The sequence below is a fragment of the Neoarius graeffei genome, chromosome 2 (genome assembly GCF_027579695.1).
Source record: "Neoarius graeffei isolate fNeoGra1 chromosome 2, fNeoGra1.pri, whole genome shotgun sequence".
NCBI classification, from domain to species: Eukaryota; Metazoa; Chordata; class Actinopteri; order Siluriformes; family Ariidae; genus Neoarius; species Neoarius graeffei.
Genome location: NC_083570.1, coordinates 12823927 through 12968105, shown reverse-complemented (window position 1 = coordinate 12968105; position 144179 = coordinate 12823927). Strand labels below are relative to the sequence as shown.

At 43.6% G+C, this 144179-nt stretch overlaps 1 protein-coding gene and 2 pseudogenes across 1 annotated transcript; 1 reads left to right on the top strand and 2 right to left on the bottom strand.

The window, feature by feature from the left end:
- Nucleotides 1-8091: 8091 nt before the first annotated feature.
- Nucleotides 8092-13328, bottom strand: LOC132881039 (E3 ubiquitin/ISG15 ligase TRIM25-like; annotated as a pseudogene).
- A 33633-nt stretch (nt 13329-46961) lies between these two features.
- On the bottom strand, nt 46962-101487 carry LOC132868821 (tripartite motif-containing protein 16-like; annotated as a pseudogene).
- A 14252-nt stretch (nt 101488-115739) lies between these two features.
- LOC132868814 (uncharacterized) lies at nt 115740-140530 on the top strand. Its single transcript, XM_060902017.1, has 8 exons — nt 115740-115818; nt 116932-117069; nt 117172-117243; nt 117351-117383; nt 139709-139777; nt 140025-140087; nt 140175-140377; nt 140495-140530. The coding sequence occupies exons 1-8, from the start codon at nt 115740-115742 to the stop codon at nt 140528-140530; spliced, it is 693 nt and encodes a 230-aa protein (XP_060758000.1).
- The last annotated feature ends 3649 nt before the right edge of the window (nt 140531-144179 follow it).

Genomic DNA, 144179 nt, shown 5'->3' with positions numbered 1-144179 from the left:
GACTGGTTGGGCAAACTCCCATGAACCCTCGAGCACCCTATGAAGGGTATAGAGCTGGTCCAGTGTTCCGCGACCAGGACGAAAACCGCATTGTTCCTCCTGGATCCGAGGTTCGACTATTGGTCGAATTCTCCTCTCCAGTACCCTGGAGTAAACTTTCCCTGGGAGGCTGAGAAGTGTGATTCCCCTATAATTGGAGCACACTCTCCGGTCCCCTTTCTTAAAAAGAGGGACCACCACCCCAGTCTGCCACTCCAGAGGCACTGTCCCCGACCGCCACGCGATGTTGCAGAGGCGTGTCAACCAAGACAGCCCCACAACATCCAGAGACTTGAGATACTCAGGGCGGATCTCATCCACCCCCGGTGCCTTGCCACCGAGGAGCTTGCAAACCACCTCAGTGACTTCGGCTTGGGTAATGGACGAGTCCACCTCTGAGTCATCAGCCTCAGTCTCCTCAGTGGAAGACATGACGGTGGGATTGAGGAGATCCTCAAAGTATTCCTTCCACCGCCCGACAATGTCCCCAGTCGAGGTCAACAGCTCCCCACCCGCACTGTAAACAGTGTTGGCAGAGTACTGCTTCCCCCTCCTGAGGCGCCGGACGGTTTGCCAGAATTTCTTCGAGGCCGACCGATAGTCCTTCTCCATGGCCTCCCCGAACTCCTCCCAGTTCCGAGTTTTTGCCTCCGCAACTGCCCGAGCTGCAGCACGCCTGGCCTGCCGATACCCGTCGGCTGCCTCAGGAGTCCCGGAGGTCAACATGGCCCGATAGGACTCCTTCTTCAGCTTGACGGCATCCCTTACTTCCGGTGTCCACCACCGGGTTCGGGGATTGCCGCCACGACAGGCACCGGAGACCTTACGGCCACATCTCCGAACAGCTGCATCCACAATGGAGGTAGAGAACATGGTCCACTCAGACTCAATGTCCCCCGCCTCCCTCGGAAGCTGGGAAAAGCTCTCCCGGAGGTGGGAGTTAAAGACCTCCCCAACAGAGTGCTCGGCCAGACGTTCCCAGCAGACCCTCACCATACGTTTGGGCCTGCCAGGTCTGTCCAGCTTCCTCCTCCGCCAGCGGATCCAACTCACCACCAGGTGGTGATCAGTTGACAACTCAGCCCCTCTCTTCACCCGAGTGTCCAAGACATAGGGTCAGAGATCAGATGACACGACTACAAAGTCGATCATCGACCTCCGACCTAAGGTGTCCTGGTGCCACGTGCACTTATGGACACCCCTATGCTCGAACATGGTGTTCGTTATGGACAAACTGTGACTAGCACAGAAGTCCAATAACAAAACACCACTCGGGTTCAGATCGGGGAGGCCGTTCCTCCCAACCACGCCCCTCCAGGTGTCACTGTCATCGCCCACGTGAGCATTGAAGTCCCCCAGTAGCACAATGGAGTCCCCAGTCTGAGCACCCCTCAGTACCTCTCCCAGGGACTCCAAGAAGGCTGGATACTCTATACTGCTATTTGGCCCGTAGGCACAAACAACAGCAAGAGCCCTCTCCCCAATCCGAAGGCGCAGAGAGGCGACCCTCTCGTTCACTGGGGTAAACTCCAACACATGGCGGCTGAGCTGGGGAGCTATAAGGAAGCCCACACCAGCCCGCCGCCGCTCACCACGGGCGACTCCAGAGAAGTGGAAAGTCCAGCCCCTCTCGAGGAGCTGGGTTCCAGAGCTCAAGCTGTGCTTGGAGGTGAGCCCGACTATCTCTAGCCGGTACCTCTCAACCTCCCGCACAAGCTCAGGCTCCTTCCCCCCCAGCGAAGTGACATTCCATGTCCCAACAGCCAGTCGCTGTGTCCGGGGATCAGGTCGTCGAGGCCCCTGCCTTCGACTGCCACCCAATCCACACTGCACCAAACCCCTACTGCTACCTCTGTGGGTGGTGAACCCACAGGAGGTCGGGCCCATGTCACCTCTTCGGGCTGAGCCCGGCCGGGCCCCATGGGCAAAGGCCCGGCCACCAAGCGCTCGCATACGAGCCCCAACCCCGGGCCTGGCTCCAGGGTGGGGCCCCGGCTGTGTCCTACCGGGCGACGTCATGGTCCTGGATTTTTTCTCCATAGGGGTTTTTTGGTGAACTGCTCTTGGTCTGGCCTGTCACCTAGGACCTGTCTGCCTTGGGAAACCCTAACAGGGGCATAATGCCCCCGACAACATAGCTCCTAGGATCATTCAAGCACACAAACCCCTCCACCACAATAAGGTGGCAGTTCTAGGAGGGGGGGGGACTGTTTGCATAACACAGAAAAAAAAACAGGCATTGGAATGTTTTGAATGGCGTCAGAATGTTGGTAATGCGTCAGCCGGCAGAGAGTCATTAAATCAGTCTATAGAACCCAATCACCCCCTTTCACTCCATAATCGCTCCCCGCCCTCCAATATGAATTTCATTCAGTGTATAGCTGCCACGGTCATTCCATTCAATTTATGCTAAACCGCCAATCTGTTGGATTGCTCTGATATTGTTGTTGTTATTAGCAAACCCTCCTCCTGTGAATACAAACTGTATAAAACAGGTCCCTATTTTGAGATTCAGAACAAAACATCGGACGGCGACTTTATGACAACATGGACAAGTTTCTACGCATGCTTCCTACAAAACGCAAGGCTGCTGCAAAGGACGAGTTCCCATGCACTTCGGCAGCGAAAAAGATAAGGCGGTATGATGATGCATACATCGAAATGGGCTTTACGAGCACATTGGTGGGTGGTGAGGAACGACCGCAGTGTGTTCTCTGTCTGAAGGTGCTGGCGACAGAAAGTTTAAAGCCAAACAAGCTGAAGCGTCACCTGGACACGGCACACCCCGAGCACAAGGACAAGCCGGTTGAATTCTTTCGGAGGAAACTTTTGAACTTTCAGGCACAACGGGTGAACTTCACTAAAGTTGCGTCTGTCAATGTCAGTGCCCAGCTCGCCTCCTACAAAGTGGCCTACCTCCTTGCGCAGAGCAAGAAGCCACACACAGAAGCGGAGGAGGTGATCCTGCCCTGTGCCATTGAAATGGTGAGGACCATGGTCGACGAGGCAACAGCAAACAAGTTACGGGCGATCCCCCTCTCAAATAATACGATTGGAAGACGCATACATGACATCGCTGGCGACATTGAGGAGCAGCTCACCGACCGAGTACGTGCAAGCACCCGGTTTGCTCTGCAGGTCGACGAAGCCACTGACAGCAACCGAGACTGTTTATTAATCACGTACATCTGTTTCGTTGATACAGAGGACATGAGAGAGGATCTGCTATTCTGCAAGGAGGTGAAAACACGAGCCACTGCTGATGAACTGTTCCGAGTGATTGACACTTATTTGCAAGAGGCAAAATTGAAGTGGGAGTGCTGTGTTGGAGTGTGTACGGATGGAGCTCAGGCTATGGCTGGGAAGCGCAGTGGGCTACAAGCGCTCATAAAGCGTGTGTCCCCCAATGTGCAGTGGACCCACTGTATGATTCACCGAGAAGCGTTGGCATCGAAGCAGGTGAGTCCCGAACTGAACAAGGTGATGACGGACGTAATCACCACTGTCAATTATATCAAAACACGCCCTGTTAAAGCTCGACTCTTTGCTGCTCTCTGTGAAGAAATGGGCTCCAAACACACGGCAGTTCTGTTTCACAGCGAAGCGCGATGGCTGTCACGTTGGAAGGTATTGAACAGGGTGTTTGAGCTGCGAGAGGAGATACGGATTTTTCTCGAGGAGGAGAATCATGCACTGGCATTCTGTTACAACGACGAACGGTTCCTGATGACAGTTGCCTACCTCAGTGACATTTTCCAAAAACTGAACGAACTGAATCTGCAAATGCAAGGACCCAACACCCATCTCCCTCAGCTTGTCGCTAAAATGGAGTCATTTACAAGGAAATTGGAACTGTGGGGAAAGATGATTGAGGAGGGAACAACAGATTGCTTTCAGAACTTGCATTCATTTCTCCATAACACCAACAGTCACAACACAATCATGCCATGCATTCGTTCACACATTTTTGCCCTCCAACAACATTTTCAGAGGTACTTTCCTGTTATGGATTTGGCACACTATGAATGGATCACAGACCCCTTCAATACAAGGCCACCTGCTCATCTCAGTGTTACTGAACAGGAACAGTTCATTGATGTGACCTCAGACATAGGATACAAACAGCAGTTTAGGGCCAAGTCACTGTCTGCCTTTTGGATTGGGGTGGAAAAAGACTACCCACTGTTGGGTGGAAAGGCTGTGGCCATACTCCTCCCTTTTGCCACATCCTACCTCTGTGAGGTGGGCTTTTCTGCAGTGGCCTCCATCAAGACCAAATACAGGGCAAAGTTGAACATTGAAAACGAACTAAGGGCGGCGATCCCACAGTTATCACCAAGATTTGAAAAACTCTGTACTGAAAAGCAAGCACACACAAGTCACTGAAAAAATATTCTGATGTTCTGTGTAATGTTCTGTTTTATTATGCTGTGCAATGCTCTTTTGTGGATAATGCTCTTCTGTGAATAAAAAATAGCAACTTTAATATCCGTCTGATTATTATTATTATTATTATTATTATGGTTATTATTACTACACTACACACTGCATAATGGGTGGTGGTGGTGGTGGTGGGGGGGTCGATGTCAGGGGGTCCCAAAAATATTCTGAAGTCCAAAAGGGGGTCCCCAGCCAAAAAGTTTGGGAACCACTGGGTTAAATTATCATTTGTATGGGTTCCTGCCCACTTAGGTGTGGTTGGCAATGAATTTGCTGACAAGTGTGCTAAGGAGGCGGCTGGTAATGATAATATAGATTTAGAGGTGGACTACAGCAAGTTTGAAATCAAAAGCATAGTAAAGCAGAGAATGAGAGAAAGATGGCAAACCCAATGGGATAGTGGGCAAACAGGAAGACACTTCCATAATATCCAGGGCATCATAGGACGGCCTAGATCTTCAAACAGGAGTAAGGGGGAGGAAGATATGCTCTCTAGAATGAGATTTGGACACACAAGACTTAACAGCACCTTAGTGATAATTAAAAAACATGCTGATGGAAATTGTGAGTTCTGTGGTAGCCCAGAGTCTGTAGAGCATGTGCTCTGTCATTGTCGCAAGTACCAGGAAGAAAGACAAATATTAATGGAACAGCTGGAAAGGGAAAAGTTGAGACTAGACCTGAAGGAAATTTTACGAAGAAGTCCAGGAGATATTTGCTTCAACTTTTTGTTTAGATTTCTCAAAAATACAGGCCTTATTCACAGAATTTAGTTCTTTTTCCTTTTTATTAATTCCCAATTTTATTTTAGTTTATTTCTTTATTTACTCCCATCCTTATAGGGATAGAATAGGCTTCTGAACCACACCCCAGTCCAGCAAGTGGCGGTAATGCTGCTTTTATGCTAAGCTGCCAACCGCCATAAAAACCAAAAAGAAGAAGAAGAAGAAGAAGAAGAACTCTAGTTGCCAGACTGTCTCTTGCAGACTTTCCTTATCTTGCTATAGCCCTTTAGTATTATGACTTCTCAAGTCCCCCTGCCTGTATTGTTCTATGTTTTTTTTTTTTTTGGTCTAGTTTTCTGTCCAGTTTTTGCCTTTGTTTTACCTGCCTGTTCTTCTGGATTGTGTTTTTTGCTTCCTCTGCCTGGGTTTCCCTTGTCCCTGTTTTCTTCAGTTTTTGTGGAGATTTTTCTGTCCTGTTTTTGTCCCTGACCATGCCTGCCTACTCTTCTGTGTCTTGACCTCTTGGCCTGTTCTTTGACCACTGATTTTTGCCTGATGTTTGCCTATTGTACCTCTGTCCTCTACTTCATTAAAACTCTTCTCCGTACACTGCCTGTTTTGAGTCTGCTCTTGGGTCCTCACTTCACTTCAGCTTGCTATTTCTGACAGAAAGAGTGGGTAGAAAGTGGTATCCTTAGATTAGAAAACTTATACAGCAACAATACACTTAAATCATTTGATGAACTAAAAAAAACAAAATTATCTACCTCAAACCCAATTCTGGAGATATCTTCAACTATGCCATGTCTTACAAAGGTTGAGTGTGTACTCCCCAAAGCCAGCAGATAAGCTAGATAAAATCCTTCAGGTACTGGGTGGTGGACATGAAGCAGCCAAATATTATAGGATACTGATGGAATATGGAGATGTTGGATTGTTGGCCCTTAGACTTTCCTGAGAAAGGGATTTGGGGGGGGGGATCATTTGATGAACAGGACTGGGTTAGGATTTGTGGTAACTACTGGATAATGTAGAGGGATCTGAGGATGAGACTTATTCAATTTAAAATCCTTCACAGATTTTATTGGACCCCAAATAGGCTCTTCAGACTTAGCTTCAGACTCGGGTTCTTGCTGGAAGTGTGGTATGGATGAAGGTACATTGGTGCATGCGCTATGGTCATGCACCAAGATAAATCAATATTGGATAAAGGTTCACTGTTGCGTTGTCAAGGTCATAAAAAGGCAATTTAGGTTCTGTCCTAAGTGTTATATATATTGGGAGATTGTAAAGTGTTGTCTGCTTTCCCACAACCACTGAAACAATGGACACTGACTGCGATCATGATTGGATGAGAAATCATCTTAAGGAACTGGAAGAAACCTGGAGAACCCCCTGTTCAAAAACGGGTGACTGAATTAGATAAAGTGGCTGCATATGAAAGGATGTCATATAGACTGTAGGACAGAACAGAAACATTTCTCCTAAAGTGGAGCATGTACCTTAACTCTATAAATGTAGCAGAGTAAAGGCCAAGTGGATGCACATTGTAATGAGTAGAAATGAGATAAGGGGCTGTGATATTATGATCCTTTTCTTTTTTTCTTGTTCTTTCTTTCCCATTTATTATTGTTATCTTTATAACTTATTTCACACACTTTTTCAGGAGACACATTCGTTTTTGTGTATTTATAGAATTGTATCTATTTATTTGTCACACCCTGTTATCTCTGTCTCTGTTAATAATGTGTTTAGTTAGTTAGGATTTGCATTGTCTCTTTAATCGTGAGAATCAGACCAATCCAGAGGGAGCTGACCCTTCCTGGTTATGGGCTGAGGGGTGATGGATGTGGGAACAGCTTGTATTATGGACAATATGTTGTATGATTGATATATACACTCCAAAATAAAAAACTGCAAGTCCAAAAAAAGTGGGTAGAAAGTGGAACAAAAAGATTTTCTGACACGGATTAAACATTGTCAGTTCATTTGTTTAGAAACATTAGAATTACTTCCTAATTTACGTAAGCACCCACATCAATATAGTTAAATCAAATATATTTTGTAGTAAATATAAGTCGATGTAAAACAATCATGAACTATGTTTTGTTACCCTAACACCACGTACCGATTATTTTTTTGAATAAATAATCATCTGGATGTCAATAATTGTAGAAACGTGTTGATAACTGTGGACAAAGGTGTCGATAATTGTGGAACAGTGTCATGTGATCTGATGCGCTAATTAATCAGGAATCAACTAATTTTTTTTGTCCAGTGGAAATTTGAGTAATTTTTCATGCACAATTTACGTATTGAAAGTCTTTTCTTCTTTTGCAACGGCCAAAACATCGTTAAGGTGTCGATAATTGTAGCCGCCGCTCTATGCATCGTATTTGTGTAAAATCCTGGAATATTCCATGTAACAGATACATATCGAGATATGATCCAAGATATTTTTTCACTGCCCCATAGTGGCAGGTAACTACAGTTTCTAGAACCCATTACCAAGGAGGACAGACATCATCTTTTTATTCATGTGGATCTTAAAATATCTCGGATTGTGTAAAGTTTGTTGTTGTGATTGTATTCTGGAGAGGCGATGCCCTAAAGACATAAAAAAGAACAGACATGAAGACATGGGGATGATCCTGAAAATTCCTGGAAAGCTTTATTTTGGTCTCCCTCTTCCTGAAAAAACAAACCAGATTTCTCTGAGGACTAAAACAGGTTATTAGTAATGAAATATTTCTGAGTGAAACATCCACATTTTAAGGGTTTATTAGAGTCAGTAAACATTTTAACCAATGCATTATTACCAAATTACAAATTATTATATTTACAAACATAAAACCCAATAAATACAGACTTCAGAGAAAGTTCAGGCATTTTGCTGCACTAATTTCAGAAATCAGTAGAGATTTTATATTTTATTGGCCGTACATTCAGATCTTACAATTTCATTTCCTTTATATCTGTAACTGATGATTCTAGACTGAGGCTAAATGCAGAGTTTTAACATTTAGTGTTTTTAATGATTTAATGTTCACAATTTTTTTCACAATTGAGCATCAATAAGGAAATGTACAAGGAGTTTTTTTTTTTTAAATCAAGAAATTAGTGACGATAAAACACCAAAAACTCATTATTTTTTTGGATCGCACAACCTCACAGTTGGTCCTGATTTCCACCAGTCGAGCCTGAACCCAGCGTATAGAGATTGAGTGAATGTGGTGTGGACTCTGTGGAGGAGCTTCATCGTGTCAGAGACGCTGTAGAAGGACAGAGTTCCTGCACTGTGATCTACATACACTCCTATTCTGGAGGGGGATGGAACCCTGAGATCAGTCTCAATGTTGTTGTGATAGAAAGAGAGAGAAGAAAAAGAAGAACACTCCAGACTCCAGGACTGATCGTTGCGTCCAAACCAACACTCATTACCCCTTCCTTTTTTTCTGATGTCTTTATATGACACTGATATTTCCACATATCCCTTACCGCTCCACTCCACCTCCCAGTAACAGCGTCCACACACTCTCTCCTTACACAACACCTGCCACCTGGAATCAAATCTCTCTGGATGATCAGAGTACGGCTGCTCTCTCTCACTGTACGCCACCACTCTGTTCTTCTCAGACAGAATGAGGTGATAATTTACTGTGTTTGGATCCAGAGTCAGATCACAGAAATCTAAACACATGAGAAATGTGAACATGTTAGATATTAATTACAGCATAGATTTATGTGGAGTGTGTGTGTTCTAGAAGTGTATGTGTGTTTGTGCATGCTGTAGACGTGTGTGTTTGTGTGCGCATGTTGGAGACGCGTGTGTGTGTTTGTGCATGTGTAGACATGTGTGCGTGTTGGTGCATGTTGTAGATGCGTGTGTGTTTGTTCATGTTGTAGACGTGTGTGTGTGTTTGTGAATGTTGTAGACGCGTGTGTGTGTTTGTGCATGTTGTAGACGCGTGTGTGTTTGCGCATGTTGTAGACATGTGTCTGTTTGTGCACGTTGTAGACGGGTGTGTGTGTTTGTGCATGTTGTAGACAGGTGTGTGTGTTTGTGCATGTTGTAGACGCGTGTGTGTTTGTGCATGTTGTAGACGTGTGTGTGTGCATGTTGTAGACGCGTGTGTGCGTGCATGTTGTAGACGTGTGTGTGTGCATGTTGTAGACGCGTGTGTGCGTGCATGTTGTAGACGCGTGTGCGTGCATGTTGTAGACGTGTGTGTGTATGCATGTTGTAGACGCGTGTGTGCGTGCATGTTGTAGATGCGTGTGTGCATGCATGTTGTAGACGCGTGTGCATGCATGTTGTAGATGCGTGTGTGTGCATGCATGTTGTAGACGCGTGTGCATGCATGTTGTAGATGCGTGTGTGCGTGCATGTTGTAGATGCGTGTGTGCGTGCATGTTGTAGACGCGTGTGTGCGTGCATGTTGTAGACGCGTGTGTGTGCATGCATGTTGTAGACGCGTGTGTGTGTGCATGTTGTAGACGCCTGTGTGTGCATGCTGTAGACGTGTGTGTTTGTGCATGTTTTAGATGCGTGTGTGTTTGTGCATGTTGTAGACTCGTGTGTGTGTTTGTGCATGTTGTAGACGCTTGTGTGTTTGTGCATGTTGTAGACGCTTGTGTGTTTATGCATGTTGTAGACGTGTGTGTGTGCGTGCATGTTGTAGACGCGTGTGTGTTTGTGCATCTGTAGACGTGTGTTTGTGCATGTTTTAGACGCGTGTGTTTGTGCATGTTGTAGATGTGTGTGTGTGTGCATGCTGTCGACGAATGTGTTTGTGCATGTTGTAGACGCATGTGTTTGTGCATGTTGTAGACGCTTGTGTGTTTGTGCATGTTGTAGACGTGTGTGTGCGTGCATGTTGTAGACGTGTGTGTGCGTGCATGTTGTAGACGTGTGTGTGTGTGTGTGTGTGTGTGCATGTTGTAGACGCGTGTGTGTGTTTGTGCATGTTTTAGACGCGTGTGTTTGTGCATGTTGTAGATGTGTGTGTGTGTGCATGCTGTCGACGCGTGTGTTTGTGCATGTTGTAGACGCGTGTGTGCGTGCATGTTGTAGATGTGTGTGTGTGTGTGCATGCTGTCGACGCGTGTGTTTGTGCATGTTGTAGATGCATGTGTGTTTGTGCATGTTGTAGACGCGCGTGTGTGTGTGCATGTTGTAGACGCCTGTGTGTGTGCATGCTGTCGACGCGTGTGTTTGTGCATGTTGTAGACGGGTGTGTGTGTGTTTGTGCATGTTGTACATGCATGTGTGTGTTTATGCATGTTGTACATGCATGTGTGTGTTTGTGCATGTTGTAGACGCGTGTGTATGCGCGTGCATGTTGTAGATGCGTGTGTGTTTGTGCATGTTGTAGACACGTGTGTGTTTGTGCGTGTTGTAGACGCATGTGTTTGTGCATGTTGTAGATGCATGTGTGTGTTTGTGCGTGTTGTAGATGCGTGTGTGTTTGTGCGTGTTGTAGACGCGCGTGTGTTTGTGCATGTTGTAGATGCGCGTCTATTTGTGCATGTTGTAGACGTGTGTGCGTCTGTATGTGTTGTACTGTAGATACATGTGTTTTTGTGAATTTTGTTGGTGTGTGTGTGTGTAGACATGTGTGTGTGTGTGTGTGTGTGTGTGTGTGTGTGTGTGTGTGTTGTAGACGTACATTTCAGAAACTCGTCTCTGCTCTCTGGCTCTGAGAGTAAAATCTGAACGTCTTCAACTGTGGAGACAGAAATAAAATGGTCTGATGGTAAAACCCATAAAATCAGACATTTGTGTAAATCATCACTTGTGTGAAGATCAGAAATGTGTGTAGATCAGAAATTTGTGTAGATCAGACGTCACACTTCAGTCTTGAAGCACCAGAGTGCAGAGTTTCTCAGCTCGAACACAAACTCATTCACATCAGCAGTTCATCATCAAGACTTGAATCAGGTGAGTGTTAAAAACTCTAAACTGTGCAGTGCTTTGGTGCTCAGGAACAAAGACTGACACCTCGACATCACTCTGTCACCGAGCGAGTAAAGACTTCCCTCACTCCAGCAGGAACAGATCCTCTTACCATGTTCAGGGATTTTGATGAGTTCCTCCTGGCAGAATTCCTCGAGTCTCTTTTTCAGATCAGAGAGAGATTTCCTCACTCCATCAAATGAGAGATGTTGATTGACAGTGATGCTGGGTGAGTCCTCACGTCCAGAAGAGACACAGAGAGACTGGAAACTCTACAGAGAGAAAGAAACAAACATCATGAAGTTAAAAAGTGTACCAAAGGAACGAATAACATCAGAGCAAATCAGCAGTGTTTTAGAGAGTGTGTGAGGAACAGTTGGCTCTGTAGATCAGACAGTGAGTGTTACCTGGAGGAAATGGATGTGATCGTGTGTGTGTGAAAGCTGCTCCAGCTCAGTGACTCTCCTCTGAAGATCAGCAATCTCCGACTCCAGTAGCTCCAGGAGTCGTTCAGCTCGACTCAGTTCAGCCTTCTCCTGATCTCTGATCAACTTCGTCACCTCCGAGCACTTTTTCTCCATGGAGCTGATCAGCTCAGTAAAGATCCTCTCACTGTCCTCCACTGCTGTCTGTGCACTGCGCTGTTAGGACACACACACACACACACACACACACACACACACACACACACACACACACACACACACACACAAGATTTAAAGCTCCTCTATCATTCCCTCTCTTACTGGGACTGTAAATGACTCGTTATCCATGTTGTGTGTGTTTCTAGGAGCAGCTCTGTCTCTGCTCACTGCTCACCTTTATAATGTTCACAGCCTGTTTCAGCTCCTGCACCTTCTTCTGCTTCTCCTGGATTTTCTGCTGGGATTTCATCTGCTCCTCCTTTAACTCACTCTGAGGACAAATAAAATCCATTTCACTGTTTATACATGATGAGGTTATGAGCTCAGTGGGTGAATATTACCTGCAGATAAAGGGTTAAAGTTCACTCAGGTTCTACGGAGCACCTTATTAAAGTGTAAAAGGCTGGATGTTGGGGGTTTTAAAGTTCACTGAAGTTAAACACTCAAATGTATTTTAGTATTTCAGGACTATGAGTGAGAACCACTGGGTCACATCACAAATAACAGCAACAACATTTATTCCTTGATGTGTTTTTTATTATGAATAAAACTGAGTCCGTTGACATGATTGTCAGAATATCATGTTGCTTTGCATCAACAACTCCACCATTAACTTAAACTCATTTCAACATTATCATCATTATTACGATAAAAATATCATCCTAAATCTGAGTAAAGCAGGAGGTCGTCCAATCTAATCCCAGAGCCAGAACTGATCAAACTCATCAGTCATTTAAAGACGGAGACCGAAAGATCAAAGAAGTGAAATAAGGTGTGGCTTCTGCTTCGAGTGAAAACCTTCAGCCACTTTAGATTAGAAATGTAAACTGTATGAAATGACTCTGAATAAATTAGACTTGCATTTCTCACCTGTTTTTCACTTCTGTATGCTTTAACTGAGACGGTGTCGTGGCTTTTGTGTTCATCTGTCATACACAGATAACAGATGAAGCTTTGGTCAGTACGACAGTAGAGCTTCAACGCTTCATCATGCTCAGAGCAGATCATCTCTTGTAGATTTCCAGAAGCTTCGACTAACTTGTGCTTTTTCAAAGCAGGAACTTCATAGTGAGGTTTCAGATGATTTTCACAGAAGGAGGCCAGACACATCAGACAGGACTTGACGGCTTTGTGTTTTCTCCCAGTGCAGAAATCACACTCCACATCTCCAGGTCCAGCGTAACAGTGAGCAGGAGAAGCAGCTTGGACTTCAGTCTTCTTCTTCTTCTTCTTCCTCTTCTTCTTCAGTTTCTCCACCACTTCAGCCAGCATATTGTTTCTGCGTAGAACAGGCCTTGGAGTGAAAGTGTCTCTGCACTGAGGACAGCGATAAACTCCGCTCTTCTCATCCTGATCCCAGCAGTCATTAATACACACCTTACAGAAACTGTGACCACAGGGGATCGTCACTGGATCCTTCAGTAGATCCAGACAAACTGAACAGAGGAACTGGTCCTGATCTACTGAAATATTGTCTTCGGACATTTTCCTGAACTCACACAGTGAGAGAGAGAGAGAGACTAAGTTTTGTTTTCTCTGAAATGACAAGTCACTTCCTGCTTTTGTGTGTCTAAGAAAGGGCATGAGAGAGAAAGCGAGGGGGAAAGAATGAGAGAGAGAGAAAGAAGGAGGAGGAGTACAGAGCTCATGTGTGATTGGTGTTTTCCTTCATGACGTGAGTTATGTTGTGGAAATCTCATGCAGTGTAACAGTAAGCAGGAGAAGCAGCTTGGACTTCAGTCTTCTTCTTCTTCTTCAGTTTCTCCACCACTTCATCCAGCATGTTGTTTCTGCGTAGAACAGGCCTTGGAGTGAAAGTGTCTCCGCACTGAGGACAGCAATAAACTCCGCTCTTATCATCCTGATCCCAGCAGTCATTAATGCACACCTTACAGAAACTGTGATCACAGGGGATCGCCACTGGATCCTTCAGTAGATCCAGACAAACTGGACACATGAACTGATCCACTGAAAGCTGATCTACTGATATACTGGCCTCGGCCCTTTTCTTGAACTCACACCCTGAAAGAGGTACTCTGAGTTTCGTTTCCTCTGAAATGAGGAGTCATGTCCTGCTTCTGTGCATGTGTGTGTGTGTGTGTGTGAGAGAGAGAAAGGGAGGGGGAAAGAATTGGAGAAAGAGAGAAGGAGGAGGAGTACAGTGATCATGTGTGATTGGTGTTTTCCTTCATGACGTGAGTTATGTTGTGGAAGTCTGAACCTTAAACATAGCCAAAAATACACTGACATGAAAGAAGTCACAATGAAGTGCTTTTATTGTATAAAACAATTTGAGCACTGAGTGATATCCAGGATACACACTGAAGTTTAAACTTCCACCAGTCATTTTTAAACTCTGTCCCACTACAAGGGACCCACCCCTAGAAGCACCCCAAAACAAAATGGCGGCTCCAGTTAAAATCCTTTAAAAAGGAATTTTCTTTGTTTGAACACAGACTTCTGATTGGCTTCCCAATGGAGGCTTCTCATTGGCTAAAGCACAACTTCTGCTGAATTTGAAATAAAACTGACTCACTTGTATTTCCCACCATATGACATCTTACGGTTTTAACTACACAATGGCAATTCTGTGTTTAACACGCTACGCACTTTTACAATGATAGCAATCAGTGGTGAAGAAACACAAGATGATTCCACACAAGATCCTCTAAATATGTGAACTCGTAAATTGTTCCTCGCCTCAGCTTAATGGAGCCTAGTGTCAGAAAGACCCCGAAGTATAAAATCATTAATTGAGGCAAAGCAATGCAGCATAATTTCTCCATGACTTTAGAAAAATATTTGTCATTTGCTTATGCACTTGTGTGTGTCATGCCCATAAAATATTGGAATGAGAGAGTACTGACTTTCTAAACTGGCTAACAAAGATATGTTCCACAGTCTGAACGACTGGCCTTTGTAACACAGAAAGCACGGCACAACAATAACTGTGGCCAGAGAAACAGAAATCTAAATACATTTTGAAGATGTAAACAGTAATCTTGAGGTATAAAATATTCCTACAGTTTCACTGTCGGAGAAAAATTCCAGGTTTCACAAACACTGAGTGGAATCACAAAGTTGAACCAAAATAAATCATGGCTTTATAGTCTCATGTTAATGAAAATGTAGCAGGTGACTAGGTGGTCCCGTGCTGCCAGCTGACGGGAGTGCCAGTAATTGGAGGGCGGGTCCAAATAGCTATATATGCTCCGGCCAGGTTGCCGTTGGGCAGGGGTTTTCTTTTTTTTTTTTCTCACCCCCGTTGCAGGAGCTTCGGTGTGTGTGTGTGCGCGCGTGCGTTTTGCGACTCGCTGGCAACTCGAGGCTTAAAGTTACTGGATTTTCGGAGAGATCGTGCGCTCGTTACAACCGCTTTTCAGATTTCGTTGTATCTGGTTGAGGGGCTCTGCCAAGCCCAACGAGAGTTTAACCTTCTGCTTCGGCTTGCTTTCATTAAGCGTTTGTTAATTTGCCCCGTCTGCCTGCCGCTTTATCCAGTACTGCCTGGTGGCCTGTCTGAATGACTGGTGGCTCGTCTGAATGTGAAGCAGCTTAGACACTTTTTGGTCATTTTATCCACTCGAAACCGGCACAACGTTCCAGTCACTGCGGCCAAGTCCGACTGCCGCTTATTCCATGTTTGACCGCTGCTGTTTTGTTTCCATTTTTCTTTGGTTGTTTTTATGTGTGCTTTGTCTGGTGTGCCATTTAGGTGGCCAGCTTTGATTTAGTTATTTGTAGTGTGGGTATATTCGGAGCGGGAAGTTGCGGCCTGTACAGCAGGGAAAGGGCAGGGCCTTGTTCTACGGACTACTCCTTGGTCGCCCTCCACTTCAGTCAACCTGCAGGCTATCCTTCGTGGGTGGCACTAGCGGCCTTCGCATACATTTATTTGTAGGGGCGATAGTTGGAGGTTGTTCTTTTTGTTTACTTTTAGCGTTTTTTTTGTTTTGTTTTCTTTTACTCTAATTACAGTTTTCATTGGAGAGCTGCATGAGTGTGTATGTGTTTGGGTGTGCTCATTGTCTCATTGGCTTTGGCTTGTATATTTTATTTTAGACCATCGGGGGGGGGGGATCACTGGCAGCAGCCATCTATCTTGTGTAATGCGGAAAGCCCTCATGCTCTGGGGCAAGCAAGTTAAGTAGTATTCAGGATACTAATTTTTGTAGCCTTCGTAGAACGAACCGTGTCTGCTCTGATACTAATCTTCTGTTGCTCTTCTCTGTCTTGAGTGTGTGTGTGTGTGTGTGTGGATAAGACAGGTGCTGACTGGCCCAAGCAGTCTGGTGGTGGAACCCCCCTTCCCTCACGGTCCTATTCTTCGTGCACATTTGGTGATCTGCTCCTTCTTTTGATTGTGTGCTATGTTTTTTTTTTGTCCTATTTGTTGTGATTTGCTGTGGTTTGCTTTATTGCTGTTTCCAAGTGTGGTGTGTTTTTAGCCTTTTTCCTCGCTGACTGCCGTAAGCTACCGCCTTGCCTCCGTTTCTCCATACTAGATAAACCACACCGTGGTCCTGTGTCTTCCTTCCCCCATGGTCTTTTTATTTGTATTTTTTTTATATTGTTGTATGTGACATTGTGGATGCTTGAGTGAACTGATCATATAGCATTAATGTAAATAAAAATGATTGTATTTTTGATGGAAATCACGTCTCCTGCTCTTGTATGTATTCGAACCTGTGTCCTTAAAGGTGAAGCTATTTTGCACCGGTAGAATTCTTGGGGTGAAATTCCCCAGGTGGCATAGTTGCTTGCTAAAAACCCCACCACTTTGCCACATTTTGGCGTAGCCAGCAGGATTACATTGAGTTCTAAGACGTGATTTCCATCCTCTTGTTATCTTGATTTGATATTTGGTGTGTTCCTGTGTGTTAAGTGTCAGGTCTTATTTTTTCTCTGGAAACAAAACAGCAGTGGTCCTCCCAGGCGCCGATCCTCCATCTAGTGTGAGGTTGGTTAGATCGCTCTCGATAACTGCAGGTAAAGTCAATTTTTTTCTTCTCTTTTTGGGTTGGGTAACTCCTGCCTGTTATCGTTATGGAGGAGGCAGATATACAAGAACTTCGTGAGATGATTACCCAGCTAAAAGTTGAGAATGAGCGCTTGCATCGTGAATGTACCGCACCCATCCAGCCTGAGGCTGGTGGCTCTGGGGATTCCCAACTACCAGCCAGCAGCACTAGTGGGGCTAATGCCTCTGGGTCCCAGTTAAATGAAGGTCCCACTTTTGGTGCTGAGAGGTTGGTTTTTGTCCCACGGGACCGTAAGTGCCCCACATTTAGTGGTAAATCTGGTATTAGCATTAGAGTGGGTGGAAGAAGCACAGGCCTGTATGTGTGTCCGATGCCTCTCTACAATGGATCAGGCAGATTTTCTTCATGACCATCTGGCAGGAGAAGCAAGGGAAGAAATAAAGTGTCGCCCGGCCGTGGATCGTCAGGATCCAGCAAAGATAATTAGCATTTTGATGGAGTTGTATGGCTGTGCGCAGTCATATATATTCCTTCAGGAACAATTCTTCTCTCGTAAGCAACAGGATGGGGAAACTCTGCAAGAGTTTTCTTTGGCCCTATTGGGCTTGATGGACAAAGTGAAGAGGCGGGCGCCAGATGCAGTGCCGAATGCTGAATCCCTATTGCGGGACCAATTTGCCGAGTACGTCCTAGATGTGGCTCTCAGAAGAGAGCTGAAACAGTTAGTGCACCGGCAACCGTCACTGACTATGATAGAACTTAGATCCGAGGCCATCCAGTGGGAACGTGAGGGTCTGCCCGGGGGTGCGCGAGGCCGCAGCCATTCTCTTCCTTCTGCCTATGACATCCAATTTGGGGTGCAGGGCTCCACACCCTCATAGGTAAGTAGCGGAGCTCGGCAGTCTGAAATGGACGAGTTGAAGGAAATTCTTAAGAGGCAGCAATGACAACTGGACGAGGTGACACAGAGCCTTGCCCGGTTGCAGCAGCCTTACTGCCCCCAGTGCGACCAGTCCCTCATCTGTCGGAGATGCAATCAACCTGTCCATTTTGCACGTGAGTGTGACGGAGAGTGGGTGCGTTGCCCCCATTATCCCCCTTCGTTAGCTCCCCCTGCAACAACTGACCGCCCACATCCTCCTTCACCGGTGGGAAACTGACTCCCCCTGGGCTGCAGAGTCACAGCCTAGGTGGGGATATTGTTGACTCACAGGGGTTGAAGGGCCATTTGGGAGGGGTAGCCAGCCTGATGTCCACTTGCCTGCATCTGGATGTGTCCACTGGTGGTGTATTGGTTCCTTGCTTAATAGATACTGGTTCTATGGTGTCTACAGTTACTGAGACGTTTTTTGTTAAGCACTTTGAGGCCCAAGGCCTGGACCGGCTTCGGTCTTGTCAATGGCTGCAGCTCAGAGCAGTAAATGGGTTGTCTATCCCGTATGTTGGCTATCTGGAACTCAAGGTAGAGCTGTGTGGTAAAACTCTGCCAGGTTGTGGCATCTTGGTGATTAAAGACCTTCCTGGCACCATGGGCTCTAGGGTCCCCGGTGGGCTAGGTATGAATGTGTTGGGTCGGTGCTACCGTGAGTTGTTTGGGCAGCACGGCCCGGCATTGTTTGAAGTAACTTCCGTGTTGCATGCTCCCCCGCTAGTCAAGGAGGCCTTACAGCAGTGTCATCAAGTGGAGGTGGAGTTACCATCTGGTCAGCCGAGGCGTGTAAAGGTACGTGATGACTGAGCATGCAGAGTACCTGCGAGCAGTATGAAGTTTGTTCTGTCTACTTGTTCAGCCATTTATAGCAACGGCATAGCCATGTTTGAGCCCCCAGAGTCTGGCCTCCCCACTGGATTGTTGGCCTCCCCGGCACTGGTTAAGGTCAGTGGTGGTACTGCCTCAATCCCCGTAGTCAATGTAGGCACTTCTGATGCCTTTCTTTTTTCACATACTTTATTAGGCACACTACAGCATGTATATGTGGTCAGTGTGCCAAAGGGGGTAACTGAGGTTCCCACTGCTATAGCCGTAGTCAGTTCCCAGACCATGCTAATACCAGGACTTAGTATATCAGAGCAGATCGAGGCATTGGAGCTGTCAAGCTTGTCTGAGTCAGAGCGGGGTCAGGTCAAAGCCTTGCTAGAAAGTTATCAGACTGTTTTCAGCTCATGACTGGTCGATATTCCAACCCACATCACCTCCCACAACCCATTCGCGGGACCCCATAGTTGACTGGTGTCGCCGCCAGTCACCTCTGTTCAATGCTGTATCGTCGGGCCGACGACACAAAAAGGGGGGGGGGTGGATTGTAGCAGGTGACTAGGTGGTCCTGTGCTGCCAGCTGACAGGAGCGCCGGTAATTGGAGGGCGGGTCCGAATGGCTATATATGCTCCAGCCAGGTTGCCGTTGGGCAGGTTTTTTTTTTTTTTCTCACCCCCATTGCAGGAGCTTCAGTGTGTGTGTGTGTGTGTGTGTGTGTGTGTGCGCGTGCGCATTTTGCGACTCGCTGGCAACTCGAGGCTTAAAGTTACTGGATTTTCGGAGAGATCGTGCGCTCGTTACAACCGCTTTTCAGATTTCGTTGTATCTGGCCGAGGGGCTCTGCCAAGCCCAACGAGAGTTTAACCTTCCGCGTTCGGCTTGCTTTCATTAAGCATTTGTTAATTTACCCCGTCTGCCTGCTGCTTTATCCAGTACTGCCTGGTGGCCCATCTGAATGCCTGGTGGCTCGTCTGAATGTGAAGCAGCTTAGACACTTTTTGGTCATTTTATCCACTCGAAACCAGCGCAACGTTCCAGTCACTGCGGCCAAGTCCGACTGCCGCTTATTCCACATTTGACCGCTGCTGTTTTGTTTCCATTTTTCTTTGGTTGTTTTTATGTGTGCTTTGTCTGGTGTGCCATTTAGGTGGCCAGCTGTGATTTAGTTATTTGTAGTGTGGGTACATGGGTGCTGCCGGGGGGGGAAGGTTAGAACAATTCTAGGGGCCCAGCACTGCCATGGGGCCCTTTAAGGGGCTGATAATATGCTTTTAATGATTTTAATAAGACTTTTGAAATAACAACAATGCAATATTCCATCTGGTAAAATGAGCTAATTGAACAAGGTTGTCTATTTCTTGAGTTCTTCAACATATTGTCATTTAACCCTCCCCCTTTTGCGAAATGGTACGGTCTAGTTCTGGTAGAAGCACAATGCATTAAATCTGTGTGCTGATCAGTGCAATGCTACTTGCTGCTGTGTCGCGGTGCAGCAGCCAGCCAGCAGTGGAGTGCATACAGTCTATGATCGCTAAATATGAAGAGTGGCTGTCAAAAACATAAAGAAAGGCAGCTGAAAGCTGAGAGGGACCGGAGAGGCAGGCAACTGGTCACTCAGTTTTTCCCAAAGAAAGGTAGCTATCGCTCACATGTGTGTTCAAATTATTAGCGAATGGTAAATGAACAGTATGAACGTGGTTGGATTAGCCTATCAAGAGAACACTTTTACAGTTTGTACAGTGACATTTTTTCCATTTTAATAACTGAACTGACTTGTGTGATAAACAAGATGAAATATTACATTATGCTGGTGCTAATAACTAGTGCTAATAACCAGTTTCATAACTAATGGGGTGCCCTAAATATGCACAGATTCAGCCTCAGGGGGATCTCCACCCTACCAAACCACTGAACCCCCTTTTGGAGAAGGAGGTAAGCAGCAATACAACCCATAAATGCTTTAGGATTGAAGTTTTTAATGAGCAAGCGCCATATACAGTTTGCTAGATTAAAGTGTTGCTAATAATGGACACCAGTCAAACTCAAGGTCCATGGGCTATCAAAAGTCAAATAATGACAATAGTGCAATTGTGACGAGGGTGGGCAAAGTTGGGGGGCCCAAAATTCTAATCTTTCATGGGGCCCAAAATTTCTGGCGGCGCCCCTGTGTGGGTATATTCGGTATATTTACTTTTAGCGTTTAATTTTTTTTGTTTCTTTGTTTTCTTTTACTCTAATTACAGTTTCCATTGGAGAGCTGCGTGAGTGTGTATGTGTTTGGGTGTGCTCATTGTCTCATTGGCTTTGGCTTGTATATTTTATTTTAGACCATCGGGGGATCACTGGCAGCGGCCATCTATCTTGTGTAATGAGGAAAGCCCTCATGCTCTGGGGCAAGCAAGTTAAGTAGTATTTAGGATACTAATTTTTGTAGCCTTCGTAGGGCGAACCGTGTCTGCTCTGATACTAATCTTCCGTTGCTCTTCTCTGTCTTGTGTGTGTGTGTGTATAAGACAGGTGCTGATTGGCCCAAGCAGTCTGGTGGTGGAACCCCCCTTCCCTCACGGTCCTATTCTTCGTGCACATTTGGTGATCTACTCTTTCTTTTGATTGTGTGCTGTGTTTTTTTTTTTGTCCTATTTGTTGTGATTTGCTGTGGTTTGCTTTATTGCTGTTTCCAAGTGTGGTGTGTTTTTAGCCTTTATCCTCGCTGACTGCCGTAAGCTACCGCCTTGCCTTCTTTTCTCCATACTAGATAAACCACGCTGTGGTCCTGTGTCTTCCTTCCCCCATGGTCTTTTTATTTGTATTTTTTTTTTATATATATTGTATGTGACATCGTGGATGCTTGAGTGAACTGATCATATAGCATTAATGTAAATAAAAATGATTGTATTTTTGGCGGGCGGCACGGTGGTGTAGTGGTTAGCGCTGTCGCCTCACAGCAAGAAGGTCCTGGGTTCGAGCCCCGGGGCCGGCGAGGGCCTTTCTGTGCGGAGTTTGCATGTTCTCCCCGTGTCCGCGTGGGTTTCCTCCGGGTGCTCCGGTTTCCCCCACAGTCCAAAGACATGCAGGTTAGGTTAACTGGTGACTCTAAATTGACCGTAGGTGTGAATGTGAGTGTGAATGGTTGTCTGTGTCTATGTGTCAGCCCTGTGATGACCTGGCGACTTGTCCAGGGTGTACCCCGCCTTTCGCCCGTAGTCAGCTGGGATAGGCTCCAGCTTGCCTGCGACCCTGTAGAAGGATAAAGCGGCTAGAGATAATGAGATGAGATTGTATTTTTGATGGAAATCACGTCTCCTGCTCTTGTATGTATTCGAACCTGTGTCCTTAAAGGTGAAGCTATTTTGCACCGGTAGAATTCTTGGGGTGAAATTCCCCAGGTGGCATAGTCGCTTGCTAAAAACCCCACCACTTTGCCACAAAAAGATGAGGATTGTGTTTAAATTAAATTATCACATTAACATTGACTTAAATGGTGTTCCATAAGCGAGCAGTTGGTCCTCAGTTTGGAGCATGTAATGTGAATTTTTTCACTATTTCTCATGCTAGAATTTGTCAGATTGTCTTGATAGTTTCGTCTTTTAAATTTAAAGAAAAGTATCTGCTGAGTGTAAAACCCAAGGTGTTCTGTTGTAGCCTCCGTGACGTAACAGTGGTTTATTTCATGTGGAAAACTGATCTAGTGCCAGAACCAGCACACAGAATATAACACCAACACTTTCAAACAGTTATCCTGGAGTTGCCTAATCATACTGATCCTTTATAAAGGCATCTGGGTCACAAAATTACAATAAAGAAGGAAAAAATGACAGGAAAACCTGTTGCATTTTCCTGCCTGGGGCCCCACATTCCCTCGAATTGCCACTAAAACCCTGAATTACAGATCTAAGAGGGTTATTTCATTTGGGTCTGTGTGCCTTCATTCCTTCCATTCTACACAATCGTGGGTTTTGATTAATGTGATGAGCGAGTTACACGTTTCACTGCCACCTAGTGGCCAAAGCCGAATAATAATAATAGAGCAGCGGCTACAATTATTGACATTCCATAATTATTGATACCTTTTCCTATTTACCAATAAAAAGCAATTTTACAAAGGTGAGTTTCAGAACAGTTATTATTGGTTAATTAATCAACCGGAAGACCCGCCTTCACCCTTTGATCTTGTCTGATGACACAGCTCATTACCTGAGATGGATTTTTTTTAGCATGATCAGCAATTTGAGGAAAACCCGGAACGTTTAGCATCGCAGGTAAGCATGGTGGAAAGATCATGGACATGTTTTTACTGATCAAATTCACCGATATTTCATGATCTTCTCATTTTTTCTTACTCATTCATTTGTCAATCGCCATTTTGTATCTAAACGCATGTTTGAGAAGTCACGTGAGGTGTCGATATCACTTTCAGCGGTGTCCACCATTATCGACACCCTGTGGAATTAAGTGACATTTACAACTGTTATGGATCAATCTTTGTGTAACATTGTTGAAGTAGATTAACTACTTTAAAGAAATAAAAGTGCTGTGATTTATAATAATTTTTCCTGATTCATAACAGAATGGAATGTTTATAGAGTATTTGGAATCCTACTGCAATAAATAGAATTAGACCAGAATTAAATTCCTAGCATATAAAAAATTACATGCTTGAAATATTCAGATTTTTCTATTCCATTCAGAAAATATATATTTTGCAGTTTGTTGTAAATATCTACCACTTATCACTATATCAGAAGACATTTTCTATTTGTAAATGTAAATTTAAAATCTCAATTTAAAAAAAATTGACCTTTGACCTGGATTTTCATATGGTTCCAATGTCATTGCCTGTTGACATTTATTGGTAAACTAGAAATTAAAACAAACAACAACGAATGAATAACAAAATGTGATTGTGGCAGCGGGGGCATGGTCAAGTGCCGGTCTATGACAGGAGGGCGGAGTCAGGGAAGGTAAGTGGCAGAATCGCGACACCTGAGAGCAATTAACCTGTGTTTGTGTGTCTTCCCAGTGACCGCGCCCTATATCAGGAGGGAGAGCGAGAGAGGAAGGGGCTCTCATCCCTGAACCAGACGCCGGTTGTGTGTGTGTGTGTCTGTGCGAGTGATTATTGTTAGACTGAAAAGTGTGGCAATAAAGCCAAATTATAAACCTGATCTCTGTCCTGCCATCCTCTGTGCTCCACCCACACATAGGGAGTCCTACAGTGGTGCCGAAACCCGGGACAATGGAGCACCAAACCAGCAGCCCCATGGAATCCTCCCCGTTCGCCGATCTGGTCCACACCCTCGCCACGGCTCAGCAAAGCCAGCACCAGGCACTTGTCACGCTCCGAAAGGAGCAGGAGTGGCGCTTCGAAGCCCTGGTGCTGGCCCAGCAGGAAGATCGCGAGGCGTTCCGGCATCTCCTCGCGTTGGCGGGGTCCACCAGCGCTCCGGCCGCGGGCCCGTCTCCCCTCTTTGTCACCAAGATGGGCCCGCAGGACGACCCCGAGGCGTTCATCACGTTGTTTGAACAGGTCGCCGAAGCCTCGGGGTGGCCGATGGAGCAGCGCGCGGCGTGCCTCCTCCCCCTGCTCACGGGAGAGGCACAGCTGGCCGCGCTACAGCTCCCTGCTGACCGCCGGCTGGCCTACGCGGACCTCCGCCGGGCCGTCCTCCAGCGCGTGGGGCGCACACCGGAGCAACAGCGCCAGCGCTTCCGCGCGCTGCGACTGGAGGAAGTCGGCCGGCCGTTCGCGTTCGGCCAGCAGCTCCGGGACGCCTGCTGGCGGTGGCTGAGGGCCAACAATCGCGACGTCGAGGGAATCGTCGACCAGGTGGTACTGGAACAGTTCATCGCCCGCTTACCAGCCGGAACCGTGGAATGGATCCAGTGCCACCGCCCGGCGTCACTGGATCAGGCAGTCAAGCTGGCAGAGGATCATCTGGCGGCTGTCCCGGCGGCAGGACAGCAGATGGCATCATCTCTTCTCTCCTCTTCTCTCTCTCTCTCTCCCTCTCCTCCTGTGTCCCGTCCTCGCCCCATTCCCCCACCGCGGAGGCGGGGGCCAGCACCACCCCAGCCGGCCCGCCGCACCCGCAGTGCCCTCCCGTTTCTCCCTTCTGTGTCTGTCTCTCCCCCACCTCAGGTGAGTGAGCCCCAGATCACTGGTGCAGAGGGAAAGCCCGGGCCGGTTTACTGGCGCTGCGGGGAGCCGGGCCACCTTCAACAGCAGTGCACAGCAATGGAAGTGGGCGCGGTGGTTCGGATCCCCGACGCGCCAGAGGCCGCCCTCGATCGGGCCAGAGCGTATCGCATACCGGTGAGTATCCAAGGGGCTACATATCAGGCGTTGGTGGATTCTGGTTGTAATCAGACCTCAATTCACCAAAGCCTGGTTCAAAACGAGGCATTGGGGGGAGCACAAGGGGTGAAGGTGTTGTGTGTGCACGGGGATGTTCACAGCTACCCTTTGGTGTCGGTCCACATTATTTTCAGAGGGGAAAAATTTATAGTGAAGGCGGCGGTTAATCCTCGCCTTACCCACTCGTTAATTTTGGGGACTGATTGGCCGGGATTTCAGGGTTTAATGACACGCCTAGTCAAGAGTGGGTCCTGCCATTTGACAGGGGGAGGTCCCGGTGTCGCTTTGGCGGGAGCAGCTGTCACAGAGCCGTCTACGTCATCTCCGCGTCAGAGTGAGGAGCCGCCGGCTCCTCCTCTCTCTATTGGGGAATCCCTCGCGGATTTCCCATTAGAGCAGTCGCGAGACGAGACTCTGCGGCATGCATTTGACCAAGTGAGAGTAATCGATGGTCAAATGCTCCAGCCGAACGCCACCCCGTCCTTCCCCTACTTCGCGATTATGAAGGATAGATTATACTGAGTGACGCAGGACACTCAAACTAAAGAGCGAGTCACGCAGCTTTTAATTCTGAAAAGCCGCCGGGAATTGGTATTCCAGGCGGCTCATTTTAATCCCATGGCTGGACACTTAGGGCAGGATAAAACACTAGCCCGAATAACGGCCCGATTCTATTGGCCGGGGATTCGCGGCGATGTCCGTAGGTGGTGTACGGCATGCCGCGAATGCCAGTTAGTAAACCCAGTGGCCATTCCAAAAGCGCCTTTGTGCCCTCTACCGTTAATCGAGACCCCGTTTGAGAGAATTGGGATGGATCTCGTCGGGCCATTAGATCGGTCAGCATGAGGGTACCGCTTTATATTAGTTCTGGTGGACTATGCAATGCGATACCCGGAAGCCGTGCCTCTGCGCAATATCTCAGCACGCAGTATTGCAGAGGCACTCTTCCGCGTCATCTCCCGAGTTGGAATCCCGAAAGAGATTCTGACTGATCAAGGCACTACGTTTATGTCACGAACACTGCGCGAACTGTATGGGTTATTGGGGATTAAGCCGATCCGCACCAGCGTGTATCACCCACAAACGGATGTTTTAGTCGAACGATTCAACCGCACCCTCAAGAATATTATTAAGAAATTCGTAAGTGAGGACGCACATAATTGGGATAAGTGGCTCGAACCCTTGCTGTTCTCAGTGCGAGAGGTCCCCCAAGCCTCCACGGGGTTCTCCCCATTTGAATTATTATATGGGCATAAGCTGCGTGGCATCCTGGACATGCTGCGGGAAAATTGGGAGGAGGGACCTTCACAAAGTAAGAACGAAATTCAGTACGTTATGGACCTGCGCGCAAAACTCCACACGCTCACCCACCTAACTCAGGAGAATTTGCGGCAGACCCAGGAATGGCAAGCCCGCCTGTACAACAAGGGTACGCGCCTTAGAGAGTTCACTCCGGGAGATAAGGTACTCGTACTGTTGCCCACGTTGAGCTCCAAATTGATCGCCAAGTGGCAAGGACCCTTTGAGATCACACGGCGAGTCGGGGATGTCGACTATGAGGTGAGGCGAATGGACAGGGGTGGGGCGCTACAGATTTACCACCTCAATCTGCTTAAACTCTGGAACGAGGAGGTCCCCGTGGCGTTGGTGTCGGTAGTTCCGGAGAAGGCGGAGCTGGGGCCGGAGGTTCAAAAAGGAACATTGGCATCACGTACCTCTCCGGTCCCCTGTGGAGACCACCTCTCCCCGACCCAACTCACGGAGGTCGCCCAGTTGCAGACCTAGTTTTCGGATGTGTTCTCGCCCCTGCCCGGTTGCACTAACCTCATAGAGCACCACATAGAGACGCCCCCGGGGGTAGCAGTGCACAGCCACCCTTACAGGCTACCTGAACACAAAAAAAAGGTGGTTCGGGAAGAACTTCAGACCATGCTCGAAATAGGCATCGTCGAGGAGTCCCACAGTGACTGGAGCAGCCCGGTGGTCTTGGTACCCAAGGCCGACGGGTCGGTCCGGTTCTGTGTGGACTATAGAAAAGTCAACGCGGTGTCTAAATTCGACGCGTACCCAATGCCTCGTATTGATGAGTTGCTCGATCGACTCGGCACTGCTCGCTTTTATTCGACACTGGATTTGACGAAGGGATATTGGCAGATCCCCTTGACTCCACTATCCCGAGAAAAAACGGCCTTTTCTACACCGTTTGGTTTACACCAATTCGTCACCCTTCCGTTTGGGCTGTTTGGGGCGCCTGCGACGTTTCAGCGGCTGATGGACAGAGTCCTCCGCCCTCACGCCACGTATGCGGCAGCGTATTTAGATGACATAATCATCTATAGCAATGACTGGCAGTGGCACCTCGAACACCTGAGGGCCGTCCTTAGGTCGCTGAGGCGAGCAGGGCTCACAGCCAACCCAAAGAAGTGTGCGATTGGGCGGGTGGAAGTATGGTATCTGGGCTTCCACTTGGGCAACGGGCAGGTGCGTCCCCAAATTAATAAGACGGCAGCAATTGCGGCCTGCCCGAGGCCCAAGACCAAAAAGGGGGTGAGACAGTTCCTGGGGCTGGCTGGCTATTATCGTAGGTTTATACCTAATTATTCGGACGTCACCAGCCCGCTGACTGATCTCACTAAAAAGGGGCACCAGATCCGGTCCAGTGGATGGAGCAGTGCCAGCGGGCTTTCTCAGAGGTAAAGGCTGCACTGTGTGGGGGGCCACTTCTACACTCCCCTGACTTTTCTCTCCCCTTTATGTTGCAGACCGATGCGTCGGACAGAGGGCTGGGGGCGGTTTTGTCCCAGGAGGTGGAGGGGGAGGACCGCCCTGTCCTGTATATCAGCAGGAAGCTGTCGGTGCGTGAGGGGCGCTACAGCACCATAGAGAGTGTCTGGCCATCAAGTGGGCGGTTCTCGCCCTCCGGTACTACCTGCTGGGGCACCCTTTCACCCTCTGTTCGGACCACGCGCCCCTCCAGTGGCTCCACCGCATGAAAGATGCCAACGCGCGGATCACCCGTTGGTATCTGGCGCTCCAACCCTTTAATTTCAAGGTGGTCCACAGGCCGGGGGTGCAGATGGTCGTGGCGGACTTCCTCTCCCGTCAAGGGGGGGGGGGAAGTCGGCTGCAGGCCGGACAGCCGCCCGGCCTGAGTCGGGCGGTGGGGGTATGTGGCAGCGGGGGCGTGGTCAAGCGCCGGTCTGTGACAGGAGGGCGGAGTCAGGGAAGGTAAGTGGCAGAATCGCGACACCTGAGAGCAATTAACCTGTGTTTGTGTGTCTTCCCAGTGACCGTGCCCTATATCAGGAGGGAGAGCGAGAGAGGAAGGGGCTCTCATCCCTGAACCAGACGCCGGTTGTGTGTGTCTGTCTGTGCGAGTGATTATTGTTAGACTGAAAAGTGTGGCAATAAAGCCAAATTATAAACCTGATCTCTGTTCTGCCGTCCTCTGTGCTCCACCCACACATAGGGAGTCCTACAGTGATCTATGAAAATACTTAGAAAGTGGGTAGAAAGGAGTCACATGACGGGGTTGGCGGAGATGACTGCCTGAGCTGAGGCTTCGACTAGCATCGTTAAAATAATCCTGAAGTTACTGTGTATAAGAAGTTATAGAGACAGTCTTTACACGGTGAAATTGCTTTGGCTGATTTACATGTAGTGATAATGATGCTCTCGGTCGAAGTGGGGTGAGTCACTTGTCAGTTGACGCTCATGGACCGTCAGTTGGGTTCTGTTAAAGGGGTTCACATATTGTTGTGTGTTACTGGCGAGTTTGTTTTTTTAGGTTGAAGGGACGAACAGGGTTAGGTATTATAAGCATATAGTTAAGGAGTGGCTGTTTCTCATGGACATATTTCTAATTTTTGTTTATGACTGCTATATTTGACAATTTGTGCAGGAATGTGAAGGGCCTGGGATATCCATGTAAGAGGAAACCGATATTAGCAATTTTAAAATATAAAAAATTTGATATAATGTTTTTAAAGGAGACAATCTTTCCGCTGAAGAATCTGAAAAATTGTGTAGGGATTGGGTGAGCCACATTTATTACAGTGCCGGATCTGGCCAAAGCCATGGGGTTTTAACACTTATTAATTAAAAAAAATTACAATTTAAATGCACAAGGCGAATTAAAAGACACAATGGGAAGGATTCTTATACTTCCATAACTTCCACCTTTCAGCGTTGAACTTATACCGACAAAGAACGGGAGTGGAGCTGGTTGCATACTGGTTAGCTAGCTAGCTAACTAGCCGCGAGATAACAGCTGACCGGCCGCGCAGCTGACTATGTTATCAGCTGGCGCCGATAAACAAAACAAACAAAAAGGAAAACGATACCGGACACTATGGGTCTGAAAAAAACACCATCTGCAGAGGAAGCTGACGACATTTAAAAAAATCGTTTGAATTTGTTGTAGAAGTTTCTGCTGTGAGGCTAGAGCAGAAAACTATCCTGGCACTGGTCGAGGAGGTGAAAGCTCTGCATATCCAGAATGCTGAGAAGGAAAAGCAAATCGCCTTCCTGGAGAGTCGGGTCGCAGACCTGGAACAATATACTAGGATAAACGATGTTGTCATCACTGGGCTCCAGGTTAAACCCCGGTCATATGCGAGGGCAGTGACCACAGACAGCGAGTGGGAGTCCAGTGAGCTGGATGTGAGCTCCACTGAGCAACAGGTGGTGGCCTTCTTACAGTCTGAACGGATCGAACTGGACTGTAACAATACTGAAGCTTTCCACCCTCTACCCAGGAGAAATGCCAGCAACAAACCAGCTAAAATTATGAGATTTGTGAACAGAAAACACAAAATTGCACTCCTAAAACAAGGGAAGAAACTTAAAGGGACAAATGTTTTCATCAATGAGCACCTAAAGAAGATCAATGCTGACATCGCCAGAAAAGCATGCTACCTAATAAAAATGAAAAATTCAGACTACAAACTGCAAAATATTCATTAAACTAAACAGAACACAGAAAGAAGCTAAAGTACTGATGGTGAGACGCATGGAGGATTTGGAGAAATATCAATAATCAGTATGAACCGGGCTTCAAGGTAACAATCACCTGAACTCACAACCATGACACATGCTGAAAAAACTCATTCATCTACATCTGAAGACAATCGTGACATAACAGAGTCAGGGCTCTCAAGTTTTGAAGTCAGTTCAGAGTGAGATTTTGTCGGGAAGGGCAGGGGTGGTGTTGGTGAGGGATGTCAGTGGCAGTGCACAGGGGGGTGGAGGAGGAGGAGTTATGATTGGTGTTGTGTGCTGTAAGTGTTAGTGGCAGATTTTGAGGCCTTCAGTATGGGGGTAGGGGGCTCCCACTTGAAACACAGTGGTTCCAGGCCTGCCATTTTAACAGCCATGATTGAGGAGAGAGTTCCGTCAAGGAAAATGCAATTCATCAAACATTGTCACCAGCCTTTTGGTTTTCATGTGCTATGTACCTTGGCTTCTTGTATACTCATGCCTCCAACAGAAGCTGCTGGAGTATAAAATTGTGCAACACTGCTGGCCGAGTTAAGAGCCTGTTCTTTGGCCCGATGTCCCTTACTTTCGATGTGCCTGCATACGTCCCTCACGCCTTGATGGACACAGGAGTTCTCTTGTCTGCAGACAGAGCACCAGTAGTAGGAGCTGGTGGTGCCTATTGTGATGAATGGCCATTTGGTTGACCATTCATTCCTAAAAGAACACCTATGGGAGCGTTCGCTGTGACATCACAAAATGGTCACGTGATGTTTTGGTTGGCAAGAGGCTATTTATAAATGGCCAATCAGAGTTATCGGGTCATTAATTAATTATGGTAGTGTTGTGTTATTGGCTGCACATGAAGATTTGACAAGAATGATCCCAAGACCTTTTACCGTATTCCAAAAAAACCTGAAGCTCGCCGAAAGCTTTGGATCACAGCGATTAAGCCTGACAAGTGGGAACCTACTGACAATGACCGTGTTTGCTTTCAACACTTTATATCTGGTAAGACACATGATTTTTTATTATTTTGTTTGGCAGTTTAATATTACGATGTTAGATAAAATTTCCTCATCAGAAATAATTTGTTGTGCTATGACATTGCTTAGATATCAACCAAAAGTCGAGTAAAAATGCACGAACAGCTGATTTGTATGCAGTACACATGAGTATTGTACAATTTCCGCAAACGCACTCACGGCAAATTTATGTACTTTTTGCAGTATAAATATTTGACATTAAAAGATTGGTCGAACTTTTCATGATCTGTATTTGAAGATAAATAGCATAGCCTGGATTTAAAACACTGCTTGTGCATTCTAAATGTAGAACTTGCTTAAGTTTAGTACTGTACTGTATATCTTTGGTGTGTGCGTGTGAAGCAACAACATTAACTTAGGTTTCAAAGATTATATTGTGCCCATTTAATCTTTATGTCTTTTTATTATTAGGCACAAAAAGCAAATATAAATGAGTATTTCGATAAAACAACTGAATAATTAACACTTGTATGCATCAAGAGACTTGTAGGCTTTCATTGATTCTTTTGTGTATATTGGAGGCGTGTCAATCACATACAGGTACAGTGGGGCAAAAAAGTATTTAGTCAGTCACCAATTGTGCAAGTTCTCCAACTTAAAAAGATGAGAGAGGCCTGTAATTTTCATCATAGGTACACTTCAACTATGAGAGACAAAACGAGAAAAAAAAATCCAGAAAATCACATTGTCTGATTTTTAAAGAATTTATTTGCAAATTATGGTGGAAAATAAGTATTTGGTCAATAACAAAAGTTCATCTCAATACTTTGTTATATACCCTTTGTTGGCAATGACAGAGGTCAAACGTTTTCTGTAAGTCTTCACAAGGTTTTCACACACTGTTGCTGGTATTTTGGCCCATTCCTCCATGCAGATCTCCTCTAGAGCAGTGATGTTTTGGGGCTGTCGCTGGGCAACACGGACTTTCGTCTCCCTCCAAAGATTTTCTATGGGGTTGAGATCTGGAGACTGGCTAGGCCACTCCAGGACCTTGAAATGCTTCTTACGAAGCCACTCCTTCATTGCCCGGGCGGGGTGTTTGGGATCATTGTCATGCTGAAAGACCCAGCCACGTTTCATCTTCAATGCCCTTGCTGATGGAAGGAGGTTTTCACTCAAAATCTCACGATACATGGCCCCATTCATTCTTTCCTTTACACGGATCAGTTGTCCTGGTCCCTTTGCAGAAAAACAGCCCCAAAGCATGATGTTTCCACCCCCATGCTTCACAGTAGGTATGGTGTTCTTTGGATGCAACTCGGCATTATTTCTCCTCCAAACATGACAAGTTGAGTTTTTACCAAAAAGTTCTATTTTGGTTTCGTCTGACCATATGACATTCTCCCAATCCTCTTCTGGATCATCCAAATGCTCTCTAGCAAACTTCAGACGGGCCTGGACATGTACTGGCTTAAGCAGGGGGACACGTCTGGCACTGCAGGATTTGAGTCCCTGGCGGCGTAGTGTGTTACTGACGGTAGCCTTTGTTACTTTGGTCCCAGCTCTCTGCAGGTCATTCACTAGGTCCCCCCGTGTGGTTCTGGGATTTTTGCTCACCGTTCTTGTGATCATTTTGACCCCACGGGGTGAGATCTTGCGTGGAGCCCCAGATCGAGGGAGATTATCAGTGGTCTTGTATGTCTTCCATTTTCTAATAATTGCTCCCACAGTTGATTTCTTCACACCAAGCTGCTTACCTATTGCAGATTCAGTCTTCCCAGCCTGGTGCAGGTCTACAATTTTGTTTCTGGTGTCCTTTGACAGCTCTTTGGTCTTGGCCATAGTGGAGTTTGGAGTGTGACTGTTTGAGGTTGTGGACAGGTGTCTTTTATACTGATAACGAGTTCAAACAGGTGCCATTAATACAGGTAACGAATGGAGGACAGAGGAGCCTCTTAAAGAAGAAGTTACAGGTCTGTGAGAGCCAGAAATCTTGCTTGTTTGTAGGTGACCAAATACTTATTTTACCGAGGAATTTACCAATTAATTCATTAAAAATCCTACAATGTGATTTCCTGGATTCTTTCCCCCCATTCTGTCTCTCATAGTTGAAGTGTACCGATGATGAAAATTACAGGCCTCTCTCATCTTTTTAAGTGGGAAAACTTGCACAATTGGTGGCTGATTAAATACTTTTTTGCCCCACTGTAGATATCGCTGAAGGTCAGGTCAGGCCAGGTGCTTGGATTTGGGTCCCATTTGGGTCTCATATGAGTGCGCATGTGCCAGCTCGCGTGCAGCCTGCAACGAATGCTCCTGATCCTCATCTCATCTCATTATCTCTAGCCGCTTTATCCTTCTACAGGGTCGCAGGCAAGCTGGAGCCTATCTCAGCTGACCACAGGCGAAAGGCGGGGTACACCCTGGACAAGTCACCAGGTCATCACAGGGCTGACACATAGACACAGACAACCATTCACACTCACATTCACACCTACGGTCAATTTAGAGTCACCAGTTAACCTAACCTGCATGTCTTTGGACTGTGGGGGAAACCGGAGCACCTGGAGGAAACCCACGCGGACACGGGGAGAACATGCAAACTCCACACAGAAAGGCCCTCACCGGCCACAGGACTCGAACCCAGACCTTCTTGCTGTGAGGCGACAGTGCTAACCACTACACCACCATGCCGCCTGCTCCTGATCCTTTTTGTCTATTTTTCCTACTTGTCTTATCTTGGTTTTTTTTGTTTGTTTGATTTTCCCCCCCATTACCATAACACTGTAATCAAACCACTATGAGGGTTACAATAGTTTTGGTGTTTTTGCTCGCAGTCGCAAAACTTTTTTTCAGCGCAGCCATGCAACAAATCCACACTGCCTGCATTGTTTACACCAGGGATCAGCTGATTGAACTGAAGCTGGCCACTCTAGCGACAAGACCGGAAGAGATCCCTGTGGTAATTTGGTGGAAAACACAGAGGATGCAGAGGAAATAAGAAGCTACGGAGGAAGAGGGTAGCTTTGAGACAACGGAAGCTTATTGAAAAATCTTATAAGCCATGTCTCCCCTCTATCATCTTGGGGAATGTGAGGTCCCTCGGGAATAAAATGGACGAGCTGACGGCACTGGCCCAGAGCCAGATGGAGTATCGGGAGTGCAGTTTTATGTGCTTCGTGGAGACATGGCTGCACTGGGATGTTCCCGACGACAACGCTACAATCAAGGGCTTTCACACGGTGTGTGCGGACAGAGACTGTGCCAGGAGCCGTAAGCGCAAAGGGGGAGGGCTTGCCGTTCTTGTGAACAACCAGTGGTGTAACCCAGCTCACATCACCGTGAAGGAGCGCCCCAAACAGCCCAAAAGGAAGTGTAACGAACTGGTGTAAACCAAACGGTGTGGAAAAGGCCGTTTTCTCTCAGGCTAGCGGAGTCAAGGGGATCTGCCAATATCCCTTTGTCAAATCCAGTGCCAAATAAAAATTACCCGTGCCTAGTCGATCGAGCAACTCGTCAATATAAGGCATTGGGTACGCATCGAATTTAGACACCGTGTTGACTTTTCTATAGTCCACACAGAACCGGACTGACCCGTCGGCCTTGGGAACCAAGACCACTGGACTGCTCCAGTCACTGTGGGACTCCTTGACGATGCCCATTTCGAGCATGGCCTCAAGTTCTTCCCGAACCACCTTTTTTTTTGTGTTCGGGCAGTCTGTAAGGGTGGCTGTGCACTGCTACCCCCGGGGGCATCTCAATGTGGTGTTCTATGAGGTGGGTGCGGCTGGGCAGGGGCGAGAACACGTCAGAAAATTCTGTCTGCAACTGGGCGACCTCCATGAGTTGGCTCAGGGAGAGGTGGTCTCCACAGGGGACCGGAGTGGTGGGCAATGTCAATTTTCCTTTGTGAACCTCCGGCCCCAGCTCCGCCTTCTCTGGAACCACCAACGCCATGGGGACCTCCTCATTCCAAAGTTTTAACAGGTTGAGGTGGTAAATCTGTAATGCCCCACCCCTGTCCATTCGCCTCACCTCATAGTCGACATCCCCGACTCGCCATGTGACCTCAAAGGGTCCTTGCCACCTAGCGATTAATTTGGAGCTCGACGTGGGCAACAACACGAGTACTTTATCTCCCGGTGTGAATTCCCTAAGGCACATGCCCCTGTCGTACAGACGGACTTGACGTTCTTGAGCCTGCCACAAATTCTCCAGGGTTAGGTGCGTGAGTGTGTGGAGTTTGGCGCGCAGGTCAATAACATATTGAATTTCATTTTTGCTTGTTGAAGGTCCCTCCTCCCAATTTTCACGCAGCACATCTAGAATGCCATGCGGCTTATGCCTGTATAATAATTCGAACGGGGAGAACCCCGTGGTGGCTTGTGGGACCTCGCGCACTGCGAGTAACAGGGGCTCGAGCCATTTATCCCAGTTGCGTGCATCTTTGCTTACAAATTTCTGAATTATGTTCTTGAGGGTGCGATTGAACTGTTCAACTAAGCCAATCATTCGTGGGTGATAAACGCTGGTGTGGATAGGCTTAATTCCCAGTAACCCATACAGTTCGCGCAGTATGCATGACATAAACGTAGTGCCTTGATCAGTCAGAATCTCCTTGGGGATTCCGACTCGGGAGATGATGTGGAAGAGCGCTTTTGCAATACTACATGCTGAGATATTGCAAAGAGGCACTGCTTCCGGATATCACGTTGCATAGTCCACCAGAACTAAAATAAAGCAATATCCTCATGTTGACCGATCTAATGGCCTGACGAGATCCATCCCAATTCTTTTGAATGGGGTCTCGATTAATGGCAGAGGGCGCAAAGGTGCTTTTGGAATTGCCGCGGGATTTACTAACTGAAATTCGCGGCATGCCGTACACCACCTACGGACATCGCTACGAATCCCTGGCCAATAGAACAGGGCCATTATTTGGGCTAGTGTCTTATCCTGCCCCAAGTGTCTGGCCATGGGATTAAAGTGAGCCACCTGGAATATAAATTCTCAGCGGCTCTTTGGGATTAAAAGCTGTGTTATTTGTTCCTTAGTCTGAGTGTTCTGCGTCACTCGGTATAACCTATCCTTAATAATGGAAAAATAGTGGAAGGACGGTGTGGCGTTTGGCTGAAGAGTTTGACCATCGATTACTCTCACTTGGTCAAACGCATACCACAGAGTCTCGTCTCGCAACTGCTCTAACTGGAAATCCGTGAGGGATTCCCCGAGAGAGGGAGGAGGAGCATGCTGCTCCTCACTCTGATACAGTGATGATGTAGACGGCTCTGTAACAGCTGCTCCCACCAATGCCACTCCGAGACCTCCCCCCGCTGAACTATGGCAGGCCCCACTCTTCACTAAATGCATCACTAATTCCCGAAATCCTGGCCAATCAGTCCCCAAAATTATCAAGTGGGTAAGGCGAGGATTAACCGTCTAAATTTTTCCCCTCGAAATAGAATGTGGACCGACACTAAAGGGTAGTTGTGAACATCCCCGTGTACACACAACACCTTCACCAATTGTGCTCTCCCCAATGCCTCTTCTTGCACCAGGCTTTGGTGGCTTGAGGTCTGACTACAGCCAGAGTCCACCAAAGCCTGATACGTATCCCCTTGGATACTCACTGGTATGCGATATGGTCCCCTGACGCGTCGGGGACCAGGGTACCCTGGCTCCCTGCAGCGCCAGCATACTGGCCCAGGCTCTCCTTCTGCACCGGTGTTTCAGAGCTCACTCACCTGAGGGGGGGAAGACACAGACACGGAAGTAGGAAAAGGTAGGGCACCGCGGGCCGGCTGGGGTGGAGCTGGCCCCCGCTTCCGCGATGGGGGAATGGGGCGAGGACGAGGAACAGAAGGAGAGAGAGGGAGAGAAAGGAGGGGAGAAGAGGAGACACACTGTCCTGCCATCAGAACAGCCGCCATATGGTCCTCTGCCAGCACAATGGCCTGATCCAGCAACACCGGGTGATGGCACTTGGCCCACTCCGCGGTTCCTTCTGGAAGTCGGGCGATGAATTGTTCCAGCACCACCAAATCGATGATTCCCTCGGCGTCATGGTTGTCAGCCTTCAGCCACTGCCAGCAGGCGTCCGGGAGTTGCTGGCCAAACGCAAATGGCTGGCCGACCTCTTCCAGGCGCAGCGCGCAGAACCGCTGCTGTTGCTGCTCTGGGGTGCACCCCATGCGTTGGAGGACGGCCCTGCAGAGGTCGGCGTAGACCAGCCAGCTGTCAGCGGGGAACTGTAGCGTGGCCAGCTGCGCCTCGCCCGTTAGCAGGGGGAGGAGGCGTGCTGCGTGCTGTTCCACCGGCCAACCCCATGCCTCTGCTGCCTGCTCAAAAAGAGCGAGGAAGGCTTCGGGGTCGTCCTGCGGACCCATCTTCATTAGGGTGAGGTGGGGAGGGTCCGCGGTGGTGGCGATGGTGGACCCCGCCGACGCAAGGAGGTGCCGGAACGCCTGGCGATCTTCCTGCTGCACCAGCACCAGGGCTTTGAACTGTTGTTCCTGCTCCTTCCAGAGGGCAATCAGCGCCTGGTGCTGGCTCTGTTGGGCCATGGTGAGGGCATGGACCAGGTCCTTGAAGGGGGAGGACTCCATGGGGCTGTTCTCTTCTGTACTCCATTCCGGGTTTCGCCACCACTGTAGAAATTGTTGAAGGTGGGTGGAGCACAGAAGCATGGCAGGCCAGAACGGAGTTCTCAAACTCTTTTTATTGCTAGCTTTTCAGCTTTCAACAGTCTCCCAGCCACACACACACACGCACGCACACACACTAGTGTTCTGGTTGGGGAGAGAGCTCCCTTTCTCTGCTCTCTCTCTCTCCTTTTAAAGAGCACGGTCACTGAGGAAGACACACAAACAGGTTAATTCACATCAGGTGCAGTGATTCTGCCACTTACCTTCCCTGACTCCGCCCTCCATTCACAGACCGATGCTTGACCACGCCCCCGCTGCCACACTAGCATTCCTGCAAATTAACTTAAGAATAATTTTTTAAAGTGTTTGATTAAATTGTTCGACCAGCCCATCCATTTAAGGATGGTTAACACTGGTATGACTTGATTTAATTCCCAATAATTCATAAAGTTTGCGTAATGTAAGTCACATACAGTAAAAGTAGTGCCTTGATCAGTCAGGATTTCTTTCAGAATCCTGACTTGGGATATAAAGCAGAAGAGTGCCTCCACAACACTTCATGCAGAGATATTGTGAAGAGGCACTGCTTCTGGGTATCAAGTTGCATAATCCACTATGACTAATACAAAGTGATACCCCCATGCAGGTCAATCTAATAACCCAACAAGATCCATGCTAATTCTTTCAAAGGGGCTCTCCATTCATGGTATTGGGTGCAATGGCACTTTTGGTGTGGCTGCTGGGGTGTTATCAGCTGGCATTTGCAACAAGCCGCGCACCACCTGTGGACATCAGCATTAATCCCTGGCCAATAAAAATGGGCTATGAGACAATTTAGTGTTTTGTCCTGACCTAGATGCCCAGCTATGGGATTATGATGAGTTGCATGGAATAAAAGTTCCCTACAGCTCTTTAGGACCAACAACTCTGTCATCTCTTCCTTAGTCTGAGTGTCCTGCATCACTTGCTATAGCCTATCCTTAATTGTACAAAAATACAGAAAGGAAAGTGCAACATTTTGCTGGAGGTTTTGACCATTAATTACTTTCACTTGGTCAAAAGTGTGCTTCAGAGACTCTTCACACATTTGTTCCAGCAGGAAATCCCCAGAGAGAGAGGAGGAGCAGGGCCCTCCCCACTCTCAATGTCATCATGATATGGAGCTGATGTGGATGGCCCTGGGACTGCCTCCCCAGCCAACATTACCGTGTGATTCCTCCATGATGTCCAAATGCAGGACCCATCCACTATTAACTGTTTTATTAACATGTTAAACCCCAGCCAATCTGTCCCGAGGATAAGTGGACGGGTGAGGCTCAGGCTAACCGCCACCTCCACACTATGCTTTTCACCCCAGAAATGAACAGTGACCAGCATTAGCAGATCATTTGAACATCCCTGTGTACACACCTCAACTTCACCAATCATATATTTCCCAGTGCCCTGCGTTGAATCAGGCTTTGATGCATGGAGGTCTGATTACAACCAGAATCCTCCAAAGCCTAATGTGTACCCCCTTGAATACTCACAGAGATGCAGTACATTCTTGCTCGATTGGTGGAAGCCTGTGGTGCATCAGGAATGCGGTTCAGAATCCCCACCCCTTTGCAGAAGTGCTGATTTTGGGAAATCACAGCCTTCCTGCTGCACCGACAGGCCTGCCCAGACTTTCTCCCAACTTTGGTGGGTACAGATGGGTTCACTTGTGGAGAGGGAGAGAGGGGGTTAGTGGCAGCACAGACAAGGAAGGAGAAAGGGGTGAGGAGACACAAGGACAGACAAGTGCAGGGAACAGGTATTGAGAAATTGGCCCCCAGGTCTGTGGGGCTGGGGTAGAGGAGGGGTGAGGGGAGAGAAAGAGAGAGAGAGAGAGAGAGAGAGAGAGAGAGAGAGAGAAGCTGTGGGAGAAAATGCTCCCAGAAACACCATCAGGTGGTCCTCTGCCAGCTGGACCGCCTCCTCCAGCCATGCCACATGGTGACACTGGATCCACGTTGATGCCTCATGTGGTAGTTGTGTGACAAAGTGCTTCAGTGTCACTCAGTCGATGATGGCCTCAATGTTGAACTTGCCTGCCAGCAACCACTATTGGCAGGTGTCCTGGAGCTGTAGCACGAATGCAAATGGGTAGCCAGCTTTGCCATATGCAAGCATGTGGAAGCACTGGTGATGCTCTTCTGTGCCACGGCCAACCCACTGCAGTATAGCCTGTTTCAGGTTTAGCTGGGTTTCCCTCGACAGGAGTGGTGATAGGCATGCTGCCCACTGTGAGGTTGGCCACAAGCTCACCTCTGTGACACACTTGAACAGCTCCACAAAGGCTTCAGTGTCGTCCTGTGGCCCCATCTTGACCAGCTGGACAAGTGTATTGACCACAGGAGTGACCACTAGAGCACCCACTGACTGGACCAGGCTCCAGCTCACCTGCCAGTCCTCCACCTGGGCCTTGAGCAGAGCCCAGAAGTGATGCCCCTGCTCAATGGACAGTGCAACGAGTTCTTGGTGCTGGAACTGGAGGTCATTGGCGAGTGTCTGGAGGAGCTCTCTGACTGGTTCAGACTCCATGGTGGTGTCTTGTTCCTTAGTCCCTCAATCCCTCAGGGTTTCAGCACCAGTGTAATAGTTCTTTACATTGTGGCAGTGAGGAACTCAGAGACAGGCACACAGTTCAAGGCATGTTTTTTCACTTTCACTTTTCAGTGCACTAATACATACACACATGTTGGGGAACACAGCTTTCTCTCTCTCTCTCCTTACTGGATATCTGGAAAACACACAGAGACACATGTTAATAGAAAGCCAGTAAGTTAGTTATAGATATAACTAACTTACTGCAACTCATCATATGTTACCTGCTGGTTCAACCTGTCTTCTTGCCTTTCACAGCCAATACTAAACCACACCCTCACTGCCACACTAATATTTTGAGATTTTTTTTGTGCTGTAGGCCATAATTATCAAATTTAAAATAGAAAAAAAAAATGCTTGGAACATTTTACTTTATGTGTAATGAGTCTAGAATATATTAAATTTTCACTTCCTTATGTAACTGATGGAAAATATTTAACTTTTTTCACAATGTTCTAATTGTTTGACATGCACTAGTATAGCAGCAGGAAAAACAATGTGACACAAGGTACACATTACATTAAATTACATTACAGGCATTTAGCAGACAAACTTATCCAGAGCAATGTACAACAATTGCAAAAGTCAAGTACAAGAAGTACCTGAACTTCTAGACAAGAAAGTTCTAGTGCCAAACAAACAAGTGACAGAATAACACCTAGTGTAGTATTCTGTTGAAGTAACACCAGTCAACAAACAGCCAAGGAAAACAAGCCAACTATATAAATGAGGTGACAAAGTACAAATAATAGTACAAAATTAAATAGTACTGACAAAGTACAACTAAAAGTCCTCATGACCAGGTTAGACTGTACACAGCATGGGTTGGTCAAGACAGCTATGTGATGACACAGTGGACAGGGAAGCAGGGGAGAGGTGCAGCCTGAAGAGGTGGATCTTCAGTTTGCGCTTGAAGGTGGTCAGGGAGTCGGCAGTTCTGACCTTGATGGGAAGGTCATTCCATCAATGGGGAGCCAGGACAGACAGCAGTCTTGAGCAGGCTGGGCAGGAGCAGAAAGGAGGAGGGGTCATGTGACCCATAACAGCAGAGTGTAGGGATCTGGCTGGTGTGTAGCGTCAGATCAGTCTCTGGAGGTATGCTGGACCTGACCCCTTGACTGCCTGGTAAGCTAGGACCAATGTCTTAAATTTGATGCGAGCTGTGACAGGCAGCCAGTGAAGGGCAGTGAGCAGAGGAATAAGGAATGTTGTAGACCAGGTGTGTTGTTGTGTTCTGGATAAACTACAGGGGTCTGGTAGCAGATGCTGGAAAGCCAGCAAGGAGAGAGTTGCTGTAGAGGCGGAACCTTGTAGATCACCTCCATCTTGCCTGGCTTGAGCTTTAGGTGATTGTTGTCCATCCAACTCTGGATGTCACGTAGGCAAGCAGAGATGTGAATGGAGACCTGTGTGTCAGAAGGAGGAAAAGAAAGAAAAAATTGAGCATCATCAGCATAGCAGTGGCAGGATAGACCATAAGCAGAGATAATTGGGCCAAGATACTGGGTGTAGAGGGAGAAAAGAAGCAGACCAAGGACTAAACCTTGGGGCACACCACTGGGAAGTGGGCGTGGTGCTGATACTGTACCAGCCCAGGTAACCTGGAAAGAGTGACCAGAGACGGAGGACTTGAACCAATGCAGGGCTGTCCTGCAGATCCCCAGTGCTGATAGGGATGACAGGAGGATGGAGTAATCAAAAGTGTCAAATACAGCAGAAAGGTCTAGAAGAATCAGGACAGAGGAGAGGGAGGTGGTATGTGTTGCATGACGTGCCTCATTGATGGAGAGAAGCACAGTCATGGTTGAGTGTCCAGCTCAGAAGCCAGACTTGTGACGATCCTGGAGGTTGGTCTCAGGATGTCACCTACACAACATGATGTAACAAAGATATTTTAGAAATTAGTGAATGCAACAATCCTTGTTGATTTTAATTTTTATAAAGCCATGGAAGTCCTGGATAAATTCCAGCTAACTTGGTGCTCCAATGGCGCAGTGTGCTCTGTTCTGGATGATGAACTGATTTTTGCAACATAATTTAAACTATTTTTTGAGGAAAATTTTTTTAACTGGTTCCCTTTGAGACCAACTTATTTTTTTAAATAGTACATACTGTATTTGTGTGTTTACCTAAATATCTATCGATCTATCTATCTACAGTGGCGCTTGAAAGTTTGTGAACCCTTTAGAATTTTCTATATTTCTGCATATGACTTAAAACGTCATCAGATTTTCACACAAATCATAAAAGTAGATAAAGAGAACCCAGTTAAACAAATGAGACAAAAATTTTATAATTGGTCATTTATTTATTGAGGAAAATGATCCAATATTACATATCTGTGAGTGGCAAAAGTATGTGAACCTTTGCTTTCAGTATCTGGTGTGACCCCCTTGTGCAGCAATAACTGCAACTAAATGTTTCTGGTAACTGTTGATCAGTCCTGCACACCGGCTTGGAGGAATTTTAGCCCATTCCTCTGTACAGAACAGCTTCAACTCTGAGATGTTGGTAGGTTTCCTCACATCAACTGCTCGCTTCAGGTCCTTCCACAACATTTCGATTAGATTAAGGTCAGGACTTTGACTTGGCCATTCCAAAACATTAACTTTATTCTTCTTTAACCATTCTTTGGTAGAACAACTTGTGTGATTAGGGTCATTGTCTTGCTGCATGACCCACCTTCTCTTGAGATTCAGTTCATGGACAGATGTCCTGACATTTTCCTTTAGAATTCGCTGGTATAATTCAGAATTCATTGTTCTATCAATGATGGTAAGCCATCCCAGCCCAGATGCAGCAAAACAGGCCCAAACCATGATACTACCACCACCATGTTTCATAGATGGGATAAGGTTCTTATGCTGGAATGCAGTGTTTTCCTTTCTCCAATCATAACGCTTCTCATTTAAACCAAAAAGTTCTATTTTGGTCTCATCCGTCCACAAAACATTTTTCCAATAGTCTTCTGGCTTGTCCACGTGATCTTTAGCAAACTGCAGACGAGCAGCACTGTTCTTTTTGGAGAGCAGTGACTTTCTCCTTGCAATCCTGCCATGCACACCATTGTTGTTCAATGTTCTCCTGATGGTGGACTCATGAACATTAGCCAATGTGAGAGAGGCCTTCAGTTGCTTAGAAGTTACCCTGGGGTCCTTTGTGACCTCGCCGACTATTACACGCCTTGCTCTTGGAGTGATCTTTTTTGGTTGACCACTCCTGGGGAGGGTAACAATGGTCTTGAATTCCCTCCATTTGTACACAATCTGTCTGACTGTGGACTGATGGAGTCCAAACTCTTTAGAGATGGTTTTGTAACCTTTTCCAGCCTGATGAACATCAACAACGCTTTTTCTGAGGTCCTCAGAAATCTCCTTTGTTTGTGTCATGATACACTTCCACAAACATGTTGTGATGATAAGACTTTGATAGATCCCTGTTATTTAAATAAAACAGGGTGCCTACTCACACCTGATTGTCATCCCATTTATTGAAAACACCTGACACTGATTTCACCTTCAAATTAACTGCTAATCCTAGAGGTTCACATACTTTTGCCACTCGCAGATATGTAATATTGGATCATTTTCCTCAATAAATAAATGACCAAGTATAATATTTTTGTCTCATTTGTTTAACTGGCTTCTCTTTTTCTACTTTTAGAACTTGTGTGAAAATAGAATGATGTTTTAGGTCATATTTATGCAGAAATATAGAAAATTCCAAAGGGTTCACAAACTTTCAAGCACCACTGTATCTGTTTAAGTAGATAGTTAACAAATGCTATTTATTTGAAAATAACACATGACACATGAACGATTAAAATAAAGAGCCCAAAAAGTCTCAGTCTCTCTCTGTGTCTGTCTGTAACTATGCATGTCAGCACACCCTGCCACAGGCAGGTACAAAACTCTTTACTGACTGGTCTGATGAGTTTTATGATAAACACAAGTTTAACTCTCACTTAACCACAAAACATTTTATTTTAATAAAATGGTCAGCAAGAAAACACAGATAGACTGTAGCCTTCAAACGCTCGATTGGTATTGAGGGGTCCTGCCAAGAAACCATTCCCCACACCACCACCAGCAGCCTGAACTGTCGACTCAAGGCAGGTTGGGTCCTTGGGTTTTTCCTGTTAATGCCTAATTCTGAATCAACCATCTGGAGCAGAAATCGAGATTCATCAGATCAGGTAAGGTTCATCTGTTCAGTTTGGGTGAGTCTGTGCTCGGTGTAGCCTCAGATTCTTGTTCATGGCTGACAGGAAAGAACCCTGATATGGTCTTCTGCTGAGATCAGCAGTTTCTGAAATACTCAAACCAGTTTGTCTGGTACCAACAACCATGATACTGTTGAAGTTAAAAATAAACAAACAGACAAAAAAAATGTGAGGATGTTGCTAAAAGGTGTTGAGGAGAAATATTTAAAGACCAGTGATCAAATGGTCTGTTTTTTTTAAAGGAAATATTGGTGTTAATTTATCATTTAAATTACAGCCATGTGATTTTCAGCTGAGTAAAAGTGTTTTAAAACATCCCAAATTTTATATTGATAGTCACCTGTCCATTTGGTTATATAGGACACTGTGTATATGTGAGAATTAAATTCTTAGCAGAATTAATTTTATAGAACTGAACATTGCTATCAACGTTCACGTACACTGTCACAAAATGAAAGTTCTTATATAATAAACTGTATATTTCTTCTTAGTGTATTGTGTTGTTTATCACTAAATTTCTTTGGAAACACCTAATCTCGGCGGCACGGTGGTGTAGTGGTTAGCGCTGTCGCCTCACAGCAAGAAGGTCCTGGGTTCGAGCCCCGGGGCCGGCGAGGGCCTTTCTGTGTGGAGTTTGCATGTTCTCCCCGTGTCCGCGTGGGTTTCCTCCGGGTGCTCCGGTTTCCCCCACAGTCCAAAGACATGCAGGTTAGGTTAACTGGTGACTCTAAATTGACCGTAGGTGTGAATGTGAGTGTGAATGGTTGTCTGTGTCTATGTGTCAGCCCTGTGATGACCTGGCGACTTGTCCAGGGTGTACCCCGCCTTTCGCCCGTAGTCAGCTGGGATAGGCTCCAGCTTGCCTGCGACCCTGTAGAAGGATAAAGCGGCTAGAGATAATGAGATGAGATGAGAACACCTAATCTCAGTTTCACAAGAAGAAGAAAGCATTAGGTAGCCAGCCTCCTCATAAAAAGCCCAAATAAAAGTGTGGAATCAGCCAAAGTCCATTTTAGATTAGCATCAAAATCATATCTCAGGGTTTTTTTTAATTCCTTTCAGAAAGTCAGTGATTTTGTTGTAGTTTTTGTTTTGCTATTTATACAATGATATAAAAATTAATTGCATTAAAAATAAAAAAATGTGCATTTCCACACATTTGCATTGCAACAGCAATTGCTTGGAGCCCCAAGTTTTGAGAGCACCCCCTGATGGCTGACAGAAAGTGCATGAAAACTCTCCAAATCCTATGATGTATAAATTCCTGTTTTGATAGAAGGTGGGACTTCTGTAAGTTTATTTTTGAACAGTTGAGATTTTCAGAGAAAAGGAAAAGAAACAGGAAAAAGAGAGAGAAAGAAAGCAGAACTGTGCTAAGTGGTGGAGATAATCTAATAACAGAATAATTACTGCTGATAACATAACTAATTGAATGTTAGTGCAACATCATTTTTGCAATCAAGCAGCAAGTGAGGAGTTGGTGCTCAGTTAGGGGCATGTAATGTGAATTATTCAGACAGTTATCCTGTACTCAGCTAATCATATTGATCCTTTATAAAGGCATCTGGGGAACAAAATGGCAATGAAGAAAGAAAACCTGGAGAAGAACCTGTTGCCTTCATTCATTCCATTCCACATAATCATGGTATTTGAGTTATGTGAGAAGCGAATTTCACGTTTCACTCCCAACTAGCGGCCAAAGCCTTTAACTACAGCTTTTTGGCCAGATATCCAGCATTGTTAATAATAAGTTATAAGTTATTATTATTATTTGTACTACACAGTCACATTGAAATAGCATTTATAAAGGCAGTGCTTATTGGGAAAATTATTACTAATTTACTGGACTACACATACACATTTGTAAAGTTTTATTGGAGTTTTTAAAAGCATTAAAATCATTATTACCACATTACAAAGGACTAAAATTCTTTTGAACACAGATAATGGGAAGTTGACGCACCATGGGCATTTCTAGGCATATTTTGGTGGGGCTTCAGCTTTAGCCCTCCAAAAAACAAACAAACAAACAAAAAAAAAAGCACTAGTATTCATCTCTGATGTCACAATAAATAAAACTGTGCAACATATTTGTGTAAAATCCTGTAATATTCCTCCACCTTGTCAGTCAACATGTTTCTTTGGCTTCTGCCAGTGTTACAGTTCAACTGGCTTCAGCTTATAAACAAATACATGCACACATCTGTCCATGAGGAGAGCGCAAAGTGGGACTTGTTTTTACGACAGTGGCGTAAAAGTGAATTAGTAGGAATAAATGTTTGTTTTGTGATAATCCGTGACTTTGTCTGGTTTGCTCACATGCAGATCACTGATTGGTTCGCTCTCATGCCTCAGCTTAAAATGAATTAATTTACCCTTTAGGCTAAAACCAAGACTTTTTATAACAGCACATTAAGAAGAGTCTCATTACAGTATTGTTACAACTATTAAACCGTTTCGGTGGACGGATAGTCAGTTTAGGTTGGGTAATAATTCTGTGATATATGATTTAATGTTCACAATTTTTTTTCATAATTGAAGATTAATGAGGAAATGTGCATGGAGTTCTTTTTATCAACAAATTACTGAGCATAAAACACCAAATCTTATAATATTTTTGGATCGCACAACCTCACAGAGATCCTGATTTACCCTGAAAATCCCAGTAGAACCTGAACCCAGCGTATAGAGGCTGAGTGAACGTGGTGTGGACTCTGTGGAGGAGCTTCATCGTGTCAGAGACGCTGTAGAAGGACAGAGTTCCTGCACTGTGATCCACATACACTCCTATTCTGGAGGGTGATGGAACTCTGACATCAGTCTTAATGTTGTTGTGATAGAAGAAGGAGAACACCACAGACTCCAGGACTAACTGTTGAATCCAAACCCACACTCATTACCCCGTCCTTTCCTTCTGATGTCTTTATATGAGACTGATATTAACACAATCCTCACTGCTCCACTCCACCTCCCAGTAACAGCGTCCACACACTCTCTCCTTACACAACACCTGCCTGTAGGAATCAAATCTTTCTGGATGATCAGAGTACGGCTGCTTTCTCTCACTGCACGTCACCACTCTGTTCTTCTTAGACAGAATGAGGTGATAATTTACTGTGTTGGGATCCAGAGTCAGATCACAGAAATCTAAACACATGAGAAATGTGAATATTTTAGATATTAATCACAGCACAGATTTATGTGGAGAGTGAGACACTGTGTGTGTGTGTGTGTGTGTGTGTGTGTGTGTGTGTGTGTGTTGTAGACGTACATTTCAGAAACTGCTCTCTGGCTCCGAGAGTAAAATCTGAACGTCTTCAACTGTGGAGACAAAAATAAAATGGTCTGATGGTAAAACCCATAAAATCAAACATTTGTGTAAATCATCACTTGTGTGTAGATCAGAAATGTGTGTAGATCACACGTCACACTTCAGTCTTGAAGCACCAGAGTGCAGAGTTTCTCAGCTCGAACACAAACTCATTCACATCAGCAGTTCATCATCAAGACTCGAATCAGATGAGTGTTAAAAACTCTAAACCATGCAATGCTTTGGTGCTCAGGAACAAAGACTGACACCTCGACATCACTCTGTCACCGAGCGAGTAAAGACTTCCCTCCCTCCAGCAGGAACAGATCCTCTTACCATGTTCAGGGATTTTGATGAGTTCCTCCTGGCAGAATTCCTCGAGTCTCTTTGTCAGATCAGAGAGAGATTTCCTCACTCCATCAAATGAGAGATGTTGATTGACAGTGATGCTGGGTGAGTCCTCATGTCCAGAAGAGACACAGAGAGACTGGAAACTCTACAGAGAGAAAGAAACAAACATCATGAAGTTAAAAAGTGTCCCAAAGGAACAAATAACATCAGAGCAAATCAGCAGTGTTTGAGAGAGTGTGTGAGGAACAGCTGGCTCTGTAGATCAGACAGTGAGTGTTACCTGGAGGAAATGGATGTGATCGTGTGTGTGTGAAAGCTGCTCCAGCTCAGTAACTCTCCTCTGAAGATCAGCAATCTCCTGCTCCAGTTGCTCCAGGAGTCGTTCAGCTCGACCCAGTTCAGCCTTCTCCTGATCTCTGATCAGCTCCGTCACCTCTGAGCGCTTTTTCTCCATGGAGCTGATCAGCTCAGTAAAGATCCTCTCACTGTCCTCCACTGCTGTCTGTGCACTGAGCTGTTAGGACACACACACACACGATTTAAAAGCTCATCTATCATTCCCTTTCTTACTGGGACTGTAATGCCGCTTTTCCATTACAAACGCGGCTGAGTCGGGCTGAGCCGTGCCGTGCTGAGTCGAGCTGAGTGGGGCTGTTGGAGTTGCATTTCGACTACAACCGCGCTGAACCATGCTGGCTGGAAGTGGGTGGACACATTGGGTGGACTTAGCGAAAGTGGGTGGACGTCACGTGATGTCGTTAAGCGGCGCAAACAGTGACATCAGTGACCTTTTAAGCGGTAGTCTCACGACCCGGATAGTAAACAATAAACATGGAGGACATGGAATCGTTAGTGTTGCTGGTCTTGGTGCTGTGGCTTGTTGTCACCGACAACACCAACAGATACTGGCAAGAGCGTATAGATGAGGCGAGGCGCATAAGGCTTCAGAAATTCTCGTAATTCGTAATTATTCTTCTTCCGGGTTTACGGTGTTTACAGATCCCAGCGTGCTCGCGGGGCTTGTGTGGGCATGTGAGGACACTCCTCCTCACCAATCAGTGCACAGGGGAGTATCTGCTCATGCCCCCAGCCTCACTCAGCTCGGTTTGGCTCGCTTCAGCCCCACTCCAAAACCGTGCGAGTTTTGGGTGCTAAGCAGGGCTGAAGCGAGCTGAGTCGTGCTGTTTTGAGATAGTTGAAACGCGAGCCGTGTCGGGCTGAAGTGAGCTGAAGCGAGCTGAAGTGAGCTGAAAAAAGGGTAGTGGAAAAGGGCCATATATGACTCGTTGTCCATGTTGTGTGTGTTTCTAGGAGCAGCTCTGTCTCTGCTCACCTTTATAGTGTTCACAGTCTGTTTCAGCTCCTGCACCTTCTTCTGCTTCTCCTGGATTCTCTGCTGGGATTTCATCTGCTCCTCCTTTAACTCACTCTGAGGACAAATAAAATCCGTTTCACTGTTTATACAAGATGCGGTTATGAGCTTAGTGGGTGAATATTAACTGCAGATAAAGGGTTAAAATTCATTTGGGTTCTACGGAGCACCTTATTAAAGTGTAAAAGTTAATTGAAGTTAAACCCTCAAATGTATTTTAGCATTTCAAGATTATGATTGAGAATCACTGGGTTACATTCCAAATAACAGCAACAACATCCATCCATCCATTATCTCTAGCCGCTTTATCCTGTTCTACAGGGTCGCAGGCAAGCTGGAGCCTATTCCAGCTGACTACGGGCGAAAGGCGGGGTACACCCTGGACAAGTCACCAGGTCATCACAGGGCTGACACATAGACAAAGACAATCATTCACACTCACATTCACACCTACGGTCAATTTAGAGTCACCACTTAACCTAACCTGCATGTCTTTGGGCTGTGGGGGTAACTGGAGCACCCGGAGGAAACCCACGCGGACACGGGGAGAACATGCAAACTCCGCACACAAAGGCCCTCGCCGGCCATGGGGCTCGAACCCGGACCTTCTTGCTGTGAGGCAACAGTGCTAACCACTACACCACCGTGCCGCCCCGAGATCCCATCACTGTTAATAATAATAATAATAATAATAATAACTAGACAGGGACACTCTAACGAGTGCAAACCCCGCCTTTTCCCTATTAAAATACATTGGGCGAAAATTTCGAAGTTCTGCCATGACCTTGACCTTTGACCTCCAAAATTTAATGGTTTCCTTCCTGGGTGATTGGCAACACATGTACAAAATTTGGTCCAAATCGATCCATTGGTTCTTGAGATATCTTGCAGACACACAGACAGACAGACAGATACACACACACTCAGACTGACGCAGGTGAAAATAATAACCCCTCCGACTACTGTCGGTGGGGTTAATAATCTTTGTACTAAAACAGTTACATTGAAAGAGCATTAATAAAGACAGTGCTTCCTGGTAAGATTATTATTAGCAATTGTCTGAGCTACACATGCACATTTTTAAGACTTATTGGAGTTTTTAAAAGCATTAAATTATTACCACATTACAAAGAACTAAAATTGTATTGAACACATATTATGGGAAGTGGATGCACCATGGACATCTCTAGGCATATTTTGGTGGGGCTTCAGCTTTAGCCCCCCCAAACAAATACACTAGTGTTCATCTCTGAGATCACCATAAATAAAACTGTACATCATATTTGTGTAAAATCCTGTAATATTCCTCCACCTTGCCAGTCAACATGTTTCTTTGGCTTCTGCTGGTTTTACAGTTCAACTGGCTTCAGCTTATAAACGATATGTGCCGACATCTGTCCATGAGGGGAGCGCAAAATGGGACATATTTTTATGACAGCGTTGTCAAAGTGAATCAATAGAAATAAATGTTTGTTTTGTTATAATGCATAACTTTGTCTGGTTTGCTCGCATGCAGGCCACTGACTGGTTCGCTCTTGTGCCTCAGCTTTAGTTTCCCGATAAATCCCACAACCCATATATATAATTTGTGGGATTTGCATTGTGGGATTTTTCAGGAAATTAGTGGATCATATGGTTCGCAAAACCACCATCAGGACACTTCCCAATCAGAAACCATGGGTGAATAAAACCATCCATGACACTGAGATCGCCCACCACCGCTTATAAGGCAGGGCTTGCTACTCTCCACAATGATGAATGCGGACACATTGTTAGGTTTGGGCACTTGTAGAAACTGACAGCATGCAATCCTTAGTCTCCCCTGACTTATTCCCAAGACATATTAGGAACTACTCTGTGATGACCCAACTATGGTGTGTACATGCAGAGGAAAGGCTATATCCAACCACTATTGTGCATGTTTTTGGACAGACTTACCTACTGGAGGTTGGGGTGGCGGATAATTTACCATATCAGATGATTTTTGGGCCAGGCTTTTCCCCTTTTGTTTTATCTTGTACCTGTTAGAAATGACTACAATATGGTGATGACGTGAGCCATGACCAATAAGAGTGAGGTAGAGGTACCACTTTCTGTGTTGCCTTCTTATAAATGTTGACATTGAGGCTCAGCCAGGAAAGGCCAGGAAGTCTAATGCCGCTTTTCCACTACCAACGCGGCTGAGTTGGGCTGAGCCGTGCCATGCCGAGTTGGGCTGAGTCGAGCTGAGTGGGGCTGTTGGAGTTGCATTTCGACTACAACCGCGCTGAACCGTGCTGGCTGGAAGTGGGTGGACACATTGGGTGGAGTTAGCGAAAGTGGGTGGACGTCACGTGATGTCGTTAGGCGGCGCAAACAGTGACATCAGTGACCTTTTAAGCGTAGTCTCACGATCCGGATAGTAAACAATAAACATGGAGGACATGGAGTCGTTAGTGTTGCTGGTCTTGGTGCTGTGGCTTGTTGTCACCGACAATGCCAACAGATACTGGCAAGAGCGTATAGATGAGGCGAGGCGCATAAGGCTTCAGAAATTCTCGTAATTCGTAATTCTTCTTCTTCCGGGTTTGTGGTGTTTACAGATCCCAGCGTGCTCGCGGGGCGTGTGTGGGCATGTGAGGACACTCCTCCTCACCAATCAGTGCACAGGGGAGTATCTCCTCACGCCCCTAGCCCCACTCGGCTCGGTTTGGCTCGCTTCAGCCCTACTCCAAAACCGTGCGAGTTTTGGGTGCCGAGTAGGGCTGAAGCGAGCGGAGTTGTGCTGCTCTGAGGTAGTCGAAACGTGAGCCGTGTCGGGCTGAAGTGAGCTGAAGTGAGCTGAAAAAGGGTAGTGGAAAAGGGCCATTAGAGACAAAGGAGATGTGAGAAGTTCCAGTTTGGGTTTGCTCATAGTCAGGAGGAGTCTTGCCCAGAGCAGCTGGAGGTGCCTCTCGGGATTCCCCAAGATACAAGTTTAATGCAGCAGCAAGATCCAGACATTGGCCCATTATATCAGCAGGCTCAGGAGGAGGGACAGCTCAGTGGTGATGGTAGAGAGAATCCAGGACAGGGGTTTTCTATTAAGAATGGGGTGTTGTATAAAGGGGGAAGGACAGAGATAAGGATGGTAGTTCCTTGGAAGGCTAGAGGGGTAGTCCTTGACTTAAGCCATTATATCCCCTGGGCAGGCCATTTAGGCAGACAAAAGAACATTTCCTGAGTTAGATGCCATTTTTATTGGCCAAATATGGCCAAAGACATTGCAGAGTTCTGCAAGACATGCCCAGAGTGACAGAAAACTGCCAGCAGATGTCCCCTAAACTCCCCTGAGAGCCACTTCCAGTAGTGGGAACACCCGTTGAGCAGTTGGGGATGGATTCTTTAAATTCATTCCTTAAGACAAGCATTTTTTAAGATGTTACCTTGACTGTTTAAGATGTTTCAATAGGTAGACCTAATGAACTTTCACTACATAGTTGGGGATGGATGTGGTGGCCCCCTTGAGCATAGCAAAGCTGGGAACTGCTTTATGTTGGTCATCACATATTATGGCATGAGGTACCCTGAGGTTTTTCCACTTAAGGCAGGGAAAGCTAGAACAATAGCCACCTGTCTCATTCAGCTATTTTCAAGAGTAGGTTTCCCTAGAGCCATAATAACAGATCAAGGGTCCAACTTTATGTCCAAGCTCCTCAAGCAGGCTTACTGGTTATTAGGGATAAAGGGCATATGGCCTCCACCTTATCCACAGACAGATGGTTTGACCAAGAGGTTCAACCAGGCCCTCAAACAGATGTTGCGTGTTTGTGAGTGAATCTAGTGCAGATTGGGACAACTGGCTTCCCTATCTTCTCTTTGCATACCATGAGGTCCCACAAGCTTCAACCACATTTTCACCATTTGAGTATGGCTGTGAAGTGCGAGGACCCCTGTCACTGCTAAAAGAGATCTGGATGGGAGACCAGGAGGTTCCACAGTCCCAGAACAGCCTCTCTTATGTCTTACAGATGAGGGAGAGGTTGAAGAGCATGGCAGAGCTTGCCCAACAGAACCTTGAGCAGGCACAGCAGCATCAGAAGACTTATTATGAACAGAGAGCCAGAGCCAGGATTTTGAAGCTGGAGACAATGTGTTGGTGATGCTGCCTAGTGACACCAGTAAACTGCTAGTAAAGTGGCAAGATCATTTTGAAGTCAGTCAGAAGCTCAGGTCTATGACTTATGAGGTTGCCAAGCCAGGGCAGAAGTGCTCCAGATGGGTGTTGCACATCAATCTCCTGAAGGAGTGGCACAAATGTCCACATGATCTGGCATGTGCAGGAGGATGAGGTGGAGGAGCAGTACCTACCGTTGTCATCAGAGAGCACCCTTGACCTCAGTGACCTTTCCCCTGCCCAGCAAGCTGACATCAATCATCTCTGCAGTCCAGCCTAGTTCAAGGAGAAGCCAGGGCACACCAGACTGGTCGACCACCACATCACCCTGTGTGAGGGGGCAGTCACCTGTTGCATGAGCTACTGTATCCCTGAGTGGCTCCTTGCTGGATTAAGGGAGGAGGTTGACCAAATGCTGACCATGGGCATCCTCAAACCATCTATGAATAGTGAATGGTGCAGTCCGGTCGTGTTGGTGCCAAAGAAAGACAGTTGGGTCTGTATCGACTTCAGGTACCTAAATTCTGTTTCCAAGTTTGGCTCATATCCATCACTGAAAATTGATGACCTTATTGACTCTCTGGGCCCTGTGAAATGGGTAACTACATTGGACCTTGCTAAAGGTTATTGGCAGGTTCCCCTTAGTGATGCTGCCAAGGAGCTAACTGACTTCTGGACCCCCTGGGGTCTTTTCCATTTCTCTGTTATGCTGTTCAGGTTGCATGGAGCCCCTGCAACATTTCAAAGATTGATAGACCAGGTGCTGGCCAGCACCAATAGCTATGCAGTGGCATTTCTCGATGATGTAATAATCTACAGTGCATCATGGGAGGAGCATCTCCAGCACTTGGAAGAGGTTCTGGGGAGGATCAAGTCTGCTGGCCTTACCATCAGTCCAGCTAAGTGTGCCATTGCCAAAAGGGAGACGGTGTATCTGGGCTATGTGGTAGAGAGGTCATCAAGCCACAAGTACAAAAGCTAGAAGCCATCCAGAGATATTCGTTTCCCCAGACTAAGACCCAGGTGCAATCGTTTCTGGGGATGGCTGGATGGTACAGGAGGTTTGTGCCGAATTTCTCTCTTAGGGCAGCAGGCCTTACAGATCTGACATGTAAGAACTGTCCTGTCCAAGTACAGTGGTCTGAGGAGGCCAAGAAGGCCTTCCAAGACATACAGAATGCATTATGTAATGACCCTGTTCTGTATTGTCCTAACTTTGAAGAACAGTTTGTGTTGCAGACTGATGCCTCTGATGCAAGCAAAGGAGCAGTGCTTCTCCAAGGTGAGTCAGGCCAGGGGCATCCAGTGTCATACATCAGTAGCAAACTGTATCCAAGGGAGGTGTGATACTCCATGGTTGAAAAGGAGTGCCTGGCAGTGAAATGGGCCCTTGATGCCTTCAGGTACTACCTTATGGGCCATGAGTTCCTTCTGGAGACAGATCACTGGCCACTGCAATAGATGGACTGCATGTGGGACTCAAATGCCCGTATTACTTGCTGGTACCTGTCCATGCAGCCCTACTGCTTTACCATCAGCCATGCTCCTGGACAGAGCAATGCCACTGCCGACTTCCTCTCCTGGCTGCCGGCGTGAGACCAGAAGTGTGTGGAGGGGTGATGGTCGTGGTGCGACCGCACATGACTGGTGCCCTTTAGGCACAAGTCTGCCCTCCATGTAACTGTTATATACACACACACACACACACACACACACACACACAGTGTGATTGAAAAAAATAATTAAACACACTGCAACCCAGAAGCTGAAGCAACAGAAGAAATAGGTTTTATTCAATCTTGCAAGATAGGGTTCTCACGAGAAAAGAGATAATGTTTCTTCAGTGAAGAGCACATCTCATCTCTTTTGTGCCCTCTTTATAGCCTGAATATGTGAAAACCTTGAAGCTAGGTGAGCGCATGCAAACATTATCCAACAGATACTGAATTAATGCAAACAATCTCATCTCACACACACACTCAAGGACAAAAAATTTCCTGCTTAGATGGTTGAAATTAAACATTTAAACTTAGACATTCAAAGTCTTCTTAAACACTTAAAATTTTCCATTGTACTCCCCCCCCTTTTATTGATTCTTTGATAACATACTGCATACCAAGCTAACCACGTCAACTACCAAGCTAACTACAAGACTTCTCCTAACCACATCTCTCTCTACTCTTCGCTTTAGGCAGACATTTAATTTATAGGAGAATGAAAACTAAGTATATTGTGGTTTTAATGAGACAGACATCTCTAGAACATGACATTTTTTAGATAGGAAAAGCAATGCATGGTGCTGCTAAACTTAAATATTGTCCAACAATATCTCCTTCAGGTCCTTGTCATCCTCATCCCTGAATGGAGGATCATAGTCCCCATGAGGTGAGGAAGGCCAGTCTGTAAGCTCATCTGGGTCTACCTTAACCAGTTGGTAACCACATAGATATGCTGGCATTACTCTATCATAGCAGTGAGACATTGCATCAAACATGGTGCACAGAAACAAATCAACAATATCATCAGAACAACAGGAACAAGCATAAAAATGCATGTTGTCCATTTCCCAAAAAATTCATACAACCACCCCCAGTTGTAGTATGCATGCTTGTCCAAGCGCGACTGGTACGCTATATCTCTCATTCGGCCAGTGGCTTGAGTGAGGTTACCATGCTCTCCATTGTTGGCCAGAACACATGTGCAGCACTCATCTATCATTGCACATACACCTCCCACTTTGACCAGGAGAATGTCCAGGGCCAGTCTGTTCTGGGTTGTCATAAGTTGCACTGCAGTTAATTCTTCCCACACCCATTCTAGGGCCAGCACTGTCTCATTTATGAACATGGCAAGGCGATAATGGGTTACTTCTAGCTGGGTCCAGACCTGGGTCAAACCGTATTGAGGGAAGGCTGCATGTAGGAATTTTTCCCACTTAGACTCTAATTGATGTTCAGGTGGGGGGCAACTTGTCATCTTGTACTGACGTTCTGTGTCATTGGGTCTGTTTAGATGTTGTCCCCACTCAAACTGCTGTTGGTGTTAGTAGTTGAGTAAAGGCGTACACACATCTGTCCAGTCATTGGGGAGGTAATAGTAGGCCTGGCTTCCACATACCCAGTACCAGTCTGGGAGGTATCCCATGCCAAATTGGTGGAAGATCCTCCCCAGATGTAACAGGGTGCAATTGCTCTGGTGACACTTGCATGTTTTGTTACAGGCGTCATACATGATATGGCAGAGTAAGCTTGGGACTTTCCCTAGTGGGATGCCACCATCTTCACTGCATATACACATGGAGTACTGTTTTCTTGGAGAATTCTTGATGTTGGCTTGCCCTCTTCAGGTTGGTGGAGAAGTCCTGCCTCAAGTGGAGGAGTTTAAGTATCTCAGGATCTTGTTCACGAGTGAGGGAAGGATGGAGTGTGAGATCGACAGGCGGATCGGTGCAGCCTCCGCAGTGATGCAGTCGCTTTACCGGTCCGTCGTGGTGAAGAAGGAGCTGAGCCAAAAGGCAAAGCTCTCGATTTACCGGCCGATCTACATTCTGACTCTCACCTATGGTCATGAGCTTTGGGTAATAACTGAAAGAACAAGATCGCGGATACAAGCGGCCGAAATGAGTTTCCTTTGCAGGGTGGCTGGGCGCTCCCTTAGAGATAGGGTGAGAAGCACAGTCACTCGGGAGGAACTGGGAATAGAGACACTGCTCCTCCACATCGAGAGGAATCAGCTGAGGTGGCTCAGGCATCTCTTTCAGATGCCTCCTGGACGCCTCCTTGGGGAGGTGTTCCAGGCATGTCCCCCCGGGAGGAGGCCCCGGGGAAGACCCAGGACACGCTGGAGGGACTATGTCTCTCGGCTGGCCTGGGAACGCCTCGGCGTTCTTCCCGAGGAGCTGGCCGAGGTGTCTGGGGAGAGGGAAGTTTGGGCTTCCATGCTCAGTCTGCTGCCTCCGCGACCCGGCCCCGGATAAGCGGATGAAAATGAGACGAGATGAGCAACTAACCTCGGACCCGGGATGGCCTTGGGCTGAGGTGCCCTTGAGTGAGGCACCTAACTCCCAACTGCTCCCCGGGCGCTGTTAGCATAGCTGCCCACTGCTCTGGGTATGTGTGTGTGCTCATTGCTCACGTGTGTGCATGTGTGTGTTCACTGCTTCAGATGGGTTAAATGCAGAGAGGAAATTTCACAAGTGTGTGATGAATAAAGTTCTGCTTTCTTCTTACCTGCCAACATGCTAACATGCTATTGACTAACATGATAAATGTGTGTGTATGTCCGTCCAAACGCAAGTGTTCCTAATGAAGTGGCCACTAAGCTGAAGTTAATTTGTCACTGCTAAAATGATACCTGTGGACATGCTAACATGCTAATGGTTCACATGCTATTTGCATGCTAAATGTATGTGCGTATTTATACAGGCACACGTGTTCCTAATAATGTGGCCATTAAGTTGAAGTTGATTAGTCACAGCTAACATGCTAACTGCTAGCCTGCTGACATGACAATGGCTGACATGCTCAATGTACATGTCTGTGCATGGTTTTACACAAGTGTTCCTAATAAAGTGGCCACTAAGTTGAAGTTGATTTGCAATGGCTACCTGCTAGCATGCTAACATGCTATTGACTAACATGATTAATGTTTGTGTGTATGTTTAGAGTAGGCTATAAATAGTATAATGCTTGTATTAATATTAGCAATAAATTATATTAGCAATATAAATGAATCCACATTCTATTATAGGGATTGTGTGTGTGCAAGGGCGCAGACAGCACGGGGGACATGTCCCCCCCAGATTTATAGTGACCCCTATCTGTCCCCCCCACCCACCGTCCCTACGCAAGGCGCCAAACATAAGTAGAAAAAGTGAGGATTAATGTTCCGTTAGTTAGACTAACTTACATTGCAGCACAAAGTTGAAATGGCAGCAGCAGTAGCCTTGTCTGTGATCAATCCACATTACACCGATTCAAGAAGGGGAAAGGCTGGAGCAGATCCTTACAGAGTTGGGAAAGCAAGGTGTTCAATTTTCCACGTAATTCTCGGTTAATAACACTGCACAGCTCATCCATTTGATAGCAACGGTGTTTCTGCTACGACTAATGGTCCGTTCAGTTGTACTCATAAGTTGGAAGTTTGAAGTCGGAAGAGCATTGAAATCCAGCATCTACCCGCATAAACGTTGGGGTTTTCATTTCATTTCATTAACTGTCCATTTTTTTCGAATTCCATGTTCCATGATGTCCCAGTTTTTAAACTGGGAAGCGGCGGAGAGATGTTTTAAGGACCTATTGACAGTCCCCCCAGGATTTGGCGGGCCTTTTTTGTGATTGTTGCGGGCTAAAATGTCTGATGTTGCGGGGGTTTTCAAAAAAATTGCGATGAAAGTTGCGGTGTTTTTTTAGATTTTTGTTGCGATTACATTGCGGGAGGAAGTGAAAGTTGCAAGAAACTGCTGTGATTTTCTCTTTTTGTAATTAAAATTGAGTGATAAGTTATTACTGAAAAACTATTGATTAAAAAAACAAAGACACTGAGAAATGGTCCTATAAACAACCTTACCAATATAAAAGATTACCAGGACTACAAAAATGCAGAAAAATAGGCTTTACTTACCCAAATGCACCTGTTGGTTCAAAAGTTAAAGTGCATAGAACCTCACAGCACAACATGAAGTTACCTTAAAATATAATATAAATGCCTCAGCTTTCATGTAAGAAAAAAAAAAAACTATTAATACTAGTACTGTGTGCAGGCAGTCTCTCCTGAAGACCAAATTAAACAATAATTATAAACTAATAAAATAAATGGCTCAGGCTTCATAGAAGAAAAAAAGCAATTTGAACAGAATCTCACAGAATGATGCTGAAGCTGCCTAAACAATGGAAAATAAAATACCATTTTGGCAAAAATGTTGGCATCCATTAATTTCTTGTATTAAGTAAAAAAATAATGTAAAGCGCACACAATGTTGCCAGATACTGCTGACGTTTTCCAGCCCAAAATATGTTCAAAACCCGCCAAAATGCACTCAAAACCGCCCATTTGGGAGGTAACCCGCCCAATCTGGCAACACTGCTCGCTAGTTTGTCGACGTCACCTCAAGACGACGCCAACGATTGGTCAAATTTGCGGGAAAGTTGCGGTGATTGGATATAATTGCAACACCGCCCTGAATTCGCGGGGATTTGTTGAATATGCGTTGAAGTTGCAAATCGCAACATTGCGAAATCCTGGAGGGTCTGTTTGAGTCTGCTTCTAGACGGTAAATTTGTTTGGCTGCAGAGGGAATTTTTTTTTCTATCTATTTTGTTTATTGGAAAAAAATACTTTTTATTTTTATTTGTGTGAATCTGTTGTTCAAGTGTTTATACTTCTGTTTTCATACACATTTTATGTTTCTAATCATTTACATGAAGGCACGAGTGTGAATCATTTCAATTTTATTTTGTTATTAATTTTTGGACATTCCCTTTTTGTTAGAAGTTACAGTTAAAGTTTCTGTGATGAGATTCTTCATCCTGCTGAGATCAGCAAATGTTTAAATAAAACATGCAGAAGACATGAAGTTTTGGAGCGTGATTAACATACCAGACAAATAACAATTTGATCATGTATGGCTAGTGTTGACCAGGTAGGCCTTTGTCTACCAATGTTCATTCAGTTAGAAAACTCACAATTCTAATGTATATTGAAGCTTCAGTGCATACATACATGGAATCATTTGCTGACAGCTCAGTCCCCCCCAGTTCAAAAATCCTATCTGCGCCCCTGTGTGTGTGTGTGTGTGTGTGTGTGTGTGCGCGCGCGCGCCCCTGTGTGCATCAGTGGGTAACCCCATTAAATGTCCTGGTATACATTATTGAATTGTTGAAAATTAGCCGGAGTTTGCATGTTCTCCCCGTGTCCGCGTGGGTTTCCTCTGGGTGCTCCGGTTTCCCCCACAGTCCAAAGACATGCAGGTTAGGTTAACTGGTGACTCTAAATTGACTGTAGGTGTGAATGTGAGTGTGAATGGTTGTCTGTGTCTATGTGTCAGCCCTGTGATGACCTGGCGACTTGTCCAGGGTGTACCCCGCCTTTCGTCCGTAGTCAGCTGGGATAGGCTCCAGCTTGCCTGCGACCCTGTAGAAGGATAAAGCGGCTAGAGATAATGAGATGAGATAATGAGATGAAAATTAGCCCTGTAGTTTTCTCTCCAGCAAAAAAAAGTATATTTAGAAAGTGGTTAAATAAATGAACCTCTGAAACGTGTGCTCGGTTCGCAAGTAAACACAGAGCTGCTCTCGGTGTGTTTGGATTAAATGACGTCGCAACAACGGCCCCTTGGTAGTGAAAGTGCGCATAAGTGAGATGTAAACAAACCTTCGGAAATTGGGCAAAACAGTATATTTTAAGCATTTTATTCAATTTTAGGGTGCAAATTAGACACCAGGAAGATGGAATCCGCTTTTTGGGTCATTCTTCTAGACAATAAAGTTGATATTATAGTTAACATTATTAGCTGGAGACAATATTCCCCAACATCAGCTCTCGTTATTTTTGTGATGCAAGTCCTAATTTTGTTCAGGAAATACAAAATCATATGATGAGATGATTTACTGTACTGTAGGCTAATCATCAAATATGGCGCTCCCGCATCGTCCAGTGTGTGTTGGTCTGCACTTCACCACATCGTCTTCTTTGGAAAGTTATTTGGCGGGATCACATAAATTTTACCCGGATACAACAACGCTAAAATGTCAGGATGGTTGTAAACATCCGGTAGCCATTGAAAGCGCACACTGTGCTGTCCATAGCTGCCAACACTCCTGTTTTTTCCGGGTTTCTCCTGTATTTCAGACCCATCGCTACATGTACTAAACATGACATGTAAATGGACAAAATTATCCTTTCAACAACATGAAATACTTACACATGGAAGTGAAGCAGGCCTACAATTTTTTGTTTGTTTGCTGTTTGTCCTACTAACAACAGAACAGTGCAGGTTTTGCTTCTACTGCTTCTTGAAGAGTGTCATCAGAATATGTTAATACATATAAGAGTTGGAGCCATATGCAGGGATGTGATTTGGGGCTGGTGAAATTATCTGAAAATTTTAGCCGGGGGTCTGGGGGCCACAGGCCCCCAGCTGCTCCAGGGCAGTGCCCTGGTGGGGGGACAAGGGAGGGCGAAGCCCCCCGAAGCTCCTGGGTTCTGGGATTTTCGGACTTAAAAATTGTACTAAAATGGCAAGCAAACACACAAGAAAAAACTTGTCATGATTAACAAATTCAAGCCAATTTAATGGTCAACACGCAACTCTGAGCCCCTATAGTAAAATTCAATGATTCTTAACTGACAAAAAGCCAAAACATGAAACCTAAAAATGTCATTCTAAATTAAAATCTGCATTAGAATAAATAGAAAATTGTATAAGGAAAAACAAAATTTATACTTTCAATTACTGTAGAAGTTGAACATACCTAAATGTGCCTTTTCAAACAAACATGATGCAACATAAGAATTCATCCACCATTATTTATTAAACTCTATTGCTCCTGGTAGTCTCCCGGTTTGCTTCTTATGTATGGCAACTTCTAATATTTGATTAAGTTACTGCACACCCCGTTTAGACAGGGTAACAGGATTGACACAAAAAAATTAGTCATGCATAGACTACTTACCAAAACTGAAATTTTTAAGTAAATATTCTCAGATTCAGTTCATTCTGCCATCCATATAAAAGGTGAGAATATGTAGATCCTTGGCAACAAATAATTTCAATAATAGCTTTTGGGAGCATTTATTTTTGTTATGTGATTAATCACGGTAACAGAACTGACACAAACCTCTGGGACAGGTACAAAAATTAACAAAAAATATCTTTTCTTAATGGCATTTTCAATTTGTGACATCATATGTCCATTGTGGTTTCCACAGTCTTGTCGTTGAACATGAAAAAAAGTTTCAATTCCACCTTTGTCTAACATTAAGAATCATGTCTGAAAAAAAAGTCTCTTTTCAGTGGAACAGACATTTTTGCTCATTTTCGACCCTAAAATTTGCTATAAAATGCACATTTATGAACCAAAGTGGTCAAATTTTGAAATGCAAGGTAGAACTGATAATGTTTTATCATATGAGACCATAAAATTTTTTTAGAAATCTCAAAATGTAAACAAAACACGTCCGGACAAAAAAAAAAAACGTTTTCTGTGAAATTGACTCATATACAGAACTGTACAGTGTTCACTCACTTGAGGATTTTTATATGCAAGAATAAAAATCACTTTTTCACTAAACAACATTCACAAAAAACGTGTTTGCAATTAATTGGGATCCACTGTTTTTATCATTTCAACCGCGCATCAGAACCTCGGCCAATTGAAAATGTCTTTCATGCACTTTTCTCCCTCATGAGAATTTTGAAAAGTTGGCAAGTATGTATTATTTGCACTAACATTTTAATATTGAATAAACAAATCAAAATTGTGTATAATTACCTTACATCCACGCTGTGGGAAAAGTTTTGAGCGAAAATTAAAACTAACTTGGAGTGAAAAAGGTGAAATAATCTGTGATGAAGTTGGCAGAGACTCTGAGGTAAAGTGAGAGGACGCGGGAGGGGGGAGGGGTCAAGCATCACTGCCGCCTCACAGACTCACTTTCCCGGGTTAAACTCCCACCGCTCCCCCTCTCTCTAGCTTTTGTTTTGTTTTCACTGAGTAACCATTTTGATTTGTAAACTAGAGCCGTAATTTAAACTGCTGTTTCTTCGGACGTAACTAAAACAAACTGAAATAAAAACCGCCCCTTCTTTTCTCCTCAGAAGGTTTAGCCTCCGATGCTAACCTTTTCGCCACAGCTTTCATAGCGTGCGCATGCGCATCCAGGAAGCAACAGATGGCGCGAGGCCCCGTTGCCACGGCAACCTTCGTCACTCCGTCGCACGTGCAGTGACACCATCACCACTCACAGGCTTATTATGGGGAAAGAAATGAGCTGGGTTGTTTTTTCTTCTTCCCCATGTTTATTTACTTTAAAAACACACACCAAACTGATGATCAGGTGCATCTTTACGCTCGATCACGGAGGCTGCCATCTTTCAACTCTTTGTTTGAAGCGAGCTTACGTACAGCTATCTAACAAGCGCGTTCATTGGTTGTTACAGAGCGATGGGCCAATCACGTACCTCGTTTCATCTCAATGACGGAATTACTGAAAGTCGGAACGAATAGGATATGAATGCGGATTTTTGAGCGAAAAATCGGGAAAACAATTTTTTTTTTTAATTTTGAGGTGAAAAAAGCGGAATTCCGCGAATTCGCGGAAAAATCACATCCCTGATTATATATAATGATAATAATGTCAATAACACGTATGATGCATTCTTACGAATATATATATTTTTTTATAAAGAAATAAACAAACACAGACTAGCATACTTTATAAAGAAATAAACAAACACAGACTAGCATACTTTATAAAGAAATAAACAAACACAGACTAGCATACTTTATAAAGAAATAAACAAACACAGACTAGCATACTTTATAAAGAAATAAACAAACACAGACTAGTATACTTTATAAAGAAATAACAAACAGACTAGCATACTTTATAAAGAAATAAACAAACAGACTAGCATACTTTATAAAGAAATAAACAAACAGACTAGCATACTTTATAAAGAAATAAACACAGACTAGCATACTTTATAAAGAAATAAACAAACACAGACTAGTATACTTTATAAAGGAATAAACAAACAGACTAGCATACTTTATAAAGAAATAAACAAACACAGACTAGCATACTTTATAAAGAAATAAACAAACACAGACTAGCATACTTTATAAAGAAATAAACAAACACAGACTAGTATACTTTATAAAGAAATAAACAAACAGACTAGCATACTTTATAAAGAAATAAACAAACAGACTAGCATACTTTATAAAGAAATAAACAAACAGACTAGCATACTTTATAAAGAAATAAACACAGACTAGCATACTTTATAAAGAAATAAACAAACACAGACTAGTATACTTTATAAAGGAATAAACAAACAGACTAGCATACTTTATAAAGAAATAAACAAACACAGACTAGCATACTTTATAAAGAAATAAACAAACACAGACTAGCATACTTTATAAAGAAATAAACAAACACAGACTAGTATACTTTATAAAGGAATAAACAAACAGACTAGCATACTTTATAAAGAAATAAACAAACACAGACTAGCATACTTTATAAAGAAATAAACAAACACAGACTAGCATACTTTATAAAGAAATAAACAAACACAGACTAGCATACTTTATAAAGAAATAAACAAACACAGACTAGCATACTTTATAAAGAAATAAACAAACAGACTAGCATACTTTATAAAGAAATAAACAAACAGACTAGCATACTTTATAAAGAAATAAACAAACACAGACTAGCATACTTTATAAAGGAATAAACAAACACAGACTAGCATACTTTATAAAGGAATAAACAAACACAGACTAGCATACTTTATAAAGGAATAAACAAACAGACTAGCATACTTTATAAAGAAATAAACAAACAGACTAGCATACTTTATAAATAAATAAACACAGACTAGTATACTTTATAAAGAAATAAACAAACAGACTAGCATACTTTATAAAGAAATAAACAAACAGACTAGCATACTTTATAAAGAAATAAACAAACAGACTAGCATACTTTATAAAGAAATAAACACAGACTAGCATACTTTATAAAGAAATAAACAAACAGACTAGTATACTTTATAAAGGAATAAACAAACAGACTAGCATACTTTATAAAGAAATAAACAAACACAGACTAGCATACTTTATAAAGGAATAAACAAACACAGACTAGCATACTTTATAAAGGAATAAACAAACAGACTAGCATACTTTATAAAGAAATAAACAAACACAGACTAGCATACTTTATAAAGAAATAAACAAACAGACTAGCATACTTTATAAAGAAATAAACAAACAGACTAGCATACTTTATAAAGAAATAAACAAACACAGACTAGCATACTTTATAAAGGAATAAACAAACACAGACTAGCATACTTTATAAAGGAATAAACAAACACAGACTAGCATACTTTATAAAGGAATAAACAAACAGACTAGCATACTTTATAAAGAAATAAACAAACAGACTAGCATACTTTATAAATAAATAAACACAGACTAGTATACTTTATAAAGAAATAAACAAACAGACTAGCATACTTTATAAAGAAATAAACAAACAGACTAGCATACTTTATAAAGAAATAAACAAACAGACTAGCATACTTTATAAAGAAATAAACACAGACTAGCATACTTTATAAAGAAATAAACAAACAGACTAGTATACTTTATAAAGGAATAAACAAACAGACTAGCATACTTTATAAAGAAATAAACAAACACAGACTAGCATACTTTATAAAGGAATAAACAAACACAGACTAGCATACTTTATAAAGGAATAAACAAACAGACTAGCATACTTTATAAAGAAATAAACAAACAGACTAGCATACTTTATAAAGAAATAAACACAGACTAGTATACTTTATAAAGAAATAAACAAACTCAGACTAGCGTGCTTTATAAAGAAATAAACAAACTCAGACTAGCTTACTTTATAAAGAAATAAACAAATAAGACTAGCGTGCTTTATAAAGAATTAAACAAACTCAGACTAGCATACTTTATAAAGAAATAAACAAACTCAGACTAGCATACTTTATAAAGAAATAAACACAGACTAGCATACTTTATAAAGAAATAAACAAACTCAGACTAGCATACTTTATAAAGAAATAAACAAACTCAGACTAGCTTACTTTATAAAGAAATAAACAAATAAGACTAGCGTGCTTTATAAAGAAATAAACAAACTCAGACTAGCATACTTTATAAAGAAATAAACAAACTCAGACTAGCTTACTTTATAAAGAAATAAACAAACACAGACTAGTATACTTTATAAAGAAATAAACAAACACAGACTAGCATACTTTATAAAGAAATAAACAAACTCAGACTAGCATACTTTATAAAGAAATAAACAAACTCAGACTAGCGTACTCCCCCCCCCCCTTTTATTCAGGTTAAATGTAGAAAATATAAAACCAAGATGTGTGTAACAAACAATATAACAAAAAAACATACAACATTGGTGAACCAGGACATGGGACATTCAATAAGGGCTAGGGACATGATACTGGGAGGGTTATTAGAATGTATGTGTGTGTGTGTGTGTGTGTATATATGAGTGTGTTGGGGGGGGGGGGGGATTTGTGTATGCGTGTGTGTACATGAATACATATGTATGAGTTTAGCAGTTATGTAAATGATATGTAAGCAGAAAAGTCCGGGGCATGGGGGATTAGGATGAGTCCCACTGGGAGGAAGGGAGGAAGAGACAAAGGAAGGAGAAGCAGACTTCGGGCAAACTAACGCACCTCCCCAGACACAAACTCACCCCCAAGAGAAAAAATAAATAAATAAAATAAAATGGGGGAGGGGGTGGTAAGATGACTTCCTTTGACCACTCCAAGCCCCAGTGCAGAGGTACAAGCCGAACCCCAGCGGGAGGAGAGGACAGGAAAGGGCCGCCGCAGAGCCCCCCAGACCACCCCGACCATCCCGAACAGAACAGGAGCCCAAGGCTCCCCCAATCCACGCGCCTCACTGGCCCTATGATATGTTTTAACTAATGTCTAAATGCATTAAAAGGGGGGGGGGGGGGCAGAGCAGAGAGAGAGCCTTACTAAAGACTCCCCCCTGACCAACCCCCACCTTTCTTATAAATTGAGATTATGATTTTTCTAAGATGTGATGCATTAAAAGAAGTGAGGATTTGTTCTGTAACTGGGATTGTTTGCAGCAGTGGCGGCTCCTGAATTTTTTTTCAGGGGGGGCAATTTTCCCCCATTATGTCTACACGGACAGTAAATGTCCACAGGACTGACGTAAATTGATCTAGGTAGCAAATCAATTGGCCGAACTTGTTTTTGCCTGGTAAATTCAGATATCAATATAGACAATATCTCTTTTCTCCACTAGGTGGCAACACTAGACAAGTTAAAGGTGGCAAACTAAGGTAGCCTAGTAAACTAGACCCACCCGCCTAGCGGCCAAAAATATTTTTGCCTACGAGTGGCAAATATTCACATTTAGTCTGGCTTGCCAGGCTAAAACTAAGGAAGATTCATTGTGAAGCCTTCAAAGCAAAACATTTGGCATCACAATCAATTAATATTACATTACTCATTTATTTTCTCATATTATTCCAGTATTCTATAATAAGTAGACACAAATTCTTAATTATAAACATATTCTAATTTCTTCAATTCTAAAGAATGCAATTAAAGTGGCAGGATATAAATCCAAAACAAGTGTTTATTTAAGTTTTGAAAAAGATGAAGAAAAGCATAACCATCAAACAAACGTGCAGCTTAACTATGTGTTTTTTTTTTTATATGGAATTGCACCATTTTAACAACAAATAATTCTAAATAAATTCTGCAGTTTTTTTTCCCAAGAATTCCTCCAGAAAGCCATGCCTTAAAAGGAAATTTAAAGTATTACAAGCATGTCAATGAACACAAAAGGCTTTAGTTATTTAGCTATATACACACACAAGGTTACACAAGGTTTTGTAGTCAGTGCAACTTGGCTTAACAAGTTGGAAAAAAGGTAAGGTGCTGCTGGCTCCAATGAACACATACTGTACAATATATAAAAACTGAAAATATGCTTAATTTACACCAAGTCAGAGAGAACTTGAGGCTACTGAAATATTCCAAGCATGGCAATGTTAAACTGCCATTGGTAAAACAAAAACATGGCAATGTTAAACTGCCATTGGTAAAACACACACACACACACACACACACACACAAAAAAAACAATTTTTGCCTAGTAAATTCAAATATCAGATATCACTGTACCGTCTGCCGTGCTACTTCCAGGGTGGAAGAGAACGCAAGGGTAGCAAAAACGAGCATTGACTACATCACAGCCAGCTAGCCAAGTTTTCCGGTGGTACCAGTTCTTGTTAAAACCTCGAGTAGGTCTTCTCCCCCTTCGTAGACACTTGCTTGATGTTTAAATTCGGTCTAGGAGGTCCTAGCTGTTTGATTGCCGTTTTCTCCTCATTGGTACGACGACTAAAGGGAACTTCTTTCAGAGACGCTATCGTATTGTTGCACTCAACACTCGCCGCCATCTTCATAGAATGTTCACACATTTCCCGCGCAAGTTGCGTTTTCCAGCCCAAAATTATGTTCAAAACCTGCCAAAATGCACTAAAACCAATCTGGCAACACTTGCGCGGCGCAACAGGCGTATGACGTAAGCACGCTGCTTGTGCGAGCACATAAAACCCAATAGAAAATGTATTGGGAGCAGGATTTTCGAAAAAAACGTACGTACCATTAGTGTCAATGGGAGATTTTGGGGCTACACCAGGCGCGACCTTAGCCTGATTGGACAATGGCATTACTGTTGGTAGTAGGAGTAGATTAAAAAAAAAAAAACTCCCTCCCTGTTTGGGAGTGCGTCGCCCAAATCGCCCCTATTAACGAGCCGCCAGTGGTTCGCAGGTGCTCGGCAGGTTCAGGATGCACCGGCGCTTTGCAGCCCATTGGAGCTCTCTCGGGTTGCTCCATCACGGGTGGGATCCTACGCTGCCTGTGTAAAATGTCTGTAGAGGGCAGGGTAAAGGCCCGGTCACACAGCACTCCGCGTCTATATCACGTACAAAAAGATACAAAAATCTGGTGGACGTGGTCGTAAGTGGTAATTTTTGGTCAATTTTGGCTTTGCCGTGCTTTGTACGGGGTATGGCCGTCGGCGGCTGTTTCACTGCTGCAGCACTGCCAAATCACGGGTAACCGCGGCTCAGCGTCGTTGGAAGAGCGGCTTGCTGCGCATATAAAAGCGGTAGGATATGTTGAGCCTGTATCAGTTGGTTCTGTTGGTGCTGGAGCATTAAGATGAGGACATCACAGCGTTGAGGGTTCATGTTCACCCCTTGACATCTAGACTGCAAGTGCCGAGGTCTCAGAAAATTACGGTATTTACATGCCGCAAATCAGAAGTGATGCAGAAGTGATTAGACAGTGATCAATCGAATTTAGAACTTGTTTGAGACGTCGTTTAACGGGCTTAGACAGTGCTATGTACGCGGAAAAATCCATTTCTCAGTGATAAGCCGCTAAACACACGCTATATCCCGTGATACCAACGCGTAACACCCGTCCGATGACCGTGCTCTGCCTGTCAGGGACGTCACTAGGTTTGAGAGACAGGGGTAGCTTAGCACCCAGAGGATTAAAGGTATTGTGCGCGCGCAGCGCGCGCCGAACATTTTTCAGAGCACCTACTAAGGCTGTCAATCAATTCATTATTTTAAGAGCGTCACACCTTGGGGACACACTTCCCACCATTTCTATTCTATTTTAAAATTGCTTTCATCATTTAATTGCTTGCTGAAGCAACTTCACCAGCTAAACTACAAAAATGTGAAAAAAACAATGGTAGGTGTCATGCATTCCTGCGCAAACTGAAGAGGGCAAGTGCTTCACAAATCATCATGTAAACATTCTACAGAAGACTCAATATAGCCTAGGTAAAGTTAAGCAAATGCAAACCACTGACATCAAATTACAATCTCACCGTGTGTGTCTGCAAATGAAAGCATAGAATTCTGACTCTCTGCAAACCCAACTCAATGGAAGCCCGCACCGCGCCTGCTGCAGAATGCCCGCGTAGTTTAAGTCCTACTCGCCTACCACTCGACGTGACGCTTGACACAGAGCCAATGAGGAGGAATCATAACGATATTAATAATATTGCATTAAACAATAAATAAGCAAGCAGAAACTGTTGTTCGGATTAACTTGCATTCTTGATGGCTCATGTTCAGTGCTTTACTACCTTTGTTTTTTTTGGGAAAAAAATAAAAATATAAATACATTTAAAAAAGGGCAAAAAATATAGGGTGGCTTTGCCATAAGATAGGGTGGCTGGAGCTACCCTAAAATGGGTCTGGCGACGTCTATGCTGCCCGTGATAGACCGCCAAACTTTCGCGTCTTACCACGTCTCCCCAAGTTTTAATAACGGCCGGGACACTGATTATCACGTGTTTTTCACCTGTGTTGCACGTCTTTACCACGTGTGCCGGCCGTGGTTGTCCGCGGTCTAAAGTTTTGAGCAGTCCAAAACTTTTTGCCGCGTCCAACGCCGTTCCGATTTTCCCATGCGTCCTGTCACGTCTGTATATCGACTGTAACACATCTTAACTTCGACATCAACACGAACAATATCGTCTGCTTCACGGGAGAGCACTTTTTGACGGGTTTTGGCCGTGATAAAGCCGTAAAGCGCTGTGTGACCGGGCCTTAAAGGGTTAGGGTTAGGGTTACAAAAAAAACAAACAAAAACCTTTTAAGGAGCATTGCAGTATTAAACAGAGCAAAGCAGGTTTTGGATCATAAAGCACTCCACATTCTTTACTGTTCACTAGTTCTTCCATATCTCACTTACTGTGCGGAGGTTTTGGGCAATAACTACAAAAATAGGTTACACTCACTACTCATATGCATCACGTGAAAAAACAAACCAGATTTCTCTGAGGACTAAAACAGGCTATTAGTAATGAAATATTTCTGAGCGAAACATCCACATTTTAAGGGTTTATTAGAGTCAGTAAACATTTTAACCAAAGCATTATTACCAAATTACAAATTATTATATTTACAAACATAAAACCCAATAAATGCAGACTTTAGAGAAAGTTCAGGCATTTTGCTGCACTAATTTCAGAAATCAGTAGAGATTTTATATTTTATTGGCCGTACATTCAGATCTTACAATTTCATTTCCTTTATATCTGTAACTGATGATTCCAGACTGAGGCTAAATGCAGAGTTTTAACATTTAGTGTTTTTAATGATTTAATGTTCGTATTTTTTTTCACAATTGAGGATCAATAAGGAAATGTGCATGGAGTTCTTTTTTAATCAACAAATTAGTGACTATAAAACAACAAAAACTCATTATTTTTTTTTGGATCGCACAACCTCACAGTTAGTCCTGAATTTTCCATTTTGCTGCACTAATTTCAGAAATCAGTAGAGATTTTATATTTTATTGGCCAAACATTCGAATCTGACAATTTCATTTCCTTTATGCAGTGCTCAGCGTAAATGAGTACACCACCTTTGAAAAGTAACATTTTAAACAATATCTCAATGAACACAATTTCCAAAATGTTGACAAGACAAAGTTTAATATAGCATCTGTTTAACTTATAACGTGAAAGTACGGTTAATATAAACTTAGATTACATATTTTTCAGTTTTACTCAAATTAGGGTGGTGCAAAAATGAGTACACCCCACAACAAAAACTACTACATCTAGTACTTTGTATGGCCTCCATGATTTTTAAATGATAGCACCAAGTCTTCTAGGCATGGAATGAACAAGTTGGCGACATTTTGCAACATCGATCTTTTTCCATTCTTCAACAATGACCTCTTTTAGTGTAAGGGGGTGTACTCATTTACGCTGAGCACTGTATCTGTAACTGTTGATTCTAGGCTGAGCCTATATGCAGAGCATTTTTTTAATATTTCATGTTTTGAATGATTTAATATTCACAATTTTTTCACAATTGAGGATTAATAAGGAAATGTGCATGGAGCTTTTTTTTAATTGACAAATTAGTGATGAAAACACCAAAAACTCTATTTTTTTGGATCACACAACCTCACAGTTGACCCTGATTTACACCAGTAGAGCCAGAACCCAGCGTATAGAGGCTGAGTGAATGTGGTGTGGACTCTGTGGAGGAGCTTCATCGTGTCAGAGACGCTGTAGAAGGACAGAGTTCCTGCACTGTGATCCACATACACTCCTATTCTGGAGGGGGATGGAACTCTGAGATCAGTCGCAATGCTGTTGTGAAAGAAAAAGAGAGACGAAGAAGAAGAACAGCACAGACTCCAGGACCCATTGTTGCTTCCAAACCCACCGTCATTAACCCCTCCTTTCCTGCTGATGTCTTTATATGAGACTTATATGTACACACATCCCTTAGCGCTCCACTCCACCTCCCAGTAACAGCGTCCACACACTCTCTCCTTACACAACACCTGCCAGTAGGTGTCAAATCTCTCTGGATGATCAGAGTGCGGCTGATATCTCTCAGTGAACGTCACCACTCTGTTCTTCTCAGACAGAAAGAGGCGATAATTTACTGTGTTGGGATCCAGAGTCAGATCACAGAAATCTAAACACATGAGAAATGTGAACATGTTAGATATTAATCACAGCATAGATTGATGTGGAGTGTGTGTGTCCGTTTGTTCTAGAAACGTGTGTGTGTGCGCATGTTGTACAGGCCCTCCAGGATTTCGCGTTTTTTTTCTCCTCCTACTCAAGCGAGTAGGATGCTTCTTTGCTTTGCTCCTGCTTGATCTTTATTTTACTTTACTTTCTCATTTAATTTCCATTACTTTTTCATTTTATTTTTCATCTTTATAAGCTTTTAATTTTAATTTAATTTCCACTATTTTTTCATTTTATTTTTCATTTTTATAAGATAAGTTAGCTTTTAAAACAAAATGCCAGGGGGCAAAAAATCCAGGAGATCCTGCAGAAAATGCACAGAACTAGAACAGAGGATTTCTATCCTGGAATCAAAGATTGATGCTCTGCCAAAGACTGACGAATTAAGAGCAATATCTCAGGAAAGGAGTACAGAAACAGTGGCTGAGAATGCAGAGAATGTACCCCGACAAGCCGATGACATTGCAGATCGAGTGGATGAATTCATTGATCTAACAGGGCAAAATGTGAGTACAGATGAGAATAAAAACAGAAGAGTTATTACCTCAACACCAGCTTGTTCTGATACTATGCAACCCATGCTCCACAGCCATGCTATCAGAAATAGAGCTAGGTCTACAAATTACAATAGGATTTACAATCCTATGGAAAATCCACAGCCCATAAGGCTTCAGAACAAATTTGAATGCCTCAGGGATGTGGAAGCGGAATTTTCAGGCGGACAAACACATCGTAAAAAGAAATTGCATCACAAACGAAGAGCTGTGGGAAGAGGCAAAAAGCAGCTCGTAACACCACCTGATCCCACAACCCTTGTTCTTGGTGATTCCACTGTAAGACATTTAAAAGGACATGGAATGATTATTTGCTGCCTTCCAAATGCATCCATCTCTGACACAAAAGACAGCATTTTGAAACTCATGTCCGAGCATAAAACTATCAAACGTATTGTTGTGCATGTGGGAGCAAATGATGTTTTCAGAGAACAGCTGTTTGTCCAAGAGGACTTCAAAAAACTCTTTTCTCATCTCTATAAGACCGGAATACAATCTTTTATCAGTGGCCCACTCCCTGCAAGGGGAAGTTTTGCGTTTACTCAACTCTTCAGTCTTAACACCTGGCTTGGAAAAACTTGTTTTTCATCTGGTATGAACTTTATAGACAATTTTAACCTTTTCTGGAATCGCAGAGAATTCTTCAAGCCAAACAGCACTGAACTCAGCTGCATTGGGACCAAAGATTTAGCAGATCATTATAGACTTGCAATTTTCTCTCAGTCAACATTGAAGAGAACAGTTGATAAGATGTCGCAGACTGACCTAGTTACAAATATAAACAATACCTCTGCAATGCCAAAGCAATCATCTATGCAAGTCTTCACCAAGGACACACAGCCATCTGGAGCAGACTGCCAAGAACCATTTGGGGCAGACTGCCAAGGACAACAACATTCACACGGAGAATGTCAGCATGCGATTTTATCATGCGATTCCATCCAGATTAAGGACCTGACTAAAGATAACCATGTCAAGGTTGCTTCGTCCACTTCTCAACCCCATGCAACTATCACAGAGACAATCAGTGAGACAGTCACCACAGAGACAGTCATGGAGACACTTACAAAGGCCTCACCAAAGTCTCACTCTTCTGATTTTATTGTACCATCTCCGTCTCCCCCTTGCATGGATTTCCCTAATAGTATGCAGAGACTGATGCCAATGGCTACACTCTCTTTTTCCAGCCCAAATCTGTCGCGACAAGCTGTGTACCCAGTTCATCAAAAATCAACCAACAGACTGAACTGTGTTCGCCCAGGACTTTCAGCTGGCTACCAATCTTTTTCACCATCTAAAAGATACATGACATCTCCAATCCTCTCAATCTCAAACAAAATGGAACATAAAGAAAGTCTAGTATGATGTGCTGGGGGTCCCTGCATTGGGTGTAGTTTTGAAAACAAGCTGGGACCCAGTATGCCTATGCCATTCTCTATTCCTGTGTTGATAAGAAATAGAAAACATAGAGCATATTTAACCCAGGGGGTAAACCAGTCTAGTCTCCTTCCTGTTTCAAAACAACATCAGAGTGCCCAAGCGGATATTACTTCTAGACTTTCTGTATAGCTAGCTCTTCTGAACGTTAGATCACTTTCAAACAAGTCATTTTTAATTAATGATCTTATCTGCAAACATAATCTTGATTTTTTGCTTCTAACTGAAACTTGGCTGGATCAAGCAAATAGTGCTACCACCCTTACTGAAGCAACTCCCCCAAATTTTAATTTTATGAATGTTACCCGACAGGGGAAAGGTGGAGGGATCGCAAATATATTCAAATTCTCTTTTCAATGTAAACAATCCTCACTTGGTGATTTTACATCCTTTGAACACTTATGTGCACTTGTTACATGCTTTCCTAACATATTATTATTAACTATTTACGGGCCTCCGAGACATTCAGCCAAAGTTTTTCTGGAAGAGTTTGGTGAACTGTTGTCAGTCATTTGCTTAGAGTTTGACTGTCTTATTATATCTGGGGATTTTAACTTGCATGTAGATAATCCTGAAAACACTTATGCCAATGAACTACTTGCACTTATTGACAACTTCAACCTAGTACAACATGTACAGGGGCTGACCCACTCTCGTGGTCATACCCTTGACCTCGTCATCACAAAGGGTCTTACTGTTTCTACTACTGTTGTTGACCTGGCCTTATCTGATCATTTTTGTGTTTTCTCTGATGTTTCTATGTCTCCTCACATTCAGAACAGCTCAATGACTATGGGTAGGAGTGTCATAAATGACAACACGCGTTCTCTTTGAGCAAGCTCTCTCTTGGATCTCAACCAAAATGTCAGACTCTGTAGATGATTTACTGGAAATTTTTAATTTAAATATGACCCAAATTATGGATGATATTGTTCCATTCAATATTAAAAGAGTCAATGATAAGCAGAAAGCACCATGGAAGCAATACCCAGCTGTTAAACTGTTAAAGAGAGAATGTAGAAAGACTGAAAGAAAATGGTGCAAAACTAAACTTCACATCCATTATCAAATCCATAAAGAGATGCTTTGTAAATATAATTATGAAATTCGTAAAGCAAGACAGTCTTTCTTCTCCAACATCATCAACAGGAATATGAACAATGCCCGTGTGCTATTTTCAACAGTAGAGAAGCTAACAAATCCCCCACCACAATTAGCACCTGAACTTCTCTCAGTTAATAAATGCAATGAGTTTGCATCCTTCTTCAAAGGTAAAATTGATAAAATACGACATAATATTGCTCATAATATATCTCAGTTGCAAATAATTGAAAAACTGCAATCACCAGTGACACAGACAGATAACTTCAACACAATGTCAGAATTTTGTTTAATTGATTATGAGACTCTGAAAAAACTGTACAAAATCTCAGTTCCTCAACATCTGAAGTGGACATTCTGCCCACCAACTTTTTTAAGTCTGTTCTACATCTTATAATTACAGATGTGCTTCAAATCATAAATACATCCCTAGAGACTGGCATTGTTCCTGTGTCTTTGAAAAAAGCCGTTGTAAAGCCCCTACTTAAAAAGAATAATCTGGATGCTTCAGTATTAAATAACTACAGGCCAATATCAAATCTACCATTCATCGGGAAAATCCTTGAAAAAAATTGTCTTCAATCAATTAACTGCCTTCTTGATATCAAACAGCTGTTTTGATAACTTTCAATCAGGATTTCATGCCAATCATAGCACTGAAACAGCGCTGATTAAAGTTATAAATGACATACGTCTTAATACTGATGCAGGCAAAACATCGGTCCTGGTATTACTGGACCTTAGTGCAGCTTTTGATACTGTTGATCACAACATACTGCTATATCGACTTGAACATTGGGTTGGGTTGACTGGTAAAGTTATCAATTGGTTAAAATCATACTTAAAAGATAGAAGCTTCTTTGTTACCATGGGAAATTGTACCTCAACGTCAATGTCCTTGACCTGTGGTGTCCCCCAGGGGTCGATTCTTGGACCATTACTATTCAACCTTTATATGCTCCCATTTGGGCAAATTATCAAGAACAATTCAATTTTATATCACTGCTATGCAGATGACACCCAAATTTATCTTGCTCTATCACCTAATGATTATGCCCCCCTTGAATGTCTCTACCAGTGTATCGACCAAATCAACAACTGGATGTCACAAAATTTTCTTCAGCTGAACACAGATAAAACAGAAGTAATTCTATTTGGAAAAAAAGATGAAAGACTCAGGATTACCACTATTCTTGACACAAAGGGGATTAAAACAAAATAAATGGTTAAAAATCTTGGTGTTTTCATTCACAGCGAGCTAAACTTTGACAGGCACATGAAAGCAATCACTAAAATGGCATTTTATCACCTAAAAAACATTTCCAAACTAAGAGGACTTATGTCAAAAAATGATCTGGAAAAACTTATACATGCCTTCATCTCTAGTAGGGTTGATTACTGCAATGGCCTTTTCACAGGCCTGCCAAAAAAAACCCGTCAAACGACTTCAGCTGGTTCAAAATGCAGCGGCTAGGGTTCTCACATGAACAAACAGAACAGAGCACATTACTCCAATTTTAAGGTCCCTTCACTGGCTTCCAGTAAGCTACAGAATTGACTTTAAAGCATTGCTGCTGGTATACAAATCTCTAAATGGTACAGGGCCCAATTACCTCTCTGATATGTTGCAGCGGCCTAACCCAATCAGATCTACCAGATCGCAGCAGAAAAATTTACTGGTAAAACCTGTTGTTAAAACAAAGTGTGGTGAAGCAGCTTTTAGCTACTATGCAGTACAGCTATGGAACCAACTGCCAGAGGACATCAAAAATGCTCCTGCTGTTGGCAGCTTCAAATCTAGATTAAAGACCAAGCTGTTTTCAGATGCTATCTGCTAAATTATTAATATTGCCATCTCTACATGTTTTAAACTCTTTACTTTTACAGTCTCTCCATGTTTTAAATTTTACTTAACTTTTATTCTATTTTATTCCACTGGTTTTTTTAATTGAACTTCTCATTTTATTATTTTATTTCTACTATTGTTTAATTCTTATTATTTTTCTTCCCCATTTATTTTATGTAATTTTATTTTCTATTGTTTGCTGTTTTGCTTTTACTTCTGTAAAGCACATTGACCTGCCACTGTGTATGAAATGTGCTATATAAATAAACTTGCCTTGCCTTGCGATGTTGCAATTTGCAACTTCAACGCAAATTCAGCCAATCCCCGCGAATTCAGGGCGGTGCTGCAATTATATCCAATCACCGCAACTTTCCTGCAAATTTGACCAATCGTTGGCGTCGTCTTGAGGTGACGTCGACAAACTACCTTCCGCCTTACGTCCGTGTATACGTTCAAGAGAAGCAGCATTTGCGAGTCAGTATTTATTATTAAATTCTGTTATTGAAAGTGTGTTATGTTTACAGTGAAGGACTGTGTGCACTTTATTTTTTTTTTGCAACATTGCAACATTGTGTGCGCTTTACATTATTTTTTTACTTAATGCAAGAAATTAATGGATGCCAACATTTTTGCCAAAATGGTATTTTATTTTCCATTGTTTAGGCAGCTTCAGCATCATAGTGTGAGATTCTGTTCAAATTGTTTTTTCTTCTATGAAGCCTGAGCCATTTATTTTATTAGTTTATAATTGTTTAATTTAGTCTTCAGGAGAGACTGCCTGCACACAGTACTAGTATTAATAGCTTTTTTTTTTCTTTTCTTACATGAAAGCTGAGGCATTTATATTATATTTTAAGGTAACTTCATGTTGTGCTGTGAGGTTCTATGCACTTTAACTTTTGAACCAACAGGTGCATTTGGATAAGTAAAGCCTATTTTTCTGCATTTTTGTATTCCTGGTAATCTTTTATATTGGTAAAGTTGTTTATAGGACCATTTCTCAGTGTCTGTTTTTTTAATCAATAGTTCTTCAGTAATAACTTAATATTTAACATATCACTCAATTTTAATCACAAAAAGAGAAAATCGCAACAATTTCTCGCAACTTTCACTTCCTCCCGCAATGTAATCGCAACAAAAACCTAAAAAACACCGCAACTTTCATCACAATTTTTTTGGAAACCCCCCGCAACATCAGACATTTTAGCCCGCAACAATCACAAAAAGGGCCCGCCAAATCCTGGGGGGGACTGCATATTGTACAGGTGTGTGTGTGTGCGCGCGTGTGGGTTTGTGCATGGTCAAGGTGTGTGTGTGTGTGTCTGCTTTATAGACGTGTGTGTGTTTGTGCATGTCGTACGTGTGTGTGTTTCAGCATATTGTACGTGTGTACGTGTCTTCGTGCATCTTGTACGTGTGTACGTGTCTTCGTGCATCTTGTAGACGTGTGTGTCTTTGTAAATGTTGTAAACACGTGTGTGTTTTTGTGCACATTGTAGACGTGTGTGTTTCTGCATGTTGTAGATACGTGTGCACACGCGTTTGTGCAGGCTGTAGACATGTGTGTTTGTGCACGTTGTGGACATGTGTGTGTTTGGTTCTGCATGTTGTAGATACGTGAGGGTGTGTTTGTGCATGTTGTAGACACGTGTGTGTGTTGCAGACACATGTGCGCATGTTCTAGACACGCGTTTGCATGTTGTAGACAAGTGTGTTTGTTTATGTTAAAGATGTGTGTGCGCACGTTACAAAGACGTGTGTTTCTGCATGATCTGTGTGTATGTTTATGCATATTGTACGTTTGTGTGTTTGTGAATGTTGTACGCACGTGTGTGTTTTGTGCATGTTCTACGTGTGGGTTTTTGCGCATGTCGTACGTGTGTTTGGGTGTTCATGTTGTAGATGTGTGTGTTTGCTTTTGCGTGTTTGTGCACATTGTAGATGTGTAAGTGTATTTGTGCGTGTTGTAGTTACGTGTGTGGGTGTGTGTGTGCACATGTTGTAGATGTGTGTCTCCTTGTGCATGTTGTAGACACTGTGTGTGTGTGTGTGTGTGTGTGTGTGTGTGTGTGTTTGTGTAGACGTACATTTCAGAAACTCGTCTCTGCTCTCTGGCTCTGAGAGTACAATCTGAACATCTTTGTGGCAGCGGGGGCGTGGTCAAGCGCCGGTCTGTGACAGGAGGGCGGAGTCAGGGAAGGTAAGTGACAGAATCACTTCACCTGAGATCAATTAACCTGTGTTTGTGTGTCTTCCCAGCAACCACACCCTATATAAGGAGAGAGAGAACAGAGGAAGGGAGCTCTCTCCTGCACCAGATGACTTGTGTGAGGGTGTGTGTCTGGGAGTATGTGTGCTTAACCTGAAAAGGGAACACAATAAATAGTTTTTTTGAACTCAGTTCTGTCCTGCCGTACTTCTGTGCTCCACCCACCTGCTCTGACTTCTACAATCTTCAACTGTGGAGACAGAAATAAAGTGGTCTGATGGTAAAACCCATAAAATCAGGCATTTGTGTAAATCAAAGTTGGGACAAGGCCATGTTTACCACTGTGAGACATCCCCTTTTCTCTTTACAACAGTCTGTAAATGTCTGGGGACTGAGGAGACAAGTTGCTGAAGTTTAGGGAGAGGAATGTTAACCCATTCTTGTCTAATGTAGGATTCTAGTTGCTCAACTGTCTTGGGTCTTTTTTGTCGTATCTTCCATTTTATGATGCACCAAATGTTTTCTATGGGTGAAAGATCTGGACTGCAGGCTGGCCAGTTCAGTACCCGGACCCTTCTTCTACGCAGCCATGATGCTGTAATTGATGCAGTATGTGGTTTGGCATTGTCATGTTGGAAAATGCAAGGTCTTCCCTGAAAGAGACGTCATCTGGATGGGAGCATATATTGCTCTAGAACCTGGATATACCTTTCAGCAGTGATGGTGTCTTTCCAGATGTGTAAGCTGCCCATGCCACACGCACTAATGCAACTCCATACCATCAGAGATGCAGGCTTCTGAACTGAGCGCTGATAACAACTTGGGTCGTCCTTCTCCTCTTTAGTCCGAACGACACGGCGTCCCTGATTTCCATAAAGAACTTCAAATTTTGATTCGTCTGACAACAGAACAGTTTTCCATTTTGCCACAGTCCATTTTAAATGAGCTTTGGCCCAGAGAAGACGTCTGCGCTTCTGGATCATGTTTAGATATGGCTTCTTCTTTGAACTATAGAGTTTTAGCTGGCAACGGTGGATGGCACAGTGAATTGTGTTCACAGATAATGTTCTCTGGAAATATTGCTGAGCCCATTTTGTGATTTCCAATACAGAAGCATGCCTGTATGTGATGCAGTGCCGTCTAAGGCCCCGAAGGTCACGGGCACCCAGTATGGTTTTCTGGCCTTGACCCTTACGCACAGAGATTCTTCCAGATTCTCTGAATCTTTTGATGATATTATGCACTGTTGATTATATGTTCAAACTCTTTGCAATTTTACACTGTCGAACTCCTTTCTGATATTGCTCCACTATTTGTCGGCGCAGAATTAGGGGGATTGGTGATCCTCTTCCCATCTTTACTTCTGAGAGCCGCTGCCACTCCAAGATGCTCTTTTTATACCCAGTCATGTTAATGACCTATTGCCAATTGACCTAATGAGTTGCAATTTGGTCCTCCAGCTGTTCCTTTTTTGTACCTTTAACTTTTCCAGCCTCTTATTGCCCGTCCCAACTTTTTTGATATGTGTTGCTGTCATGAAATTTCAAATGAGCCAATATTTGGCATGAAATTTCAAAATGTCTCACTTTTGACATTTGATATGTTGTCTATGTTCTATTGTGAATACAATTTCAGTTTTTGAGATTTGTAAATTATTGCATTCCGTTTTTATTGACAATTTGTACTTTGTCCCAACTTTTTTGGAATTGGGGTTGGACATTTGTGTGTGTGTTTGTGCATGTCGTACATGTGTGTGTATTTCAGCATATTGCACGTGTGTGCACCTTCATGCATCTTGTAGACATGTGTGTGTGCGATATTTGTGCAGGTTGTAGACGTGTGTTTGTGCACGTTGTGGACACGTGTGTGTTTGGTTCTGCATGTCGTAGACACACGTGCATGTGTGTTGTAGACGTGTGTGCGCGCGCGCGCATGTTGTAGACACGGGTGTGCATGTTGTAGACAAGTGTGTTTGTGCATGATCTGTGTATGTTTATGCATATTGTACATGTTTGTGTGTTTGTGAATGTTGTACACGTGTGTCTGTGTGTGTTTTGTGCATGTTCTACATGTGGGTGTGTTTTTATGCATGTCGTACGTGTGTGTGTGTGTGTGTGTGTGTGTGTGTGTGTGTGTGTGTGTGTGTGTGTTGTTTGTGCATGTTTCAGATTTTACTCTCGGACACGTGTGTTTGTGCAAGTTGTAGATGTGTAAACGTTTGTGCATGTTGTAGACACGTATGTGTGTGTCTGTGCATGTGTGTGTTGTAGACACGCATGTGTGTTTGTGCACATTGTAGATGTGCAAGTGTGTTTGTGCATGTTGTAGACACCTGTGTGTGCATTTGTGTGTGTTGTAGATGTGTGTTTTCTTGTGTATGTTGTAGACGTGTGTGGGCGCGCGTGTAGACGTACATTTCAGAAACTCGTCTCTGCTCTTTGGCTCCAAGAGTAAAATCTGAACATCTTCAACTGTGGAGACAGAAATAAAATGGTCTCATGGTAAAACCCATAAAATCAGACATTTGTGTAAATGTCTCTCCTCTGAAGATCAGCAATCTCCTGCTCCAGTTGCTCCAGGAGTCGTTCAGCTCGACTCAGTTCAGCCTTCTCCGGATCTCTGATCAGCTTCGTCACCTCCGAGCGCTTTTTCTCCATGGAGCTGATCAGCTCAGTAAAGATCCTCTCATTGTCCTCCACTGCTGTCTGTGCACTGAGCTGTTAGGACACACACACACACACACACACACACACACACACACACACACACACACACACAAGATTTAAAGCTCATCTGTCATTCCCTCTCTTACTGGGACTGTAAATGACTCGTTGTCCATGTTGTGTGTGTTTCTAGGAGCAGCTCTGTCTCTGCTCACCTTTATAGTGTTCACAGCCTGTTTCAGCTCCTGCACCTTCTTCTGCTTCTCCTGGATTCTCTGCTGGGATTTCATCTGCTCCTCCTTTAACTCACTCTGAGGACAAATAAAATCCGTTTCACTGTTTATACATGATGAGGTTATGAGCTCAGTGGGTGAATATTACCTGCAGATAAAGGGTTAAAGTTCACTCGGGTTCTACGTAGCACCTTATTAAAGTGTAAAAGTCTGGATGTTGGGGGTTTTAAAGTTCACTGAAGTTAAACACTCAAATGTATTTTAGTATTTCAGGACTATGAGTGAGAACCACTGGGTCACATCACAAATAACCGCAACAACTTTTATTCCTTGATGTGTTTTTTATTATGAATAAAACTGAGTCCGTTGACATGATTGTCAGAATATCATGTTGCTTTGCATCAACAACTCCACCATTAACTTAAACTCATTTCAGCATTATTATCATTATTACGATAAAAATATCATCCTAAATCTGAGTAAAGCAGGAGGTTGTCCAATCTAATCCCCAAGGAGCAGATTTTCATTTCAACCAATCAGAAGCCAGAACTGATCAAACTCATCATGTGAATGTATGAACAGTCCTAGTAAAGGCAGTGAGGTGAGGAAACGACTCCCCAAACATTTCAACTAATTGGATGGCTTTATTGGTGAATTATGCCTCCAAAAAAGAACTTTACAGCCGAGGAAGGCGAGGACATTAAAAAGTCACTCGACTTTCTTGCAGAGGAAGTTTCTGTTGTTAAACAACAACAGAAAACCATCATGGACCTGGTGATGGAAGTGAAGTCGCTAAGGCTGCAGAACGCCGAGAAGGATCGGTGGCGCCTCGCCCACCTGGAAAGCAGAGTTGATAAACTGGAACAACACACCAGGATGAACGACGTCATCATCACTGGGATTCAGATTAAACCCAGGTCATATGCAAAAGTGGTGACAAGGGAGGGAGAATCTGACGAACTGGGCAGCAACTCTGTGGAGTAACAAGTGTCAGCATTCCTACACTCAAAGGGAATCGATATTGAATGCAGCAACATCGAGGCCTGACACATTCTACCCAGGAGAGACAAGGAAAACACTGCCATCATAATGAGATTCGTCAATCGAAAACAAAAACTGCATTGCTGAAACAAGGAAGGAAACTGAAAAGGTACAAACATCAACGAGCACCTGACAAAACGCAATGCTGACATTGCCAGAAAAGCACGTCATCTGAAGAAAGAAAATAAAATCAATCTACATGGATAACCAACTGCAAAGTATTCATTAAGCTGAACGGTACACCAGAGGAGGCTAGAGTTCTGGTCATACGAAACATCGAGGACTTGGACAGATACCAGTGATGGCTATCGGGACTGTAAGGTAATCGATACCGACGTGACACTATACCAAACTCAACCATGACACACACCGATATAACTTTTTCATCCATTACCCGGAACACTACTCGGCTAACGCAAATGCTTGTTGATTATGAAAACCTGGAACTGAAACCCCATGAATTCACTGACCATAAACTATCGGATATAGAAAATAACAGACCCGGACAATAACTTTTTCTCAACCATGAATGACAATTGCCACTGTTCAGTTTAGTGCATAAGGTTCAGAGTGTCAGTAAAAAAAAGGATTTAATTTCATGTTTAATTTCATGATGTTTTATTTGAATTGGAATATTAAAAACTGCAATACAGTCATCTCCTGGCCTGTTTTGGTTTAGCAGTCAGGGTTTGTCATGTTGAATAAAAACTTTATCTAGGAAGTGAGGAAAAAGCAACAGAATGGCACATTTTGCCAGCTTCTAGTGATGATCAGCCACTTCAGTATACATCTTCTTCTAGTTGCATCGGCGGTATGTGTTTATATGTGAATTTACTGTCATATGTTGAGGTCTTAAGTGGCAGACTGTTACATTGTATGCTTATTAGTGACATGTTTCACATGTATTCCCTTTGGTTACCATTTCTGTTAGCCATGCTAGGTGCGGTTTATGTGGTGCACAGATGTAGAGTTGTTTATTATATGGTTTAGGCAGCAATGTAATATTCATGATTATATTGTTTGGTTTATTTTATTTTTAGTTTCACACTTCAACAATAAACTGGTAAGAAAATGATACCCAGAGTCTTGTTTGGAGTGGAGCGTTTAGCTGCCTGTCAACACATGCATGCTATGCATTGAGGACAGAACAGCCACCATTACACAGAGGAACAGTACAATCCGTCCACTGAGGCTGCGGGAAAATGATCAATAATACACTTCAACAACAGAAGCATGTACGCTAACTTCAAACACATCAAGAAATACTGAAGTCAGTTTACTCATCCATTCAACATAATTGCCATATCAGAGACCTGGATTGACCTGGAGAAAGGAGTGGATTTCGAACTGGCTGGATATGAATTTAATTCTATAAGCAGGAAAAATAAAGGTGGAGGAGGAGGAGTGGCGGTGTATGTGGACTGTAATTTGAATTATAAGTTAATAGATGGCATGACAACGGTGATTGATAACTTATTAGAATGTTTAACAATTGAAATTAATTTTGAAAAAAGTAGAAATTTATTAATTAGCTGTTGAAAAACAGCGCCAGAAACTAGCATAGAGGTGTTTAAGGACTGGGTAGAAAAGACATTTACAGTAGATAATAAAAAAAAAGTTATCTTCATTTGTGGGGATACTAATATTGATCTGTTGAACCCTAATAAGCAAAGTATGACGGAGGAATTTATTAATATCATGTACAGTATGAGTCTTCACCCCAAAATTACCAGACCCACCAGAATTACTGACCATAGTGCTACTTTAATAGATAATATATTTACCAATGACATAGATAATAACACTATAAGTGGAATATTAAATCAACGATATCAGTGATCATCTACCGGTTTTTTCAATTTATGACTGTAATTGCAAGAGAAATGTAACAGACCATAAACTTAAGTATAGAAGGGTTAGGAGTGAGGAAGCCATGTTTGCATTAAATAATGATTTATTACTGCAAGACTGGGAATCAGAGAATATCAATGCTATTCTCTGATTCCCAGTCTTGCAGAGCATATGATAGAGCATATGATAACTTTTTAAGTATATTAAAATTATTATATGATAAGAATTGCCCACTGAAGCAATATAGTAGGGCTGCACAATTAATCGAATTTAATCGAAAATCGCGATTTTGGCTGCCAAGATTAAATTAAATGAAAATCGCGATTTATTTCCATTTAAACTGCGAGCTCTGCTGCATATCTGATCAAGCACTTTTTGACCAGTACTCCGCCAAACCATTAGGGGGCGAACCGACGCATGTAAGGTTTCATTACTCCGCCTAAATAAGCAAGCAAGCCGCGGGTATCTTCTTCAAGGGGTGATAGCGTGAGAGTAGGTAACAGATTGAGCATATTTAGCATAGATTTACATAGAAGACTAGCTTCCTCACCGCGTATTCCAGAACGTCCGCACAGGGCGGCCATCTTACCACAGACAAGGAGTATGAAGACTTACCCAAACACAGCACAGCCCAGCACTCACATTATGATTTACAGGAAATCAAAGTACTGACTTTGATGACAAGATGATGTGTGTGTCTGTTTTAATTGTAGATGTTTATATCAGGATGTTTAGTTTTATTTTAACTGCACATTGGAGCCAGGGCCGTAACCAGGATTTTTCAAATACCGAGGTCAAACATTGCGATACATCTTATTTGCCAAAAAAGAAGTCCTTATATGGTGACTTTTCATACATTTTGGAAACGAGTCAAAATCACAAGCCCAACAAGATGAACATGTACATAGGTGAACATGTTTATTTTAACAATTTCAAAACTGCACGATCACAAAAGTATTTTGTGTGTATGTGTGTGGGTGAGTGAGTGAGTGAGAGTTTGAGTGAGTGATGGAGTGTGAGAGTGAGTGAGAGTTTGTGAGTGAGTGAGTGAGAGTTTGAGTGAGTGATGGAGTGTGAGTGTGTAAGAGTGAGTGAGTGAGAGTGACAACGCAATCTAGCCGAGCCTGAATGGACTTCAATTGCTTTTTAAAAAATATATGCCCTTTTCAATAGCAAAATACTAGACGGTTATTGGACAAAACCGACTGAGCCTCACTGGAGATGGGAGTCAATAAGAGGGGCGGGACAAGACTTCCCGAGAGGAGGCTCATCTCCAGCTGGTGATTGGAGGAGGAGCTGTGAACGCGGCTGGGCTGCTCATGATTGACAGAAAGCAGTCAGAGGTGGTACATCGTCTCATCTCATCTCATTATCTCGAGCCGCTTTATCCTTCTACAGGGTCGCAGGCAAGCCGGAGCCTATCCCAGCTGACTACGGGCGAAAGGCGGGGTACACCCTGGACAAGTCGCCAGGTCATCACAGGGCTGACACATAGACACAGACAACCATTCACACTCACATTCACACCTATGCTCAATTTAGAGTCACCAGTTAACCTAACTTGCATGTCTTTGGACTGTGGGGGAAACCGGAGCACCCGGAGGAAACCCATGCGGACACGGGGAGAACATGCAAACTCCACACAGAAAGGCCCTCGCCGGCCCCGGGGCTCGAACCCAGGACCTTCTTGCTGTGAGGCGACAGCGCTAACCACTACACCACCGTGCCGCCGTGGTACATCATGTTGTAAATAAAATGTGAACATAAGTTTGCTACCTGTTTTCATTTCCGTTCGAAAATACAACCAATGATCAAAACAATAGCGTCTTGTGTTCACGTTAGCCTATAGTCTGGTAAGTTAGCAAAATAGCTCAAGTCTCGTCAGTACCCAATAACTTCATAAACAACAGGTCACGACTGTCCAGCCTTTTCTGATCTGAAACGCACCAAATCACATCGAGAGAGAGAATAAAAGAGTTTGTGCCGCCTGGGAAACGAAAATCCTATCTAGCTAAGTGGCTTCGACTGTTGTTGCTTGAAATGCTAATTAAAATTGCACTGTTAATGATCATAAGCATTCCGGCACATAACTGTCAGTGACTGGCAAAATTAACTCCCCTTCTTCCCTCTTTCTTTTTCTCTCACTTGTTGACTTTCCAGAGCTGAGTTTGGTTTGTTTTAGTGTAGTAGACTTCTTCATCTTATGTCAATTTTCAGATTCCACGACTAATTGACAAACTGCCTGGCTGCGGAGGCGGACCTTGATGAGACACTTCTCAGCTCTTGTGTATCCCGTGGTGCTTAGCTGACTATCGCGAGGCTGCCGAATATGAAATGTTTCCAATGTCGGATATTTCAGCTTCGTTTAAAAATGATTATGTGAACTTTATTTTTAGACAAACAAATGAGAACGGGGGATGCAAGCTGAATTTAGAATTTTCCACCGATCAAAGTCAGAACGATTTTCATCATATATTAATTTCACATTTCTGAGTGAAAAAAAAAAAAAAAACGTGGGAAAAAAATGCCGAGGACATGACCTCGGTGTCCTCAGTGGTAGTTACGGCCCTGATTGGAGCCTAGTCAAATGAAATTTCAATCTTCTGTGCTAACATATATTGACTTTGACATGATAATCAGCTTTGAATGTTCTTTTTGTAAATGTAAAGATATCTTTTTATCCTTGAAAGTATAACCACATGTGATTAATTAAATGCTTTTTTTGTCACAAACTACCGTGAGTGGCAGCACGGTGGTGTAGTGGTTAGCGCTGTCGCCTCACAGCAAGAAGGTCCTGGGTTCGAGCCCCGGGGCCGGCGAGGGCCTTTCTGTGTGGAGTTTGCATGTTCTCCCCGTGTCCGCGTGGGTTTCCTCCGGGTGCTCCGGTTTCCCCCACAGTCCAAAGACATGCAGGTTAGGTTAACTGGTGACTCTAAATTGACCGTAGGTGTGAATGTGAGTGTGAATGGTTGTCTGTGTCTATGTGTCAGCCCTGTGATGACCTGGCAACTTGTCCAGGGTGTACCCCGCCTTTCGCCCGTAGTCAGCTGGGATAGGCTCCAGCTTGCCTGCGACCCTGTAGAAGGATAAAGCGGCTTGAGATAATGAGATGAGATGAACTACCGTGAGTCGCTGTCACTGTTTTATACTATTACTTACTCGGGCAGTGCATTTGTTATTATGCTATGATGTGAGTGCACTAGGTTTTTGAGGTGGATGAAGTATTTCTGAAGTTTCAGAAGTGAGCAAGCTGTTTATTTAACTTTAGCTTCCCCTACAGCCCTATCACATGTAGAAATATTTTCACTAAAAATTGGAAATAAATTGTATTTATCCGCAGTCATCCATAAGTATGCAGTGTTAAGGCCCGGTCCCACTGCACTTACGGATGCAAAGAGGATGTAAAACGTAAAAAAATCTTTGCCATCCGTTGGAAAACGCTATGCATCCGTTGTGTACTCATTGCATACGTGCTTCATACGCTCTATCCATCGAGCATCCGTCCACTGTGATTTCATCCGCGCAAAAAGTTTTGAGCTGCACAAAACTTTTAGAACGGATGAACTTTCCGCCGTGTACGATGTAAATCCGCGACATATACGAGCAACAAACGTTCTATGTCCGTTATCATCCGTTAAACGTCTGCTGTATCCTCTCTGCATCCTCGCAACTCACATCCGCTGCAGCTGAAAACGGAAAGAGGGAGGAAAGATAAGGTACATGAAACGTCTATTCATCGTTAGTAGCACGGAAATAGAAAGGATGTAAGCGTATGCATCTCGTATATAAAGTATTCAAAACGGACAAAGCGTTTATATCTGGGATGTATCTCGTATATTTAGGATGTCTGGAGTATGTAGAACGACACCTAGCGGACAATCGATATTTTGTATAAAAAGGGGGAGAAAATCATCTAGTAGTAGAGATGTATCCAAGGGCGTAACCATGGTATAAATATTGGGGGGGGGGGGGGGGGGGGGGGTCCAAATTTGAGCCCTTCCCAAAATATTTTTAAGTGCATTTCGCCAATTTTCATATGGGCCTATTGATAAATATGTGCTTATCTAGAACATTGTTTTGATGAATACAATTACCAATGAACATGTTAACATTTATATCTTGGTTTTTTTATTGTGTATCAGGCAAAACACAAAACAACAGAATGTGCAACTGCAAAACATGTAACGCAATACAACATACAAAAAACATGTAAAACACTGCATGAAAATCTGTCACACCAGAGCTAGTCTCACACACACACACACACACACACACACACACACACACACACACACACACTTCAAACAAATGCAGAAATGCCAAATTGCTACAAAAAAATGGCTACCAAAGCAATAAAAAGGAGCATTACCCTGGTTAATAGGTCAAAACAACATAGAACTTTGTAGAAAATATATTGACTTTATCTAAATAAATGGCCCAAAAATATGGAGGCGTTCAAGAATAGAGGGCTACCGTGTGACGTCACCGTACCACGAGATTTTGTTAGGGCGCCATATTGGAAGACCTCAAGTACATACATACATACTCACAATATAAAACAAACTATGAGCGAGAGTGAAGTCACACGATGGCTGATAATTCTGGTTATGCGAGTACATTACCAGCTGCAGAAAGGGCACGGTATGTGGAGAAACTCGCTGTGATTGATGGGTTTGACCCATATGATAAGACTCGGGGCAAGGGAGAATGGAAACATAAGGAGGACCGGACACCAATTCTGCCATCTGTTTGCTACCCAGACATTGTAAACTATTTGTTGTTTACACCCAGTGCCTACACTGCTGATGACTTGAAAGCCTACAAAGGGCTACAGGCTTACAATTATGTTGTTAGTGGCTTGGTTCGTGATATTACAGCTGTTGTTAAGAATAACCTACAGATAGTTATGGCCAAGGTAATCTTGTTGATATTTATCTTTTAATAATATATCTTTTCAGTTGAAAAATTAATCCTTTTTGTTCCTATTAAGGTATCCATAATTTAGGTTAATTTATCCAAATTATACATATGTATTTATGATATATGCCTACACAACAACTATGCTTTATTTATATAATAGGAGGGAGAGCAAGCCCCAAACCATCCTAAATTATTATTATTATTATTATTATTATTATTATTATTATTAAACTGTAGAAGTCTGGGAGGCTTGCTCCTCATACAGATCAACTTGGGGCCAATTTAGCATGTTTTAAATCTGAATTTCTTGCGTTTGCTTACCTCAAAGTGTCCGCAGATCATGCACAGACTTATCCATTATATCCACAGTTTTTTGCCAAGTCTCACACAGGTTTCTTTCAAGTCTACTGTTGGGCCAATAAATCATAAATAAAACAGCTCAGATTTGTTTGTTTACTTCCGGTTTCGGGTGACGTCAGTGAAATCCCTCTAATAGAGGGACTGACCAAAATGATAATTATGAGTGACCAAAATGATAATTATCTCATCTCATTATCTCTAGCCGCTTTATCCTTCTACAGGGTTGCAGGCAAGCTGGAGCCTATCCCAGCTGACTACGGGCGAAAGGTGGGGTACACCCTGGACAAGTCGCCAGGTCATCACAGGGCTGACACATAGACACAGACAACCATTCACACTCATATTCACACCTACGGTCAATTTAGAGTCACCAGTTAACCTAACCTGCATGTCTTTGGACTGTGGGGGAAACCGGAGCTATCCAAACAGCTTTTTTTGAGTGAGGGGGCCTATTGCCCCACCTCAGGGGGCCTTTTACCCCACTGGGGGGGTAAAAGGCCCCCTTGGCACAATGTTTGTTTTTGTTAAAAAAAAAAGTATTAACTTTAGGGAAACTTTAGGTGGCATTATTGTTCATGTCACTGTTGTCAAAAACTATGATTAAAACTAAACACATGGTTCATTTCAACTTGGAGAAAAACTGAATTTTCCTTAAGGGGGGCTTTTTTCCCCCCCACTCTTTAAGGAACAGATCTTTATGAGGTAGAGAGAGGAGGAATTACAATAACATTCTATTGATAATATGTGTATGTGCATATGGGCACGTACAGATATATATTATATATGCATAATTATATGATTATGGGTGTCTGTACGTATGGATATGTGTATAGTTATGTGTATATATGTATTGTATGCGTGTGTATATATGTATAACAGACTATAAGTCCCAGATAGCAAAAGGGCGTTGATTCGATGGGGAATTATCGGCATGTTCTTCGACCATACCATCGAATCATCGTGGATCACCGGCGTTGATTCAACACCGCTTTGCTCATACGAGTTTGCGTTGAAACGACGTTGAAAAGTGGATGGTGGCCGACGGAGAATAGACCCCCTTTCACCCTTTTTTCAACTACGGATTTCGGTCGATTTATAGTTTAATTTTCGGCGATGATTCATTCAACTTTACTTCCTGTTTTATGTACAACAGGAAGGCTACAAATTAAGCAAAACAGGCTAAATTAAACTAGCTAACAATAAAGCATCGGGGCTCTTGCCTAGGATGAACACACACATGCATACTTCAACCATGAAAGTGAAACTTAATTTATATCAATGTGCGTAGGCTACGTCCTGTTTAATGTACAACAGGATATAAAAATGCATGCAACAATGCACCTCTCCTAATGTTTGTCAAGCTGTCTAATGAGGCATAACTTTTAACATTTATAAGGAACAGAACACACTTGAACAAGTTCTTAGAAACATTTTATGATTTATTTATAATTTATAATTGTGGCCTATATTCCTCCTGCGGCACAGACACCTGTACATGGAAACAGAAAAACATAACCAAAATTAATTTGATGCAACATTGATAAAGAAAGTCAGCAGTAGGCTATGGGTTTCTAAATGCCACCCTACCTCACGTCTCCTCATCCCTCCCTCTCTCTCTGGCGCATACTTAAGCCACTTCTTGATTGCGTCACTAAAAGTAGCGTGTGTGCTCCCTGGCAGCTGCTTTTGTAGACCATCTGAAAGAAAAAGAACAAAACAACATTGAGACTTTGCATGGTGATAATTGTTAAAGTTTGAGTTGTTAAGACTATGCACGTCACACTCTAGTGGTAGGTGGCAAGTAATGGTACTAGTACAGAAAATATATGTAAAAATCAGAAACCATAGATGTGAATCTTGTGACAATTTAAACGGGATTAAAAAAAAAAACATTTTAATTTCCCCATTGACACAAAGCGGAAATAGAAATGCCACTACCGGACCGTTCGTCACTCAGTCAGCCTCCCTGGACTTGCCTGCACACCTGCTTTTTCTGAGTAAGGCGCCTGGTGAGTTTCTTAATCCTTTTTAATCCTTTGCATCTTTCACAATATGTTTGTCGTTGTCGTTATAATCGTAATGTTACAGTTAGTGAAGGAGTTATCAAAGAACGTTTAGAAGTAGTGTGCAAGTACTTGCGACAGCTTACTATTTTACCCTCTTTTACAGCTTTGTGCACATGCATAACCTACCAAACAGGACATCATGGATCTTGGTGTCCTTAAACGCAGTTGTTTCCCCCTTTCCAGCCCAGTTAAATTGGCTGGCCAAGCTGTTGACCAGGAGGCTACGCAGCATCCGCCTCACTGTGACCCCTACGTCGGTTCCTCCACAAAGGGCTAAGGTAGACACCTGATAGAATAAAATGTAGCATGAAGACAATAATGAGAAAGTATTCAGTGTTTATCATAATATCATTGTGAATCAATGAAACAAAGTATTTGTGTTTCTTTTTGCAGGTGTTGCAGATGACTGGAAAGGAAAGGTAAGACTCAATAAGTACCATTAGCTGCTTTTGTTTGGCATCTTCCTTCACCAGGGCCTCTGCTGCCAAAAACTCCTCCATGGTGGAGAGTGGGAGCTTGATTAGGGGCGATGTCTGGGGTGTGTCTTGTCTCCCCATCTCTCTCCTTAGGGCCCTGACCTCTTGCGCCAGCCTTCCTACTTCCCCCTTCAGCTCCCCGTTTTCCTCCCTCAGCTGGCCAAGGAGAGCGATGACTGTGCTGATGCCCATGTCTGTTAAGTAACACCAAACATTAGGACTTTTATTTCATATTGCTGGTCATTTTTGAACAGTGATTACAGTTGATGACTCACCACGCAGCAACTGATTGTTCCCCTGTTGCGATGGCAGAGGTGTGGCTGAAATATCAGAGAGTACAATTTAGTTCACTTCAAGGTGCGCCTTAATTTAATTTCTGTTCTAAATTCACAATTTTCATGTTGATTGATTGATTTCTTCTTTGACTTAATGGAAGCGGTGACATGGCTGGGGTGAATCTGAAAAATTGTATAGTCAGTTGATCAAAATGCATCTACATAGATATTTGTTTGTCGTTTTGTTGTTTTTTTGTCGTTTTTGGCATAAATAAAGGCAATGCATAGTTACCATGGGTTAGTGGCTGGCTGTGAAGGAAAGGCCCTGGCGGGGTTTCTGACGACGGTGAATCTGAAAAATAGTAAGCAGTCAGTTTTCCTCCCTCAGCTGGCCAAGGAGAGCAATGACGGTGCTGATGCCCATGTCTGTTAAGTAACACCAAACATTAGGACTTTTATTTCACATTGCTGGTCATTTATGACCAGTGATTACAGTTGTGGACTCACCACGCAGCAACTGATTGTTCCCCTGTTGCGATGGCAGAGGTGTGGCTGAAATATCAGAGAGTACAATTTAGTTCACTTCAAGGTGCGCCTTAATTTAATTTCTGTTCTAAATTCACAATTTTCATGTTGATTGATTGATTTCCTCTTTGACTTACCATGGAAGCGGTGACGTGGCTGGGGTGAATCTGAAAAATTGTATAGTCAGTTGATCAAAACGCATCTACATAGATATTTGTTTGTTGTTTTGTTTTGTTTTTTTAGTCGTTTATGGCATAAATCAAGGCAATGCTTAGTTACCATGGGTTAGTGGCTGGCTGTGAAGGAAAGGGCCTGGCGGGGTTTCTGACGACGGTGAATCTGAAAAATAGTAAGTCAGTTGATCAAAACATATCTTCACTTACTCATTGGTATTTTAATTTCTGGCATAAATAAAGGAAATGCATAGTTACCATGAGTTAATGGCTGGCTGTGAAGAAACAGGCCTGGCTGGGTGTCTGAAGACGGAAATGAAAGCATTATTATTTTAGACAACTTCTAGGTCTTTAGTAGAACAACAACAACAACAAGTGGTACAGATAGTCACCTTCATTAAGGGAGGGGAATTGCCACTCGCTGTCCAGCTGAGTGGCGTCAATAGATGGTGGCCTCCTCCCCCTACGGCTTGGTCCTGCCTTCTCCTCGCTGTCCTCCTCCAAATACCTTTTGTTTGGTCTTTAGAAGTCCCAGAGAGGGGCCATTTGGCCTTTTTACCTAGAAAACCCACAAGAGGGCCAATTGGCCCCAAGTCCCCCCTGTGGACACTCATTTTGTTATGGAAATGTAGCTGTTAGTGGCACACGGCCGGAGCCACTTGAACTTGTGGGGGGGAGGGGACACACCTTACAGCTTAGGAGGTTCTTTTGAGAGCAAGCTTTAGTTCTGAGATGGATAAATACCTCAGGCTACGTTTACATTACGTCGAATCAGCGGATCATCAGATTAACGTTCTTAAAACGATTCGCGTTGACACTAAAACCGTTAGCCGTGCACACAGCAACACCAATACGCGGATACGCTCGGCTCCGCAGGCATCCTGCGCTCCAAATCACTCCGCCCTGAACAGCGAGTGCCCTCTGGAGGGTGCGCACTCCGGCCCTGCGCAGCTCACAGAGCGCGCGAGTGAAGTGAACAAGCCACGATTCGGGACTGAGCCGCTGTGTGTGAGATCCTAGCGCATATCACTTATTACTTGCAAGTGGAAGGATGGCAAGCCTAAAGACAATCATAACTACACAATGGGCAGTATTTGCATCAGTATTTGCAGTATTTTCATACTTTTATACTCTTTAATGAAAGGTGATACAAGGCGGAAGTCTGCGCCGTTTTTCAGCAGTCGCGTCACATGACCAACGCCAGCGAATCAGGAAGGTGGATGTCACAGTGACGTTGTCCAATGAGACGCCAGCTAGAGCTCAGCACAGCGTATTCGCGTATTCTCAATGTTTACACAGCACCGGAGCTGATACGATCTAGATTGAATACGTGGACGCTGGCGGATTCCCGTTTCCCCGCTTTTTCAGGGGGGTTAATGTAAACGGACAGTGCGTCCGCGAAGAAAACGAGACAGATACGGTCTAGTGTAAACGTAGCCTCAGTGAACATAGCCATAAAGACTTAAACTGGACTGAGCTGTATGCAGTGGAAAGGATCAACAGGAAGGAAGGGATCAACACACTGACATTTATTGTTAAAAAAAACAAAACAAAACATTTACAAAGAATGAAAAAGCAACTTTTTTTCCCAGTTTTGGTGTGGAGGGTTGTTGCAGAAGTAATTGTTATTTTTGTGTGCTAAAAATATTAAAAAAAAAAAAGAAACCCAAGCATATTTACAAAGAATGAAAAACCATGCATTATGAGTGAAATACATTTGAGCAGTCACTCACAATCCTGGCACTGCCATTGCTCCTTTCGGCATTTCCCACATGTATATCGGTAGCAGTCAACACAGCGTACAGTTGCATGATTGTCCTTACATTTAATTTTAGCCTGACACTTGACTCTTTTTCCTAGTTGTGGTGTGGAGGGTTGTTGCCAAAATAATTGTTCCTTTTGGGCCTTTTTCATACCCACGTGGGAGTGAGCCAACTCTCTTGCAAGCTCCAGCAGGAAATCCACCCGTCTCTCCTGCCTCCCGGTGCATAATTGATAGAGCACGTGTGCATTCAGTGCTGCCATATCTATCATGTTATAGAACACTGCTACTGGCCAGCGCCGTGTTCCTGCGCGGACAGTGTACTCCCGCACCATCTGGTCCATGACATCGACGCCGCACTTTGTTGTGTTGTAGAGTGTGATGGTGTTAGGCTTCTTTTTGGTGGTATCCTGTGTCTGAATCATGCTGTGCATGCTGCTGAGAACATATACAGTCTTCTTCCGCTTGGGCGCATACACCGTCAGTGTGGCACCAGTGGTTGAAAATACTTGGGTGGTAAATTCATTGCGGTGCATCTGTCTAGTTGACAGTGGAATTTCTTGGCGAATCTTGTTGACTGTGCCGAGGATGGTTGTATTCCGGCTAAGTAGTCGTTTTGCAAGTGACAGTGATGTAAAGAAATTGTCCGTGGTAACATTTCTGCCCTTGTCCAGGAATGGTTCCATCAGCCTCATGACTACACTCTCAGACACTCTCTCCCCATGAGGCCGAGTGGGGTCCTTGCCAAGATATGGGAGGATGTTGCAGACGTATTTGGTTTTCAAGTCACACGCCACCCAAAACTTGATCCCAAACTTGTCTGGTTTAGATGCAATGTACTGTAGGAAACAGCAGCGAGTCTTGGACGGGAAAAGTTGTTCGTCGATGGTGATGTGTCGACCAGGGATGTAGGATGTGATGCAGTTGGTGACAAACAATCCCCATATGTTCGAAATTGCAGCAAACTTATCGGTCTGTGCTCGCTCGCTGCGGGTGTCTCTGTCATCAAAGTGCAGGTGATGCATGATGTTTTGGAAACGCCCTCGGGACATGGTTTCGATGATCTGTGGGCTTCCCAGGTTTTTCGACCAGCAGTCACGCAGTGATGGCACCCTGATGATTCCCCGCATAATGGTGATGGAAATAAATGCCATTAGTTCAGGGAGGCCCATGAACCAATCCACATGCTCCGTTTGCTTTGCATGTTGAACTGTACATTCTTGAATGATACCAAGCATGTCCAGAGTGATGAAACACAGGAAGCTCTGAAGACGACTTGTGATTGACCTCCTGGCCTTAGCTGTTGGCTCTCCATCTGCGTTGTATGGCGATGGCGGGGTGAAATGTGGACCCGTTCCCACCTGTTCTTCATGCCATACTGTGCCGTCTTTCGCAGTCTCTGTCACATCAGTCCCCAGCCGAGCTCTCTTTTTTGGTTGGGGAGCAGTTTCCTCATATGTAGTGTGAAAAAAAATGTAATTATGAGCAATGGGAAAGTCAAATGATATCACAAATGCAAGCATAGAAGCTAATAATAATAATCCCAGAACATCTCAAATAGGTTGGCTAAGGTGCAGACACCTCAGGAGAAGTAGAATCAAACAAAACTGACGGCAGTCCGCACTCAGAAACAAAATGGAGGCTCTATTCACATGGTGCTATATTTTCCAACTTCCTCACTGAAATGAAATGTAAAATAGGAAATAACATGAAATGAAATCTTACCTGAAGACGACTGAGACAGCTCGGAGTCTGAATCCACCTGAAGGTTGATGTCTTCTCCATCCGAGTCGCAAGGGTTTGCTCCATCCAGGATCATTTCCAATGCCTGTTGAATGTTGAATCTCTGCATCTTCGTTCCTTGGAGAGGAGCTTCTTTCACCACAAAATTCTTGAGGGAACTGAAGAGATAGTCCATGTGCACGGAGGTATTTATCCATCAAACAATTGTCTGGTTGCAGTCACATGAGTCGTTATGGTCACATGGGACATTCACATGTTCACATTTTAGAATAGAATGTGTTTTTATTCCTCATTCTCACATTCACACAGAAGCAGCCAACATGACTTCACCACTGAAGTGTGTGAAGTGTGACCCCCTCACCCCACACACTGCCACTAACAGCCTCATTACCATAAAAAAATGAGTGATTAGTGTATTAGGGAAAAGCGGTCGGGCCAAATGGCCCCTATGTGGGTCTTCTAGGTAGACAGAAAAATGCTGGGACTTCTAGTGTTAAAATAAACCCAGGACCTTACTGACACAGCTCAAAACACAAATGAAACCGTAATTGAACTTATAACTGCAAGTTGTGATTTAAAAAAGAAAACACTTTTACCGTCTTTTCCTTGGCCCCATCTCACCATCATCCGATTGCAGGTCTGCTGTAAGGCAGCCTTCCTCAAGCGATCGGGTCAGGTAACGTCTTGCTTTGGCAAAGGTGCCTGAAAGGGAAGGCAGTCTTAATGAAATTGGCTTAATGCAGTATTGAAGTACTGTCATTGGTTTAATGAAGTAGCTATGCAGCTCACCACAGGTTGCCAACACCCTTATTTTTTGATGGAATCGCCATCCTTGTCCCGGGGGGGTGCAGTTCATGGCGGCCTTCACAGCTTTGTTTCCACCAAAGGGTGGCCAGTAGCATCCCACTTCTCCGTCAACATCTACCACCCAGCTGGACGGCACAACTGCTGCACTCCGGTCTTGGAATTCCACAACTTTCCAAATCTGTGCCATCTATAATAAAAAAAATTAAAAAAGTACTCCATGGAAAGGATAGTTAGTGCCTACCATCCAGCTGGAGTACTCCAACTGTCCAGATTCCTTCTAATGCATAAGTAAAGATGTGTTTCTTTGTGTCTGTGTTTTTTTTTTTTGTGGGTTTTTTTTTCTTCCCATATAGGTTTACGAATGGTGACGAAGAGGGATTGCCACAAAGGTCTCTCCATCTGGGAACAACACAAATTTGCCCTGGACAACCTCAAGCCGGTCAACGTTAAGGCAGCTGTCTATGCCAAATACTCTGTAGCAGCCAATGCTTGTGGAGGGGCAAGGATAGTGGAAATATGACTCCCTCCTCTTGAATTTCATGTAAACCACAAAGACAGAGTCACCATGTTTAATTATGTTTTTCACCATTACGATTTCATTTTTGAATCACTAGGCAATCATCGCCCTGCTTTGAAGAAAAACAGAAATCATTGAAATGCACTTTTTTAAATTGCTGGCCAGAACTTAAGTGTTGGGGTAATGGGCCCTCCTGGTGTGGGTGTAACAACTGTGGTTGTGTAGGTGGTGGTGGAAATAAACAAACTGGCTCCTCTGAAAGGCGTTTGACAACCTGTTGTAAAGGTTGAGATGGCTTGTGTAGCATTTTTTTTAGTTTACCCAAATAATTCTCGTAAGGAAAGGATGAGATGTTGTCTAGGGAACCATACTGGCGGTACTCATGTGTCAGATGTATTGTTTGATGTACACTAAACACAATCTCGTCTTTACCATACACCTCTCTAAAATGCTTTACAAAAGCCATTAACAATTTTTCGGAAAAACAAACCATACTTTCAGAAATGTTTGGTGTGAGTAGCAAAAACATGGCCACAGAAAACAACATGAACTTTTCATAGAGATCTTGTGGAAGAATGTCCCTCAGAACTAATGGCCCACTGTAAATCATAAATTGGCGCAGCTCTGCCGCTTTCCACCTATCAATTTCGGCGAGTTCACGGGGTTTCCGTGCAAATTCAGCTGGAGTATAGGGACGAAGCTATATTAACTTTTCAGAGATGGCTTTAGTGGCTCTTGTAGGCTGCCTTGTAGAGTTTTTCCCCCTCATCCAAAAATGTATCAACTTTTTCATAACACCAAGGCAACATAAATGCATATAATCTATTGGGAAGGCAGACACCATTTTCACCAGACCCGTCAGAGGACTTCTGTTGATGTGGTGGTCCTCTTCTACCATATTTTCAAACTCCTCGTCTGACCTTAGCCTAACATCAGTCTCAGGATACGTCATTTTTTTCTGCCAAATACCAGTCTGAAGGCATTTATCGCATCCGGAGTACCCATTATGGCATTTAATTTGTTTTACAAATGCTCGAGCAGGAGCATCACAAATGAAGGATGAAATGGCCACCCTCAGCTTTCTACCTCCAAATGTTACCCCATTGCAAAGCAGATCAGAGAGGTCTTTAACAAACTGCGTCAGATAATCAAACACATTGGAGGGTTTTCCAGGGCCACAAAAGATGCCAACTAAAAACGGTGTTCTGGTGTAATCGCAATCAATCAGTGCCAAAATAGGCCAAAACTGAAGCCTGGTGCTTTTGAAAATAGGGAGACCATCGATGTTAAATTGAACTCTTATTGTTTGAATAACATCTGGTAAATGAATAAATTAGACTTGCATTTCTCACCTGTTTTTCACTTCTGTATGCTTTAATTGAGACGGTGTCGTGGCTTTTGTGTTCATCCATCATACACAGACAACAGATGAAGCTTTGGTCAGTACGACAGTAGAGCTTCAACACTTCATCATGCTCAGAGCAGATCATCTCTTGGAGATTTCCAGAAGCTTCGATTAACTTGTGCTTTTTCCAGGAAGGAACTTCATAGTGAGGTTTCAGATGAGTTTCACAAAAGGAGGCCAGACACATCAGGCAGGACTTGACGGCTTTGTGTTTTCTCCCGGTGCAGAAATCACACTCCACATCTCCAGGTCCAGCGTAACAGTGAGCAGGAGAAGCAGCTTGGACTTCAGCCTTCTTCTTCAGTTTCTCCACCACTTCATCCAGCATGTTGTTTCTGCGTAGAACAGGTGTGAAAGTGTCTCTGCACTGAGGACAGCGATAAACTCCGCTCTTATCATCCTGATCCCAGCAGTCATTAATGCACACCTTACAGAAACTGTGACCACAGTGGATCGTCACTGGATCCTTCAGTAGATCCAGACACACTGAACAGAGGAACTGGTCCTGATCTATTGAAATACTGGCTTCGGCCATTTTCTTGAACTCACACAATGAGAGAAAGAGAGACTGAGCTTTGTTTTCTCTGAAATGAGGAGCTACTGCCTGCACGTGTGAGAGAGAGAGAGAAAGGGAGGGGAAAAGAATGAGGGAGAGAAGGAGGAGGAGTCCAGGGATCATGTGTGATTGGTGGTTTCCTTCATGACGTGAGTTATGTTGTGGAAATCTACAAGGGACCCACCCCTAGACCCGCCCCAAAACAAAATGGCGGCTCCTGTTCATATCATTTTAAAAGGACGTTTGCTTGAACGCAGACTTCTGATTGGCTGCCCAGTGGAGGCTTCTCATTGGCTTCTGCTGAATTTGAAATTAAACTGACTCGCTTGTATTTGCCACCATGTGACATCTTACGGTTTTAACTACACAGTGGTATTTCTGTGTTTAACACGCTACGCACTTTTACAATGATAGCAATCAGTGGTGAAGAAACACAAGATGGCAAACACAATGCTATACAGTGACCTGAATGTCATCTTGGATATGAATGTAATGGCAGTATTTGGGCTTTCAGTGATTTCTCTGAACTGTTCTTTTTCTGTGGCAGAATAATTGTATAGTACACATCTTAAAAACAACAACAACAAAAAACAATTTCTTTGGGTTTTCTGAAATCAACAGGGCCAAAAATATACAACCTCAATTCCAAAAAAGTTGGGACAAAGTACAGATTGTAAATACAAACGGAATGCAATAATTTACAAATCTCAAAAACTGATATTGTATTCACAGTAGAACATAGACAACATATCAAATGTCGAAAGTGAGACATTTTGAAATTTCATGCCAAATATTGGCTCATTTGAAATTTCATGACAGCAACGCATCTCAAAACAGTTGGTATTGTATAAAAGAATTTGAGCACTGAGTGATATCCAGGATACACACTGAAATCTAAACTTTAGTGTTGTGACGTTCGTGAACGAACCGATTCTTTTGAACGGCTCCTACGCATGAACGATGAGAACCGAGTCTCGAGCTGGGGGAGCCGTTCTTTCTGTCATTCTTTTTCTGTACTGTCTGTGTTTCAGATGAAAAAGCTCCTCCTTTACTCCTCCTCCCTTCACTGAGTTAGGGAAAGGTTACGGTGAGGCACGGTGGTGCCTATTTGTCTGATATGCAAATGTAGCCATCAGACAAATATGTGAAATCGGGGAGTGGGAGGTGGTCGTCAGAGTTTTTATTTATTCAAGTTTTCTCTGTTTGCCTAATAGTTCAAATTGTTTTGTATATAGTTTATAATGTTGTTGTGTGATATTAATGATAATATTTTGGGAAAACTACTTTGCACGGACGTACATTTAATTTATTCTATCGTCATTTTGTTTGTTCTATTTTTGTGTATTTTATTTATTTATCTGTTTATCTAGTATCTATTTTTCTAATAATAATATATTTTTTGCGTTAATAGTTTGGTTTTTCCTATTAAAATAATCTTGTGTTCTTGTTATAACTTTAGCTATTTATCTGACTGTTTAGTTGTATCTATTTTTGTTACAATTTCAATATTTTTAATATAGAAAGTTTGTTTTTTTCTATTAAAATGTTCTTGTGTGATAACTAGTTCTTGTGTTTATATTTATTGTAGTTGTATCTATTTTGTATCTCAGACTTAAAGGATATGGGACATGAAACATAAATGCACGCTATATCAGTTTCTTTCCATTAAAAATATGAATTAATTGCATCAACAAATACAAAATCATCTATTAAATTCAGCAAAATCGTTATATTCGTGATGATTATATGGCATTTCTGCTCGACTTCCGATATGCATTTTCTACAACCGGAAGAGCCGCTGTCACGTGATCATACGTCACAAAAACTTTCGGGCACAGCACAAGCGGGTAGATGAATGGAGAAGTGGATGACAAGAAAATTGTTTTTATAGTCTTTAAAGTACATTGGACATCATACATTGGACATCATGGTGTATTGTGCTGCTTATGGCTGCAATAATTCCAATGAGAAATGCCCTGGAGTAAGTTTTTTTGCATTCCCCAAGGACCCGAAGCTGAGGAAAGTGTGGGCTCACTACTGCCGTAGAAAAAACTTTGCACCTACTGTTTCCCACAAACTGTGTTCGGACCATTTCACAGAGGATTCTTTCAAATTTAATACTCAGGTACTGAACGAAATTAATTGCCAAGCCAAATTTACCTTCACTCGGAGTTGTACCATTATTTTTTAGAGAGGGCGGATGAACCAGGGCATTCGCCCGCCTGGCCGTGCCCGACGAGGCGCGCTCTTGGCCGGCTTGGGAGGCAGACGGCAGCCCCTCCTGGAAGTGTGGTTTTACCATGGGCCTCATGCGGAAAAATGCCGAGGTGCATTCGCTAAGCGACTGAAAGCCGAGGTAAGGATTAGTATTATAATTTTGGGTGTATCAATTATTGATTATCATAATTCTGACTCATTTCGCCATTTTGAATGTTTTCATCTCGGACTCTGGAAGCATTGTATCTCAATCAATCTTGAAAAATATCAGCAAAAAAAAAAAGCTTGCAACGGACTTTAGCTAGATCTATGATGAACTTTCAATGTATGATACAAAAATAATACTTCTTTCAACAGATCATTAGCCTTTGAGCAGAATTGTTTTTAACTTACCAGGAAGTGTTATCGAGCCGACCGCTTTCAGTTTCATGGGGATTGAATGAACCCTCACTCTCAGAATCATCTGATCCGTCAGAGTAAATACAAGATCCATGTTCATGTGAATTTCCAGCTATCGGTTCGAATTGATAAGGTCTAACTTCACATCTCTGTGAAACATCGGGAATATCACTGTCGATGGTGTCCATTTCGGTAACCTGTTTACATTAGATTCCCAAGCGCTGGCTCCTTGGAAAGTTTTTGTTACGTCACGGGTCACGTGACCACCTAGCTCATTAAGGAATCCTTGTTTTACGCTGATGTATAAAAAAAAACTTGAATAATGTGATGATTTTCACATTTTTGACGCCCTGCAGTGATTTAGATGGCATTTCTTATGTCCTTTATACATAATTATGCCCAGAAAAAAATCCATGTCCCATATCCTTTAAATATTTTTGTAAAACAAGTGTTTTTCTATAAAATATTCTTGCGTTCTTGATAACTATGTTCTTGAGTGGGTTCTTTTTTTTTTTTTACAGAAAAGCCGTTCTGTGGACATTCATTGAAGCCCTCATTGTTTTTTAATGGTTATTTATGAGCGTTTAGGGGTTACAATAATGTAAGTCTAGGTTGCTTTACATAAAAGGGATGTCCAGAAATATTGATGTCACTGTCTAAGCAGAGGGATCTGGCTTCTTTAGACGCTGTCTGCTTAAAACTGAATAAATATTTAAAAAGAACCAAATGAGCCAGTCTTTTGAACGGGTCTTTTCAAAGAACGGATCACAAAGATGCGGATCCCATCAAAGAGCCATAAATCCCATCTCTACAACTTCCACCAGTCATTTTTAAACTCTGTCCCACTACAAGGGACCCACCCCTAGAAGCGCCCCAAAACAAAATGGCGGCTCCTGTTCATATCATTTTAAAAGGACGTTTGCTTGAACACAGACTTCTGATTGGCTGCCCAGTGGAGGCTTCTCATTGGCTAAAGCACAACTTCTGCTGAATTTGAAATTAAACTGACTCGCTTGTATTTCCCACCATATGACATCTTACAGTGTTAATTACACAATGGCATTTCTGTGTTTAACACGCTATGCACTTTTACAATGATAGCAATCAGTGGTGAAGAAACACAAGATGATTCCACTGTGGGTGGTAAAAGAGAGCAACTGGACTTGCTTGAAGATTCTTGAAAACGTTTCACCTCTCATCCGAAAGGCTTCTTCAGTTCTGTCTGACTAGTAGGGAGTATCAGGTAGAGTAGAGTGGGGGGAAAAAGCCCCCCTTAAGGAAAATTCAGTTTTTCTCCAAGTTGAAATGAACCATGTGTTTAGTTTTATCATAGTTTTTGACAACAGTGACATGAACAATAATGCCACCTAAAGTTTGCCTAAAGTTAATACTTAATTTTTTTTTTAACAAAAACAAACATTGTGCCAAGGGGGCCTTTTACCCCCCCAGTGGGGTAAAAGGCCCCCTGAGGTGGGGCAATAGGCCCCTTCACTCAAAAAAAGCTGTTTGGATAGCAAAAGTGTTTACTTAAGCCTATAATGTGAAAGAAACAAGAAAATATCCCTGAATTAATGAATAGATGCATTATTTTATTATATTTCGCATTTTAATTTCAATATAATTTTGTGTGGATTGAACATGAATTAACCAAAAACAAGTGCATCAATAAATAATGCTAATATTAATATTTTTTTAATATTAAGTTCAAATTACTTGCTTTACTCAATCAGGTAAGCGAGATGTTATTAAAAACTATGTATCTGCTATTCAGAAATGTATGAAATACAGTAATTATGATAAAAGGAAACGATGCCCCCTAGGGGCCATTTACCCCGCCATTAAGGGGGCATTTTACCCCACAGACTACACTTTTACAAAAAAGGGTCTTACTTTCAAAATGTGATTCAACTTTTTATACCTAATGTATTTTTTTAACGTTCTGACTTGTCTACTCATACCACATACACAGCTGTGATATCTGACGAAATAGCAGCTATCTAAATACAGTTTTACTGATATCTGAAAATTATATCACTTACCATGAAATTTGATCTCTCTCCCCTGCGTTGCTGATATGCGATCCACAGTGGATATTTGTATATCCCCGTTGTCAAGCCAGTCCATATCAACAATAGAAATGTAACTTTGCGCCATCTGGTGGTTATTTTGGGTAAAACAGGCCGGGGGCGTATTACCCCACGGGGGCTTTTTCCCCCACTCTACTTTATTTATCCTCTCATGGATGAAAAGCTCATCTAAGGTGTCATTGAGGCCCTGTTTACATTATTTTGAATCAGCGGATCATCAGATTAACGTTTTTAAAACGATTCGCGTGCACACAGCAATGCCAATACACGATTCGCGTGCACACAGCAATGCCAATCCACTAATACGCTAATCACATGACTAATTAGATGGCACGTCACATGATCCCAGTGCATATCGGGCATGCGCAAGTCACTTACCACTTGGAAGTGGAAGGATGGCAAGCGAACACCTTCTCCAGCAGATAAACACACTTGGCTGTGATGTTCATGTTCTCACTGAGTTTAAGCGCCTGAAGGAGGTTGAAATGTGTAAATAAACCTCAGTGCGGCTCAGCGCTTCCTCCTGCGCTCCAAATCACTCCGCCCTGAACAGCGAGTGCCCTCTGGAGGGTGCGCACTCCGGCCCTGCACAGCTCACAGAGCGCGCGAGTGAAGCGCACGAGCAGTGATTCGGGACTGAGCCGCTGTGTGTGTGATCCCAACGCCAGCGAATCAGGAAGGTGGATGTCACAGTGACGTTGTCCAATGACGACGTCAGCTAGAGCTCAGCACAGCGTATCCGCGTATCCTCAATGTTTACACAGCAACAGTTCAAATACGAACTGGGTTGAATACGTCGGCCCTAACGGATTCCCGTTTCCCGGCATTTCCCGGCGTTTTAATGTGAACGGACAGTGCATCCGCGAAGAAAACGAGACAGATACGGTCTAATGTAAACTTGGCCTGAGTCATCCTGTTGGTGTGGGTCACTGGGGGCTGAATGTGAATGGCCTTGAGAGTCGTTAGGGTGATCAATGGATTGCCCATTAAGGTGATCAATGGAATGCTGATTCTCTCTGTCCTCCTGTATGCCACTGAAAACAACTGGATTTTGGTGTGCATTCAGTTGTCTCGGAAGTGTGCCAAGGACTGCATTGTAGGTGGCTGATAAATGATGTCTTAGACCCCCACCTCTGTTCAGTGATGGCCGTTCCAGGTTGACAAAAATGGCTTCTTTAACTCCTCGCTCATACCAACGATCCTCTCTGGCTAAAATGCGTATGTTGCAATCCTGAAATGAGTGTCCTTTGTTGTGAAGATGAAGGTATAGACAGCATGAAGATAGATCTTTGTTGTTAAGATGAAGATAGACGGTTTTCACACCTTCCCAGACCTCCCTCATGCTGTTCTCCTTCAGCTTCTGCTCCATCTTTCTCCTGTAGCTGTCCTTAGCTTCCCTCACGCAGCGTTTCACGCAGCTGCTGTGCTGCTTTCATCACCTCCCTATTCCTGCTCCTGAAGGTGGCCTTCTTCTTGTTGAGGACAGCTTTGACTTCCTGTGTTACCCGTGGCTTTTTATTAGGGTAACACCGTACAGTCTTTGCTGGGGAGACCATGTCTGCACAGAAGTTGAGGTAATCTGTCAGACAGTGTGTCAGCCCCTCTATGTCCTTACAGTGTCGGCTAAGCAGCACATCCCAGTCCGTGGTGTCATAACAGTCTCTGATGGCATCTTCCATTTCAGGGGACCACCTCCTGATGGAGCTAGTTGTTGCAGGCTGTCTTTGGACCAGGGGGATGTACTTCGGCCATAGACAAACCAGGTTGTGGTCAGACTTCCCTAGTGGGGAAGCAGCCAAAGTAGAGTCCAAAGTAGCATGATTAAAGTCCCCATAAATGATCATAAATGCCGCAGGGTGCTGTGTCTGCAGCCTTGCTGTGATAGAGTGAATCCTCTCACATGCAGCGGCTGCGTCTGTCCTCGGAGGGATGTAAACACAGATGGTGATCACGTGACTGAACTCCCTCGGCAGATAATATGGCCGCAGGCTAACGGCTAGCAGCTCCAAGTCCGGGCAACATAAAACTGTCTTTACGGAGATATGTCCGCGGTTACACCAGCGGTTGTTCACGTAGATGATGAGTCCCCCACCTTTGCTTTTCCCGCATACTTTAGTGTCTCTGTCGGCTCTCACAGCAGTGAATCCACGCAGGTCCACGTTACCATCCAGTACAAGGTGGGTTAGCCATGTCTCCATAAAAATAAACAAGCTGCTCTCACAGTAAGTCCGCTGGTTGTTCAGTGTGGATAGCTTGTCAACCTTGTTCGGCAGCAAGTTCACATTCCCCGTTATAATGGAGGGAATAGATGGTTTGCAGTGCCACTGGTTGTCTGCTAGTCTAGCCTTTAGCTTAGCCCCAGCATTGCAGCCCCTGGGTCTCCTCCTCAGCTCCGCCGGGATGTGGTGTCGTATCCCGGCCTGCCCCATTGTTTTCAGGGCCAGCAGCTCCTCTCTCGAATAAGCAAGAAGACTGGCTCCTGGTTGCATGTTAAAGTTAAAAATATCCATGGAATATGAAGAAAAACACACTGTCTTCATAAGAAGAGCAGAAAAGTAAAAAAATGGAAAAAAAAGAGGTTTAAAGAACTAAAAACTACAGAGCTACTGGAGAGGCAGCCGTCTTCCACAGCACCAGAGCATGTAAAACAGTAAAACAGCCCCAGAGCATGATGATCCTGCCACCACCACCAGCTGGTACAGTGTCCCTCTGTATATGGTGGCCACTGTGGCCAAACATCTCAATTTTTGTCTCATCTGACTCAGCTTTCCTCCAGAAGGCTTTTTCTTTGCCCATCTGGTCAGCTTCAAACTTTAGTTAAGCTTGAAGATGTCAATTTTGGAGCAGAGGGTTATTTCTTGGATAGCAGCCTCTTAGTCCATGGTGATATAAAACTCACTGAACTGTAGACAGTGATCCATCAGCTTCCAGTTCATTGCAGGACTGTGCCATGGTAGTTCCTGGGTTTTTCCTGACCATCGGAACCAATTTCCTTTCAGCTGAGGGTGACAGTTTGGGTTTTCTTGAAGTACAGTGGATTGGCAAAGGGACTACACCTCCCAGTAACTTACCTACAATTGTTTGAACTGATCTTGGGATCTGCAGTTGTTTAGAAATGTCTCTAAGAGACATTCCGGAGTTGTGTACATCTGTGATCCTCTTTCTCAGATCTGCACTGAGCTCCTTGGACTTTCCCATTTTACTGTGTGTTGGTCAGTTCAATGAGTGCTGTAAACAAACCGTTTTTATGAAGGCACAGAGAAGCTACCAGCTGTAGTCAATCATGATCACTAACAGGCAGGCGCGGTATTAAGGGGTGGCAAAAGGTGACAGTTGCCACTGTAAAAGTATTTCTTGCCACCACAGTTGCCCCCCATTTTAAAAAGAATTATTTACTAAAACACATTTTTGAAATTCAATTATCTATCTACAGAGATACTCCCTAGTAACACAGAACATTAATGTACCCTTAGCCTATGGTTCTCTAAAGGTTTGTTAGAACGTAACCAACAAACATTTAGAGAACGTTTCCTCATGGTTATGCAGAAACCTAATGAAGCCAAACGTCCCCGAAACGTTGAGGTAACTAACCAACTGAAACGTCATCATTTGGTTACACTATAACCTCCACACAACATTATGTTTGGTTGTTTTTTTTTGTTTTGTTCTGAGAACTATACTATACAGCTGCTTTCCTGACGCTGGCTAAATTATCTTTTAATCTTTTATTTCAACCTCTTTTGTACTTGTAGCCTATTTTTTTTGCCATAGTAAACTGTCACATAACTTTCCTTTTGTCATGCATTGTTATGTCATGCCATTTTGGTTTTGTCTTGGAATCCAACCCTCACACATTGAAAACATACACCATATGGTCAACAGAAATGTGTGCATACTGTAATTGGTAGGCCAGATAAATAGGCTAGTCTATGTTGAGTTGTGAGATATGTTGCAAGGAAATTTTCACAAAAATAGGCGACAAACCCATGTACATTCCTGAGTAATGTGTTTTGACTGTCTAAAGCAGTGGTTGCCAACCTTTTTTGGCCTGGGACCCCATTTTTACATCACCAATTTCTCATGACCCCATACACATTTTTTAGATTTTATAGAGATTGCACAGTGTCACATATTCTATATTTTGATCAGCAGCCTATAGCCTTCAGTTATGTGGATGTTTTCTTTTCAAAGCGGATATATAGCATTTTATTTGTAATATATAACGTAATTAGTTGAACATTTTTATTTTCAGTATTTTTCTTCTATTGGTTATTTCAGGCGCCTCCAACTCAATTCCAGGAGACCCCATTAAGAACGAAAGAAAGGAAGCATTTTGAGTGTTAAATGTAAAAGATATTTTACTGGGCAAGAAGGGAATGGTGAAAGCAAAATGGACAGGTTAAATGTTTTTCTAGTTAGTGCAATGTCGGTAGAGTGTGGCTGGTTTGCAGAAATAAACTTGTAGGCTAAATTTGTTTGGATTGTAAGTGGTGATGTTTTTTGTGGAATTCAAGTGATCTGTAATGAGCAGGCTGCAGCCAAGATATCATATGAAGAGGGTGAACATGGTTTGGCAATGGGTCGTTGTGACTTGGTGCACAGTCTTTTGTGTGGTGCAAATTGGCTCCTGATAATATGGCAGAGCAGCAACAAAAGTTTGACCCTTAAGTTGTGGTCACACATTTTGCCCTCAAAACATGCTGCATTACAATAATGCCTACATTTTCTCATGCACATACTTCTGGTACATTATCCCTATTGTTGCCCCAACTACATTTTCTCATGCACATACTTCTGGTACATTATCCCTATTGTTGCCCCAACTACATTTTCTCATGCACATACTTCTGGTTCATTATCCCTATTGTTGCCCCAACTACATTTTCTCATGCACATACTTCTGATACATTATCCCTATTGTTGCCCCAACTACATTTTCTCATGCACATACTTCTGATACATTATCCCTATTGTTGCCCCAACTACATTTTCTCATGCACATACTTCTGGTACATTATCCCTATTGTTGCCCCAACTCACTCACACCCAGCTCCATTGATCAACATATGTTCCATTGATCAACTTATTTGTACTTTGTCCCAACAACAACCAAATCCACCCTGTACCACTAACAAAATCTGCTGCAATACAAAAATCCACTTCTCTTCTCCTCTTATTTCTAAAAATAAAAGTCCAGCTAGGTAGCTTCGATGCATCATCATCATCCTGCACATTACCCAGAATTCTCTGTGCTTTCAAACAGCTCTAAGGCAAATTAACAAAATGGCGGACTTAATGGATGCTACGATAGCCCTTTTATTTAGCTATTTGAAAATTTCACCGAGTCTCCTTGTTGGATTTAGAACTACCAGCGCCAGTGTACGTTATCTGGATTTACAGTACGTGCGATCAGGTAATGTGTTATTTTATTCTGGTTGTTTGAGTTCTATGATGCAATGTATGTTTCACTATTCACCTAGCAGTTAGCTGCTATGCGTGCAACCATCTCCATCTCCGGTCACCGGCTACATTATACGAAGTGAATCGTTGTTGGTATCTCTAAAACACGTCTTTTCCAGTCTCCCATCTGACAAAGAACTCGTACATAATTCTTTCACCTTTGTTGTGATTTAGCACGCTCTTGATATAATGCTATGTAGCATACCTTAGCATGGCTAACGCCATAGCCCCGAGGTTACGCATGATTACCCCATATCGCTATATATGTCGTGTAGGTGACGGTGTTCTCTGTTAAAATGTCTGTGTATTTGTGCCTCAGAACGGCGGCATAACAGCAGTACGGATTTCCCCATGTTTTATTTGATGAAATATGTTGGTGGATAAAACCTCAAGTGAGGGCCTACTTTTGTAGGCTGCAAAGATCAGCAACACGTTTAATGCAGTACTCTGTTAGCCTAGTTCAGAGGTTGCACAGAAAACAGAAAACGTAACGTAACTTTTACTGTCTGTCGAAAAACAACACTTTGTTGGTGTGCAGGGTTGTCATAAAAGTTAATCATCATGTATTAAATCCAATGCATAAGGGAATCTGAACTACCGTATAAAATAAGTTATCTCTCCGTTGACTTCCATACATTATAATTTTTTTTTTGTTCCCATGGGGTCTACAGGAAGAAACGAGACCTAGCCACTGTAAGTTGTTGATTGGTCAGGTTGCCTGACGCAATGGCATGTGACGCAAAACGAACACTCCTCATTGGCTGGACAGATGGATAAGAGGACGTAGGTGCGTGTAGTAAAGTCACTACCCGGAACTTGGATTGTTGAAGTTGGATTTGGAAGCAAACGTCTCTGTTGGAAGGACTGAAGCCTACATTCTATTCAAGTACTCTACTTTCGAAAAGGTAATTTGTGATTTCGTTCTGGTTGTGGTTATACCTTAAAGGAGAATTCCATCTGTTTTGCAAATATGTCTCAAACGTTTGTGGTCAAGGAAAGTTGGCAGTAGCACAAACCGCGAGAAAAATCCATCCAGTCTAAAAAAAAAAGTTAAGCATATAGCTGCTACGCGGATTTCAATTGAAACGGTGGCTACGGGGCAGCCTTTCAACGTTCGTATATTCACATAACTTGTTTCAAAATGGTTTTCATGGGATTGCCCGTGGTGTGTGGACCCTGATGTTTGAAAACATTGCACATTTACTGCATTAGCTAGCACATAGGTGTATAAATTTTGAACTTTTCGAGCCAGCACATACCTTTGTTGCCTTCCGGATTCCCCAGAAGTCAGCGCTGAGCGCATCAAATGCTTCACTGGTGCTCAGCGCTGACTTCAGGGGAATCAAAAGTTCAAAATTTTATTTGCAAAACAGCTGGAATTCTCCTTTAAAGGATATGTGCAGTATTTTGAACATGAAGCTCCTTTCTGAGTTCTTTGCAATGTAATAGAGTGGTCCTCACTGATTTTATGTTTGCTGCTGTCTCAGTTATTTGGCAAATTTGGGGTAAGTCTCAGCCTGCTTCAGAATGGCAAGATATGGGCTTATGCACATATCTTTTAATGTAATTTTGAGTCCCATGTTGCAATGTCCATGGAAAGCGTTGTAACAGTTGTATCTTTTTTTTTTTTTTAGCAACGCTTCACTCTGCAATGTTTTTGGATTTTGATAAAGTTAAGTCATTCATTGAATGATGAACGTGTTTTTAGTATCATCAATTGACTTGTGGCATTACTGTGTACTGTACCAATGTGCTGTTAATGTGTTAGCCATTTAGTTTTGTCATTGCAGTCACATTGTATTTCCCCACAATGAGTGAAAAGCAATTGGCCAGACAAGCCTACACATATGCCGCTTTTCCACTACCAACGCGGCTGAGCCGTGCCGTGCTGAGTCGGGCTGAGTCGAGCTGAGTGGGGCTGTTGGAGTTGCATTTCGACTACAACCACGCTGAACTGTGCTGGCTGGAAGTGGGTGGACACATTGGGTGGAGTTAGCGAAAGTGGGTGGACGTCAGGTGATGTCGTTAGGCGGCGCAAACAGTGACATCAGTGAGCTTTTAAGCGGTAGTCTCACAACCCGGAGAGTAAACAATAAACATGGAGGACATGGAGTCGTTAGTGTTGCTGGTCTTGGTGCTGTGGCTTGTTGTCACCGACAACGCCAACAGATACTGGCAAGAGCGTATAGATGAGGCGAGGCGCATAAGGCTTCATAATTCTCGTAATTCGTAATTCTCCTTCTTCTGGGTTTACGGTGTTTACAGATCCCAGCGTGCTCGCGGGGCGTGTGAGGACACTCCTCCTCACCAATCAGCACGCAGGGGAGTGTCTGCTCACGCCTCACTCAGCTCGGTTTGGCTCGCTTCAGCCCCACTCCAAAACGGTGCGAGTTTTGGGGGCTAAGCAGGGCTGAAGCGAGCTGAGTCGTGCTGTTTTTGGATAGTCGAAATGCGAGCCATGTCGGGCTGAAGTGAGCTGAAGCGAGCTGAAGTGAGCTAAAAAAGGGTAGTGAAAAAGGGCCAAAAGAGATGGAAGAGGGTGTGGCGAGAGGTGGAAGCGGTGCGAAAGGCTTTGAGAGCAGAAATGCAAGAGGAGAAGGATGCACTAGACGCTGCACAGGCAGAGCAGGCTATGCAAGAAGCGGCCAGGCTTCATCAACATCAGCAGCAACTGCAAGAACAATCTGTACTACTGGCAGAGGAGAATGAAGAAGAGCCAGAGTGCATGGCAGTACCAACAAGCAGTAGTGTTGGTACTGCGTTTGCATCAGATGCGCTGTGGAGCACACCCATGAATGTGGAGGATAGCAGTGACACCAGTGACTCTCTTACATTGAGGAAAACGACCCACAAAGCTCACTAAAGGACTTTTTACAACACTGGCCTTAAAACACCAGATTACACACTCTGCACTTGACGACCTTCTTGTAGGATTAAAAGCCAATGGACACACAGAGTTGCCTTCAACAGCAAGAACCCTTCTCTCAACCCCAAGAGACATCAGGTCAACTCCGGTATCAGGAATGGAGTATGTTCACTTTGGTTTAAGGAGAGCTATTGAAGCACAACTAAACCACTACCCACAAGAGGTTCTGAAAAAAATAACCACCCTGGAGTTGTCTCTGAACATTGATGGTGTTCCACTGTTCAAAAACAGCAAGACCACTCTGTGGCCTGTCTTGTGTGCCATCCATCTGAGTCCAACTCATGTTTTCCCTGTCACCTTAACATCTGGTCCTGCTAAACCTAATGATTTGGAGTTTCTCAACGATGTGGTTGCAGAAATGAAGGATCTGCTTGAAAACGGAATTCAAGGGAAGATGGTTGTCATGCGCTGTATTGTATGTGATGCGCCTGCCAAGGCAATGGTCAAAGCAACAAAACTGTGCACAGGATACTATGGATGTGACAAATGTGTACAGAAAGGGACATGGGAAGACGGCCGTGTAACATACCCTGATGTCCAAAGCACCCTGCGAACCAATGACCTGTTCAGAAGAGAGATGGCTGTCAAGGAAACTGAGGGCTATACAGTGTCCCCATTCCTGCAACTTCCCATTGATATGATCAAAATGTTTCCCATTGATTACATGCACCAAGCTTGTTTAGGTGTCATGAGGAAACTGTTGGTGGAATGGGCGAGGGGAAGCAGGAAGGTGAGACTGTCGACTACACAGCTCCAAGAGGTCAGCAGAAGACTGTGTGGTTTGAGAGAATATATACCAAGTTGCTTTACCAGAAAGCCCAGGAGCTTGGAAGAAGTCGACCGCTGGAAAGCTACAGAGCTGCACCAGTTTGCCCTGTATACAGGAAAAGTAGTGCTCAAGGGCATTCTGTCCAGGCCACTGTACAGGCATTTCATGGCTTTCAGTGTGGTACTGAACATTTTGGTTTCTCCCAACCTAGCCGGCAAGTATGCAGACTACAGCAGAAACCTGATGGTGTATTTTGTGTCACAGACTGCAGAGCTGTATGGCAGACACTTCATGGTGTATAATGTGCACAGCATGCTCCATTTAACAGATGAAGCAGAGACCTTTGGATGCCTTGATGCATGCAGCGCCTTCCGGTTTGAAAACTACTTGGGCAAGCTGAAACGTCTGGTCCGATAAGGGAATAGACCACTAATTCAAGTGGCTAAAAGGCTCTCGGAGATGGACCAGGATCAGACTCCCACAGCTCCAGCACCGAAAAAGAAAACCCGAAGACCAAACAATGCGTACATTTTGGCAGGTGCCAAATGTTGTGAAGCCATTGAAGAAAGGAATGACATGATTTTGTGCAAGGTCTTTCAGAGGGTGGATCCTCTGTTCACAGATCCTTGTGATTCAAGAATCATTGGGTGCTTCAGAGTGAAATGGAGTGAGTGTGTCATGAAGCTGGTGCCAGAATGTGAACTCACAAAACAGGCCTTGATGATTGAGGAGCCATAGAAACAGACTAATGTTTTCATGACAGTCCTGCATGATTTTTAGGAGACATCCACACACGCAATTTAACCATCACAATGATTTTTTTTTTGGATTTTTTTGGAGGAATTTTGGAGGTGTGAAACAGTCTATTTGGTTTTAAGAAAACGTTACAAGTAAAAATTGCATTAAGATGGACATATTTTCCCAATCCATCCTTTTTACATGGCTAAAACACAGAATCTCCCATTCGCAAAACACATTTTGTATCATATTTTGCAAGTGTACACAGCTGTGTACACTTGCAAAATATGATACAAAATGTGTTTTGCGAATGGGAGATTCTGTGTTTTAGCCATGTAAAAAGGATGGATTGGGAAAATATGTCCATCTTAATGCAATTTTTACTTGTAATGTTTTCTTAAAACCAAATAGACTGTTTCACACCTACAGGAGTTTTCATAGGCCAGCCAAGGGAACTAATACCTTTTGCTCCATTTTCCTTGCTAATGATGCCTTTGTTTTCACAGATGAGCTTCACTGTTGTTGAGTTCACAGACAATGTTATTGAGGTTGTGCCATCTTCATGGCTTGAACACACTTCTGAGGTACGAGTCTTTTTTTTGTCGATACATAGCAAATATGTATGCTTACATATATGCCTATATACTTTTGATAGCATTATATATTATTTTTTTATTATATATATTTTTAGCATGGCATGGTCTGCTACTGGACGACACACAATGTGCGATCACATGTTGTGAAGTGCTGAGCACCAAATACAACTTGGGCCAAACATCCCGTTAAGAAAACCTGGTATGAAACAGGTGAGCTATCGCTGCAATGCACTACATAGAATATACTGAATTGTTCTCTCTATGGCAGCACTGGTTTTTTTTTTTTTGTGCTACTGACTAAAAGTAATTTTCCATAGATTTATACGCCAAAGCTGAACAGAAGTGTTTGCAATTGATGGAGTCCTCAAGTGTTGAGACAGAGGATGATGTGAACACTTTTGCAATAAGGCAGCGTAAGCGCCCAAGGAGGTTTGTCTCCGAATCCTCTGATGATGGTAAGCTCTCTTCACTAATGACATTAGTTACTCAATTCAGTGTTCATTTTCAAGTCATTTACAAGAAATTTACATTGCACATTGTATGGTCTTTCCTTCCAGATGATTCTGCTCCAGTGGTAGCAGCAACCAAGAAGCAACCCAAGACTCTGACTGTGCCTGGAAGCCCTGTGTGTAAGTTAACAGTTCCCAAGTCATCATTCATAGCTTGGAGCTAACATTCATGATGAATAACCGGTGCATATTATGTGACTGATCTGATGTTTGTGTGCTCTTTTCAGGTCGGCAGGACCCAATGCCCCTACCACCACAATGTAAGTGTTTTTCAATTTATTTGTAAATGTCTAATGTATTATCATAGGTTCTTCTTTTGCGAATACCATGTATAAGACACCCCAATAAATGACTTAAAGGAACAGTCCACCGTACTTCCATAATGAAATATGTTCTTCTCTGAATTGAGACGAGCTGATCCGTACCTCTCTGAGCTTTGTGCGACCTCCCAGTCAGTCAGACGCGCTGTTACTCCTGTTAGCAATGTAGCTAGGCTCAGCATGGCCAATGGTATTTTTTGGGGCTGTAGTTAGATGCGACCAAACTCTTCCACATTTTTCCTGTTTACATAGGTTTATATGACCAGTGACATGAAACAAAGTTCAGTTACACAAATTGAAACGTGGCGATTTTCTATGCTATGGAAAGTCCGCACTATAATGACAGGCGTACTAACACCTTCTGCGCGCTTCGACAGCGCATTGATACCTTCACTCCTGTTTTTTTTTCTCTCCCCCGCCCCCCCTAACTTCCGTCAATACAACCAACGTGACCACCAAGACAAGTAGCCTGCACTCCTTGGAACACAGTCTAGTCAGGAAGCATCAGGTTGTGGTGAGAGCTTGCAGAAAATTATAACAGAAAAGACTTTACGTGTGCTACAATGGAACATTTTCAAATGGAGGACATAGATGCTGAAGATTGGCTCGTGGCGGATCCGGAGCCATATCTATTTGAACCGGAATATACCGAGGTGGAGCTAGCCCGAATGGACCATGTGAGGGAAGAAACATATGAAGATGAACAGGCTGGCGCCATCATGAGGACACGGGCAAACAGCAGTTGGTGGTGCAAGTGTGACTGTTGTGAACAGATGCCGACTGAAATATACCCCTTTTCCACCAAATCAGTTCCAGGGCTGGTTCGGGGCCAGTGCTGGTGCTGGTTCACAACTCGTTCAACTTGCGAGCCAGCTGAGAACCAGTTTGCTTTTCCATAGCTCGCGGTGCTAAGGGAAGCCACGTCATTACGTCGTTGTATACGTCAGTTATGTCGCTACGTTTGCATAAACCTTGGTGCGAATATCGAAGCAAAAACAACACGGAAGAAGAAGCAGCAGCAACAACAACAATAATAATAATGGATGACTTCGCGTTTGTACAGCTGCTGCTTCTCGTCGCTTAAAAATGGCGATCTTTCGCGGTCTTGTTATTGTTGTTGGTCTTAACAACTCCGCCCCCCCTGCTGACGTAAGCGGTTCTTTCCTCTGGCCCAGCAAAGAGTTGGTGCTAGCCTGGAACCGTTTTTTCTGGCCCCAGAGCCAGTTCTTTGTCAGTGGAAACAGAAAACCCGGTTCCAAACTAAGCACTGGCCCCGAACCAGCCCTGGAACTGCTTTGGTGGAAAAGGGGCAATAGAGAGTTTGTCAGTGCGTTTACATGCACATAGAGAGAATCGAATTTCTGCCGTTGCTCGACTGAAATCGAAGTTCAAAATGCCATGTATACACCTTAATTCGGCTGAAATTGAACCGAACTTGATTTCTCGGAATCGAGCTACACGACCTAGATTATGCGATTTCTGCCGAGCTACTTAGTGCATGTATACCCTATCGAGCTAGTAGTCGAGCTACTTACTGCCCCTTCCGGAAGTGACGAGTGACGAGACCACAAGCGGGAAACACAACAGCCTCGGTCGGCATGAATCTTTTCTTTTTGTGGCATTGTTTGCACTGTTAAAATTTAGCTCACTTACTGTATCACCAAATACATCTGTACAGCTGTTGCATAGCTGTGAATTGTGTACATAAACAAGTCATTGTATTTGTGTGTATATATGTGTGTGTATGTTCAACATCTGAAGAATGTCAATAAAAACAAAACAATTGAACTTTCTGTGTGTTTATTAAGACACAAGTTAAATTGTAAGCAAAAAAAATATTTTTTGTAAGCAAAAAATGGACTTTAGAAAAATATACAATTGTGCAAAATAAGTTGTCTTACAAAACAGTGGTCTGCGCAGGACAGTTTGTAGCCATACAGTCTGTTAGAGCAAGCCTAACAGCTTGAACGCGGAACTGCCAGTGTTGCCAGATTTTAAGTGCATTTTGGTGGATTTGAACATGTTTTGGGCTGGAAAACGCCAGCAGTATCTGGCAACACGATAGCTCTTCTTCATGATGACAACCGGAAGTGTACCAACACGATGGGGCATGTAGCGCCACCTGTGGCTCGGGTGCACAATGCACCTCACACAATAGCTCGATTTCACAGTTGCATGTAGGATTGGATTTCTCTGGCACCCCTGCTGGGACCCTTTGCTCGATTACCGACAGTAGCTCGATTTGGATGTGCATGTAAACGTACTGTGTGCTGTGCTGAATGGGACCAGGTGCTACCATCTGTACATCTAGAAGACCCTACGCATTGTGTTGTGGCAACAGATGCGTTTGCAGCGATGATTCACCCGTCAGTTGTGAACTTTTTCTTCAGATGTGGCAAAGTCAATTGGAGGAAACAACACACGCTGAGTGGTCCTGATGGCCAGCTATCCCCAGAGTAAGTGCTCTCTGAAACCCTTGAACCATGTTTGTAATTTCACCGTTTGTCAGTAGGCCGGGCGGCACGGTGGTGTAGTGGTTAGCGCTGTCGCCTCACAGCAAGAAGGTCCTGGGTTCGAGCCCCGGGGCCGGCGAGGGCCTTCCTGTGTGGAGTTTGCATGTTCTCCCCGTGTCCGCATGGGTTTCCTCCAGGTGCTCCGGTTTCCCCCACAGTCCAAAGACATGCAGGTTAGGTTAACTGGTGACTCTAAATTGACCGTAGGTGTGAGTGTGAATGGTTGTCTGTGTCTATGTGTCAGCCCTGTGATGACCTGGCGACTTGTCCAGGGTGTACCCCGCCTTTCGCCCGTAGTCAGTTGGGATAGGCTCCAGCTTGCCTGCGACCCTGTAGAAGGATAAAGCTGCTAGAGATAATGTGATGTGATGTCAGTAGGCCTACATGTATTTATCATCTCCCTGTTTTCTTAGTCAACAAAGGTTGGTGTCCTACCGAATCGTGTTGGAATGGGGACTGCGCGGTGAAACCTTGGGTAGAGGACATCGCAAACCATTGGCGTCATGTGTCGTCGGGGCTATACGACAGCGATATCCCTCTGAGTCCAGTGTGTATCTTGGATTCCAAGAAGTGCACGAAGCTATGGATATGTAGAAACTGGACTGTGGTAACTGGGCTGTATCTGTGCTGGGCCCCTGACGTTTCTGATGCAGGTTCGCTTCTCGTTATTACATGCTTCAGACATACAGTATGTGGGACATTTGCACTGCAGCCTTTGCCAGTCTGTATATTGTAGACCTACCAACTTTTATGTGGCTTTGATAGTTAGCCAGAGCCTGTGTATTGCCATGTAATCACAGAAGTAGGATGACAACATTTCTGTATCTGTAAATATTATATGCAAATAAACTTGGAGCGTACCACACTGTTACTTTTCTTCTTTCCTACATCAGGTGGATATCATAGTAATTTTGACATGCAACATCCAGGCTCTTTCTGCTCAGTTTATCTTCAAACAAATATTTACCTCAGTAAACATGCCTGCCTGGAGAACATGTGGTCTGTAAGATATGTTCAAACCTACATGAAGTCTGACACTAAGCAAAAACAAAATTTATGACCATAACCAGATTGCCTGCATAACATTTACAATAATTTACACGAGCTTTATACACTTAGGTACATTTTGGACCTGGGTAGGCAAACCTCATAAGTGATATGAGAAAACAACCTCAGTCAACTCATATTATGATAAGAGTGTAATTTATTTACAGGTGTAAAAAATGGAGTTCAGGAGTATTCAAAAACAATAATAAATAAAATTTTTACAACATATGGGTGGAGAGATTGCAGCGGTATGGTGGAAAAAACCCTCACCCCAACTGATACTGGAATAATAAGAGGAGCGACCAATTACTGTATACCCCATGTCAGTTTTGCAGCAGACATTCTGAAAACGCTGAGAGAAAACCAAGTGCAGAGGAGAGGAGAAAACACACAGGCACACACACACAAAACAAAACAGCAAGTCAGTTACAGATGTCTTTCAATAATGTTTGTTGGCAGCTGAAACCCAGTTAGTCCTTCTTTGATGGGCCTTGGATTCTCGAGGTGTGTGATTTCTTGGCCTCCTCTTTGCTGGGCTTTAGTACTGGAGCAATGTTGGCAGGCAGTTGAGGTATTTGCAAATGAAATGACTTGTCCTTGGGTCGGACTGAGGGGTCAAGTCTTCTTTGAAGCACTCGTTCCATGAGATCATCTCTGAATGTCTGCGTTGTCTCCGCATATATTGGTCTTGAAATCCAATGACCCGTTTGCTTTTTGTGGACAACATTGGTTCTTGGGAGGCCTGAAATAAAAAACAATATGAACATAGGTGGTCAAAATACAGAAGGTTGTCACTTCTAAATGTATCCCATCACACATTTGTTGGGACTATGGTCTTGAGAGACCTGCAATTAAAAAAAATATATATATATATATATAAGTCAAAATATAGTACGTTATCGTTACTAAAATTATGATGTCACCCATTTTTGGGGACTATTTCCCAGGCATGTTTTCCTGAAAAGGTTGAAATAACACCGGTCAGTCATATCTGTAACATATGTGATGGTCATGATCCTGAAGGCAGATATGTGTTATTGCAGTTATTACACTATTTTAGTAGTGTAGTACTTGTGGTACCAGTGTACCCACCTCCTGCAGTTCTTGCTTGTTCCCGTTCTCTTGAGTGATTCTCATTGTGGTCCATGATTGCAAGCATAGTGCGTGCCTTCATTGCAGGGTATTCAAAATGAAGTCGCTTTGGGCAGTACTTCAAGAGTGCATTGTGAAACACCTCAAGTTGTCCTGAAACATAAAAAACAAAACAGAAGAAAGGCTCTAATGAGTTTGGGTAATATGTTTCAGGTTTATTTTCAGTATGTTGAAGGAATATCAATATGTTGAAGGAATATCAGTAATGTCTCCTATTTGCACTTTTAGGTTTTGCTTTACTTCGGCATTTCAGTTGTTGGCCCCAAGCGTCAGCCCCCCCAGGAGACTACCTTTGCACCTATTGTTGCTATAGGTGTGACCTCCTGTCAATAGGGGGTAAACTGCCCATCTCTTAATCCCCCCCAGCCGTTAACGGCCGTTCTCCTGTGCACAATAGATAGCCCTCACCCTGTGTCTATGTTCTCGTTAGTAGGTAGAACTGGAATTTTTCAAACCTGGTCTCATGATGTGGACATTTTCTGTGTTTCTCAGAAGTCTTTGTCTTTCCTTTGATGAATCATCCAAAGAATAACACCTGAATCAAGTTTGTCTATCAGAAACTAAGTCTGCAGAGTTTTATCAGTGGCACAAACTTACCACCAGGATTTACAGTGGAAAAAAGATAATGCATGGTTGTGGGTGATTTACAATGACTGTGCCATGACTATTATACTGTACATTAGTACTGGTCTATAATATACATGATACATTCAGTACTGTTATTGTGTGGTGGAGAACTCAAGATCCTAATCACAGTCATACCCATAACTTTCGCCATGTCACTATTTTGCCTTATTAAAATCTTAGATACACATACCTGTATGTTTGAACAGTGTCATCTGTTGAAGGTCTTTGAGGAAGCGAGTGTCCCTCATCATTGACTTCAGGACTTTGTAGGAAGGGGAATTCACTTTTAGCCACCTCTTGCTTCTTTGTTGCTGTGCAGACAACTCTTTGTGGAAACATCTGTATTCCATGCCATTGTCTTCCCAGCGGTGGACCCCAGTGATGTGGTGTAGGAGAGAAATCCATCGCCTGAGCAGCTCCTGACAACATAAGAGCAGAGGCAATTTTTGAACCATCTGAAGTACAACACAGTAGCCTTCCATGTGCAACAGCAAAGGGTTGCCGTGCATTACATCCGTGTCTAACTGGAATGTCAATACAGGTGTGTCTGTATGCTTGTTACCTTTGGATTTCCTTTGCAGGTGCAACAGCTCCACCACATGTGGTTGGCGACACTCCGGACCCAAGGAGCAAGATCTTTGTACTCCCTCCTGTTGGATGTCGCTACCATTTTCTTTTTAAATCCTGGACAATTACATAAAATCAATTGATAGAAATATGGATGTGCACCTACAGTGGTGCTTGAAAGTTTGTGAACCCTTTAGAATGTTCTATATTCTTGCATAAATATGACCTAAAACATCATCAGATTTTCACACAAATCCTAAAAGTAGATAAAGAGAACCCAGTTAAACAAATGAGACAAAAATATGAAACTTGGTTATTTATTTACTGAGGAAAATGATCCAATATTACATATCTGTGAGTGGCAAAAGTATGTGAACCTCTAGGATTAGCAGTTAATTTGAAGGTGAAATTAGAGTCAGGTGTTTTCAATCAATGGGACGACAACCAGGTGTGAGTGGGCACGCTGTTTTATTTACAGAACAGGAATCTGTCAAAGTCTGATTTTCTCAACACGTTTGTGGAAGTGTATCATGGCACGAACAAAGGAGATTTCTGAGGATCTCAGAAAAAGTGTTGTTGATGCTCATCAGGCTGGAAAAGGTTACAAAACCATCTCTAAAGAGTTTGGACTCCACCAATCCACAGTCAGACAGATTGTGTACAAATGGAGGAAATTCAAGACCATTGTTACCCTCCCCAGGAGTGGTCGACCAACAAAGATCACTCCAAGAGCAAGGTGTGTAATAGTCGGCGAGGCCACAAAACACCCCAGGGTAACTTCTAAGCAACTGAAGGCCTCTCTCACATTGGTTAATGTTCATGTCCATGAGTCCACCATCAGGAGAACACTGAACGACAATGGTGTGCATGGCAGGGTTGCAAGGAGAAAGCCACTGCTCTCCAAAAAGAATATTGCTGCTCATCTGCAGTTTGCTAAAGATCACGTGGACAAGCCAGAAGGCTATTGGAAAAATGTTCTGTGGACGGATGAGATCAAAATAGAACTTTTTGGTTTAAATGAGAAGCGTCATGTTTGGAGAAAGGAAAACACTGCATTCCAGCATAAGAACCTTATCCCATCTGTGAAACATGGTGATGGTAGTATCATTGTTTGGGCCTGTTTTGCTGCATCTGGGCCAGGACGGCTTGCCATCATTGATGGAACAATGAATTCTGAATTATATCAGTGAATTCTAAAGGAAAATGTCAGGACATCTGTCCATGAACTGAATCTCAAGAGAAGATGGGTCATGCAGCAAGACAATGACCCTAAGCACACAAGTCATTCTACTGAAGAATGGTTAAAGAAGAATAAAGTTAATGTTTTGGAATGGCCAAGTCAAAGTCCTGACCTTAATCCAATTGAAATGTTGTGGAAGGACCTGAAGCAAGCAGTTCATGTGAGGAAACCCACCAACATCCCAAAGTTGAACCTGTTCTGTACAGAAGAATGGGCTAAAATTCCTCCAAGCTGGTGTGCAGGACTGATCAACAGTTACCAGAAACCTTTAGCTGCAGTTATTGCTGCACAATGGGGTCACACCAGATAGTGAAAGCAAAGGTTCACATACTTTTGCCACTCACAGATATGTAATATTGGATCATTTTCCTCAATAAATAAATAAACAAATATAATATTTTTGTCTCATTTGTTTAACTGGGTTCTCTTTATCTACTTTTAGGACTTGGGTGACAATCTGATGATGTTTTAGGTCATATTTATGCAAAAATATAGAAAATTCTAAAGGGTTCACAAACTTTCAAGCACCACTGTATTTCTTTCAGTGTTTGCCTTTTCATTACATTGACTGGAGTGCCCCCCCTTTTCGACCACATGTGATGCATACTGATGTTTCAGCATCATTTCAGTCTGTCTGACATTTGTCATTTGTGTAATCTTTTGCTAAAAAAGACATCTCAATGAAATTGAAAAAAAAAATCATTGAGAGTGCACCACACACATTCTGCAGCCTACTACATTCCTCAAGGAAACACTGTTAAAACATAATTACAAGACAATAATAGATAGTAGATATAGACTAACAGAAAACTAACCTTTTGCTACATGTCATGGGTCAAATTGATGGATGATGTTAGGATACTCCTCTCTCATAATTTTTCAGATGGAGGGATGCCGGTCAGTGGTGACCACTGTTACATCGATGCCCTCATTCAGGATGTTGTCCAGTCCTTTCCTGAAACCCAATGGTTCCATCGCAGCAGAACTTGAGGCCTGGGACACCTGTGGAGCACAAATGTATGGATGAGGGAATCTGAAATGTAATTTATCCGTTGGTTACAGAGTTGTATGACAGGTGTTGCAGAACTGACCATGTTTTTGTGATAATTCACAGTCTTACCTGCATTAGCTCAAACACCAGAATCTGCTTCGTTGAGTCATCCATGAAAGAGTATGTGTTGTATTTGCTGGAATGCCCGGTGGCTGTCACTTCTGCCATCACCACATAGCTGCACTCCCTCACCATCCTCTAATTGGCAGATTAGTCTTGCTTTGATGATGTCCTCCTGTGTTATGTATGCTTGTTCAATTGCTGGGAGCAGGTAAGTGTTCTGAATCACATTGTACCATGATTTGTGGGGCAACTGCAGGTTGAGAAGTCCTGCCCAGTCAGCAATATCGGTGTATGTTGCACCAGTGAAGACAATTGCAGCTTGTGTCAATAAGTTATTTTCTGGCATCCCACGTACTTCGGGACATGACTCCCATTTTCCCACATGGCCACTGTCGCATTGCCATTTTATTTTTATTCTGCTGCCACAGCGCGATACAGTTTGCTGGAGGTCACACATCACAGAACGGCATTCTGGGCATCTTTGGAACAGCTCCATGAGCTTGGACTCGTTCACGATCCACTTCCTTTCCCTCCATCCTCTGGGTTGTCCAGGGAGGCTTGAGGAACTTCCTGTGGTGGAGGTTGAGGGGCTGCTATCTGGCACATAGCTGCTGTCTGCAGGATCAAGAGCAGTCTCAGAGGTCATGCTGACATCAAAGTCCGATGTTGCACTCATGTCCATCGCTGTTGCTCCAATGAGGTGTGGTTCCTGATGAAGACAAATAAAAATATGCCTCATTACTGTTACAAAGAGTAATATTTCAGTAGTAGTATTTCAGTTACATAAGTCACAACATTCATAGGCATAAAGTTCCATTGACAAGACAACAAGCAAAGATTGTAAAGCAGTGAAGGCATAGCCTACTATACCAACCATCGCTTACCTTTCCAACATTAATTTCAAACAAAGCAACTTCAAATATTACTGTAACTTCAGGCACATCAAGGCATTTACATGCATCCACACTTCTATTCATCCCAACACAAGCTTTTCCCCACACTTATCAGTGTATTCCACAGTCACTCACAACCAGTGATGGGAATAACGGCGTTGAAATAAACGCCGTTACTAACGGCGTTACTTTTTTCAGTAACGGGTAATCCAACGAGTTACTTCATCTATCGTTGTAACGCCGTTACCGGTACCAACACGCCATTACTGCGCGTTACTGAACCAACCTACTCGTTTTGAAACTGGCATCTCACTCAACTCGCATACAGGCATGATATTTTTTTTCTCCCTTTGGTAAAGGCTGGATACGTTAGGATGATTGGCTAAAGCAGAGTGAGATTTCATGTTGAGCCAAACAGAGACACCCGGTGGGCGGCTATCACACAAACCCAGCACACAGTCGTAGCGCGCACACACACACACACAATGTCAGATGGGATGGCGAGTCCCGAGTCGAAGACAACGTTTTCAAGGTGGAAGTATAGGCAGTATTTTAACCTCGTCGAGGTAAAAGGTAAAAACGTACATGTTATGTGCACATTGTGTCTAAGACCAAAGACTTTGTCCACTTCAAATGTAAGCAACTCGAATTTAATGAAGCATCTCTCGACGGCACACGCTTCTGTTAAGCTAGTGGCCACCGGCATGCCCCATGATAAAGGCAAGCTAGCTAACAACGAAGGCCACGGCGACGGAGCCACGCCAGCCAAGCAGCAAAGGCTGGATTTTTCTGCTTCGGCTACCCCAAAACTTACTACACAGAAAGAACTCAATGAAATGATAGGGAGGTATGTGGTTGAAAACATGCTGCCATTGTCAACAGTTGACTCGGACTCCTTTAGAGCCCTTATAGGGAAAATTCCAAGGAGAGCTGGAGCCGGTCCGCCGTGCAGAAAGACTTTTTCTAAATATATTGATGCAGAGTATGTTAAAATGAACGTCGAGCTCAAAAAAGAATTTGAACAGTTGGAATACGTCTCTACTACTGCAGACATATGGACTGCACATAATAAAAGCTATCTTGGCGTTACTGCACACTGGATACATTCAGAAACCATGGAACGAAGGAAAGCTGCCTTGGCATGTAGGCGATTCAAGGGCCGTCATACCCATGACAGTATCGCGTCTGAGCTTGATAATATTCACTCATCTTATGGCATTTCCCACAAAATAACATCCACTGTCACAGATAACGGCTCTAATTTCGTCAAGGCCTTCAAAAAGTATCAGCCAGTTGAGGAGGATGACTCGGAGGATGAGGAGGACGAGGTGACTTTTATGAACATTCATGATGTCTTGCAAAATAGTGTTGGAGGTGATGATGACGATGATGCTGTGATTACTTTGCCACCACATCAGAGGTGTGCATCACACACATTAAACCTCGTTTCATGTAATGATGTTGATAAGTGGATTTCGACCAGTCCAGAAACAAAAGCAGTATACAGAAGTGCTACGACGAAATGCACAGCCTTATGGAACAAGGCTAGCCGATCTACAGTGGCTGCAGAGACCGTGGATGATGTTATTGCAAGGAAGCTGGTAGTCCCTTGCACTACGAGATGGAACTCTTTTTATGATGCCCTTGCTCGAATCTGTGAGATCCCAATAGTTGAGCTGAACACCATATCTTCCAAGTTCGGCTTGAAAGCCATTACAGAAAGAGAGTATCAGTTCCTCAGGGAGTACTGCACGACAATGAAGCCACTAACAGTAGCCCTGGACATTCTTCAGGGAGAGGACAACTGTTATCATGGCACTCTCTTACCCACTCTGGAGACACTGATGTTGAAGACCATGGAGCTGAAGGGTGGCCTGCAAATTCTCGTTGACCTTCCAGAGGCAATTGTTACGGTGAGAACGACTATTTATTTTTGAGTAAGCTAAATACATTGATACCTAATGAAAAAATGTTATTTTGTTTGTATTATGTGTATGTATTATTGCATATAATTGTGCTCATCATGTCTTGTGTGTGCGTGTGTGTAGACAGTCAGTATAATATGTTCTTTGTATTATATGTAATTTCAGGCAATTAAAACAAGATTTGCGGAGGTGCTGGAGAGCGAGAACGCTATCTTGGCTGCTGTGACTCTGCCCAGGTTTAAATTACGTTGGCTGCGGACACAAGAGAAGAAGGACAAGGCTAAGGCAAGTCTGCTCGCTGAACGCCGTAAAAGTGCTCGAGAGGAAGACCAGCAGACAGGTACTACCAGCACACCAACACATACTGACTCAACCATAGAGGACGAGTTCTTTGCCTTTGATGATGAGGATGCCACTGCTGCTACTGCTGAAAGTCAAGTTGCAGATTATTTCAAATCAGCAGCACAAGGGATGGACTCTCTTCATGGATTTCCACTGATAAAGACAGTTTCACTCAAATACAATGCAGCCACTCCATCCAGTGCTCCCGTAGAGAGACTTTTTAGCCTGGGAAAGCTCGTCTTCACTCCAAAGAGAAACAGACTCTCTGACCTTAAGTTTGAAAAGCTTCTACTTTTAAGATACAATCACTGGTTTAATAGCTAAAATGGTGAGATGACTGGGTTGGCTGGGTGGATGACTGATCGCATGCATGCATGGATGGATGTGTGTTGAGAATGGATAGATAGGTGAATGGAATGAAGCTATAGGATTCAAAGGTGAATTTGTTTTTTGAAAAAAGTCTGTAATGGAAATTTCTAATAAACACTTCAGAACGCTTAACAGTTGTCTTTTCAGTCATTTATTATAGTAGATCATATAAAGATATAAAATAGGAAAGGAAAGAGAAGAATAGAAGAAGACACCACTTCTGATGATGCCGAGAGTACGCGCACTCTGAGTTGTGTTTTAGGAATGTTATCTATTATACTCTGAAAGCATTCGCTCACTGCTTGTGTCTTCACGTGATTGGCTCAAGATTTTCTATGAAGCTTTGTTAGAGCGTGCACCTGGCGTGCGGGTGGATGCGTAGTTATGAGAACTCAGGCACCCTGCTTATCACCACCAAGGTCAGGAAAGGTGGTTACATCATGAGAAGATGCAAGCTAGGATGAACTCAAGCACCCTGCTCATTACCACCAAGGCCACAGAAAAGCGATTACAACATAGGAAAAAACATCTTTCTCAGTATAGGCCACTTGAGCTCAACACACAGAAACACAGAGAATAATAATGTTCATCCATTAAAAATTCCCTCACATTCCCCCCTTTTTATCCTATAGGATAAATTACTAAAAGGAAAGAAAAGAACTGTACACAGTTTCAGTGATAAGAGTTCTCAGAGAGATTCGACTTAACACGTCATTGAGTGTACAGGGATAATGCTAAGGCTGTTTTTATAAGACATAAACATCTTAAATGAATGCTAGCAAGCCATATACATAGATCAGGAATAATAGAACAGGAAACAATGATAATGAAAGTGTTTTAAGTCAGGACTAGTTTCATGTCAACTGTGCTGATGTCATCGAACGGTGGGTTATAGTCTTCGTGTGGGTTTGGAGGCCAGTCAGGCAAGTCATCGGAGTCTATTTTCACCATCTGGTAACCGATATTTGTCAGCTGCCTCTGAAACACAGACATACAACATTGACAGAAAACAGGGAGCAAACATAGCATCACAATCACTAAGCCCAGGACCGGTATGGTGGATAGAATTAGAGTCTTCCATCCACTGAACTAACACGATCAGCTGTCTTCAACTCCTCCATGTTCATCTGCTCGTAATTGTTCAGCAACCTTGCGCATCTTGTTCAGTGCCTCAATGATGTTACCGAGTTAACCCTTGCCCTTCTTGACGTGTATTGGTGCTCAGAGGGCGGGCACGCCCTATCAGCCCTCGTCCCACCTCACCGGGACTTGGAGGAAACTCAAAACCCTAAGACTTATCTATCAGCTAGACACTGAAATACTCTTCCCTATTGAGGGTGCGTGCGTGATTGATGTGATACTCGCACTGTTCCATGCAGTGATGCCTTTCTTCCTCACGAGCTTTAGTCAGCATCTGGTCACTCAGGCCTTCCTTTTCCTCCTGCTCAGCTGGTTCAGGAACCCTCCTGCAGCGGCTAGCGTGGATCCACGTCACTCTGCCTGTGACTTTCACTGCCGTTGGGGTCGTGAGCAGGACCTGGAATGGGCCATTCCACCGTGGCTTGTTCCACTTGGTTCGTCGGAAGTCCTTTACCACGATCCAATCCCCTGGTTGTAGATCGTGCAGAGATCCCTCAGCGGGTTTGGGAAGTGCTTCTTTTACCTGTTTGTGGATAGATTTCAAAGCAGAGGACAACGTTGCACAGTAATTCAACATTGCATCATCACACAGTGTGGTGTCCAGCAGTGTTCCTTGAGCTGGCCCTATCCCCGTGTTGGGTACTCGTCCAAACAGAATTTCGAATGGGCTTAACCCATGTTTAGGCCTAGTTTGCATCCTCATTTGTGTGAGTACTACAGGGAGGACCTTTGTCCATCCTAGCCCTGTTTCTGCACAAGCTTTGCTTAGTTTATTTTTAAGGGACCCATTTTCCCTCTCTAAGTGTCAGTTCAATCAAGTCCATTTGGAGGTGATCAAATGGTTTGTCTGGTATTGGGTGTGCTGCTTGAGTTAGTCTGATACCTTGACCTGCATTATGTTGTGCACATATCAAGCATTGCTTGCAAAATTTCGCAGCATAATTTGAAAACCCCTTTGTGAACCATCTCTTTGTTACTTCTGCTACCATCCCCCCTTTTGACACATGGGTCAGCCCATGTGCCAATTTTGCATAGAAAGGGAACATGTATTTTGGTAGACAGGGACGGCCCGAGGGACAAACCCAGACCGAGTTTGCAAGGATACAGCCTGCCTGTTTCCATACTCGTCTCTCGTCCTGGGTGGCAGTGCTCTGAAGGTCCACTAGCTGTAAACAAGGGGTAGAAACCTGAGGAAAGGCAAGGTTAGAGGGTGAACTGAAAGCCGAGGCTGCACACTTAGCTGCCACGTTCGCCCTGGCATTCCCTTGAGACACAAGATCAGTATTGTTAGTATGGGCAGCACACTTACACACAGCAATGGCTCTAGGGAGTAGAACAGCATCCAACAACTCAGAGACCAGTTTATGATGTGCAATGGGAGATCCTGTGCTAGTGAGAAAATTTCTGTGTTTCCAAATAGTGCCAAAATCGTGCACAACGCCAAACGTGTACCTACTGTCCGTAAAAATATTGACAGATCACCCTGCAGCCAATTTGCATGTCTTGATAAGGGAACAGAGCTCTGCGGCCTGTGCTGACAGGTTTGAGGGCAGACACGCCTTGAGGACCTCGTGATCTGAGACTATGGCAAAACCTACTTTGTTCTTTCCCGTCTCTGGGTCTCTGGAGGCTGAACCATCCACATAGAGGATCATGTCTGGATTTTCCAAAGGGTCACTCTTTAAGTCTGCCCTGGGGGAACAAAAATCGTTAGTGAGAGCTACACAGTTATGTGGCTCTCCATCGTCCTCTGTAGGGAGAAGAGAGGCAGGATTCAGAACAGTACAACGTTTCACAGTGATGTTAGGCATATCAAGTGACTGTGTTATACTTCAACCATCTCTGTGCTGACAAATGTGACATCTTTTTTTTTTTTTTTTCCCCAACAGAAGTAGGGAGACAGCATGTGGGACCAAAAGGGTGAGGTTAGAATACCCCACAATATTTCTGGAGGCAGTTACCACCTTTTCAGCTGCAGCAACTGCACGCAGGCAAACAGGAAGTCCAGCCGCCACTGGATCCAGCCTGCTGGAGAAGTAGGCTACAGGTCTCAATCTATCCCCGTGTTTCTGCAAAAGAACAGAGGTCATAAAACCCTTCTTTTCATCTACAGTTTGAACAAATGGTTTATTGGGGTCAGGCAGTCCCAACGTGGGTGTGGCCTGCAGAGTACTCTTTAGGGACGTCAGGCGTGTGCGGGACAGCCGCAGCATTGACTGCTTGCAGATCTTGGACAAACCTCCACTCATCGGGTTGGGACGGTTTTCTTCCTTCTTAACTGGAAAAATAGGAGTGCGCACTGGAAAGTCCTGGCAAGGGACAATTACATCTGCCTTCAGCAACGAATCAAAGACCAGTTTTATACCTGCAATTGCTTCTGGTTTGAGTGGCTACTGGGTCTGTTTAGGCCTGAAATCTGATTTGGGGGTGATCACCACTGGTTCAGCATTCTTTATTAGGCCCACATCATGTTTACCCTTCGCCCAAATGGAATTTGGAACTCCCGCCAATTTGGGGTGCACCTCTGCTGGAGTTATGCCTGTGGAAACAGAGACAAACAGGCCAGTATGGCCGAGGTCCCCAGGACCCTGGTCATCAGTGGCTAATATTACGCTGCGCTTAACATACACACACATAGCATGACTTTGTTTGTAGACCCCAAGCCTTTGACAAAACAACACACTAGGGTCCTCTGGGACCATTCATTGCCATCGACTGCACACTTCCTGACCCATTTCCCCACGTCTTTCCAATGGGCAGCTCGTGGCCTTGGTAATGAGACATGGGATATAGAATTAATGATGTCAAAGAAATCATGTTGGCAGCAGCCGACCTCAAAGTCCTCTGACACAAGGCCGTGTATAACATGTTTGAGAACACTGCGATGAACATTGATGCAGCTGTTTGGACAACGAGTAAAATGGACCTGCACAGCGCAATAATGTTTAGACCAATACATAGTTTGAGGGTCAATCTTTCACGTGCATGGGGGTCTGCAAACCAAGTCTTTTCAAACTCTACATCTTGCCCTTGGTGAACATGTGCTGTGCAATGCAGATCTTCCTCTTTCATATAATCTGTGTCAACTGATGAGGTGTTCAAGTGTGCGAGCTGTACAAGGTGTTTTGGAGTTTGTGTGAGTTGATCTGAGCAGAGCTGCCAGACATACAAATACAGGGGGCTTCCAAACCCATACTGCACACCGCACATTTCACTTACTTCAATAGTTAGTCCATCTGGAGTGGATGTGAGATTTACTTCTAATTTGCACATTAAATCACGTGCTAACAAATTTACTGGACATGTATGTGAGATGAGGAATGAGTGGGACGTAACTATTCCTCCCTCGCTTTTACACGGGAGGTTGACTGAGAAAGTTTCGGTTACAGGTCGTCCTGAGATGCCCATCGTCTGAATAGAATTTGAGCTGAGCGGTGGGTCTACTGGAAGTACCACATGTTGTATCACTGAGTGTCCTGCTCCAGAATCTACTAAAAAGGCTAACACATGCCCACACACAGTGAGGGGCATACAAGGGAGTTTAGAAAAAGGAGTAGTTGTGTATTTTAACAAACTTAATGCAACTTCAGGTGTATTTATTTGGACTGGTGTATCGGGCGTTTCTGTGTAGTCTTGCTGTTGCATGCAAGTGCTGCTACTAATGTGTTTAATGTTATGTGAATGCTCCTGTCTATGTGTATGTGTATCATCAGGTGTGTGTGTGTTACCTCCCCTGTTCTCTGTGTGGGGCCCGTTCCCAGAGTCTGCCCATCAGTCTGCTTTGCTGTACTCCTCACAGGGCCTCTGCCTGCTACTGTGGAGACAATCTCGAGCAATGTGTCCCTTCTGATTGCAGTTGTAGCAGGTTGCACCTTTTATCCAGGACGAGTCACTCCAGGTTGTCCTGTCTCGGCCCCTACTTCGACCTCTTCCTCCTCTTGTTCCTTTTTCTCCAGGCTGAACAGTTATTGCCAGCCGCGCTCCAGTCTGGTGTAGTCATTCGCTGGTCAGCTTCCGGCCACTCTTTGGAAACCTTGTTCCAATCTATACCCATCTTGGTCATGATTAGGCAGCGAAGTTCATGGGTGGTCGGTCGGAATTTTCTGCAAAATATCAACAGTTCGTTACCAAATCTCTTTCCTCCTACCTCTCTCACATTGGGAAGAGAAGCCATGCTTTCCTTGATATCAGCTGTCATCCAGGGTCTGTGGACTAAAAGCACGCCATCAGCTCCAGCCACTTCCACCATTGGAAGATGAAGAACTTCAGACTTTAGGTTACAGCCTTGTGGACCCACTGGTGAGCACGTGGTCAGGTCCAGGAGAGTATCTTTTCCATCGCTGTATGCAAGACCGGATCTCGTGTGTGATGGAGAAGCGCTGAGAGGCGCTGATGCTGGAGGCGGCTGGTAGGCTGGGAGAGATTCCAGAGGCTCAATTTTTTCCTTCGTCTCAACTTCTACCCTTCTCTGTGGGTGAGGCGCTTGTGGGAATGATGCTCCGCCTTGCTGAGGAGGCAGTGTGTGTCGGGGTGGTGGGGCAGACTCCAGGTCAGGGTCCATCTGAAATTTCAAACACTGAGAAGAGGGTGAGAGCCCTGCCTGTTATTTCTCTCTTTTGTACTCTCTCTTAAGTGTTTCTTCTTTCCATGCAGAAAACGCCCTCCAGTCCCCTAAGAACTTAACATTATCTGCAGACTCTTCTTTTTCCTTCTGTTTCAACTTTTCTTCTAACTGTCCTATCTGCCTGGGACTAAAACTGCCCTTTTCAGGGAATTCTAAGTCCTTTACCCATATATCAAACTGTGCCAAATAATCCTCGCCATACGAGGTTTTCATAAACTGGATGTTTGGGCTGTCATAGGAACAGCCAATTCTTATTATAGCACATGTAGCTTCACACTTACTTGCTTTTTCTTTTTTTCCCCTAACTTACTGTTTCTGTTCCTCATTGTACACTGTTATATCAATAGGTTATGACAACAATGGCTGAGTTTTTTTTTTTTTTCAGAATCACAAGAAGAGCAAGTTGGACTATGTCCAAAAATGCAACACAATAATCTTTTAGGTGTGTTCTTATTAGTAAACAATTTATCTGACATTTGCCTTAAACCAAAGTAGGTATCATTTAACACAACAACCTCAAAGACAACTCGCGCATGTGTACAAAATCTGTTTCTCTGTTTCAGAATTTGGAGGAGGACAGTACTCTGTTAATTCATCAATATTTTGCGTGCACACCGGTGTGTCTTTGCGTTTTCGCGATCGAACCTCTCTATCCCGTTCCCCAGACGGGCCAGTTGTTCACACAGAACAAAGGGAGCAAGATTCAATTCCCACGAATCGCTGAACGTGAATCCGTCGAAACACGCACCCGTACTTCCCCTCCTCAAGTAGGCGAGCGATTACCCAGTCGTCACTTAGGCGGATAATTCTCTAACACAACCCAATAAACTACTCGCAGTTTATTGTCTCAAAATTGTGTTTTATCCGTTGTCTGCAAACATATTGATGGTACCACAGTTTAGCAGTCCTCCTGGGCTCGGACAAACTTCTGTCCGTCTCTTATATCAGTCTTCCTTGACTGGGACAATCTCTGTCCATCTCTTATATCATTCTTTAAATACTAGGACAAATCTCGGTCCATTTCTTGTATCATTCTTTAAATACTGTTTCCACTAATTTCTTTACACAAGAATGCAAAGTTATCACTTACTGGTTCGGTGAGCCCTGATGGCCTGGTCGCTCGTCCGAGTTCTCAGCTCCGCACCGTAGCCTTGGGAGTGTTCCGTCGTCCGAGGATCAGACGCATAGGGCCCACCCAGGGACGCCAAATTGTAATGGAAATTTCTAATAAACACTTCAGAACGCTTAACAGTTGTCTTTTCAGTCATTTATTATAGTAGATCATATAAAGATATAAAATAGGAAAGGAAAGAGAAGAATAGAAGAAGACACCACTTCTGATGATGCCGAGAGTACGCGCACTCTGAGTTGTGTTTTAGGAATGTTATCTATTATACTCTGAAAGCATTCGCTCACTGCTTGTGTCTTCACGTGATTGGCTCAAGATTTTCTATGAAGCTTTGTTAGAGCGTGCACCTGGCGTGCGGGTGGATGCGTAGTTATGAGAACTCAGGCGCCCTGCTTATCACCACCAAGGTCAGGAAAGGTGGTTACATCATGAGAAGATGCAAGCTAGGATGAACTCAAGCACCCTGCTCATTACCACCAAGGCCACAGAAAAGCGATTACAACATAGGAAAAAACATCTCTCAGTATAGGCCACTTGAGCTCAACACACAGAAACACAGAGAATAATAATGTTCATCCATTAAAAATTCCCTCACAAGTCATATACATTTTCAGTACAATTTTAAAAGCACTTCTGTTAAACTGTTTACTTTTCTTTTTAAGAACATACTTGGAGCACTGTATGTCCACCTCTTGTCTTAAGTTGTATGCGAGTTTAAAGCAATTTGTGCAAAAGAGCACTATACAAATTCCAAAGACCTACTTTTCTAGGATGTCAAACCTTATGATCAGTACTCTATCAACTTAATCCCCATTCATGGCTTTTATTTTCAGCATGCTATTTTGATTTGTGAATACTTACAATTTACTGATAAAGTAAATGTTTGAGGTAGAGCATGGATGGGTACACAGTGAAAACACTGATACTGTTAAACTGTTTATGTTTGTGAAGAAGAACATACTTGAAGTACAGTATGCCTACTAGTGGTCTGAAGCTGCAAACTTTTTTCTTTTTTTTAAAATTATTTTTGATTTGGAGCACAGCGAGTTTGAAGTACTTTTCGTATTCTTAAACTGTTTCCTTTAGTGAAGAAAAAAATAAGTTGGAAGTATATGTCCACCAGTTGTCTGAAACTGTGAAAGTTTGTTTTAATTTGCAGCATGTCAAGTGTAAAACATGTCATATTGTTTAACTGCTTACATTTGTAAAGAAAGAAAATGCTTGAAGTTCAGTTGTAATTGTGGTGTGTTGAGGTGCAATAAATTAAAACCTCTGTATGGGTATCTGTTGTTTGCTGCTTTACTCCAAATTACTCCAAATTATTTGACATTTTTTAACGTAAAAAAGTAACGCATTAGTTACTTTCCTGGGTAACTAGTTACTTTTATAGTGAAGTAACTCAGTTACTAACTCAGTTACTTTTTTGGGTAAGTAACTAGTAACTGTAACTAATTACTTTTTCAAAGTAATGTGCCCAACACTGCTCACAACTAATTCCACTTACATATCTACATACATACATACATACATACATACATACATACATACATACATACATACATACATGCAGTGCACATTGTAACTTTGCAGGAAAAAAAGTTAAATAGTTTCCTTGTATTTTATGATGCTCATCTATAGCAGAACTTATAGGTCACTCACCTCATATATAAGGCTTTTTCGTGGACTATGGGTGGTGGCCATCGTTGTCAATGAAGATGCAGTGTCCTAGTAAGGAAACACATTAAAATATAAATATAGGTCGCAAGTCAATTATACCGCCATATAAAACATGAAGATTTATTAGCTTACTGATTGCTTTGTCCACATGGGAGCCAGGACAGCTCTTTTGGGAGGACGTGCGTGTGAAGGACTGGCTAGCTGGACAGGCAAGGGTGCTCGGAATGTAGATGTTGTCTCCTCAGCTTTTTGCTTCTGGGGGTTGAATGAGGAACACCCTCAAAAAAGGTTTCCTCTGGTTCAGGCAGATCATGCTGTGCATCACTTGACTCTTCCTGTATAACACTGACAACACAGACAGATTACAAGTTTACTCTTTTCCAATACAACATAAAGCACTACAACGCTTGTCAGTTTTTACATTTATCAAAGTCAGTAAGTTTTGTCACAGGGCATTATATAGACAGACAGTATCTACATTTTATGCCTCACCAGCGATAAGCCTCCCCCTCCCCCCTGCACCGTCAGTCACTGATCGCCCACCTACTGTATACGACAAGAAGTAGGCTACCCTACCAGTACATTGCCATGAACTATACACACACACACACACTAGTTGCCTGAGACTAAAGTTTGCTCAATATTCAGGCTCTGCAGTATGGTGCTGTAGATACACAGCATTTATGGTCAATTGAGGGAAATCTTTTTTTCAACATCATAACGGATCGAAACATCAAAAACACAAACCTCCCCCTCCCCCCTGCACCATCGGGATTGAAACGTCAAAAACACAAACCTAACATATGAATGCAACATACGGTACATCATCAGATAACACCGTCAGACAATACAAAAGTACATCGTTAGACAAGCACAAAAACATCACACAAAGTGGCACGGTGAAGTTAGGCTACTTCTTTGTTATACCTTAGCTAAGTTACAGTATGTGCCTCAATCAGTAAATTCTTATAGCAAGTCTCAGAAGTGTAATGATTTTGTAGTGAAGTTATCTGTGCTAACCGGACTCACCTACAGTAGGATAGGCTAGCTAATGCCACTTCCAAAAACAATAAGGTGCAAAAAAGACACTTACAGTGTTGAGCGATGAGTCACTGCATTGGATGCGTAATTTCTGAATTGACGGTGTTGCCGTGTCATTCAGTCGTTTTCCAGTTGCTGTGTAGTCTTCATCTATGAAATGTTCGGAGCAAACTCTCCAGGTCTTCACAACGTCCAGCGGTGTTGAGGGATCCAACTGTAAAGCAGCTAGCCAAACTTTCCGCCGTTTGTAATAAGTTGGAATGTTGTGAAACATCACGGGACTGTAAACCCTCGGCTTGTTGCCACAACCCGGCACGATGCATGTAATAACCATTGTTTTTTAGCGGCTCAGTTTGGCTCGCAAACAGATGATTCCTCGACTAACCTCTGACTATTACTGACCACAACACTGATGTTTCCAGTCACATTGGCTGTGTATTGACGGAAGTCAGGGGGGCGGGGGAGAGGGGGAAAACAGGAGTGAAGGTATCAATGCGCTGGCGAAGCACGCAGAAGGTGTTAGTACGCCTGTCATTATAGTGCGGACTTTCCATAGCATAGAAAATCGCCATGTTTCAATTTGTGTAACTGAACTTTGTTTCATGTCACTGGTCAAATAAACCTATGTAAACAGGAAAAACGTGGAAGAGTTTGGTCGCATCTAACTACAGCCCCAAAAAATACCATTGGCCATGCTGAGCCTAGCTACATTGCTAACAGGAGTAACAGCGCGTCTGACTGACTGGGAGGTCGCACAAAGCTCGGAGAGGTACGGATCAGCTCGTCTCAATTCAGAGAAGAACATATTTCATTATGGAAGTACGGTGGACTGTTCCTTTAACATCCATATGCACCATCTTTTCAGGGTCAACACCAGCTGGGACTGGAGCCAGTCCTCACCACCCTAGCCCAAGTCCTGTTGACCCTGTTCAAGGTACAGTTGCTTTCAAGTTCCCATTTACAGATTTTGGAATACAAAATCATGAATAGGAAAACTAATATTTTATTTTTGAAAACTTCAGCCAGCAGCTGGGCGCGACACCCAATTCAGTCAGCCAGGCACCTCACTGGAAACCTCTTCTGACTCTGTTCAAGGTACAGTTGCTTTCAAGTTCCCATTAACAGATGTTGGAATACAAAATCATGAACAGGAAAACTAATTTTCTTTTTGAAAACTTCAGCCAGCAGCCGGGCGCTTCATGACGGACAGGGTGTCTCGGCTATCGCAGCCATGTTTGAGAGAAGTAAGTACTTTTATACACACTTAACTAGTTCACTCACTCAGGAAAGTACATTATAAATTACAACTTCCATCACATTTGTCCCCATAGTCACAGAGGCCCACATGAGTCGCTTGATGCGGAGGATCGAGGCTAGGTTTGACAAGATCGAGTCATTAGTGGAGACCAACGCCCCGACACACACGCCTCAACTCCAGCAAGAAGATGTGGTGTTGGCTAAACCATGCAGCACGGTGATGGAGCTGCTGGAGTTGGATAGGAGTCTGGAACAACCAGACAAGAGGAACAAGATGGTAATTCGCCCTGTCATATATATTAGTATATAATGTGTGTGTGTGTGTGTGTGTATTGTATAAGCTTGCTACAGTAATTTTCATTGTATAATTATTATTATTTTTATTTTTTTACAGCAACATTTTCTTGAAACTGTCGGAGGGCAGGTTTAGGGGCAGCCATTCGCCGTATGCTATGCCGAGTGGCAAATAATGAGGTACTCGCCAAGTACAGCTTGCGGAGCAGACGGGCCAAAATGTCCTTTGATGACCTCATTCTGTGCAAGATTATAAAGGGTAAGTGTTTTGATCACATCACTTTTATGCCATGCTTGACTGACTAGGTTTTGATGTGTAACTTTCCTTTATTTTGCCTTCTAGCTGCATGTGTCAAAAAATTTCCCGGCCATACGGAAGCTGAAGTGGAGGAATGCCTTGGGCAGACTCTAAAATTTGCACCACACAGACGGTATACTTCTGCTCTCTAATTTGGTGCAATCACAGAAATTTCGTGGTTGGTAGTAGGGTGGTTTATCATGCTTTTGTGGACATGTGCTCATTGTTCTTGTTTATAAACATTTGTTCCTTTTTCTTTTTAGATCAGCTGGTCAGCAGCAATGGATGGACAATTGAATTGTGAACAGTGAATTTTAATTCTTTTTTTTTTGAACAGTGTTTTTTTATTCTATTTTTTTTGTGAAGTGATTTTTTTATTATATTTTATGTTTTTGTTATTGAATGCACAGTTACACTTTAAAAAACTGTTATTTCTATTTTATTCAGTTTTGTATATATATATATATATATATATATATATATATATATATATATATATATATATATATATATATATATATATATATATATGATTGTTTTATTGAATGCACCATTACACTTTCAGAAACTTTTATTTTTTATTTTCAAACATTTTTTTTTTCAAATTTGTTATTTATATTTTATCTCATTAAACTTTCAAAACCTGCCAAATTTGCCTGTTCATTCATCACTGACAGTTTTCTCATGTAGATGTGCTAGCAGTTATGTGTTGATGTTGCTAATTAGTTGCAAGCAAAATCTAACCAAAACATAACATTCTACAACGTCAGAGGGACGTTAGGCTAACATTCAGGGAACCAAACATGCAACCAGCAAGGTTAGGGGAAGGGCAGGGGAAGGTTGTTGTTGTAACCAACAGGAAACGTTTGGGCAACGTCAGAAAAGCTTTCCATGGCAACCACATGGCAACCAAGTGGCAACCAAACCTAACGTGTATGCAAAGTATAGGCAACCAAAGGCGTACGTGCCCAGAACATTCTGGGAACGAGCTAGTTGTTGCAGGCTGTCTTTGGACCAGGGGGATGTACTTCGGCCATAGACAAACCAGGTTGTGGTCAGACTTCCCTAGTGGGGGGAGGGGTGTGACTCTGTATGCATCCCTCACATTAGCATACAGCAAGTCAATTGTCCTGTTGTTCCTTGTTGGACAGTCCACAACCTGGTAAAAAGCAGCCAAAGTAGAGTCCAAAGTAGCGTGATTAAAGTCCCCAGAAATGATCATAAATGCCGCAGGGTGCTGTGTCTGCAGCATTGCTGTGACAGAGTGAATACTCTCACATGCAGTGGCTGCGTCTGCCCTCGGAGGGATGTAAACACAGATGGTGATCACGTGACTGAACTCCCTCGGCAGATAATATGGCCGCAGGCTAACGGCTAGCAGCTCCAAGTCCGGGCAACATAAAACTGTCTTTATGGAGATATGCCCCCGGTTACACCAGCGGTTGTTCACGTAGATGATGAGTCCCCCACCTTTGCTTTTCCCGCATACTTTAGTGTCTCTGTCGGCTCTCACAGCAGTGAATCCACGCAGGTCCACGTTAGCATCCAGTACAAGGTGGGTTAGCCATGTCTCCGTAAAAATAAACAAGCTGCTCTCACGGTAAGTCCGCTGGTTGTTCAGTGTGGATAGCTTGTCGACCTTGTTCGGCAGCGAGTTCACATTCCCCGTTATAATGGAGGGAATAGATGGTTTGCAGTGCCACTGGTTGTCCGCTAGTCTAGCCTTTCGCTTAGCCCTGGCATTGCAGCCCCTGGTTCTCCTCCTCAGCTCCGTCGGGATGTGGTGTCGTATCCCAGCCTGCCCCATTGTTTTCAGGGCCAGCAGCTCCTCTCTCGAATAAGCAAGAAGACTGGCTCCTGGTTGCATGTTAAAGTTAAAAATATCCATGGAATATGAAGAAAAACACACTGTCTTCGTAAGAAGAGCAGAAAAGTAAAAAAGTGGAAAAAAGAGGTTTAAAGAACTAAAAACTACAGAACTACTGGAGAGGCAGCCGTCTCCCACAGTGCCAGAGCATGTAAAACAGTAAAACAGCCCCAGAGCATGATGATCCTGCCACCATCACCAGCTGGTACAGTGTCCCTCTGTATATGGTGGCCACTGTGGCCAAACATCTCAATTTTTGTCTCATCTGACCATACAGCTTTCCTCCAGAAGGCTTTTTCTTTGCCCATCTGGTCAGCTTCAAACTTTAGTTAAGCTTGAAGATGTCAATTTTGGAGCAGAGGGTTATTTCTTGGATAGCAGCCTCTTAGTCCATGGTGATATAAAACTCACTGAACTGTAGACAGTCACTACGTTTACATGCACATAGAGAGAATCTAATTTCTGCCGTTACTCGACTGAAATCGAAGTTCAAAATGCCATGTATACACCTTAATTCGGCTGAAATTGAACCGAACTTGATTTCTCGGAATCGAGCTACACGACCTAGTTTATGCGATTTCTGCCGAGCTACTTTGTGCATGTATACCCTATCGAGCTAGTTGTCGAGCTACTTCCGGAAGTGACGAGTGACGAGACCACAAGCGGGAAACACAACAGCCTCGGTCGGCATGACAACAGTAATAGCGAGCAGCAGAAGAGGTCAGGAGGAACAAACGAAGAAGAGAAAATGGCGATGTAGAGCTCTCTGAAGTGTGGGTGGAGCACAGAGGATGGCAGGATAAAGCTTCTGGTACTAATAGGCTTTTTATTGTCAGACTTTTCAGTTTAACAGCCTACTTTTATTCTTGAGAGAAAAACACACACACACGCGCGCTGTGTTCTAGTCCCGGGATGAGCTCTCCCCTCTGCTCTCCCTCTGCCTCCTTAAATAGGGCCCGGTTACCGGGAAGACACACAAACACAGGTTAATTACCGTCAGGTGTAGTGATTCTGCCACTCACCTTCCCTGGCTCCGCCCTCCTGTCGCAGACCAGCACTTGACCACGCCCCCACTGCCACAGGCAAGCAGAAACGTGCACTTCTGGAGCAATGAGGAGACCGAGTTCATGCTCATTCAGCTTAAGGAGTTGAATATATTAAAATTCACGGACGGGAGAAAAACGCGCAATGGAGAACACGGAACTGATAACTTTGTTTACACTCTTGAATAGCTCTTCTTCATGACAACAACCGGAAGTGTACCAACACGATGGGGCGTGTTGCGCCACCTGTGGCTCGGGTGCACAATGCACCTCACACAATAGCCCGATTTCATTGTGTGCATGTAGGATTGGATTTCTCTGGCACCCCTGCTGGGACCTTCAGCTCGATTACCGACAGCAGCTCGATTTGGATGTGCATGTAAACGTAGTCAGTGATCCATCAGCTTCCAGCTCATCGCAGGACTGTGCCATGGTAGTTCCTGGGTTTTTCCTGACCATCGGAACCAATTTCCTTTCAGCTGAGGGTGACAGTTTGGGTTTTCCTGAAGTACAGTGGATTGGCAAAGGGACTACACCTGTTAAAGTAGGGTGCGCACATCCAAAAACTCTTTGCAGG

Bases quoted from the DNA above. Each gene is read 5' to 3' on its own strand.
- LOC132868814 (XM_060902017.1), top strand. From the start codon at position 115,740: ATGGACCAGGATCAGACTCCCACAGCTCCAGCACCGAAAAAGAAAACC. The intron at 115,819-116,931 runs GTGCCAAATGTT...AATTTTCCATAG, and splicing joins CAATGCGTACATTTTGGCAG to ATTTATACGCCAAAGCTGAA. The intron at 117,244-117,350 runs GTAAGTTAACAG...TGCTCTTTTCAG, and splicing joins TGTGCCTGGAAGCCCTGTGT to GTCGGCAGGACCCAATGCCC.